The 144,179-nt window shown below is 45.8% G+C and overlaps 4 protein-coding genes across 10 annotated transcripts in view; 2 read left to right on the forward strand and 2 right to left on the reverse strand.

Annotated features, from left to right (window-relative positions):
• Positions 1–455: 455 nt before the first annotated feature.
• LOC119442895 (DNA polymerase IV-like) lies at positions 456–20,223 on the reverse strand. 2 transcript variants are annotated; one of them, XM_049662438.1, is made up of 13 exons: positions 20,147–20,165; positions 20,014–20,107; positions 19,450–19,661; positions 18,736–18,888; positions 17,557–17,688; positions 16,060–16,228; positions 15,852–15,976; positions 15,499–15,665; positions 14,941–15,070; positions 14,643–14,817; positions 8,735–8,951; positions 7,759–8,100; positions 456–2,957 (listed from the first exon to the last, which is right to left on the reverse strand). In XM_049662438.1, the coding sequence occupies exons 2-13, from the start codon at positions 20,024–20,026 to the stop codon at positions 2,846–2,848; spliced, it is 1,947 nt and encodes a 648-aa protein (XP_049518395.1). In that variant the 5' UTR covers positions 20,027–20,107; positions 20,147–20,165; the 3' UTR covers positions 456–2,845. The 2 variants fall into 2 exon arrangements, with proteins under 2 accessions (XP_049518395.1, XP_037563876.1); XM_037707948.2 differs by having other exon boundaries at positions 20,014–20,223.
• A 76-nt stretch (positions 20,224–20,299) lies between these two features.
• LOC119442896 (ankyrin repeat family A protein 2-like) lies at positions 20,300–37,989 on the forward strand. 5 transcript variants are annotated; one of them, XM_037707949.2, is made up of 7 exons: positions 20,300–20,499; positions 20,988–21,114; positions 26,264–26,330; positions 29,537–29,590; positions 33,822–34,048; positions 35,290–35,437; positions 37,356–37,989. In XM_037707949.2, exons 2-7 carry the CDS (start codon positions 21,013–21,015, stop codon positions 37,397–37,399), a joined length of 642 nt encoding a protein of 213 aa, XP_037563877.1. In that variant the 5' UTR covers positions 20,300–20,499; positions 20,988–21,012; the 3' UTR covers positions 37,400–37,989. The 5 variants fall into 5 exon arrangements, with proteins under 5 accessions (XP_037563877.1, XP_049518397.1, XP_049518396.1 ...); XM_049662440.1 differs by lacking the exon at positions 37,356–37,989 and adding an exon at positions 36,282–37,333 and having other exon boundaries at positions 20,300–20,451; XM_049662439.1 differs by lacking the exon at positions 37,356–37,989 and adding an exon at positions 36,282–37,332.
• LOC119442897 (U6 snRNA-associated Sm-like protein LSm6) lies at positions 37,984–41,291 on the reverse strand. 2 transcript variants are annotated; one of them, XM_037707951.2, is made up of 4 exons: positions 41,175–41,291; positions 40,923–41,032; positions 40,670–40,783; positions 37,984–38,473 (listed from the first exon to the last, which is right to left on the reverse strand). In XM_037707951.2, the coding sequence occupies exons 2-4, from the start codon at positions 41,011–41,013 to the stop codon at positions 38,439–38,441; spliced, it is 240 nt and encodes a 79-aa protein (XP_037563879.1). In that variant the 5' UTR covers positions 41,014–41,032; positions 41,175–41,291; the 3' UTR covers positions 37,984–38,438. The 2 variants fall into 2 exon arrangements, with proteins under 2 accessions (XP_037563879.1, XP_049518400.1); XM_049662443.1 differs by lacking the exon at positions 41,175–41,291 and adding an exon at positions 41,144–41,168.
• An 88,355-nt stretch (positions 41,292–129,646) lies between these two features.
• Positions 129,647–144,179, forward strand: part of LOC119440757 (homeobox protein orthopedia-like) — a 15,063-nt gene continuing 530 nt past the window's right edge. Inside the window, 5 exon segments of the mRNA XM_049663045.1 lie at positions 129,647–129,653; positions 131,873–132,075; positions 132,864–133,109; positions 143,554–143,614; positions 143,617–143,828. Coding sequence (XP_049519002.1) covers positions 129,647–129,653; positions 131,873–132,075; positions 132,864–133,109; positions 143,554–143,614; positions 143,617–143,828 — 729 coding nt within the window.

Raw genomic sequence — 144,179 nt, forward strand, 5'->3', positions numbered from 1 at the left:
ACCTTGTATGGTCTTGTGGCTTCCATTCGTCGAGCATCACTCTAGCTGCACAAATTAACCTGCCCTCAGTTCTTTGCATTTATTTTCTAAGGTTCCCCCAAAATTTCATCAAGCAGTGAATAGCAGCTCCTCGCGCAGGACTGTTCCCTTTGTGTATCTAAATAAATGGACTGCAACTGAATTGGTACTTCACTGAGACAACAAAAGCACTTGTATTAAAATTTGCCATCTGTCCTCACTAAGTCCAAGCCTAATTACAGGAACCAATCAAGGGCTCATCTTAAACTACACAAATGCATGTTGGCGAGCTAGTTGGTACATGACTTGGAAAACAAACAGCACTAAATACGGAACCAAACAAGAACAACTAAACTAGAGCACCATCTTGTGTCTTCTTGTTTATTCCAGTTTTTAGCACTGTTTGTTTTTGAAGTTAAACTGCACACTTTCAAAGCTGCAATGTGAATGAAAATTTTATTTCCCTGCCATATGCATATCCCAAACAGGACGTATATTTACATGCAAGAATGGATAGCATAGAAGTGAAGAAAAATACACTATAGTGGTGTAGTGGCTTTGGCATTGCTAAACATGAGGGCGCAGGATCAAGTCCCATCTGCGGTGGCCGTATTTTGATGGGGGTGAAATGCAACAACGTCCGTGTACCGTGCATTGGGTGTTCGTTAAAATACCCTGGTGGTCAAAATTAATCAGGAATCCCCCAATACGGCATGCCTCATTATCATATCATAGTTTTCGCACATAAAAGCCTAGAATTTAATTAATTAAGTGACGAAAACCAGATTTACCATATTGTGTAAAACATAAAGGCAGTTCACCAAAACAGCTCTACTGAATATCACAAAATATAATTTACAGTTTGACCACCAACATTACTTCTTGCAGGTATGAACGATCATCTAATAATGCTTTTAACACGGAATATAAAGCTGTTATGGAATACTACGACGTTACTGAATCTCAGACAACATTTCTTTGTCTTATAGATTAATACGGGCCAGCAGTCCCAAACTCGCATTACACCAAAAGGCTAAAAGAAACAATGAAGCTGGCAGAAATGACCGGTGTCACCGCGAATGCACATTGCTAAACATTAGGGATGAAGTTGATTACAAGCATATGGAAAACATTCCAGCTAAGTTGATCTCGCAACCTTCTCAACAGTGGTGCATTTCAAAAGAAATAGACAGACCACCGAGAACAGTACATTGTGTAAAAAAAAAAAAAAAAAGATGCAAATGGCGAGTCAGCTTGTGTTATGAGCTTTTGATCTGTCACGCACAATCACCTAAAATATTTGCAACTACCATGGTATAGTTAACAGTGTACAGTACTTTCGTTTTGTTTATATTCTGGCTGGCATACATTCAAGTACTTTTCATTTTTGGACTTTCTCATTTCTGGGTATTAGCTTATATTCGAGTAAATATGGTGCATCTCTGCAAAATGCAATGTGACATGATCAGCAGAGGGGGAGAGAGTATTCTCAGGTAAAGCTAGATTCATTGCGTGTTGGTGTCAGGTCAGTTGACACGACAGACACCAACAGTCAGGCTCTGGGTTTCCGCCTCCTGATATAGGCCCCAACATTTGACCATATAACAGCCAATAAAATGCCCCTCGGTCGGTGCCAGAAAAACTTACACATTGAGAAGAGCTTGTGCATAAGTATCTTTTAACCCAGTCAAAACTGAAATAAACTGAAACAACAAGATGAGAGGCAGTAAAAGAACATAATAATGATAGTATACCAGCTTATAAACTTTTCAGACCAATATAGTAATAAGACACCACATGGCAGTTCTTTTCACTACAGGAATATTAGATGAACTCTTTTAATCCAACAAAATGAAGGCATCACATTCAGAGGTGAAATGAGTGATAACTATAAGAAGTCATGTGACACAGCAAAGCAGGTTAATTTCCTGCAAGGGTTCTAAAACGTATTACAGCTTAAACTTTTCAGAGGAACTCTGAAATGTTGCCATGGTCATGCTCTTATATCAAATCTATGTGCTCAAGCAGGCAAATATGAGGCTGATTGCGCGCGCACGCAAACACACGCATGCACGCGTACACACACCTGTTACCAGGTGACTGATGTTCCTCAACAACAATGGCAAAGTACATAATGAATAAAATAATGAGTATAATAATGCATCATGATCACACTACAGGCTAGAATGTTGTCGGTATTTCATAATTCTAAGACATACTTTAGAGTTCCCCTAACACTAGAAAGTTGTCACTACTTTCTTGTAAAAGGCATGCGCACTAAGGGGGGAAAACAAGCTAAAATGTTATAGTTCGTAGCATATTTTTCATTGCATACACACATCAATTTAAAAAAACAAATGCACGATAATGGTCCACAGGTTCAACAATGAGTACAGAGCTCTGCATAGTGAGGTTGCTATTTTCTATCACGAAACTAGACTCATATTAGTTAAAATCTTCTTTACTATAGGAGCTACATAACGACACCTGCTCCTGAATGGTGCAGCTGTCACCAAAGTCTCAAAAGCAAGTGAGTAAATGAATAACTGAGTAAATCAATCAGTCAAGCTCTGGAGCATGTGAGGTTTTGCAAGGCACCAATGCACAGCCAACAGCAATGCCCGCATCAGCTTTAAAACTCTTGGCAACAGCGCTAACCTCCAGGTGGTCGAGCTGCACAATGCAATGTTGCACAATTTGTATACTATAATATACCTTTGTAACAAAGTATAAATTGGAAAGGTTCAAATATCACAGGCACCCTTCAGTTTTATGTGCACTTTACAGCCTATATATATTTACAAGAAATGAACAGTTGAAGTCAGGCTCAGGATTTTGAACAGGAAGGTGAGAGGTAGTTTGTAATAGGATTTCGCTGCTGTGGCTGGCTGCACTTTAGTCGCTTTTGTGACCGTTGACTTTTTGGCGTCTCAATTTTCCTGAAAGAAGAAAAAAAAAAAGAAAATAAATAATTTCCAACGCAAATGTGACCTACAAACATAGGCAGTGCTCTGCTGTTTCTGTCTGTTCAGCAAATTCAAGATGACATAGCAACATGAATGTTCATTTTGTTGTAAAGACAAACATTTATATTTAAATGAAAGGATAAATGGATCTTATGCACACTGGATGATTCGAAATATATTTACGTGGGGGTGTAAATTCACAACTTGTGTGAAAACACATATAACAAGAAGAAGGTTCCATCCATCTAACTTCGTCTACTGCTGTGCTGCATCAAAACTATCGTCGTAGTTGGCGACATCAGAGTCACTGGATGTGTCCATGGCACTGAAAACACTGCCATCACTTTCAATGCTTCCATACAGAAGCAAATAAATTTCGGAGCTTGACGACTCTATTAAATAAACGCTGGTCTTTCACGACGGGTGCAGCTACACGTGACTGGCAGCAACTATTTTTTAACCCTTTGCCTGACGAATGGAGTCTGTAGGCCCCGTAGCAGTCCAAAGAGGGAACCCGCCAAAATGGAAGAGCGCGGCCTGCTGCCGGCACTTAGAATGAGCAATCAAACATGTGAAGGGACAGACTCATCCTTGGCACTCTTCTCCCCCCAAAATTACAACTGCATAAGACTCATCCCCGGCACTTAAAGGGTTAAAAGATTACCAGCAGTAATTAAAAATTAGAATATTCTTATGGTGAAAGCTTTATACCTCTTAAACCCTTAAGTGTTTTGGACAAGTTCAGCTCGTTAATGTGATCCTGATTAATTTTGCTTTGAACGAGCTCAGCTCGTCAACAGCAATAATTTCGTTTTCAAAGTGATTGGGATGAACTCAGCTCGTCCACTTAGTTTTCTTCTACTACATACACAACTGCAGTGCCAGCGTTGGATATCTGTAGTTATTTCGCTCTTTTTTGTTTCACTGCATAGATGTCAACACTTTTTCAGCGCTTCGAAGACCGCATTAATTCAGTCTTCGCGTTCTAAACAAAGATGGCAGCCATTTCGCCAGCGCTGAAAGGGCACGTTTATTGCGGTCTTTGTTTTTACTAAATAGATGGCAGCACATTTTCAGCGCTCAAGGGCGACGTTTCTTTAACTGCGTGCATTTTGCATCTTTTGGAAGATTTGGAACAATGGCGTCTACCACCGACAGCTCGCACGTGAGTCGTGCATGCAAAAGAAAGCCACTGCTCGACCTTGACAGTGAAAGTGAGAGTGAAAGCGATGCATTAAAGTTTTGTTCTTCGAGTGAAGAGGATGATGATAGTCTTCTCATCGCTTCTTCTATCGAAAGTGATTATTCAAAAAGCTAAGACGACATTGACTTGGCCCAACAGTGGTGCAGCGTTTTTAAGCTTAAAATATGAGGCAAATTGGTTGAAAAAGTTTGAGGTGTTTTTGATGGAATGAAATTTGAAAATAAGCCGTTAAAAAAAAAGGGTCACTTTTGGTCAAAATAATAAAACACTTAAGGGGTTAATGTAGCTGATGATGATGATGAATATAGTGCTTTGTGGCGCAAGGACCAATGACCAGGTTAATGCAATTAAGGTGGTCATGTGATGCACATACGAGGGTGTATCCAAAACGTTTAATTATAGTAAAGAAGTCACAGAGATATTTACATGAAAATTATTGTGCATAATCAGTGTCATTGGCATGCATACTTGTGCAAATATCAAATCTTTGTGTAAAGTAGTTTCTCTTTTTTTTTTTTTTTTCACGGGCTGTAGAAGACATCAACCTGCATGACGAACAAAATTGAAGCCCGAAGTGTCATAAATTTCTTCCATTCCACGGGCAACAACGCATGCCAAATCCATGATGAAATGAAAGCTGTCTATGGGGATGAAAGCCCATCATATGACACGGTTGTGAGGTGGAAGAGGAACTTTCTAAGTGGTCACATGTCTTTGACAGACGAGCCACGAGCCGATAGACCCTCAATCAAGGATGATCTTGCCTTGGTGAAGAAAGTGGAAATTGTTATCCTCTACGACAGAAGATCGACCATGGAAAGAGTGATGGCGGAGACTGGACTAAGTTACGGAACTGCGTGGAGGATTATTCATGAGGAACTGCACATGAATAAGGTGTCTGCATGCTGGGTATCTCGCATGTTGACACCTCTTCAAAAGCAAACTCGTCACAACTTTTCCTAGAAGAATTTGACTCTGTTGGAGCGGAATGAATACAACCTTTTTGCTCGTCTCGTCCTTATGGATGAGTGCTGTGTATAGTGTATACCTCTACGATCCAGAGACCAAAAAAATGAGCAAGGATTGGAAACATTCATCCTCCCCCCCTCCCAAGAAGGCGAAGGTCTAGAAATCTGACGGGAAGGTGATGCTGTCCATTTTATGGGATAGCCGTGGGGTAATCTTAACCGACTACCTTCTCAAGGGCGAGACCCTCAACAGCGATTACTACTGCAACCTTCTGGAGAAACTGCGTGATGCATTGAGACAAAAACGTCGTGGCATGGTCAGCAAAGGCGTCCGTCTCCTGGCCGACAATGCACACGTCCATATGGCCCAAGCATCCGTTGTCGCCGCCCACCGGTTAGGCTATGAACTTTTGCAGCATCCACCTTATTTGCCTGATCTTGCACCAAGCGACTTCTTCCTCTTTCCCGAGATGAAGAAACCACTTCGTGGTCGGCGATTTGACGATAGAGAGGATGTCATTTTCGAAGTGGAACATTGGTTTTCGAGCAAAGCGGAGGACTTCTACAAAGAGGGCTTGAAACAGGTGAAGAAACGCTGGCAAAAATGTGTGACTCTGCAGGGAGGCTATGTGGAGAATATCTAACTTTGACCACTGTAAGTGAATATTGTATGTTTTTTAATTCATGGCGACAATTAAAACTTTTCAATACCCCCTCGTATACTCAAGCAACCACAGCAAAACACTTCTAGAACCACACAACTCTGTTACATCTTGTTCCACAGCTTACTGTGTAGGTCTTGTGGTTTGTTGGTGCATGTCAAAATAAAGGAAGATGCTCCTAACTTGCACGATAGTAGACAGATATCACCGCATTCAGAGTGCATGCACACCTGCCCTGCTGGTGTCTTGGTGCCAGTAGCCCTCAACACTTTTCATCAGTGCTCGGATACAAGGATACAAGGATACTGATGGTAATGCTTAGGAGAATGCTACTGCAAAATTTTCTAGCAAATTATAATATGGAGGCAAGGGGGGGGGCTTTTAGATCTTACTCCTACATTAAAAAAGAGGCACTTATTATACTAGTATAGTTTCCCTTCATCCCGCTAAAAGCTACGACTGCCAGCATCCTTTGCAGCAGCGGTGGTGTAGTCACTTCATCATGAGATCGGTATAATTGAGGACATATTCTGGCCAGGTGATACATGACACTGCTGCATGTGTGGCTGTATGCTGAGCAATATGATACCACAACAGACTACGAGCAATGGAAAGACATTAGGGACACGTGCAAAGCTTAAGCCTCAAAAAAAAAAAAAAAAAAAAGCAATAAGGATTGTGAATGTGTCATGCTGAGAGGCAGACATGCCCACAATTTCACTTCCAACATTCTTTCACTGCCTACCACATGTGATGCAGTTAATACATTATAGATGTGTATGAAGGAATGATTATAAGATCACTTATGCTGTCATGGCATTGTTTTGCATAGCCAGGGACAAAAAAAATTGAGAATAATTCACAAGCTTAAAGAATGCAGCATTCAAATTTACACACAGTAGACAATCTGTAATGTCACATTATACTTAATAAGCCAATAAATCACTGGCATAAGCTGACAAAAAAAATTATACATAGTAATTAAATTTTTACGAATGGCAACAAATTTACATGTGTACTTTTCTGTCAATATATTTACAAAACCTACCTAGCACAGTGGCTTAGTAGCTATATGGCATTGCGTTGCTGACTTGAAGGTCGCGGGTTCAATCTTGTACACAGTGGCCAAATTTTGATGGGGACGAAATGCAAAAACACTCGTGCACTTACATTTAGGTGCACGTTAAAGAACACCAGGTGGTCAAAATTAACCGGCGTCCCCGACTAAGGCGTGGCTAATAATCAGATCATGGTTTTGACACGTAAAACCCCACAATTTAATTAATTGTTACAAAGCCTCCATCACAACTCGGCACACCAACAGGCCCATTTAGGTGGGCCTGTTGTGGGCCCACCTAAATGGTGGGCCCACAACCTATTTAGGTGGACCCACAACCTCACTCCGCTCAGCAGCATGCATTGCTTTTGTCTCTGCTCAAACGCAATGCGAGTCTTACTGATACATGGCCAGTGTTAAACAAGAAAAAGCCAGCATAATGAACGGCTTGTTGCCATGTGCAATTTCAAACAGGGTGCCCCTAGTTCTCTACTGCTCCGACAGCCGGAGTAACTGTGCTCTGCCCACACTTCAGCAGCAAACACATAGTACAAACATGATTTGAAATCAAGGCAGTTGTCTAGAATTTGAAAGTTGGCATCCACCGAACGTAGCCCTGAAGCTACAAAGGAATCCCTTCGCAACTTCTTTTGATTCCTGAAGTTATCTCTGTAGCCTTGTGTAACCATTTGGACATATTCTAACTGTCCCATTTTGTGAATCTACTTCTGCTTTGAATGCTTACGCAAATCTCATTCACCTAAGCAGCTCTCTGCGATGTTTTCTGCTGAGGTCAAAAATGAAATCGCAATGCCTGCTGACAAGTGCAGTCACTGATTTGGGTGCTACCAAGAGCTATTCATGGCACGAGCAATCTACCTACCGCTTTTCAGGCACAGGGCTGCTGGTGAAATCCTGTGAGGAAAGCATTTCCCGAATCATAGGCTTATTGAGGCAGGTGTCAATGTGTTCATTCACTTTAAACCAGTCTGTCTCCCGAATGACGTGACCACACACTGGGCACTCCATTGATGCTGGCTCCTCCTCCGGCACACTAGCCTCTTCCTTGAATGACACAGACTTGGGGCTGTCGCTAGTCCTTATCATATTGCACTTTATATCTTCGTCCACAAGGTTAGCACAGGATGTTTCAGGGGTTGAGCCAAGTTGCAACTCGTCAGGCGTACCTGAGGTGTCCCGATTCTTATTGTAGTTTGGCTTACGACTGTTGAAGAAAGAGAGCAGGAAACATTTTAAGATTAGCTAACAACATTTCATACTAAACTTGCAAAAGGGCAATATGAACCGGACGCGAGCAAAGGAACAAGTACTACAACAAACACGGCAGTGTTTGTTGTAGTACTCGTTCCTCTGCTTGTGTTCTGTCCGCAGTGTGCTTTTGGAAATTCGATGTAAATTATCAACTCGCCCAAGCTCACACCCTGTTAACGACACTTCAATAAGCTTGTGAGCCGTATCCTTGCAAGTGAATGAAGTGCACCCATGCCAGCTTTAAGTTACTATAGATAATGTAAAGATAATTTAACACGGTACTTATTTTCCAACAACTAAGTATCACATAATTTCGCATTTATTGGCAATCTCACATAATTTAATCACACATTGTCTCTCACTTAACTTTAAATGTTCTATATTAGCTAGTCTTTCATAGAATCCTATTTCCATATGCAATGGTCATTAAAGGGCCATAGTCGGTCATTGAAGCAGTGAGGTTAAATAAGTACCTAATTAGTTAAGCTCTAACTTAACAAGTAGAGGGCAGTAGTCTTTGCTGTCAGAATGAGAGAAGATCCGCGGCAGCTAATAATCAAGAACAGAGAAAAGAAGAATTGTCTTACAGGTCAGCTCCATCTGAGGCACTCTGTTGCACTTCGTCTGCTTCTTGCTCACCAAGACATGTATCCACATGTGCATTGACAAATTCAGGGGAGCTGCTTTCCAGTGTCTTCTGGCATATGGGGCACTGGGCTGTTCTTCTGGCAGACAAGAATGCTGATAAAGTTGGCTGAGATGAGGATAAAGGCCCACCATCATCTAGGCCAGACAGCCGGACACCTGAAGAAAATAATACTAAGCCTGATCACAGCAAACCGACAAGGACAGCGCACAATGTATATTTTATCACTAACTTTACCATGGGGTAAAAAAATTAAGAAACTCAAAATAGTTTACCTTAGCTGCAATTATTATCAAAAACATCCATCTAAACTTGTGCAATAAAAAGCCAAGCTAAACAAAAAATTTGTTTAAGAAATCAGAAATAAAAAAGAAAGCTTGGTGTATAAAAAAGAGAAAGAAATGTAAAAGTACACCACACATTTAATTAAGAGCTACTGCCAAATAAGTTTGCAAATTACTTTACAAAATCTTTGTTCAGTAAAACCCTGCTACACATATGGAAGTTGAAGGAGGAGTGGCACTTCGTTACGAGGGTTGTTCGTAAATTAACGTTCCCAAGGCGCTGCAGTCGTGAGGAACGCTGTTACGCAGGATCTGGCGACACTGGCGTGTAGCTTGGTTCCTCCTCTCCCAGTCCCCGCCCCGGCGAGCTGTCTGCGATGCTCAGTCTTGGCTTGGCAGCCGTTAGAGATAGAGCTCCCACTTGCTTCTCCCGCCAGATACAAATCACGCTTTGTGATTCGTTTTTTGTGTGCAAAAAACACTGCGCCGGTGGACATTCATTCCGAACTGTGTGAAGTCTATGAAGAAAAGTGTATGAGCATACAACACGTGCGCAAATGGTGCAGAGAATTCAAAGACGGACGTACAGACGTCCATGACGAACAGTGTTCCTGATAGCCATCGGTTTCGGACGAAACAATTGCGAAAGTGGGAGAAACAATGCTGAAAGATCGAAGGGTGATGGATCGGGAGCTCTGCGAGATGATCTCCGATGACAGCAAGACCTGCATTGACGAAAGTTAAGCAGACCATTTAGGGTATGCCAAGGTTTGTGCAAGGTGGGTCCCAAAAATGCTTACGGAAAACCACAAACGGCAATGTGTTAAAGTGGCCCGCGAATTTCTTCAGGCCTACGAAACCGATGGTGAGGAATTCTTGGACTATAATGTCACTGGGGATGAGGCCTGGGTCCACTACACGATACCGGAAACAAAACAACAATCCTGTCAGTGGAAATATCCAGAGTCGCTGAAGCCGCGGAAGTTCAAACAATACCGGAAACAAAACAACAATCCCGTCAGTGGAAATATCCCAAGTCGCTGAAGCTGCGGAAGTTCAAACAAACACTGTCTGTCAGCAAAGTGATGGCGAGCGTCTTTTGGGACAGGAAGGGGTTATTGTTGTGCGAATTTATGCCCTGCTGGTACAACAAACAATGTGGACCGCTACTGTGAGACGTTGAAGAACCTTCGCCGCGAAATTCAAAACAAGAGAAGAGGCATGCTCACGAAGGGAGTGCGTTTCCATCAGGACAATGCTTGTCCACACATCGCCCAAGCAACAAACGATCTCATCAACAACTTTGGATGGGATACTGTCACACATCCGCCCTAAAGCCCAGACATAGCCCTAAGACTACCATCTCTTCCCTGAATTGAAGAAACACCTGGGTGGGATGCACTTCAGAACCAGAGAGGATCTGAAAGAAGAGGTTTTAAGCTACCTTCATGGCACAGCGGGAGAGTTCTATGATTCAGGCATAAAGAAGATGGCACACCGCATGCAAAAATGCATTGATCTCAACAGCGATTATGTCGAAAAAGAGGGGAAAGTCAAAGCTTTCTAAAAATGTATTATTCAACGCCAATAAACATGTTTTTCATTGTGAAAAATCATTGGGAACCTTATTTTATGGACAGCCCTCGTACAACGATTGTCTGTTACGTATATGTACTATTTGCTTTAACCCATTTCTTCATAATGAAGTTTGGCTGTATAGGTTTGTTGTATAAGCATGATGCTGTTAGTCACTGCCTGCAATCGCTGCTGCAGCGGTTCCAAAAAAAAGGTCTGCATAGGCCTCACAACGCTGTTGCTCATGAGTGAACACCCCTGCCCTCTTTCCACTTTATTTCCTTACTAACAGCCTTACACAATAAATTGAGTGCCTAAGGCAGGGCTGGCGGCACAACTCAAATCTAGCAAGGGCCATAACCAGCTTCTCTGGAAGCCACACGGGCCATAGTTTCGTGAGAAATGCTCCACTTCTTGCTTGCAGAAAAGTGTTTGATGTCAACTGGTTGCTGTCTTCAGCACTTCGTGTAATGTTGCAATAGTCAAGGGTGGTAGCTCCACGGAGAAAGAATAACAGGAGGCGAAACTCGGGGCCGGCGCCAGCGCGAGCACTGGTCGTGATAATGTCACGCTGGGAGAGGAGGAGACGCGCTGGCGGTGAACGTCGGCGCAGCGCCCCTTGCGGCGACGGAAGGAACTACTTCCCTCGCGGTCACAGCGGCGCGCGCGTGGCCGCGGTAGCCGCAGTCTCCGACGGCGCCCGGCGTCGTCTGCTACTGTCGGATACCGCCCAAAACGTTTTGCTCCAGCGCGGTTTGCAATCTGGGGATAGAAGACCTGTAGACCGTGTTAGTTGGATATTTTTTATAGATTATTATTTAGGATCACATGCTATTTATGTGGCAATAAGACCAAGAAACATGAAAGATCAGACGTTCTGCGATAGTAGCCAAGGCGGCGCACTGGCATCAAGCCGTCGCGTGCGAGCAGACGACAAGAGCCAACGGAGGCGTTGCAAGAGCGCGCTCGCCGCGCGACGGATCCGCTGCATCGCTTCAACAAACCATCACGTGACCATACGTTATGCGTCCGGCGTTCTGTAGGGGGCGCTGTCACGACGTCCGCCGCCGCATGGTATGTCCTGTGCTCCTGTGTGACATTAGATAGTTTTAGTTTAGCGTTAGCGTAATAGCGGGGTTACGGGAAATAGCGTTACCGTTCCGCAAACGAACTTAGCAGAAAGAGAGTTTTAGCATAGCGTGATAGCGTAGTTTACGTGCGGGACGCTAGTCCATTACGCTTTGAATTTCGCATACACAGGGCACCTAATTCTATTTGTGTGTGCGTCCGGAAAGTGCGATAGGCAGCGCAATGGCAGCCAGGAGCGCGTTGTATTTTTACTTCACATGTCCGTCGATCTGCAGCGAAACAGACAAGCCGTACAAGCTGTCTACCATAGCCTCCGAAATCCTCCCATCTCAAAGGCCATATGCCGCCGTCGCGCCTATCTCCCGACTCTAGCGACAGATGGCGCTCGCATCTCAGAAAAAATTTCTCTCGTTAGGCTTAGGCGCGTTCGAAACGAGAAGCGATCTCGAAAATTCCTCAAGATTAGCCATAACACTCTCTCGGCGAAGCGGCATGAGACTAAGCAAAAGCCGTTTACGCAGTCATTTGCTACGAACGAAATGAATTCTACAAAAACAACGCCAAATTCAGTTCGAAGCGGGCGACCGGGACCGCCGCCATGTTTTACGTACACTACGTACACCACGCTAACACGGTAACGTTAACTGTGAGAAATAGCGTGCGCACTGTAAACGGTATGGGTCGGTTAGCGTTCTGCGCATGCGCACTTCGATCCCGCTATTCCGGTACGCCCGCTATTCCGGTAACCACGCTAAACTAAAACTGTCTATTATGACGACGCGGGAAGGAGCCAAGTTGCGCCTCCTGTATTCTTTCTCCGTGGGTAGCTCTGCACCTTCAAATAACTAGAAACACCATTGCAACTTTATTATAAGGCATTTGACATGTTCTAAAGATTTGGTGTTTTGTCTTCTCCACATGAGTAATGTTCGTCTTCGAATGATAAAACATGAATTGATGCTATAAATTATTGAAAAACACAATGTTTCCTTTTCAGTTTTGTTTTTCGGTATGAAATGGAACGAAAAAGTTCCGACTTTAGCTATTAGATATGGTGAGAAGTTGATATGGTTGTAATCAAATACTACCAATATTGTAAGCTGGGCTAGCAGCATGTCAAGAAATTGACCCGCCAAGCCTTGGTCACTTTATTACAAGTTTCTAGAATTGTGCCTTTGAAATGCGGCATGCTTTTTGTATTTTACTATGTATAGTATACAAAACCTCAAATGAAGTTATGGGCTCCACTGTTACTAGATCTAAAAAACTATGATCGATGCTTGCTCACTATGCGTTGCCAAGTGAGCAAATATTTGTGAATGGTGATAAGTCAGGCGAGCATGCAAAAACATCAATTTGCAGGTGCTGCTACCTGTAGTCATTTAGTCAAAACATACTGAAAAAGTGCATGTTTCATTCCATTATGAAAGTTGTGCCAATAATTTTGTTTTGCTGTAGGTAACTTAAAGCACGTTCGGTGGTTATGTGCCACTTATCTACTCCTAACAAAAAATCCCACGCTCGCGCATCATTTTTGTTTTAATGTAGTCGACGCCACCTATGGTTAATGTAGTGTAGCGTGTTTGCTGGCAAAATCTGGCAATCTTTTGCAATGTTTTCTCAACAGATGGCAATGCACTGATTACAGCGTGAACTTGGCCTCGGGCTGCCAAAAATCTCCCCTCTTGGGCTGTATGTTGTGCAGCCCTAGTTTAAAGATTAGAAACCAAACAGTGTTCAAGCTTAGTGTCAAGGATAAAATACACTACAATCCCTAGGACAGATTAGGGGACAGCTGCGAGTGGGTCAAATCAAGCTTGGAGAGGAAACATGATTTTGATGAGGTGTGAAATGTACAAGAGTGAGAAAAGTATGACAAGCAGGAAAGAGGGAGAAAAGTGCATGTTAAGAATTAAGGAAACGGGGGATGTCTCCTTCCATAAATATACACTCAAACCTCGTTATAACAAAGTTGAAGGGGGAGCCGACATTATTTCGTTATATAACGAAGTTGAAGGGGGAGACGACATTATTTCGTTATATCCGTTATTGTTCCATTTTGATGTTCCATCCGCTTTCCACTTGGCTCGTCGCGGTCGAGCAGCACGTGGCACTCAACACAATGCTCTGCTGTGTGATCGAGGAGGCAAGCGAACTTCACCACGCCGGCTCGTGGCCTCCGAGATTGCACCTATGCCAATGTGATCTCGGAGACCATGCCCAGCTGGCTGCCAGGCCACACGGCGTGCCACAGGGAGAGGGAGAAGTGAATGCACGGCCTGGGTGTGACCCCCCGAGATTGCGCACAGGAGATCTCAGAGGCCAGGCCTAGTTGCAGCTGACTGTGCAGCGCGCCGCAGAGAAAGAGAGAAGTGACTGCACCGATCTTTTGCACCACCGTGTGTAGCTGCGTGGCGTGACGCGGCTCGTGCAGCCAGGCACGCGCAAGAGAGAGAGGTCAGTGGAGAAGTGCGATAGTGAGCTGCTGTTCGTGCACTGGCACACAGCTATGCACGGCGGTGATAAAGACCAGCATGTCTCGACGACGTAGAAAATGCTAGGATGCTTCTTTAACTCCCCTTTGCTGCGACAGGAGCAATGGCGCACTGAAAGCGCAACTTTTAAACATGATGTATAGCCCGAGGGTAAGATGTGTTCTCCACCCCTCTCTGGCTGCTGCAATCAGTGGTGCTCTAGCGCATAGGGGATCTGCAGCATAGCGACGACTGGGAAACACTGCTCCGATGCAAGAGCTCACAAATGTGGCCACCATAGGCCAACAGCAACTGTGCGAGGAGCAAGACTTTTTCTTGTCTTGGTGCATTCAAATGCATTTCTCATGGTTTCACATCTAAACTTCTATGAAGAACAATACAAGAAGATGATGATAATGCAACATACCCATTAGACGTAATCGAAGGGGCTGGCTGGACTTGGCAGCAGCAATTTCTTGTTGCAGAAGCCGCAAGGCTGCCTGTTTGATGGTCTCCAACTTGCAAGTTGCATTTTCCAAGCTAATGCTACGCGTCATCACATCAAACATGACAGTCTTCATCTTCACTGTCACCACTCTGCCCTGTTTTAAAGAGAGCAAAATGATGCAAGGAATGCCACTTGAGATATCAGTTGCAGACACTTCTAAAGTTACAGGTGCACAAGCAACCAAAAATGTCAATACAGATGTGCAGAGGATGCTCACAGATATTCCTTCTTCTTGGATCTGTTGGTGCAGCTCTTCACAAAGTTCCTCACACTTTGAAATGAGGTTTTGAGGATTGCTTATTTCCGCAAATGTTTCCTCCACACTTTTTGACTTCCGATTTGAGTCACTGCAAGGTAGTGTTTGCATCAGATACCTTTTATTGATTCATCATTCTTAATACATCTTTTAAAGAAAACCCTTTAACCACAATGCATTCAGTCAACTATGTACACACTTCAATGCCTTATGTTTATGTACTCTACTCTCTTATCTCTCTTTTCTTTTTCTGAATCCATGATTCATAAGCTGTCAGCATTTGCCAATGAAACATCATGGCCTCAAGTTACTTGCTTTGCTGCAACTGAGAAAAGGGACAAATGATAGAACATCACCAGGAGGCCCAAGAAACATGCTCATTTAACAAATGCATGAATACTGCTACTCAAGACAATTTCTTAATTACTGCTGCTATTTAAAACAGATGGTGCACCTAATTCATCAAGTAGTAAGCACTCATATCATGGAACACAATAAGGCGTAATGGCTGAGACATACCATTTGACTTCAGTGCAACCTAGGCCAAGTGCTGCACGAAGGTAAAATCGTGCGGTAACCTCCCCAAAGAGATGACCGATTTCAGCTCGCCTGATCCAGATATCATGACATGTGTGCACGCCAAGGGCCATCAACAGCTGTTCTTGCACACCACCTATACCTGGTACCTAATAAAAAAAGATCAATACTTCACGCTAACATGTAAACATTAAGGTGTTGCCATAAAAAAAAAAAATGGCCTTACTTTGTATTTACTGATATTGTTAGCCTTGTACATGGACACTTCAACACACTTGGCAAAGTTACATTCCCAATGAAGTCAAGCTTTGGAAAGAATGCAACCCTTTGCTTACTTTGCGGATTGGAAGAGAAGACACAAACTTGCGGATAGAATCAACATCATTAGGGAGCCTGAACTGGTTGTTTGGTTTACGTATGTCAGAACAGACCTTCGCCAAAAACATGTTGGCAGCAATGCCTGAAATGAGAAAACCACTGGCACTTGCAGAATCAGACATATACGCATGTGCGAACCAACATTTTACCAATGCCGCAACTTACCTGCACTTGCTGTCAATTGCGTTGCATCAAAGACCTTTTGCCTCATTTCTTGAACAACATCTTCGGCTTCAACATCATGCATGGCCATATATTCAGTGATGTCCAGGTACGCTTCGTCTAGACCAACTGGTGTGAAGTCTTCATCATATTGTACAAGCACTTGTCGAATCTATTAATGCAATCAGGCACAAAGGTAAACAGCTCTCAGAGCATTCAATTAATTTTTCCAATCAGTACGCAATAACAAAGTGAAATGACTGCATGCCTTCAACGGTACCCATGATGTAGTACGGCAAGGACCGAGTGTGCCCATCGGAAGGGGTATAAGCCAATAACATTAACCTGAACATTAAGAGATGACATGCATTAATGTAATTATCCTGCTGCAAAGAAGGCTTGAGCACACTAATTTTTAATTTCTTTAAGGTCATAAAGGGTTCCTTTTCAAGACCCCTCCAAGACAAGTTATGTATCAATGCTTGATGCATTAACAATGGCAAATTCAGAAATACACACACTAAAGAATGCTGCAGCAAGAAATGTTAACAATTTCTGTGGATTGCAGAAAGAAAATGCTCCTATTTTTTCAACGGAACAATGCCTACTGGTTTCATTTTCATTTTATCATATGCTAGCTGTGAAACACATTAATGCTTGTTTGTCCTCTATGGCTCTCGCTGTGGAGCTGTGTCTAATTTGCCTAATGAGCCTGCTTTTCTAGTGGGAAGGGTATTCAATGTTAGCAATTAATACATGTAGTTGACTTCCACTATCTTAATACAGTAACATTATATTCTTCTTTCATTTTTATGTACCTACACCCATATTTGCTGATGCTTATAAAACTCAAAACTGGCCCCAGTTTCCTAAAGCGTTCCTCACTGTCAATAACCTGTCTGTAAAGGCAATGGAACCATAGTGCACAAGAAAGGTCATCACGTGTAAAATGTGTTTCTATGGCGAAGTTGATCGTCTTATTGAAGTGAATCACAATTTCACAGCAACCTGAGCATGGCTGTCTCTTGAAGGTGCATCAGGTGAAATAGCAGGCTAAACTTGTTTAAATAATAACATTTTTATTAATTTACTCAATGTGCAACCACAGGTTTACGAAAGCTTTTCATGTGAAATGAACTAAAATGAAAATGAAATTCTGGGGTTAAAAGTGAAAAAACCAAGATCTAATAATGAGCCACGCCATAGTGCAAGACTCCGGAATAATTTTGACCACCTGAGGTCCTTTAATGTGCACCCAATGCATTGTGCACAGGTATTTTTGCATTTTGCCCCCACTGAAATGCGGTGAGTTGCCTCCTGTGGATAAAAACACTACTTGCTACTTGACACTGATTATTTTTCCAGAAAATATAAAAAAAGTGGCTTGAAGAGCCCAACAGCAGCTTGTTGTACCCCCGAACACTCTTTTGACATATCATGGCATTTGCCTCTAAAATACAACATCTGGTTCAAGATTGGTACAAAAAAGTGACGATATACCTTTCTGCTGAATGCAGTGTATTTGTCAAAATTTGGGCGTACAATTATCAATGATGGGCACAGCTTCTTGGCAATGAATCCAGGCATCGCTGCACGTACACCAAATTTCCTGGCCTCATAGTTTGATGTTGACTGCAAATGAACATACATATTACTTCGATGCATTGGATAGTGACGCTTCCCTCTCAAATTTTTACAAGGAGGATAAAGGAATTCCATACCATTGCTATTTTCAAAAATGAAAGCCAGGTATTAGTTAAAACTGCAAAACAATTTCACTGAAAAGTGTTGACAGGCGTACTTCAAGCAGAGCTCATGTTCTCAAAGGTGCTATTTCTTTGTGTCTAGAGACACTATTATCAGCTGCTGTTGAATACAATACTGCAGCAGTCAGAGCAATAAGGTGCCTGTAGTTACAAGGATATAGGAGTGGAAATTATGCCAGCACAGATGACTTTTAATACGCTGTAAAGTACTTTCAACGGTCAACCATATGTCTGTTACATAATTGATTTAAGTCATCCAAAGATGCTGCTAGACAAAAACAAATGGGGAAAGTATGCATCCAATATGACACTAAGTTTTAATATAATACCTCTAAATGGACGGCGACATGCAAATGGAATCAGAAGCCAAAACATTAGGCAATTAATCCTCTTAAATTTGCCCATGTGGCAACGGTAAAGCCACTCCATGCAACAGCTGTCCATTTTCATCTGCATGAAATAGGTCAGTACATACAACAGCAATAGCTTTCGTTGAGCACAGCAGAAATAAGTGCGACACCAGTATTTCCATTTTATGTTTAACATAAACATTACATGTGGAGAAAGATATTGACCACCACTGTTTACCCCCCTGCACTACTCTTTTGTATTATTTCTTACAGCAAGAAATTCATCTTGTAGTTTAATAGTACACCAATGAATAGTACTTTGAACACAAGGATATAGAGACAAACATGAGTCAGCACTTGTCTGTATGTCCTCTGTACAAGCTGCTACAAACTCGTTTACCATATGCAAAACCAACTCACCCAAAACAACACTTTTTTTAAATCTTGTATATCAAGTCTTAATTATTTCGCTATTATTTTTCTGAGAATTATTCGAGACCATCAGACTGCTTCACTATCCATGCACCCCTGAATTTGACAAACTGAACGATGGAAAACTTTACCAACATTCCCATAGAACCAACTGCCATTGGCTTGTCTCGCAAAGATGGGTTGTCAAGCATTTCTACTGCTGCATAAAAGGCATCCATGTCAACATGCACAATGACTCTGTTCAAGTCACGAGTGTACTCCATCTTCTCAGCAATGACATCCATCTGCAAAGATAAAGGAAGGCTTTGCACTATAATTATTTCACACTGGAATTATTTTTCATGACAGCTTGTACCTCGCACCAAAAGTGACCCACACGACAGATCATGTGCCTGAAACAAATGCAAGATTGCCAAAACATAGTGTGTGTGTGTGCTCGTGTGTCTGGCAGTTTACAAAAGGAAACCAAGGAACGAAACATTAGTGTAAGTTCGCCATGCTCGATGATTAGCCCATCTAAGATTAGTCAATTAGATAGGCTGCCCACAATTGAGATTGAGTGGCACAGTACTGTCAGGCGTCCTAACAGTCATAAAACCCTCTCCAAGCAAGACGTTGCAGAAATCAGGTGAACTGCAATTTTTGTGACCATCTCTCCATTCATTTTTGTTTTTTTAACTTTGCCTTCATGAGACAGAACAAACGTGCACAGAATGTGCACCTACGGAGTGACAACCACAAATATATGTTGTATTACCGACAAGCAAAATTTGAGCAATGCCTATAGTTTGAGGAATGCACTAAACTGTCATGCGTAATGCGAAATCGCGTGCTGCCATACAAACCTGGCACTGAGAGGCTTGCAATTGCGCGGGGTTCAGGGTCTTCAGTTCGGCAAGCATGGCCTCAATCTTCACATTTATCCGTCGCTGACGCTTCTGCTGGTGCTCATAATAAGGCGTTCCTTTCGACGCTTCTTGGATAATCTTGTTGACATGATCCTTGTCGACTCCTTGAAGACCCGCCTTGCTGGCGTTTAATTCCAATATTTTAACATCTGTTATAAAATATCAGACAATTACGAAGTTGAAAAAATCCTAGGTTGTGCGAAATTTAATAGAAGGGCAACAGTTTTTATTATGATCGAAACGTGGTTAACAATAGTGAGAAAAACGAAACACAGACTTGAATTACAGAGGACTTCACACTGTTTAAAAGAATCTCAAACAAGTGAAGACTGAGCACAGAGAATGATCCGAGACTCTACAAAGCAAACAGAATCATTGTGGACGATGTATTTTAACCTTTTCACGGTGTTAACGCGGTGATGAGCTTACTATACATCGTGATTCTGCCACGCAAGATCACCGCGGTGACCATGGCGTGACCACAATATGATGTGCACTCACCGCGCGCCTCCATATCGTTCACGGAGTGACGAGATTACTGAAGCAGCCGAAGACTGGCAACGAACACATTCATGTGCGTGTACGTTAGTTCCCACTGGAGGGTCATATAAACTGTCTACTAAAATCGGCAAACTTGTCGGTTTATTTCGCAGAAAACGCTAAGCGCGCCAAGATATGTCACGAAACCAAACAAACGCGCCATGCCGTGCATGCGGCAGTAGTAACCGGAAGTGCCGGAAATGTTCTCTCCGCGCCTCCTACCAACGCCTTCTCCTACCAATGCCCCTACATGAAAGGAGAAGAGCGAGAGAAGCACGGAAAGACTCTCCGACCGACCGTGAACAGCTGTAACTGTAGGAAGCGCTCACACATGGAGCAATCCAGCAATCTGTGATGCGAAGCTGAAGAATGTAAATAACAAGCACACCACTGCGCCAAGTACGGCGGCTAATTTTCTATTTAATGGTACACAGAAGGTGTGAGCAAGTAAGTAGTGAGATCGATTCCACAGCTAGTGCGTCAGACGCATCAAATTATCATATTAGCGTTGTAGCTGGCCTCAATATCAGCAGTCTTTTACATGATACGCTGCGATCCTACATACTGTGATTAATGGCAGGCTTTTGAGCATTTGCACTGCCCTTTCCATGTCACGCTGTTGGGCTCTTGCTAATTCACACACGACATTAGGCGTGTGACTCCTTGACATTTAAATGCGGCGGGTGAACACAGGAAGTCTTTATTTTCTCTGTATTCATTGTGGGTGTCGACTTTCGATGACGCGCGAAAGCAGCGAATCGTGTAAGTTATGCGAGTTGGTCTTTGGAAATTGTGTGGCAAACAAATCTGTTTTTGACAGCAAAATGGAGGTTCGAACTTTGGTTTCTTGCTTGGGCTAATTGCCGACCAGCGAATCTTGACTAGTTTGAATGTGCGGTTTTCACAGAAAATGACATTGTTTACATTGTTTGCAGCTGAAACAATTCTCCAAAGGGTGTCATGCCTCATGTATGTGCGGAGACCCTCATTGAGCAGTCAAGGCCTGAAGGCAGCTCTGCTCTTCAGGGAGACACTAACAGAAGTGCTTTCACACCGTACAAGGTGAGATAATGGTTGTCTAATCCTTTGACGGACCTCAGAAAATTGAAAACACGAGAGTTGCGGAGTGGCAACTTCAGAGTACGAATGATTCCGGAATCATTCCACATTTTTAGTCACCAGCTGGAAAGGAATGGGAATGGGATGATGGCACTTGTCTGGCCCATTGATGGAATGGGAATAGAATGAGAGCCCGAGATTCCGGAATGGAGTTGGAATGGAATGGGCGCATAGTCTTGAAGCACTAAAGCCAACTTATTACATTTCTCAATTTTTACTCAATATGGCTCTTTCTATATGTACTATCGCGATGGAAAGAAGTGCGAACAGCGGAGCGCGTGGCTGAAGCATAACTGAAGGTATAGTGCACGCCATCTAGTCATCACCATTGACAGGCGCTTTGTATTCTACCTTTTATTTGAAAACGAGAAAAGGTGTCGGCGCAGTAATGACAGTGTAAACTGTACTAACAGAAACAAAGATATCGCATTATAAGGGGTGCATCATCGCACATCGCAATCAAACCGGACATGCCTCGCCTGTCAATAGTGATGACTGGATGGCGCGCACTATACCTTCAGTTATGCTTCGGCCACACGCGCCGCTGTTCGCGTGTCTTTCCATTGCAATAGTACCTCTAGGTGACTGCCACTGCTGTGGTAATTATAAACAACATGGGATTCTACACATTCTACATTTCTGAAGACCTGGAAACCTTCGTTACAATGCTGAAGCGCAATTAAAAACAGCAAAGGTTGAAGACTGGGCGTTTTGGTATAGCATACTAGATGTTGAATTGCACAACATTTTGATGGGACACACAGAAGAGAAACACAACAAAGTGCTACTTGCAACTGTCGATTTATTCCCTTGTCAGCAGAATAAATACAAGAAGATACTCAAAGGGGAAGAACAACAAATACCCAACAAAAATTTACAAAAAGGATCATCCACCAATCCCAAGCCGGCTTTGTCACATGATCATTTGGCTGGGCTCTACATCACAAGAAAAAGGAACGAGGGTACAAAATTTCTTTTCCTTTCATATTACAGCGTGCGGAAACCAATTTCTTTTGTGCTAAGGGAAACAGACGGCATGTTTACCCACATACTTCCCATGCGAACAAACTCGGCAGCCTTGGTGATCTCCTCCATCATTTGGCTGCCATCTTTGCTCACAATCGTGCAGTTCTCAAAGATTGGCTGACATCCGCAACCTCTATAATAAATTCCAAGGTGTCTGGCGACTGCTCTTGGCACATTGTAGTCATGCTCCTTCAATTTTTTGTTCAGACAGTGCCCAGTTTGTCTGATATACTTTCTGCCGCATGAAAGTGCAACAGAATGTATCACTCCCTCAATGCACCCGACAAACTTATTTCTACGTTGTTTATCACAGCCTCGTTTCTGTGTGGCACCTGGATTTACTATTGCACACATGCTGAGCAATTTTTCCAGGGCTGAAATTACCACTTTTACATTGCACCTTTTACCAATTTTTAGGGGTGTGCGAATAGGGATACAGTATTTCAAACCAAATCAAATACAAAATGAATAGTGCCAGATGCAAATCGAGTCAAATCAAATACCGAATATTTTTGGAATAATGAACAGCCATTATCACAATTTGTATAAAACTATGTTCACATATCGGTATTCCTAAAGTTAGTAGGTTTCTGTCATTACATATTGCTTCTTGAAGCATTGTTAATAAAATGCACAAGGCTCTTCAGAGAGTGCAAATGATCATTGTACAGCCTAGAAAGTATGGCTACCTAAGTGACGTAGCCTGCTCCACTATGCAAGTTCTCATGTTTTATGTCTGTACTGTGCCCATGGGGGTGAAAATTTACAGTACTTTTGCTCCAATTTTATGTTTAGTTGGGTGCAGTTGACGTTCTGAAATATTTGAAAAATATTTGCATTTGCAAATAGTGACTATTCGATTCGTTATTCGAAAAGTATTCGAATATTCACACACCCCTACCAATTTTCTTTACACGGTGCACAATCGAATGAATGTACAGCATCACCACTATATTTTTATGTCTGCTTGGGACGCAGGGCTCCCGCCCAGATGATGGTTGGCTGGTTCTGATTTCCTTTAGCAATGATTGTGCCACAGATACAAATACATGAGTAGGATAGCCTTCTGCCATAAGGCTGCAAGTTGGCTCCCCGAAACTGTCAGCAGTGCTATTATGGCATGATTCTTTAATGCATTGTTGTAGCAAGACCTAACTATGGCTCGTTTTATGGCCTTAGAATGGGAGATTCAAATGGCAAAAGAGGCTTATTTGCGCGTGGTTCGTATTGCCAACAAACCCATTCTAAGGTCGTAAAACGAGCCATAGTCACGTGTTGCTACAACAATGCGTTAAAAAAATCATGCCATCATAGCATTGCTGACAGCTTCCTGGAGCAAACACCCAGGCTTATGGCAGCAGGCCACCCTTCCCATGTATTGGCATCTGTGGCACAATCATTGCTAAAGGAAATCGGAACCAGCCAACCATTATCTGAGAGGGAGCCCTGATGCCGCATATTCATTCAATCGCGCACCATGTAAAGAAAATTGGTAAACGGTGCAATGTAAAACATTTTTTTTTTTTCCGGTCCCGGAAAAATTACTGGACATGTGTGCCAAGGTAAATCCAGGTGCCACACAGAAACAAGGCTGTGAGAAACAACATAGAAATAAGTTTGTCGGATGTACTGAGGGAGTGGTATATTCTGTTCCACTCTTGTGCGGCAGAAAGTATATTGAACAGACTGGACACTGTCTGAACAAAAGATTTAAGAAGCATGAATATAATGTTTCGAGAACAGTTGCTGGACATCTTGGGATTCATTGTAGAGACTGCGGATGTCAGCCAACCTTTGTGAACTGCACGATTGTGAGCAAAGGTGGCAGGCAAATGACACGGAAGATTATTGAAGCTGCCAAGATTGTGCGCATGGGAAGTATGTGCATAAGCATGCCGTCTGTTTCCCTTAGTGCAAAAAAAAAAAGAACAATGATTTCCTCACACCCTAATATGAAAGGAAAATAAATTTTGTACCCGTGTCGTTCCTTTTTCTTGCGATGTAGAGCGCAGCCAAATGAGCATGTGACAAAGCTTTCTTGGAATTGGTAAATGATCCTTATCAGTAATTTCTTTTTCTTTTTGTATTTGTTGTTTTTCTCTTTTGAGTATCTATTTGTACTTATTCCGCTGACAAGGGAATAAATCGATAGTTGCAAGTAGTGCTCCATTGTGTGTGTTTCTCTTCTGTGTGTCCCGTTCAAATTTTGTGCAATTCAACACCTAAAAACAGCAACCTTTAGTTAGTTAATCCTTTACATTTAGTAAGGAGTTAAATTGGTCAACTCTTTAACATTTACGTAAGGAGTAAAATTGCAAAGAATTAGTTATTTACCAAGGGCATGGCCTGACCTACAACCAAGGGAGCAGGACAAAAACAGTGCCCTAGCAACTGGTTGTACCCTACCTGGAGCTAGAGTGATTCGGAAAGCGTGCCATGTTTTTTCATACAATGTCAAGTATCCATAAGGTGCAGTAACACACTGTCAGAGAGATGCGCTTGAATATGGTGTCCGTTAATATGCCAGTAAGTATGAAACAAACAAAAACGCTGTAGACAACGATTCCTTTGGCTCTGAACTCATTTACCGTGACAGCAGAATTCTTCTATAGTGAAGACGAGCATCTATGTTGCTTGCCATGTTTTTCCCTCAAACAATTGTGCTCAATCTCTATGGGGAACATGGTGTAAACTTATTTTGCACTTTGAATGACTCAAATTATATTAGATCACTGGCAGCAACATACTGAAGAGATAAGAGCCAAAACAAATAGTACATAACTTAACAGTAATAGTGAAAAGTGTGACATAATATTACTTGCTGCGTTGTCAAAACTTCAAAAATGCCTTTGTTGTCACTAGGCATGCAAGCGCAAGTAGTGAATAATTATGGAGGAAATGTTTAGTTTATTGGAATTGGAGGAATGGAATGGGCCAGTTTAGCCACTTCCAGGAGTGGGAATGGTCCAACGCTTACCATTCCAAGGAGTTAAAATAAGTGGAATTATGAGAAAACTTCATTCCACTCCCCAACTCGAAAGCACTTGCTGAAAGATGACCATACCAGTCTTTATATAGCATAATATAGCCATCACCAATAAAGCTTCGCTTTGTATAGATCCAACATGTGCATTAGGTCTGCATAATTACTTGCAAATTGTTGATAAACAGCATTCTTTGCAAACAAAAACACCAATTAAAGCTTTGCTTACACCGATTCCGACAGCACAAGGAATCTGTAATTTTTTTTCCTGTATAACCACCGCCATTGATCTAACCTGAGCTATTACACAACATTTGTGCTTGACAACTTTTAACGAAGCTTTGTGTGCTATGCAAACTCAGGCAATACTGTAGCAGGTATAGATTCTTAGACAGCAACGGGTTAGAAAAGCTCAGATGGGACCCATTGCGTAGCACCTACATATTCCAATGTCTTCTTTCTTTCTTTTCTTTTTTTTTTTGCCTACACTGGCTAGTCACATTTATTTTACTTCATCTTTTTCTACAGCAGGTGAAGAAAATGAGGTTTGCATCGCCAAGAAGTTGTTCTTGACAAAATGGTGGTGGCCATTGTGAGAACTTGCTGCTGTTGCCATTAACGAGTTTATAGCCATAGGAGCTGCTGAACTTTTTTTTTAGCTGTCCAATTCCGTAAGTGTCAGGTACAAAAACTAGTACGTATGGCCTTATTCCAAAGCTCTGTCACTTCTGTTTCGGGCCATTGGGGATCGGGCCCTCTATTCAAAAACTCGTTGTTACAGCAGGCAGTATGTGCTTCCTAATGGACAGCATGGCCCTATATTATTCTGAGCACAGAAATGAAGATGTCAAAATGTGTTATGTCTGGTGTAACTGATTTTCTCTGCTGAATGGAATGCTTAAAAATGGAAACATCGATGCAAGGCTTTCCTTGCTTGTTAATTTAGAACTAATTTCTTTTTTGCTATTGTGAGCTATCAACAATAGCACTTGCAAACTAATGTCTTGGTTGCTGTTTAAAATAGTAGAATGCTCAGCTTAATATTGTGAGCGTGCCTTCATTCACAATTTATGTTTTTTGCAGTCATCAACTGTCCTGACCAACCTTCAGCGTGGAAATGTGCCTACCCAGACACAAGCTGTTCCTCTCAGTGAGTGCCAGAGACTCATTTATATATTCATAAGGTGCTGATGTATAACAACACATTTGTGGTGTCAACGACACAGCCAAGAGGGGAGTCCCGAATGATACAACAAATAGCGCTGCCAGCCAGGCAATGCGGAAGCAAACAGATGCAGTTGGAGAGCATGGAAAGAACAGTTTGATCACATGTGATCATAGGTTACATATGATGACATGACGTAACAAGACATCACAGGATGCTACAGAAGGTGGCTGATAGCACTACGCAATTGAGATACTGAAGCAGCTGAAGAACTGCAACACAACGGTATCCATCTTTGGATATATTACACCCGTGAGAGCACATATAATGAAAATTGATAATCAAGTACGGGCATTTCTCCCATGCTAGATTCAAATTCAATAGAAGAAAAATGGACCCAAAAGACTATTCCTTTAACACAATGTATAATTTAGAAATTAAGGTAAATGAACTTCCCCGTTTTCACGCAGTTTTATCCACATCATTGACTTGAGCAACAAGTGAATGTCACTAAAAAATGTGTAACCATGACTTGCGCAATAATAGAACTAGAGAACTGGATATGGCGGTGTGCAAACTTTGCATGAAAAGGGCATTAAGTGCAACACAGCTGCTTTGCATGTGTGTGTTAGTGACGTAAATTTGGTGAGCTTCAGCAACGCTAAACTTTTATTAAAAGTGAGGCATTACATTCAGACCTCGATATAACAAATTATTGGATATAACAAAGTAAATCTAATAAAATGTTACTTGCCAATATCAGCATGCAATGAATACATGCTTATGACAAACGTTGCATATAACTAAGGTATTTTCGTGTCGGATGTGGCATTGTAATAACGAGGCTCGACTGTAGATTGAGGCAGCCAATAATCAAGAGGTCCTTTGTCACATGCCTGCATTATCCTAAAAATGAACTGCTTTCCATGTTCAATCATAACTGCTCCTGAGGTGCAAAAACATTGGCAGAGTATAAAATATTATTCCTGACTACTTGCAATAACAGCGATAGTCTAAAGAGGCTGTGCGTCTTCGGCCCATATACAGGTGCGTCCACTTTTAGAGGAAACATGCGAGCGCGTGGCTCATGCTCCGCACAGCATCATGTACTGGAAGTGGCAAGGACCAAGCGCATGCGGGAAACGGCGCATGGGCGACACATGCCGTGCGTCGTCTGTTGTCGAACCACCCCTATGCTTCTCCTGCGCATGGCGTGCAGCCGTTTGGCTGGGCGATCTCGCGTCTTCAACCGCAGTTGCGATGAATGCGATTTAATGGAGAAAAGTTGCACTTGACTAGCTAGCCATCTAAGAGCATGGAAATGATTGAGCTTTTAGAACATTCTTGGCGCAATTAAGCCCTGTTTCTCTGATGAAAATATTGCATTCCAATGTTATCGCACGACAGACCGAAACACTTTCGTTTCGTGTACCAAGCGTGGTGTATGACTCAACGAAATGAGCATAAGTGACACAACAGTTTCTTTTCAGCACTGATGTGTACGGCATGTTTCAATGATGTCATACGTCACGCTCATTCTGTCGAGTTGCTGGAAGATACGAAACGCCATATAAAGCTACTATTGGCGAATCACAAACGTAAACATATGTATGTATAACCTAAATCATTTGAAGGTATCGCTCTTCCAAAATTATGGCAGTGAGCAAGTGACACAATTAGAGACAGAACAATTTGTAGTTGCCGCTGGTGTTGTGGATCTGTTTCCGTCCGCGGAATGCTTGCACGAGACGCAGCATACTGACGTTATGTCGCGTGTCAAAAAATACTGTCTCCAAAACAAAATACTTCTGCTGCTGCTTATTCGCATTCTGCGCCACAGCAGTAGAAGCGAGTGTACTTATGTGCTTTCTACGTCTCACGAGTTGCAGTGTTTGAAATTAAATGTTTATCCTTTAAGCGGGAGGCTCTTGACGTGTGATTGCACGGCAGGGAAGCCGCCTGCGAGCAAAATGAAGGGGTCCTTTGGGTAGCAGATGATGCGCTGCGTGCACCACCCTGCGCCTTTTCGCGCATGCGCTAGGTTTTCGCCGCTTCTTGTACATGGCGCTGCACGGAGCATGAGCCACGCGCTCATGTGTTCCCTCTGACAGTGGATGCACCTGTATGTACAGGGACCTGCATATTTAGCTTAAAATGTTCGTAAAAAGATTTTGCACTTACCGCTCAAATTTCACAGAAAGATCACATTTTGTCGTCTGTATCTTTCAATGTAACACTTGGTACAGTTCACTGCCTGGTGTTTAAGATCAAAAGTTGCCTTCGTTTATGAGGATGAAAGTTGCTGCCGCGACAGCGCAAGCGTAAACATGTGCCGCCGCTTGCCGGCAGCTGCAGAAAGTAGCCGTTCAGGGAGGGTTGCCACGTGTTCCAGAGGAGTGGGCAGCACGCAGCAACCCTCCCTGAACTACTAGCTGCAGAAAAGCAGCTGCCGACAGGTGGCAACACAAGTTCATGCTTGCGCAGTCGCGGTAGCAACTTTCATCCTCATAAACGAAGGCAACTTTTTATCTTAAACACCAGGCAATGAACTGTGCCAAGTGTTACACTGAACTCTTATGGCTCGTTCACACTGGGACATTCGATGTTTGGAATGGCATGGACCTCCTGCTGCCAAAATGTAGCATCATTCACTTTCCTCATCCTTCACACTGCTGAAGCTGCTGTCAGCCTTCGAAATATTGTGAAAACAAAAATAGAGCACAATATTTTACTACTAGCACGATCTGCCGTGTATGCACTAACGCCCGCGCAAGGTTCGCCTTCCCCCCCCCCCCCATTCTCCTCTTTTGCATTTGAGGTTGGGCGCTTTTATTTTTAACGGAACTGATCAGCACGGAGAGGGACCTTTTCAGTGGTATTCGCTGTCGCCGAATTGGATTCCGTGCCACTCTGGATGTTGATTATCTGAGTGTAAACATGCCTTTATGGTTTTCAGAACTGTCTGTAAGTGCATGTGCTCTTCTAAGTATGTAGCTAGGCGGAGCACATTATGTTTTAAAGAACTTTTGAAGATGTTCAGTGATGGCCTTCTGAACAGTGTAGTCATGGATTTTTACTTGCCGCCTGTAGGCAGCTGTGCATGTAAAAAAAGCCACTTAATTGAGGCAGCGTATTCTTTGCCCCTGAGGATTTTGCATTTCATGTGAATATATTTGGTTGTATTTTTTCAGGACGTTGCATTCATCAACTGTCTGCACAGGGAGAGATCTCACCAGATCAGATAAGTATGTAACATGTTGAACTTGATCGTGTAAATTCACTATTTCAAAATAAACAAAACTTGTGCATTTATATTTCCATTTTTGCTGTGTTTATGGAACATCACATATCTTTAACATTTACTAGCTGCGAAAATGGTCATGTCACTCCTTACTGTAAAATATGAAGGTCCAGCCTACATATGAAAAAGCTGGCAAATTAGTTCTTCAGAAATCTGCAAGGAGGAGGAAGTTTCACAACAGAGAGAATTGTCGTCCACCTGAGAGTAACACGAAACTACAAAAGAAGCCCATGCAGGTTTCTCAGACAGGAAGCTTCCAGGTTGGAAAATTTCTCCTGGTCCGAAAATTGAACCCAAGACCAACGCTTTTCCGGGATAGTTGCTCTACCATCTGAACTAACCGGGAGGCTAGTAGATTGCAAAGTGATACCGAATGAATCAACAATTGGACAAGATTCAATTTCAACAATTCGATTTATTTATTTATTTATGGAAACCTGCAAAGTGGAGGAAGGTTCATGAAAGGAAAAGCCGTCAGTCACCCGATTATAGCATGAAGCCACAAAGGAAACCCATACAAGTTTTTCAGAAAGAAACCTGTTGTGGTGGTTCGTGGGCCCAGGGGCTCAGATACAAGACGCAAAGTCATAGACAGGACAAACATTTATCATTGACAGATGGCAACAATTACACTTACGAAGAGCTACAAGATACTGTACAATTTCTATACTGTCCTCGCAGTCCACAACTCACACGAGTTGTCACAGCGCGTGGCTCACTGACGATACGATGAGTCTGAGTATCTTCGTAAGGTCACTCACAGTACTTGATGCCGGAGGCGTTGGTGCTTGTAGACTTGAAGCGCCGTTTGTACGACGGAATCATACAGGCGGCCAGCAAACGTGCAGATGATGAACTACTCGCGCGACAGCACGGCAGGCCCACGCGGTCAGCAACGCGGTGGCCACGAACCCAGCAGGCAGTTGTGCCGGACCCTTTCACGTGGCTCGCCAGATCATCGCACTTGCGACCAAGGCCATCTGGAACCGCTGGGCTTGAACGCTCGTTCACCGCAGGAACAGCACCGACCCGTTCAGTCTGGTCTGCATCTCAGCTCTGGCCGCAACACAGGTTCACCGTAGGACACGCCAGTCTCGTCCCGGCTGGTCTGGTAGCACCGGCTCGGTCCGTGTTGGGCCTCCGGTCGAACCCGTACACGCCCTCGCTTGCCTAGCAGCGCTAGCTCGATAGCCGTTCGCGTTCCGAAGACCCCGAGCTCCCATGCACGTTTGTCACGAGCTCGCGCATTCACTTCTTCGTGGCTTCCGTTGGCTTCTTCCAGGTTGCCATATACTAGTTTCTTACTATACCTGTCCAAGAGAAAAAAATCCATGCGAGTTTCCTTTGTAGCTTCATGTTGCTCTCGCGTGAATAACAGTTTTCTCTTTCATAAAGCTTCCTCCACCTTGCAGATTTCTGCAAATTTGATTTGCCATATTGTGGGCGTTTATTATGCACGTCTACTTCATCTGAATATTATCATCATCCTACGTTGATCAATCCTCATCTTAAGTTCGGTGTGATCATCATCATCGGGTGTTTGCGTTTGCTGGTTAGTGTCCCTACACATCGAGTTGCCGATTACAGTGGAATCTCATTGATACAATCTTCACGGAAACTGGAAAATAAAATGTGTCATCTGAAAATCGCATTATCTGAAATACATTGCTCTTGTAAGACATGGGTGGGAAAAGAACAAGAAAATGTATTATGCAGAATCGTATCGAGATTCCACTGTAATTCACCTTTGCCGTGCAATCTGCTAGCATCCTGGTTAGCTCAGATGGTACAGCGAAAATTGTTGGTCCCAGTTTGAGTTTCAATCCCTGCACCAGAAGGAATTTTTCTTCAACTGCAAAGCTTTCTTTCAGAGAAATCCATATGGGTTTCCATTGTAGCTTCATGTTACTCTCAAGTTGATTAATTTTTGTTTTTTCTTACGTGAGAAAGATGCACAGTTTAAGTGATACAACACAGTGCAGTGGATATTTGTGTTTGATAATGTGCAGATAATTGTAAGAAAAATAAACTGCCGATCTCATAGTGATGTAGTGCCGGCAAGTGGAAACGTTTCATTTCCAACTCTCGTATATAGTGCCATGCTGTGCACAGGATGCTAAAGTTATGGTGAAGTGATGCAGTTCACCAAGGGCCATCGTCATGCAGCTCCTTAGCACTTCATAGACATTTTATTGCTAACATTCAGGCATTCATACTCCTTTTCCATACTCTTGTTTGTTGATGATAATGTGTACATGTAAAGTATGTTGAAGGCAGTGTGAGATGCACAGTGGCCTGCACATTTATTCCACCATCTATTCTACTGAGTTTACCACTGTCTTGTTAGCACTGGAGTCCTGCACGAGTATTGCTCATTGTGGTCCTATTCGTAAAGGTAAGTTTTGTCGTTTGTCTGGCAGGAATAAATAGAGAGAGACAAAGGAAAGAGAGAAGACAAGGATGTTAACCAGATAAGTGTCTGGGTGGCTATCCTATGCCTGAGGAAGGGAAAGAGAAATAAAGAGATGAGAGAGAGGAAGGTGGTGAGTGTGTGAATATTCATGGACAAGCACCACACAGTCAAAAATAATCACTGCTATCGCTTACAGCCCGGCACTCACCAAAGTGAGTTAATCGTGCAGAGTGAAACAATGTTGCTATGTGCATGAGGGGCCCATCTGCCACTAACCTTAGTGTTTCTTGTTTGCATTGAAAAGCAAGTTGCTCAGATGAGCGAGATGGGCTCCTCTTGTGTGCCCTTGTGCAAGGAAAGGGTGCACTTTCACCGACTGTTTGCCAAGCCTTTGCGGGTGCTATTGAAGATGAAAGAGTATACTGATCTGACATCATGACAGTGCTGTTCTCATTTTTGCTCTTGCTGTGAAGATGCTCTACACTACCAAACGCAACACTTCCATGACTGTCCTAATTCTTTGCTACCAATGGCAGAGTGCTTTCCACCAGACATGTCAGCTGCTACCACGTCAGATGATTTGGTACTACTCATCGAAAGGAGGCCACACATCGTATGACATGACAACTGAACTTTGACTATTCATCATATTTTACAATCTTTGACACATTGGGAAGTCTAGAAAAAATTAAACTTCGACACAAGGTATCGTCGAATGTAGCCTCCAGTGCTTCTAGCTTTTCCCCAATCAAACAATGCATTGCTACTTGCTCAGGAATGCGTGTTGTTTTGATGATTTTGTTTGACAAACATCAAGTGCAACATTATCTCTTCTGCCGTGAGTTGCTTTTATCCATCAGCATTTTGACAGCATATGTGCAACATATTATGAGCAATCTTTCTCGTCGTGTGGAGTTTTCTCTCGCAGAAGAGCACGCAGTCAATTTCAGACCAGCCTTCGTCAGAAGCTTGACTGGTAGTTAGATCTTTTGCTTTTTGAACGCCGTCTGTGCAGATACCCTTATTCATTACTGTACAATAACATGCAACACTGTATGTTACTCTACAACACTGTACAAATACTGCACAAAGCATGTGAAGGCTCCAGTGCCAGTTGAAGGTGTACAACTAGACCACATTTCTTGCACAGAAACGCTGATCGAACACAATAAATATGAGCAGGCTTGTGCATCCTGCTCAGCCTCACAACCAGGTGTTTGCTGCAATGAGTAAAAATAAATGCTCCCCGCAACCATTTTCACATTTTAAAAGCCACAGCTTTCCCTTATAGCATAGGCATAACTATTGCTAATATCTAAGCCAACAAATCTGCATATTTTTTTCCGTAGTCTAACTTGCAGAAGTATGGAAATAGAAGCAATGTGCATATTTTGTATATTGCACTTTTTTTTTTTACTCTCATAACTTACACTAAAAAAAATAGCAAATTACTATATTTTTCATTCATGCTTCTTGAGGTGCTTTTTTGAAGTTCCACGTAAAAATTATCACAATACCTCTGAGCAATTATTACTGATTTACTTCTATTTAAAACACCATGGATCAGAGTAGAATTTAATGTATCATGGTATATGTTGCGACTAATACGTCTTCAAATAAAGCGTAAAAAAAATAAAAGCACCAAAAATGAGTGCATTTCTAGCAGTAAGGAAATAGTTAAGGAAATAGTAAGGAAATAGCTCTGAGCTGGGGGTATGTTGCAACAATCAGTTCGAAGTGATTCACCATCCTATTTATACAGCGCCTGAGCGTCTGGACCTGCGTGACGAGGCGGGCCTGACGCCACTGCTGTGGGCCAGCTCACATGGGCAGCTGTCAACGGTGCGCCACCTGGTTGCCAAGGGGGCACAGGTTGACGCACAGGGCCTGAAGGGCGAGACTGCTCTGATGCTCGCTGCTGGTCGGGGGCACTCGCACATTGTGCGCCATCTGCTGCTGCACGGTGCCAGTCCGAACCAGGCAGACCGGGTGAGAAAAGTAACTACCCCAAGTCAGAGTAACGACTTCTTAAACTCATTTGGAACCAGACAGGAATACAAAAGGTTGTGCACATGTGTGCTACTTCCAACTGTGGAGGAGAACAGAAACAATAAATAATGTCTATGCGGGTTGTTATTCCCGACTCTCTGTTCCATTCTAAACTGCCCTAAACCTTTGGCTAAGCGCACAGTTTTGGAGGCACAGAAATGCTATACGTGTAGTTAAAACACCTGAAAAAAAAAAAAAAAAAAAGGTTTGTACATCTTGAATTAACTAGTGCTGCGTGTAATGCTCTCAGTCATGATCACATTGGCTGAACATGAATGCTTGCATTTTGGCAGTGCAAGCTGCTTCCACAGTCAGCGCTGCTGATGTCAGCGATGATTCTTTTACCTCAGGGTGCCAGCAGCTAATAATGGCACTGATGCAGTGTGCAAGCATCTTGAAGGGAAATGTGTGGTCTCATGTAGCAAAGACAATAAGGAATGCTGTCATTATGGAGGGCTCCGACACCAGTTCTCATTACTTTGTAGGCCTTCTGGGCCTGAGCATGAAGCAGTTCTGTTGCTTCAAAACAATCACTGTACCTTTTAAAAAAGCATTTGCATGATATTTCTTCCACAATATGTCGTAAATGAAAGTTAAAAAACGATATTCAGCCTAATGTAGACTATGGGTGTTTAACCCTTTAAGGCGCTGTGTACACGATTGTGTATGACAAGATTAGTGCATCAACAGCAAAAGTGTTTATGAAAGTAATGGTATTTAAAATGTGTCTCATACATATTGAAACACTTCTGAATAAAATTGTGCTGCCAGTTTGAATAACGTGTGCAAGATGTTTTGTAAAATGAGTGGGAAGGTCCTCCTTAGTGGTTACGAGCCATGAAAGAGGTTCATCATCATCGTCATCATAATTTTCAAGTGATAGGTGCGTTTCAAACCCGCTAGGCATGAAGAAGTTGATATTCTCGTATATGATGTTCCAGCAACAAATTTTTGCGTGGAGTCCACATTCTGTAAACTTGACAAAACTTGATAAAGAATTGAAAATTCTTAATGTATTCTGCAGCTGTATACTTTTTGATTCTGATGATGTGAGAAACGGGGTGAAAGTGAGATTTTAATCAACAGAAATGTTTGGCGCCTGAAAGGGTTAAAAAGAAACATAAAATCTGAAAACATAGCTATGCTGAGCCTCAATGCTTGCATTCTTATGTGTGTTCTAGGAAGGAAACACTGCCCTAATGTATGCTGCCGTTGGGAACTATGCTGCCGCAGCTCAAGAACTACTGTCAAGCGGAGCCGACATGTCTGCTCAGAACAGTGTCTGTGACACTGCTTACGACCTCTCAGTGTCAATGAGTGCACAACAAGGTAAGGCTGCTACTGCCTTGTGCACATCTGCGGATTGCATGGTGCCATAGTGTGATGTGAAAACCTCCACATTTTTGTTTTGGTTGGCCATTTATAGTGTGCAGCTATGTCAGCTAAAACCTGCAAAGCACAGTTGTTTCACGATAATTCATTCAAACTTGGATCTGAAATTCAGCATAATATGAAGAAATCTTCCAGTGTTGCTTGGTTTACAATAGAGTTTTAGATTAGGGAGACTCAAGCGTAGAGGCCCCCTAGCACTTGGGGCCACGGTGATGTGCATGCGCAGACCGGCCTGCACGTGCACAGTACTGTGGCCCCAAGCGCTAGGGGGGCCCCTATGCTTGCGTCCCCTTAATCTAAAGCTCTGTTTGAAGTGCACTCTAAAGAAACTTAAATCAAACAAGGCTCAGACACCTTTTCACATCTAGGAAAGTGAGGACTACTTTCACACATGTATTTTTGGCCATGGAAAGTACATTTGCACCACAATAAAGTGGTATTCGAGTTAAAGTATTTACTTTAGTAATGAATTAATTAGTACTTGCTGAGCTATCCACAACTGTAACTTTGCACCAGCACATCAAAAATGTTACTAGTATAAGGTTGCATTGTTTACTGTGCTTAAATCAAAATGTTGAGGTATCAAGCTAAGCAAATCAGATAATATATTGGATTTTCCGGATTACTTTGAACCAACAGCTTCTCATTACCCCAACAAATAAGCCTCTATGGCCAGAAATAGCCAATAGAAGACATCAGTCCTTTGCATGCTGTGGAAGAGTCTGTCACTCACCTTAATGTATTATGCTGGATTTCCGAGTGAAAAGTTTCACCTTTTCAGGAATTCTGCATCACCTCTTGGGAACCACACACGAGTGGCAGACATTTCCTATGTGCAGTTGCTAATAGTGTCACGAAGTTAACAAGCGAAGGCCTTGGCAAAACAGTGTTCTTTTAATAATGGATGACACTCTGGGAGTGCGCGTACCACCATGCACGTCGTTGTTCTCGTTCAAGTGGATGGCAGCCACAGGTGACAGCCTATCTTGCGTCAGTATTGTGCCATGAGATGGCACTAAGTGTCAGATACAGATAAATATAATGTTGGTGTCATCAGGTGAAAATGAAATGGTCTGGTATTCAAGGGTAAAAATTGTAGCAACCAGCTAAGCTTGTTGAGAGAACAATTTTCATGCTTCCATGGATGGCAACACGACTCTCTCAACCACTGATCATTTGATGAGGTATTGATAAAGCCATGTTTGAAGCCTTCCTATGAAAAAATACTATGGGAAAGCTTCAGTGAGTCATGTGAAGTGAAACCTAGTTCAGATGATAGCTCGAGAGATTGCAGTTGAAGTTTAGCGATTCTTTGCAATTGACACAGCTGGAAAGAACAGGTTATTAATTGCACCTTCATTTTCCACCTCCCACAGTGCTCAGAATGACCCAAGCAATAGAAGACAGTGAAAGCACGCTTAATTTTTTAAGCTATGTTTAACAGATGATGTTAATGCCTTGTAGTTACCAGAAATTTTGGTTGTGTAAAAAAAAAAAAAAATGCCACAGAAGCAGCTTAGCGCAGTAGATAATCAGAACATCGCCTGTATTGAAAGTGGCTTGTGAAAATCTTGTGTGGAAATGCACTTACCTGCTAAATGTTGAATGGTGCACTGTAATGTGTCAGATATTTCTGCCATTCTTATACATTTGGTCTAGAGGATGAATTGCAGTGCCGCGAAGCTGTCTGCGTTATCGAGCATGTCTGAATAAACAGTCAACAGCAGTAGTCTTTCATGGTAATCTGTAGAGCGATTTCTCCTTCTCTAATCATTGTTGCATTGATGAAAGTGTCACTGCCTCTTTGCCGGCGTAACATATTTATAATAATTGCATTTCTATATTTTTCTTCCAGTGCAGCAAGTCCTGGACAATTATATTCTGAAGCTGCTTCAGTGAGATTTAGCTCAGGATCACTATTGTGACAGAGGCCATTGATTGCTTTTGGGCTTGTGCAGTGAACATGTTTGTGCTTGCAACCAACTGGACACTTGCAAAATGACCTGCTTATTTTATCCGTGAAAGACTTTGACATACAGTGCTTTTGGACTGCACGAAGTGCGATGCAAAATTTTTGAGACGGGTGCTGCCTAATGAACAGAAGTTGTAGTAGTGCGATGCATCAGCAAATGGCACGATTAGCTTAGCTTGGGAGTAAATTTGGTAAAATCCTCAATGGTCATCATACAGGTTCAGTTCAGAAAATTTTGAATCCCACTTCGTATACTGTATGACTTATTCATCACATTAATGATGTATTATAGTAGCTAGTCAGTGTTGTGTGTTTTTCTCTCCCTGTAAATGCTGTGACAGTCAAACAAGATAACATAGTGCTTGCATGTGTATAGCTGTGCAACTTGAACGTCCGACACTGATGGTAGTGGCCAGGTCATAACATAGTGTACGTTCTGTATACAACAGTAAATTACCTCCTCTTGTACTGAAGTATTTCAGATACGGATACAAGGGAATAAAACAGAAAATGTGACAAACTGCTTTACTTGCATCTCAGAACATAGTGGTCATGCCAAATTTTAATTTGAGAGCTGTTCAACAGCAACGCCTTCATAACAACAAAAGGGCCAGCAATGGTCATGTTAAAACGGGGGCTGTTCTGCCAGAAATGTGAAGAATTAACTTGCAGTGGAAAAAAAAAAAAAAAAAGCATACTGGCAAACGGTCCTCATGAGATGGCAGGCTATGACTTTTAGCCGTATGAATTACTGCAGTTATAGCCTATGATAACAGCGCACTGCCAAGTTGCAGATGAAATTTTGCCTCCTTTCTGTATCGTCTTATCATAGGCTTTGTAAGCTCCAATAATCATGCATCGACCAGCTCAGAAAAAAAACCTTTTGTCATGTATGAATATTTGCACATCGTGCAGCAAATGGCATATATCAGAAAATGCAGTCTTCTTGAACCATGCTCGTCATCTTTATATCCTCCTTTTCTGTGTGCTGATGTACAGAACTGAAAAAAAAAAAAAAAAGGAAACAGTTCCGTGAATCTTCCTGAAGAGTATTCTGAAAAGCTAGTCAAACCATCTTAAAAGCTTATAAGTAAACACTGAGTGTTGTTTTTATTTAAAAACAAAGGCATGTTCATTATAGGCTTTATGTAAATGCAGGGTGTGGCAGGCATTTGAGAACAAACAGTCTTAAGTGAAGCAAAACATCTCTTCTTTCATAAGAGCCAACATACTTTAACCAGGAGTGGGATAATGTAACGATTCTATCAATTCTTTTCCATGCTTCATTTGTTATCTGAGCAGTACTACATTCTCATAACAATTGGCCGATCTTGAGTGGTGGCTGATAAAGGAAGCCATATAATCAAGTGGAGTGAAAGAAATGCTACATTATATCAGCTCTGATTTGATATAAAGATCACCAGCTCCTTTCTATTCGATTTCATTCAATGAATCTGCCATTAGCTTCAATTTGGCTCCAAGAGCATCTAATGGTCTTAATAGGAGCTCGATATGATGTCTACAATGACTGCCTTTAAGGAGTCTTCGATGTTGCTGGACTCCATTTCAATACCCCATACTATTTATTATTAAGGGTGTTTCATTTTAGCTGCACCAAATTTTAAAAATTTGCCAGTGGCAGATAGCACAATTATTATCTTTGATCTAGACTACTCAATGAGGCGGCCATTACTTTCACGAGAAATCAAAATGCCTAATTGAATAATTAACATAATTACACTAATTAACTTTTCAATTAATTATTTTACGGCACATCTTAGGCGTTTTGATTTCTCATGGAAGTAATGGCCGCCTCATTGAGTAGTCTAGATCAAGGATTATAATTGTGCTATCTGCCACCAGCAATTTTAAAAAATTTGGTGCAGCTAAAGTGAAACATCCTGTATAATAGTCTGGAGAGTTAAAGGGCCACATGTTAAGAGTGATGTGGTCATCAAAATCTCCAGACAGCCACTTTTGCATGATTGAAGCCATGTGTGCTGGCTCAGAGTTTTGTTGGAAGATGTCTGGTTGTTCCTGGGCAGCTTGCTCAGTCCAAGACCATTTCCAACACTTCAACATATGCAGCAACATTGACTCTGAGGCCTTGAAAGAAGAAATTGGTTGGCATGACACGACCCTTGCTGCTGCCAATCCCCAACACTGACAGATGGTGGAAACATCTGTAGGGCTACTATGATGCCCGATGTCATTTTTCACATTTAGGAATAATTGCAATTTTCAAATTGCTGCAGTTGGTGGCAGGAGCACAGCATTTTGTTTCATTTCAGGCATAAGGCTGGAGGCTGCCATTCTGACGCAAATTGTACATGGATAACACACAAGCACTCTTGAAGTGATCCCAGGAGTAATAGACAAATGCCTGCATTTCACAAGCAGCTATAGCATGATAAGTGCATATTCTTGGACATCTGCCACACCCTCTAGACAATGGCCCCCACTGGAGAAAGAAAAATGCCTTCATTCAAGCATCACTTCCGGTACTTGCACAGAGCTTGTTGAACTTCCAATAGATGTGCACTTATCTGTGCTTACATGACAATTTTACTAACACAGTGTTTACAACAGGCATGTCTGAATGGCATTCTTAATTTTGATGAAAGCACAAATGCACCTTGCAAATATTTGGGACCGAAATACTTATCTAAACTTACTTTACACCAATTGACGAGCTATTTCACTGTAGAAAGGAAATGCATACCGCTGGCGAACTACGTTTTCATCCAACTGTTTGATGTCCAAGGTCTGTGTGATCATTACACAAAGCCTGGTTGACTTCCAAGTGCGCAAAAGTTTACAAAGCACTTGACCTGCTCTACGATTTCTTTTTACACTGCACACAAATTAAAGTGTGAAATAAATTTCAATCAATAAATTAAAAAGCATGCTGCAGCGTCTGGATACCGAAATTAGTGTGACACATCCACAATGGCAGCACGCAAGGAATACTCGGTCATACAATCTACACACTAACCACATCAAAAAAAAAAAAAAAAAAAAAAAAAAAACATGGTTGCATGCTGGTTACTTTGGCTCGGCGACTAATTTCGCGCCAATCATGATGATGAATAAACTTAGTGGAGCGATAAGTGCCGGCAACTATCAAAGCTATCGGATTAAGTATGACATAAGTGTACAACTGTCAGGTAAAAAGCAAACAAGCGTCGCTAGCTTACCGTTATTTCCTCGAATGAAAGCGTCGCCGTACTTGTTTTTCAGCTGACCATTTACATACTCTTCGGTCTGCTCAAGAGCAATGTTCATGTAGCCGTCAAGACACGCGAGAACACCTAGGGGAAAGAAAGCCGAGGTGAGAAGTGACCACAATTTAATAAGCAGCGCTTATTAAATTTAACGCATGTAAATTAAGCGGAGCGGCCGCTAAAAAAAAACATGCTGTGTACAAACGCGCACACAAAAAAGCCTTACCTCGGTAGTCCAAACCTGAGTTTAACTTGACGACAACAGGACGTCCAATAATTTGCTTCAAAAATTCGCTGGGCGTTTGGCGTCGACTCATCGTTGAGCTCGGCAGTTACCTGCGTAAATGCATTCAACACTGAGCACCATGCCTGAACACTACGGAAAGCCGCGTCATGGTCACTAAGCAAGCGAAAACTCATAGTAACATATCTCCTAGTGTTATTTACAAGATGAGAACACCAACGGGAAAGTACTCGCCTACTACAAAGCGAGGAACGTCGTGGCAGCTAGTGGCAGCCCCGGCAAAAAAAGTTTGCGTTCAAGCGGCAAATGCAAACGCTTCGTTTGGATTGAGATTTGGATTGTAATGACTAATGTTGGCTTTTGGAGCTCATTGTTGCGTGCCCAAGTTCTAGGAACACATTTTGTGCGCCACCATGGTGCGCCACAGTAGCCACAGACTACGTACTACGACTATGTCCGCTGCGGCGCAGTTCAAAAGACAAACTTTATCCTTTGTAGTGTACATTTATAGCACATTGAATTCGGTTACCTTTAGAAAACAAGCGTGTATCGATGAAAGCGGCTTATAACATTGTGAATGAGAATTTCTCTAAGGTCATGCTTTTTCTGCCGCCAACGTTTCTAGATGGCTGCCGCGCGGGAAACAACTAGCGACATCATAACCGCTATTTTTAAATGAAGGATCACTTCGCATACTCCCACTTGTTTTCCTGAACCTGAATCTGGCCTTGATGCGATAGCGACGTAACCTTCGTAGTAGGGCCTTTGTTAATATAACTTATATTGCACCAAAAATATATTTAGTGATAGTTTTTTTTTTTTTTTTTTTTTTTTTTTTTTTTTTTTTGCTTACGCCCATCCACTTACCTGAATCTGGCAAGCTGTTTGACTTCGAAGCTGCGAAATAAGATATTCATTTAAAATTTCTAGTCATTAGTTGTGCTATAACCAAAAGCCCGAAGGCCGTTATACGGGCGCTCTACCACGTTGCATTACCTGCAAAAAATTATAGAGACTGGGAAAGGTAGTGCTGTAACCTTACTCTACTAGCTCACAGAATAAAATATGAAATTCCTTCTTTTGTTGTTTAAATTAAACCTCAGACTCAATACCGACAGCAAGGACAGGAGACGCACCTTTTTTTTTTTTTTTTTTTTTTTTTTTTTTTTTTTTTATTGCGCAAATACGTCCTGCGGAGTAATTCAAATGAAAATATAAAGGCCTGTTTCCTGCATAAAATCCAGGAGCGGCTGGTACAAAGGCCCGGTTGTTGGCCTAAGCTTCGTGTGTGGCGGAGACGGGCGGATATGTACTTGTTGACATACTGACAAGATATATACAAACTTTGAAACGGAGAGCATATCTTCAGGAGAGTTTGCTGTTGGGCTAGTTGGTGCATGATGCTTTAGAACAAAAACAGCGGCGAGAAAAAGAGACAAACATAAATACATGTCACTCGCACTTAGCATACAGCAACCTCTTCTCGCTGTCATATGGGCAGTGAATCATCTTCGGAGAACCAGAATCGCCCTGAACGTCATTATCTAGCCGCAGTAAACATAAATACAAACATGAATTGTCTCATAATGCACCATAACGAAAGGCTATTTCCATTTCGCGGATAATCATCACACATAACTTCTGCAACATTTTGGACACTATCTTCTAAGCTCAGGCTTGGCTGGTCGCTAGACATGTGTCTCGATAGAGGAATCGTTGCTGAGACTATTATGATGAGCAAATTTCGTATTCCGTGACTTTTCTATTAGTTTTAATAACATTACTATTCCTATTAAAATTAGCGGCATCCATCATATGGAGATGATTAGCGATGTCAATTCGATTATCAGTATTTCTCATGACGGGTGTGTAATTCGTGATATGTTTTCTATGATATATGATGATCATTATGATAATTATTGTAATGAAAGTGGCGAGACAGAGACAGAGTTGTGATATGTAGAAATGCAGAGTTAGTTATGTAAGGTTTTATGGCGGTAATGAAAACTAAGGCTATTAAGGCAGAGTGTTTATTAAAGAGCTTGACGAGGCACGTGGAGTGGCCGCGAGCTCCTCTCTCGCGCTTCGATGATAATGATGTTTATTGGCCTGCCTTTTGAAACGGGCCGGAGACAAAGAAGTCATCTAGTCTACTTGATTTATGCAGGTTTTACTACATATCGATCTGAATTTTCGTATCTAAAACTTCTATCACTATATTGCACCATTTCGGGCGCGTTGCGCTTGCAATGACTCCGGTTCTACCTCCTTCCTGCTTTTTTTTGTGTGCCAATACCAGCTAAACAGCACTAATTTCGATTTCTTCACGGGAAATTGTCAAAAAAAAATGCGCTTTTTGCGAGTGTGCAGACGATTGCGCATCTTACATCTTAGTTGCAATACTCAAATGCGTAAGGAAAGAAAAGGGGTTCAACAAAAGGGGGGGTCAAGTCGGCCTCAGGGGGGGTTACAACCCCCTAATCCCCCCCCCCCCCCCCCCCGTCGGTGCGCCACTGGGCCTATCCATCAAATAAAATCACCTTGCTGGGAGTGCCCTGCAAACTACATCATCAGAAAGACAATACTTTCTAAATTACCACACAACCAGCGTCCTGGCAGCTGGGAGGAGTGGACCACTCCCCCACAAAAGTTTGAAAAACTATGGTGGCCGCTTCTGGAGCAGCACGTCAAGAACATGCTGGACCAGGAGGCATGAACCTACCACGAGTCCCGGACTTGGGCTTTAGTTCCTTGGGACTAATAAACGTTTCTCTCTCTCTCCCGCTGCAGCTGCACGCGCGCACCCGAGGCGCTAAACGAGCGATGGTGGTTGGTTGGTTGGTATCAACTTCGTTGGTTGGCGTGTATACAGGGTGTTTCAGCGAACACTTTCAAAATTTATTTAAGGTTGCCTGTGGCAGATAGCCCAATTCTAGTTAATGAGCTAGTCTGCTCGAAGAGGCGGACATTACTTGCACATGAAATTGAAATGTATAATCAAATAATTAACCGAAATTCACTAATTAAGTTTCTAACTAATTACCTGATGGCCCACATTGCAATTTACAAATTGTAGCCGTGGAGTGCGCAAGGCGAACCCACTTGAAACGAATTCTCGGGATGACACCAGTTTCGAGATATTATTTAACTCCCGAACTTTGCGGAGAAATGCATTGGCGTTTGCAATTACTCGAGCGTTGCCAACCAGCTGCGCCACAGACGTAGCCGACTTCCTACTCTACGACGTCATCCTCCAACATGGTGCTCCACGTCACCTACTCACAGATAGCGGTCGCTGCTTCCTGTCTCGTGTGGTTGACGATCTACTCCGATCATGTGCTACTCATCACAACTTCACGACCTCATATCACCCGCAAACCAATGGACTCACCGAACGCTTAAACCGTACACTGACCGACATGCTTTCCATGTATACGTTTCCGATGACCACCACGATTGGGACGTTGCGCTCCCGTTCGTCACATTTGCATATAACTCATCGCGTCATGAAACTGCCGGCTACTCACCCTTCTATCTTCTCTTTGGACGCCATCCCTTACTACCCTTTGACACCTTGCTCCCTTCTGATCAGGCCTCCACGTCTACGACTTCCTATGCGCAAGATGCCATCACGCGTGCGCTCGTCGCGCGCACAGTAGCCCGCGCTCGGCTCTCGTCATCGCAGACCGCACAAAAGGCCATCTACGATCGTCGACACCGGGATACTGATTTTCCACCGGGCTCTCTCGTCCTTCTCTGGCTCCCATCTCGTCGTGTCGGCCTCTGTGAAAAGTTAATGTCGCGGTACGTCGGCCCTACCGCGTGCTGCGCCAGGTGAGTCCTGTCACCTATAAGATATCTCCCATGGCATCTACCTCATCGACTGCCGCACCACGAAGTGACGTCGTACATAGGTTTCCCGCCTCAAACTTTACAACTGTGATAATCCATTTTGACCACAACAAGCACGGGATGGTGCTTCATCGGCGGGGGTTATGTCACGAACAATGGGAAATACTCCCCGTAACAATATATAAATATATATATATATATATATATACCACAACAAGCACGGGATGGTGCTTCATCGGCGGGGATTATGTCACGAACAATGGGAAATACTCCCCGTAACAATATATAAATATATATATATATATATATATATATATATATATATATATATATATATATATATATATAACGCGGACGGCGTCGGCAGCAGCTCTACGCGTTGCCTCATTGGTGCTGCTACAATTTCTCTCTCTCGATTTCTCTTTCTCTCTCCCGAGCATAGCACGCGCATGCTCTCCTTCCCTCTCCTTAACGTCCCAAGTCAAGGCAACATGTGCACGGCACGGAGATGAGGCGAAGGACACGCCGCTCCGCGAGGTGGTTGCTAGGCAACGCGCGGTGACGTCATCGCCAGGCGCAGTTTTTTGTTCGCACTACGCGGCCTAACGAAGAGCTTAAACAGCTCCGCTGTTAAAATAACAACGAAAAAGAAAAATCTCGGAGGCGATGAGAGACGGCGTAGTGGAGGGCTCCAGATGAATTTTGACCCTCACCCTTTGGAACTATTTAGCGTGCATCAAAATGTCGACCCAACAACGTCAGTCCGCACTGGTCAACGAAGCACACACGCACACACGCGTGCAAACACATAAACCCACGTACACACAAGCACAGCCCCTTCATCCTCCCCCAATACAGCCGCTAGCACGCACTTCTGTCCTCTGCGCACACGTGTACACATACAAATAGGCGAAAACACTTCGAAATCTGCGAAATAAACCGGATCACACGGCGCCGCGGTTTGGAAAAAAAAAAAAACAGGATCTGCAGGAACCGTTAACCAGTACATATCTATAGCGATACCAGAGCCCTCTCCTGCAACCACCACAGCGGGAGAGGGCGGCGGGAAAAGAGGAGGGCAATCCTTCCTGAGCGCTCCACTACAGCATCTAAATCGGCAGACTCATCGCGTGACAGCATGCACGTGCAGGCAGGTCCGGCTATTCGCTTACATGCACAGCTCTAGATGATCACAAGAAAATTTACTCACCCGTAGACACGCGCACAACTGTGGTATGAATCAATACCTGTGCATTGTGTACAATGTAACGTATCGCACATGCAATACATCGTACTTGATGTAGACAAAACAAAGGAGCAAACTAGATGGTATTACAAGGGCATGTGTTCAACGTAGCCAAGGTCTACCTTCGCATTGTGGTTCCATTGCCTATCTTTACAGCCTCCTGAATAACTGTGGATGTTTAAAAAGGTTTCACGAAATAATTATTTTACCGTTGCAAATCAATCAAATTATGGGGTTTTACGTGCCAAAACCACCATCTGATTATGAGGCACGCCGTAGTGGGGCACTCCGGATTAATTTGGATCACCTGAGGCTCTTTAACGTGCACCTAAATCTAAGTACACGGATGCTTTTTTGCATTCAGCCCCCATCAAAATGTGGCCGCCGTGGCCGGGTTTTGATCCCGCGAACTCGGGCTTAGCAGCCCACCACCGTAGCCACTGAGCAACCACGACGGGGGACCGTTGCAAATGCCATATCTTTAACTCGTATATTTGTGCGAACTGCGTTCTCATCGAAGATTTTTTTAATCAGATATTTTTACTGTGGGCGTTCTGCGACGAACGCGCCTCGCAACTCTCTGGTAGCCCTTTGTACCGGCGGTAAAAGTCGGATTCCAATTAACCAACCACCGAAAGCCAATCCACCTACCACAGACCACGAAAACGGGCGAAAGAACCACAGAAAGCTATTCGCTTTATTCCTCATTGGGTCCATAAACATGCCTAGGTAATGGTACACAATTCAGTACTGGGTTATCTTTTCAATCATATTTTAGATTCATTAAACGAAGAAACAAGTTCATCAACGTAAGAAAGTCTGCCAATAGCGCTATATACAAGATCTCAAGCTGTTGATCTACTTAACAAGAACTTCCACTCACATCATAGGGCACGGCTCGAAATGGGCGGGGGTGGTGGTGTAGGTGAAACTTTATTTCCAAAAAGGGTCCTGAAGGACACCAGACTGTTCGTCGAGGTGTAGAGGGCAGATCCCACGTAATGGGCGGATATTAACGCAAAAGCTATGTAAATGTTTGTACAGATTTAAAGCAACGAAGTAAATATTTCGATCTTTGTGAGGCTTCAGTTTCAATGCGACACAAGATCACGTTAATTTTTTTTTTCTTTTTTAGATACCACGCACGTAGCTGTTGGTGTTTTTCACTGTGCACCACTACTACCGCTCACAAGACAGCTTCTTCACGTTACGCATCGTCAGGTATAGCGTTCGTAATAGTCGATGCGAGTTCAGCAATATCCCAATTTCACGCGCGGTTTACTAAAGTCCTGTCGCGACTGGAGGTGATGAACCGAACGAACTCGTGCTTCGCGTCTTCTCGAGTCTGTTCTTCTTGTTCTTAGCGGTTTTGTTAACTTGGGACAACGGTGAGAAGCCGCGCGTACGTTGAAAATTACGAGACATTACGAGGAACGCTCAACGTATACCAATCCCTTCGGTGAACACGTGTTTAGTCGTAACACCATCCTCGACGAGGGCAGTTATGACTGGCTAGTATTGTGATACGGTTAGAGAGTTCGTGGCTCGGACTCAGGCGTGACACAGATGGTTGCCTTCCTACGCCGCCGGAGCGCCTAGAACGGGGTAGTTGGCCTACTCTATACCGGGGCGTCGCACTAAGCTGACTAAGCGGACCGACGCCGTCGTCCGCCTCTATCGCCGAGAGCTGCTTGCTGATGAGGTGATGAGGTCGGGAAGTTTGAAGGAGACGAATTGGTTTATTTTGCATATTTACCACTCATAACGCTCTATAGATATGGGAGCACACTCTGTGTCGGAACTCTGTACATGTCTGAGCTCACTACCTGTCTGATCTGACTGCACCAAAGAGGACCGCTTTTAAAACAATCGTTTTTCCTAGGTAACTAGACGAGGGAATTCGATGAACGTGTCTCGGCCAATCATAATAGTCGAACTGTTCGCAAAACCGCACCCGATGGTGCGTTATCGCCCCCGCAGACGACGCAATCTCCCGGCAATTGGGAACCTCAAGTCGACGCTGTTCCCACGGAAGTCACCGACGTTGGCCCCTTGCATATCTCCGTGGCGGTCAACTTGTAGCGAGTTGAGAAGCTTGGCTTTGACGGTCGTCACCTTTTTCACAGAATGCGGCGGTCGCTGTCACCTCGAACGGAGCTTCTTTGTTGACGCCGAGCTCCGTCATCCTCTAGGCGGGCGCTGGTGAAGGGGTCGCTTCGTGGTAAGTGCCCAAAGAGTGCCCATTGCCGTCTTGAGACGTGACATAGGGTGACAGCTGACGAGACACACACCGAAGATGTCTTCCATGACAGTCGGTAACCACCGGTTTTCCGCTTTTTATAAGTCGACGTTAAAGTCTCCGGTGATGACCAACGGCGCTGCCTTGTCGAGACTGTTGTTGTAGACGTGAATCGCTGCCCCATGGTGCTTACCGAACTTTTCCGACGGACTGATGCAAAGGGCTCCCAACCCGACGTTCATGTCCTATTACATCGGTCGCGTAACGCAGGCGTCGATCTCACCGTCTGCGAGGATGCACTAGGCTTCTGTATCAAGTGGCAGCGATAACTTACTGCAAGATGCGTGGCAGTATCGTTCTCGTAAATTTTCGCATCTGCGCGCTCTTTCGCTTCCTGTGGCATATATACGCTGGAAGCCGACAATCGGCGGCGTATCCGCACTCCACGTCTCCGACAGTGCGAGAATGTCAGTTTTGGGAATCACGTGATCAGTTTCGATGTCGAGAGCGTGAGTGAGTAGACTCAGGACGTTGAATGACAGTATGGACGCGTCTCGGTTTCGAACGTTACAAATGTCCTCCAAACTTGACGGAAGCGGCTGCTTGCGATTGCTTCCTCGGCTGCCACCGTCACCGCCTCCGCCGTTGCTGCGGCTAATTAAATAGGACATGCACCTCGCTTCCTGTGGCATATACACGCTGGAAGCCGACAATCGGCGGCGTATCCGCACTCCACGTCTCCGACAGTGCGAGGATGTCAGTTTTGGGAATCACGTGATCAGTTTCGATGTCGAGAGCGTGAGTGAGTAGACTCAGGACGTTGAATGACAGTATGGACGCGTCCTCGGTTTCGAACGTTGCAAATGTTCTCCAAACTTGACGGAAGCGGCGGCTTGCTATTGCTTCCTCGGCTGCCACCGTCACCGTCACCGCCTCCGCCGTTGCTGCTGCTAATTAAATAGGACATGCACCCACAATGGGTATGAACCAAGAATAAGGTAGTTGCAGAAAACGCACAGGCGATAATTATGTTGCCAACTTCCTAACTGGCCTTTTATTGCATTGGACCACACAGGACACGGGTGCGGCCCGGTAGCCGTGCCTGTATGCGGCTTCCGCATTTTTTTTTTCCTCACTTAGAAGTCACGTACCTTTTGCCCGCGAACAAATTTAGAGGCTTTCGAAATACAAATGTACGATCTCGGCTGAACTAGTTCAGTGCGGCCGTAGCCTGAGCGGCGTTTAAATAAATAAATAAATAAATAAATAAATAAATAAATAAATAAATAAATAAATAAATAAATAAATAAATAAATAAATAAATAAATAATAAATAAATAAATAAATAAATAAATAAATAAATAAATAAATAAATAAATAAATAAATAAATAAATAAATAAATAAATAAATAAATAAATAAATAAATAAATAAATAAATAAATAAATACAACGGGGTATTCTTCATATAATTTGGTACGTAATCGGATGCTTTTGTATGGAAACAGAAGAGAGGAACACGCCGGCCCGTCGGGAATGCACACATCTTGTTTAGGGTGATCGGCTTAGACCTACGCACAACACACCGAAGCGATTATCTGTTCGGGCGCTACACCTGCTACTACAGACGTATGAGAACGGAAAGCTTGAAAACTGTCGAAGCCTACGTCGCGTTCTGCTGTTCCTGATGTACGGACCAGATCTTCGGACTATTAAGGAGCAGAAATGTCGGAATGTAGTGTATTGGGGATTTCTAACGCTAACATAAAAAAGAAAGAGAGATCATAAATTAAAAGAACCCCAAAAAATAAAAGAAAATAACAGAAAATAAATAGAGGGAAAAGACGTGGACGGGACAATGAACCGCACAAGCGCTGAGGTAAAACTGCACAGAGCGCATGTGCAGTTGTTTGTCGCGTCCATCTCGTTCTTTTTTTTCTCCTCCTCTCTACTTTAATTTATTCCGTACTTCCATGTTCACTGCTTCCTGCCTTTCACGCACCCCTACTTCTTCTGAGATGTTTCCCCGCATCAAATGTAGTGACGCAGTAAAGCGCCCTTTACAAAACAAGAAACGACTGACAAAAGCTTCCTTCTCAGGGCGCCACAAGGACGACCGAGAATGACCATGAAAATACCATCTGAAACTTGCTTTTGTTCGCTGATGTCTTATGCAGGCGCAAGTTGGAATGAGCTAGCGCAAGATGGGAGTAATTGGAGATCACAGGGAGAGGCCTTCGTCCTGCAGTGGGCATAAATATGGGCTGATGATGATCATCATCATCTTATGCCTTTACTCCAAGAATTACCCTGAAAATTACACGACGCACTTGTAATCTGACAGAATGGGGGAATCCGTGCAGGCTGTCTATGGAAAGAAATTTCGTTAATCCTTTGCTCGCCATGTTCTTATGTTTCACTTGTGCCTGTTGAATTTTGGGTCGATCTTCCAGTTTCATCTAACTTGATATTACACACAATAACGATGTATGTTACTTCTGCGCTCACGATATATGAAGTGGGCGTGTTTTTCAGTAAATTAACAATTTATTATAACAAATAAACAATTTTCAGTAAACTGAACAGAAGTGTCACACGGACACTTCTGATCGCGATCGAGCCCACTTGGTATCGAATAAACCTGATCGCGATTGGCTCCTTATCGCAAGCTGCGGAAGAGAGCCAATCGCGGTCTAGAATTTTGATTCCAATCGGACTCGATCAAAAGTGCCCGTGTGACAGCGGTATTCCTGTATTATAGCCCCGGACTTGCCCAGAACACTCCCCGGATCAGGATCCTTAACCCCGGCCCGTAACCTGCTTGTCATTTTCCCTAAACGAAACAGTCGTTGACGAAGTCCATAAAGCGGTGAAGTACGGAACAAGTTACTGCGCAGGAGAGCCGGCGCGTATACCGAGCGAAGAGCGGCCTCTGGTCGAAACCTCACTCCCTGCCTGCAATCTCTGGCTCCTCGCGCCCACCCAGCCACACGAGCACAGATTGAGGGGCAAGGAGAGAGGCAGGACGAAAGGGGGAGTCTCATCCACCGAGCCCCCCTAGCGGGAGTTTTATTAACTACCCCCCGCGGCGCGGAACAATAGGCTGGCGTCGAGCGTGTGTAACGCGGGACCGGCCCGCGTGTCGTTGCCAGACGAGACAAAAGGGCGCGCTGCCGGCCGAGTCGCTCCTCGATCCGCGATCGCCGCGCTGATGCACGCCCGCTTCCCTGCAGCGACGCCGGTTTTCCCGTTTCACTCATAGCTGTTCTGGCCTGCAGGTTCAACCTAGGGTTTATACTCGCCGTGTCGCGGCGCGTACCTTTCACTGTCAGATCCAGTCGGCTACGGCCACATCTCACCTGCCGCTTGAGCGACGCTTTTGTTTGTTACGAGTCACGTCGAGCATAACCGTTTAGTAACTCTTCAATTTTATTTAATTCAAGCCGTTTGTTACAATAAGAAAACGATAAAAGAAAAGAACAACAACAACACATTAGGCGGATTCCACGTCGTATGTGGGATCTGCGTTAAGTGAAGGTTTCTTTTATGTTTGCACGAATTTTATACGATACTAACGTAATGCTAATGACAGATATGTCTGTACGAAATGACGCAAATGGATTAGAATGGCGGAAACTAAGGGAAATTCACTTCTTGCCTCTTGTTTTGTTCTGCTTGTCTATTCGGACACATAACCAAATGGGACATGCCCTTTCTGGAACATTGGCCAAGAATGGGCCAATACCCAGTGTCACCTGCCCAGTTGCACAGATACCAAATGGCCCAAATTGTCTATTCGGTTTCATAACCGGCCGCACATATACAGTGGCAAAACTCGGCAGAACAGCACCTGCAAAGTTAGAGAAATAGTTATAATAAGCTTCGCTTTAAAAAGTGGGCGTACCGGGCCCGCTGCTTTGTCTTGTAAAAGTACCGATTTAGATTTTCAAGCAAGAAAGAGGTGCAAAGAAAGATGGATATTCGGAGTGATCGATATGCTGCAGTGCTCGAAAAGGGAATCACTCTGGAGCCGAAAAGAGAATGAAGAAAAGTTCCTTTGTCAAAATTTTGGCTCCAGAAGCACCCGTTGCTTGACCCCTGTTTATCACTATTTTTCTTTTGCTTGAAACGTGTAAGCACCTGTTTGGACACTCCGCGGCTTTGGTGAGTTCGTATGCAAGCACCTATGCTATTGCAAGAGCTTAGGATATGTGTTACACCGCTATAGTAAAACCGCTGAATATCATGCGGTAATATACGTCTGTGTGCTTTACAGGGGCCTAAGAGCCTACTACATATGCATAAATGTGTTGGGATTTGATTTATTGTTTTATTACGAAGAACAGATACCTTATGGCAATACCTTATGGGTCAAAATACCGCGATATATAATGCGGTTTGCTGGAGAGAGAGAGATACTTAACTTCACAACGACTCTTATTCCAACGACGAATCACAAGGACTCGGGTCTTGATGTTGAGTCCATTTGTTTGGATCTAATAATGTTTTTGATGTGGGAAATCAGTTGTGGCCGTAGCGTATAGGGCACAGATCTTGAGGTGGAGCGGTCCAGCTCCGCCACAAGAGCTGCTCTCCCATGTGTAGGGAAGGTAGGGAGAGACGTTCAAGCAAATGAAGTGTGGAGAATAGAGTCCTCTGGGGCATTCCCAGTAATTATGGAGCACGTTGGGGTATTTGCCGTATACCTGAAACGCTGGTGTGCCATGTCTGTTGACAATGTGGTGTTGAATAGCATCGTTGGATAGTGTAAATGTTGGTGCCTGGCGGATAAGCGAAGCGTCCCCTCTATATAGTGCGTGTTTCTGATGGAGATTGGTAAGAGGAGTCTTATCTTTGTATTCCTTGAGCCGATTACGGCGCTGTTTTAGATGTTCAGCAATGACACTTCTGGTGCAATAGGTCTCAGGCCACTTAATGAGGTTGCTCTGTGTTAGAGGATTGCCATCTAAGGCATGAGCTAGTTCACTGCTATATTTCCCCTGGTGACCTGGTATCCACTCCAAGAGAACCTGTAACGCAGGGTGTTATATCTAGTATTTGTTCAGTGTAGCACGGATATAATCCGGGAGTTCATTTTTTTTTTTTTTTTTTGTAAAGGCACGTAATGCTCACTGACTATCCGAACGGATCGGGATAATGTCCGTGTCATGTGTGTGTAGGCAAACGCTGTTGTAATGATTTGAATCTCTGAAGCTACCATTGCGTGCAGCGCAAGCGGTGTTTGGGGCGTGAATCTGTTGTACAATGTGTAAGTACTTCGTGGTTGCAACTTGCGAGCGCCCCTCGCGCGGGGCACGTGATGGCCTCACCTGAAGAATGAAGCAGTCGAAAAGTCTGCGCTGAAAGTGGTAAAAAACGGAGCGCACATGGTGTTGAATGGGAATCGCAGATTATCCAATTTTCACGCGAATCTTTCTTCACACACCACCCGGGGGCTTGGTGTGAACTGACGGCTTACATATGTAGCATATGCCACGCACTGGACGTTGGCAGACAAAGTGATGCCAGTAAGCGTCACCTCTGTTCTGCGTACCCAAATAAATCACGCCCTGAAACCTGTGCATATAATATCGGCTCACGGGGTATCTCCAAAGCACACAAAGCTCTTGAGTGAATAGCGCAAGCCAGTCAGTGGCTTAAGTAGTTAATTTTGCGATTGTCATTCTTTTAGATCTTCACGCACTTTCAAGACTTTCCCGCCAGCTTTGGTCACTGCAGTCCGTGATCTAATGGGCACAGCATCGAGCTGCTGTGCTGAGGGAACGAGGTGTGAAACTAACCGTCATACCAACTTGACTCACTGGATATCTGTCAGCGGGCTTGTGCCACCGCTCTTCAACGGACCTCTGTCACGCCAAATTAGGTCGTGGGTAACATATTAGCGCCAGCGGACAAGTACAGATGGGAGGCGTATATAGGGAGCACGATGCGCCAACTTCGACAGCTTATTTCCGGGAAAATCTATACTCCTACATACCGTACACAACAACACCGCTTCTGGTCAACACGCAAAATTGCTCTTTACAAAAAGACCGTCTCTTAACAAGAAAGTCGATCGACGCAGTGCTTACATAGATTTCACCACTCAGCCTAATATCTGTGCCTCTATAATTTCAGCGAACATCCTTATCTTTGTACCTGGAAAGAATCACACATTCATTAAACAAAGGGATGTATAGCCGCACTCCTGATAGTGAACAGATTACGCAATTACCGCCATGACAATTCTTTGCATTCAAACTTTGTTCTCTAAGGAAGTCATTAAGACAACGTCCCGTTTGTCCAATGTATTTCCTACCACAGGGCTATAGTAGTTCGTATACCTCGCAGTCACATTTAACAAAACGGTCTCGATGCCTCTTGGAACAACCAGTCACAGTTTTAAGGCATGGGTTTGTCAACCGACACACTTTGATAAGTTTATCTGGTGCAGAAAAAAAAAAAACTCTTGCGTTAGCCCGACTAGCGATCTTTTTAGGATTGTGTGTCCGTCTTACGAAGGTAGGGCACAACCGCAATCTTTCGTTTATTTGGCGTCTGTTTATTTACTGTATTTGGAATGTCACTTTCCGTACGATACCTTTTCAGCAAACCATATGCTACAGAAACCTGCAAGGTCTTCCAGAACCCTGCTGCAGACAAACGTTCATATTGATTGTTTAGGCTTGTGTAAATTTTATTACGTCAGGACTTTTTTTGTGGAATTGCATAGACACAAGTTGGAAATGCTCCTTTCAACCGGTTTTTATGGGCGTAATTATAAGGCAACATGGGCTTATTGGCTCTAGGCTTGTATGTCCGTGAGAGTGGCTTGTTTGTGCTAGTTGATACATTGTTATACTAGAAGAATGTCAACAAACTTGAAAAATGGGAAAATCGAGAGGCAGACATAGACACTACCAGCTACATTCCCATCGCTTTGTCTATGTCTGCCTCTCAATTTTCCCCCTTTTCAAGTTTGCTGGCATTCTCCTAGTATAACCTTGTATGTCCAATATTGTCACGAGTGGTGCTAGACAACGGTAACTACAGAAGGCAAGCGTGCGGCAAGACAAAGATTTATTGAGGCGAACTTGTGCCCCGCATAACCAAAAACAACTAGCCCCGTAACAACAACATGTGCGAGGCACGGACGGTGATCGGCAAAACAGAGACCATCACCTATGTGTGGGCAGTATTTAAGGGCTGCTAAGGAACACGCGTAGTACTATCGCAAGAGATAGCGCGAATTGCCCTGCCTCATACGATGGGCCCATCGTAGGTACGAAGCTTGTATCGTGGTAGGTTTGCGCAAGTGCTTAAAGGCGATAGCACTCGTCATTCGAAAGTCACCGGCACAGATGCCAAGCTCAAACGGCACGTGGCAATATGTGCGTTGGTCGTACAACTCAAGCTGGATGTCTAGAAACTGCAGTGCTCCTTCGGTGGGTGCTTCAACCATCAATGTTAGTGGAATAAGGGCTTCAATAAAGAAAAAAAAACTTCTATGACATTATTTACCATAGTGTGTGCATGCCCAACACGCCCAACAAACAGCAGTGCAATTTGGCTCAATAGGTATGTCCCTCTGGGTATGTGCTAGCTGCTCTTCAACAACAACAACAAAAGTTATGGTTGATCCCTCTTTCATAGGAATCGGTAGAACACGAAAGTGAAACGTGCCTTCACAGAAGCTTGCATGTTTGCTTCGCGAACTCACTGTCCGTTGTAGCGAAAGGCGCATGATTTGAGGGCCTGCGACCGTGTTGCAGGTTTGCTTGGCGCGCGGCATCCTAAATCTACGGCGTCCTATTGGCGAGCGCCGTCCTGCTGGCGAGTGGCTTCGGCGAAGGTGCGAACATTCTGGTCCGGCTCCGCAGTGGCTGATGCACTGCTGATGTACACGTTGAAGCCGCAATCCGTAGGCGACGAGGCGCCATAGGCTAACCCGACGCGAACGCCAGACCACAGAAAACCTATAGGCCAAACCATGCCCGGTAACTGCGTTGCAATCGTTCAGCCACCATGGGAATGATGGTAAGTACACGGATTTGTCTGATCTTCGTGCTTGTGGGTTTAGACGTTCTTGTGACTTTTGTTTATTGCGCTTCATATGCCTTCATTGTCGTAAATTTCCGAGCAATGTATACTTTTCGAAGTGCAGAAGACGCTGCGAACACGAACAATCGCTACTAATTACAACGGTTCAGCTTGGCGAGGTCTCCAAATCAAAACGCGCCAAGCGTCTCAGTGCACTGGCTTGCCCGTGATAAATTCATAAGCGGGTTTTATGTCACGTGTCGATCGGCGTTCGTCCGCTGGCGTAATGGTTTCAACACCGGGCTTCTCTTCCAGTGTTCCTATGTTCGAATCCGCATGCTTGTCGGACAATATTAATAATGTTGTATGAAACTATATGCACGAGGCTATACTTGGTTGTTTATTCTATGGCTACACCACGTTGGACCCTCCGCTGTGCTGTGACTACCGAAGCGCTCCCTGTCAGCGCTCGTTAGTGTCACAATCTGATGCAATGCTTCGCTTCACCGCTCCTAGATGGCGACTATCACATCCGTTACATCCGTTGCCGGAAATCAGTCGGGAAACCCGGGATAAAAAGGCGAAAGCTTGCACTAGGCCGCGCAAAGCTCAAGACACAGCGAAGCTGGCCAATTGATTGCGCCTCGATGGCTCACATTACATAGCATGTTGGCCCATGCGCAACACCACCGTCTCGAGATCAAACGACGTACAATTCGCAATGTAAATTCTGTCCCCAGGCGGCCACGTTATACCACATGGTCTGGGTGTACCAACAGAATCCGAAAATATCGGCCAAGCATAATCCGACGATAGTCGAGTGGGAGGCGACCCTGTCTAGCTCGGACCCAGAACAGCAACAACCCCTGGTCAACCGAGCCCGGACGGCGGCAAAAGCCAATGGTCTTCCGGACTAGGAGGTCCGACCACAAAACGACTATTAATTTTCACTAATAAATGTTTTATTCTCTCTCTTCACAGTCGTACTTCGTTAAGCTCTGCGCGTTGCATAGCGCAGTTTGCAACACCGACACCGCGTTCCACCACGTTTTAATGCCGACAACGTGTTCCAGCAGACCCGCTCCTTGAATGCGTCTCTCTCTCTCTCTCTCTCTCTCTCGCTGTCATTTTCTTTATCTCTCTCCCGAGCATAGCGCGCAAAACCTCTTCTTCACCTCGCAGACCATTGGCACGAGCGCGTGTGAACGCGCCAGCTGTGGACGAAGACAACCCTCAAACGCAATCATATGGTTCGCATAAATGCATGAGCTGCAGGTGTGGCTGTATAGCCGAGTGGCAAGTAACTTTGATCCTAAAAAGGTGGCAACGACAAGTAGTTTTGGTCGTGTAGGGTGTGCTTAACGAGATTTTAGGCCATTTCTAGGCCATGAATATAAGATGTGTTGGCTGGTGCTTGCACGTTTTCCGCAGATAGTATTTCTCTCGCATATACATGATGCAATAAATACCATGTAAGAAAAAAAAAAAAGTGGCTGTATAGCCGAGTGGTTACGACGCTCGCTTGACCGTGGGTACGCTGGTTCGAATCCCGCCCTGGTAAAAAAGTTTTATTTTCGTTTATTTATTTATCAGTTGCTGAGGATGATAGTTTCTTTATACGAACCACAAATTACGGCTGGCTTAAACAGCTTCGCTGTTAATGAAACACTTTCCTGTTAATAAAATTATTTAAACATTCTTCGGCGCTGGGTGAAGGATGTGAGATAATCTGTCCTGAATGTGCAGGTATAGGTAGGTATTCACACACGCACCACACGCGGACTTGGTGGCGGCATCGATAGATCGCGCAGCGTATATAGTCAGTGGGAACAGAGGAACCCGGCCTGCAAGCATGCCTCATACATCCCTGCAGTGGCAACATGGTGTGTCGCTAGATCAATTGCTTCTATGCTAATCACATTAACGTCGACATTCATCGTGCCGGAATTTCATTTCTTACATTATTTACATTTGACCTACCCCATGCGTGTGTTCATAAAACGCGCGCTACAAATGTATCTTGTTTTAAATTTGTGTTCGTGCATGCCTTCAGAAGCCATGCTGAGTCTGTAGCATCCATAAACAAAACTATACAAGTATGACACTCATATGAGACCGACGCTTACGTCTACTGAGTGCATTGACGTAGCACCATCGCTTGCAGCGAAGCCAGGCCGATTTCTTTTTTCCATGTTCATGTACGTATCTCTGTCGCTGCTTAGCGTCTGGCACCCTAAATCCCTCCTCTCCGTTTACTTTCGCAACTCCTCTTCTTAAACCTCTTGACAACATGACCATGCGAGGGAAAAACCTCGCATAGTCATGCCATTCGCGGCCATAGCGGCAGACGTATACACTGTACAGTGAGAAACATTAGTGACCTGCCATTTTGTCATATATCGCTTTGACCTAGTCGCGTTTACTAACGTTGTCAACGCGGATGAGTTAGGCTACTTGGTAACGACATAATACATTGCTGGTCGAGGACCGCGGAGAGAGGGGTTGCATAAGGGAAAGAGGGCTATTCCTGCTTTCCTGCGGGGAACCCGGCGCCGACGCGGCGGAGAGGAGTCCGCCGTTGTGGCACCCGCTGTGGTGGCTCAGTGGTTATGTCATATGGCTTAATATGCCATAGCCATCGAGCCTTGCAGCGCGCCTTGCAGGACCAACAGATTTTTTCAACCAACCGAGCCTTATTCCATAATCAACTATGGCTTATGCCATATTTCATTATGGCATTGCGTTGCTGGGCACAAGGCCGTGGGTTCAAAATCCCGACCGCTGCTGGCGCGCTTTCTCATAGGTGTGGAATGCAAAAAAAAAAAAAAAAATGTGAGCCCTTCCACTTACAACCAGCGAAGCTGACCAGCGAAGCTGAAACGTGTGGCCCCGGTGTTTATCACTTGGTTAATCCCGAGGGTTCATTAAAGTATTTCTCATTATGAGGTTACACACACGTTCGGCTGCGACGGAGAGAACGACGTCACTGACGGTATGCCCGCAGTACGCGTTGTCGCTTGCGTTCGATGTCTCGAGTTTGCTCGGCGGCGTGGTTAGCAGCATTCGCCCGCCATTGCCGCTTGCGATTTTTCGAAATTAAATTGCTTCAAAATTAAAATCTGTCCGTTACGTAAGACAATGAATGGCTCATACCCCCTAAAGCAATGGCTCACACACCCGTAAACGCGGCCTCCCAATTACGACGACAGAAGAGAAGTGAAATTCTACGCTGGAATGATTAGCGGCAACGCAGCTAGCTGTGGAATGCAGACGACGACGACGAACGCGGGAGCAGTGGCACGAGCGCGTGCCGAGCACGAACACAAACCGAGAGGCGCCAACGAGCCAGCTGCGGAAGAAGACGACGCTCGAGCCAATGCTGATGATGATAATTTTCTATGCACAGGCGATTTCGCCTAGCCATATACGATTTCGCCTAGACATATAAAACTTCGCTTTAAAAATTTGTGAGCTATTCCACTCTGTGCAGGTGGATGACCAGCGCAGCTGTTTAGCGCACGACACAGAGGTGACACAGAATTTTGAGCAAAGGTACGAACATATTTATTGGCCTTATTAGTAGTCATCGTGACGATAGGTACGCACACACATTCGCGTATAACCTCTGTTATTAAATCTATCCGTCACTTAAGACAATGAATGGCTTATACCCCCTTAAGCAATGACTCATACCCCCGTAAACACGGGCTTCCCATTACGACGACAGAAGAGAAGTGAAATTCTATACGCTTGAATGATGAGCGGCAATGGAGCCAATTGTGGAAGAAGACGACGACGAACGCGGGAGCAATGGCAGGAGCAGTGGCACGGACGGACGCTTCGCCTAGGCATATACAGCTTCGCTGGAAAAATGAAAGAAAGAAAAAGAAGGAAAAGGAAGAAAAATATAAAGAAAGAAGTAATAATCATAAAATTACGCTGCCGTGTCCCACCATTAAACCTATATTTACACAGGGCTGGTCTGGCGATATCGCCGCTGTGTCCATTCTGTCTAGAAATAGAAACCATAGAACACTACTTTTTAATATGTCGTCGGTATAAATAAAATAAAATACGGCTCTGACATCAGTTAGTTTCATTGCATAATTTCAACCCATCTGTTTAACCGCCGGCTTCTTGGCCAATCCCCGTGGTGGGTATGCGCCATGGCATAGGAAGAAAGCAAGCAAGCAAGCAAGTGGCACGGACGGACGCTTCGCCTAGGCATATACAGCTTCGCTGGAAAAATGAAAGATAGAAAAAGAAGGAAAAGGAAGAAAAGTATAAAGAAACCTTCCATGTAAAGAACCCCAGGAGGTCGAAATCCAGCACGCGCGAACGCAGCACGCAGCGATTTGACCACGTTGTCTTCTCCTCAGTATATGCTCTCGTGTTTCACAACAGGCGCTCTGCATGGGCCGGCTATACGAGACAGCGCACCATAAACTGGAGACATATGTTCAAATTTCGCGACGCGTCACGATAATATCTACGTGTGATAGCTGTTGTATCCTGTCCGTCATACCGCTTCTTCCTGGCCTGCGGAAGACATTGGCGCTGGAGGCTTCGGAAGACGTTGGCCCATACCATGAAATAAAACGACAGAAGGACAATCCGAACGCTAACGCAGAATAAGGGTGTTTTTGGTGACGGAAATAAAATACTACCCTTCTGTTTTTCCCTCACAAGAAGTGGCGCATCGCGACCCTCGAAGTTCGAATAAATCGTGTCATTGTTGCATCCCGGTGACAGTCATCTTCCTTTAAAAGTGGCACGTGTTTCTACTGTGCGCGGTAGCGCGTTCCGAACGGAAGGTGAAGAAGAGGGAACAGCGTCACAACAAAAATAACAGCAGAAGGAGTGGCCGCCTCATTCTGCGACCCGAGATGCGGCTCTGACTAAAGGACGCCAGTTCCGGCAGCGGAGTGGCGTCTCCGCCCTGCGGGCCTGGTTCGGGCAGATTGAAAGACAACTCGAAGGGTGAGCCTGCGTTTGCTTCGAAAGCCGACGGCGCCTTTTATATATGAGTCCAAGAAGTGGAAAGTCCGGCGCGCGGCGTGGTCCGTCCGGGGCCGCCTCGAAATCCTCGAGTCTTGCCAGCAAACAACCTGGAGTGCCGAGCGAAGCGAAAACGAAAGCGCCTCAGAGTCGGTCCACAGTGAGACCCAACACAGCGGGGACTACTTCCGACGAAGAGTCAGTTGAATCGGAATGCGAATCCTCCACCACTACAGACGATACCGGGTCGGGAGAAACAGTTGATCCGGCGCGAAAGGCCGCGAGAATGACGGGCAAAATGCACTCGGAGGGGAAGAACAAGGGCCGTTCTGTTCAGCGCGGTCAAGCGGCGCTGACTGCGTCGGGAAGTGTGGCGGCAGAGGAGCAGGCATCGAAGGGCTGGACAGGGCGGCAAACCCAGTCGATGTCACGAGTGGAGACGGTGGTCGTGAATCGTTCGCGCGCAATATCAGCAACACCGTCTCGACACAGAACGAAGAGTATGTCCTCGACTCGCAAAAAATATGAGAAGGTTGGAATCAGGTCCCAAAGTAGCTTTAGTACAGGTGGATCGTCAGAAAGCAGCGGAAGCGGTTGCAGCGTTGAAGAACAACCATGCTCATCAAACGCACCGCGGCGTAGTGGCGCAGCGCAACGGCGTTCAGCCAGCAGCAACAGCAGCGGCAGCAGCGCCTACTACAAAGCTAAGATGTTGCGCCTGTCGCTGAGCAGTTCGCCGATAAGCAGCGGTGGCAGCTATGCGAGCACTGGAAGTCAACATATGTCAATGGATGGGTGGACAAGCAGCACGAGAAGCAACGTACGTACCAGCCACGGCAGTGCCGAGACGTTGAACAGTGAGTCAACAAGCAACACCTTGAGCACCTGCAGCGAAGGAGACGGACGAAGCAGGTACCGATCGTCGATGGGCGTTTCGTCCAGCAGCAGCGAAAGCAGCAAGCTTAGTCCTAAGAGGAAACGAAGGTTCAGAAGTTTGTCAACGTCCAGCAGCGACGATTACAATCCCGCTGTGAAGACGCAACGCCGGTCAAGGCGCAGGTCACCGAGCAGTCGCGACACCAACAGACGCCGTGCGCTCCGTCGTCGCCGTTCGACGGTCAGTTCAACGAGCAGCAGCGGCAGTGACGAGCCGCGAGCCAAAAGACCGCGGCCGCCAAGGCGCAGGTCCTCGAGTTACGAAAAGGTTCTCGCCTGGTTAGCGGATGTGGAACCTGGTGTGTAAGGCACTACCTTCGCGTCGGTGCTGCATTTTACAGCGGCATTTCTTGGGTTTACTATTTTACTGAACATCACTACCGATAGGCAAAGAGACTATATAGCTGATTGGTCGATACGACCGTTAGATGCCACAGGAACAGCACTGAATATGAAAGCAAGGGACAACGCTGAACTCCTAAACAAGGCAAGTGGACGTTGGTTTGAGCCGTTGACCATAACTCGCATCCACTGAAGAACAATTTTCCCAGCGACTGGCGATGCCTCTGTGGCACACGAAAAGCCCGCAAAGGTGAAGACCCGACATTGAATGACTTCACGCCTGCCTTCTGAGGCCTGTAACTCTTGGTGATGCGTCTTTTCACGTCTCAGTGTAGCCCAACGTAGACAACAGTCGCGAACAGAATGGACAGTATGCGGCAAGTTATAAGCGTTGCTTTGACTTCACAGGCCTGAAAATTGTCTGGGAGAGAAAGAAAACTTGCTTATTCTTGTCATATACCTTACACCACCTTGAGTACTAAAGAAAAATTTTAAATTCAGTGGTCGTGCTGTCTTTCTTCTCTCGGTATTTTTTCCCTTTATTTCTTTTTCTTGCTTGCTTATTTCTTTCTTTCTTTTTCTATTTAGTTATCTGTTTATTTAGTTAGTTATTTAACTATTTACACATAATGGTATACTTGTACAACGAGAATGCTTCGAACCGTTGGCACTGACATTTTTCCTATCAATTTAGTTCTTTCACTTTGAATTTATGCCCAGCTGGTAGCTCTGATCATCGTTAAAGCGAAGATGAGTGAAGAATGCTTGACACGTGCGCCATCCAGTGCAGCCGAAAATCTAAATATCCAAGTTGGGGCCAGCTTCTTAGCCAAAACCCCATAGTGGGTATGAACCAGCGTTTGGACACAAGAACAAGAGCCTTGAGTGGCTGTCACGTCGACATCTTGCTCATCGGGAAGCGCACCATGTACCCGATTTATTGATTTAAAAGATTGATGGGCCACTGTTACGCTCGCAAGCCGACCTGCGGAAAAGCTGGAACTTCGCACTGCGTGATGATGCACTTGCACTGGGTTACGCCCTTTGTAGGAGTTGACAAGAGGCCACTTAATCCGAAGTATTCTTCGAGCTAGCTAGTTCACAAGTTCAGAGCAGAAAATAGAACGCACGGCTGACTAAACATACACATGACTGGCATCACATGGGTGACACCTTTTATTCAAAACAGGCGACATATGTACAGAAATTAACATGAAGCAAACAAATATAATTGCTAAAGCTTCGTATCTTCTTTGATGACCTTGGGTTCTCTGACATGCACCCGAACTTGCTGAGGCGATGTTGGTGTGCCATTTGGTTGGCCATTATTGTTGAAAAGGCATGCCCACTTGTGGACACATAGACAGAACACTTGTGCTTACCTGCTTTTGTGTTTGTCTACGTTTCCACAAGTGCGCCGTCTTTAGGCCAATAATGCATCCGAAGCACGGCACGCGAGCTTCTTTGCATTCCGCCCTCATCAGAAAGCGGCCACGGCGGCCGAGACTCGAGCCCGCGACCTCGCGCTCCGCAGCTAAACGCCGCAGACACTCAGCCACTTCGGCGCTTGAGTTATCTTTAAGCGTCATTCTCATTCGTCGAGCTTGTAAAGCACGGCCGTGGGAGCGATGGCTCTCTCATTGTTGTGTCGGGCGCTTGCACGTTCAGAATCCCCAATGTCGGACAAACCACAGACATACTTTTTTTTTTTTTAAACAGCACGTGCATGCTCGTCGGATGCCCGGTTTCTGGCCATACCTGCGGACAAAGAAACAGAGCCTGTCAACACAACAAATAACATCACGTTTCTCATGAAAAAAAAAACTAAAAAAGGAATATTGAGCAAATCCGAACGCACTGTCGCCTGTGCTGAAGTAATTTGTTACGCTTCACTGCCTATACACGGAGCTCTCGCACAAAACAACCCGGCGCCTGCGATATATGGACACTTCCTGGGCATACTCGCGTATTGTCGACACGCCGAGATTAACAAAATATATAAAAAGCGAAACACGTGCATGCGATTCGAAGAGGCGTCTGGTGGTGGTAATAAACCCTCGCCACAGGGCTCGCTGTCCTCTATTCGGACCCCGCGCCGTTCGGCTTCCCCACGATGTGGCGGGAGTCACAGCGATGCTGAAGCGCGGCCCCTTGGTTTCCTGATGGATGGACGCCGGGAACGGCGGCGGTCGATCGGAGCCGGCGCTTAATCCGGGATTAAGCCTTACTCCGGCTGCCTAATCGCCCGGGGATCAGCCGCGCCGACGCCGCACGGCCACGCGCCGCGTAGGAATGTTGCCGCCGGCGCCTACCGGGCGATGGGGTGCGCGATCTGGCAGAACCCTGCTGCCTCGCCACCTTATGACCTGTCCTACGACCTGCACGTACACACGCATACTACAGTACGACGTCCTGACTTCTCTTTGCAACTGTGAAGGTTGTATACGGCAGGCGCGCTATATCGCACGAGCCAAATGTCTTGTATGTATGTTTGAGATGTATCCGATGTTCTTTATCATATTTCTGACGGAGCAGAGTGTTTGCCGTTTGTTGTTACTGCTCCATCCTCTCTTCCGCTCTCTCTCTCGCTCTCTCTTGCGCGCGCGCGCGCGCGCGTGTGTGTGTGTGTGTGTGTGTGTGTGTGTGTGTGTGTGTGTGTGTGTGTGTGTGTGTGTGTGCGTGTGCGTGTGTGCGTGCGTGTGTCTGTGTGCGTGTGTGCTTGCGTGCGTGCGTGCGTGCGTGCGTGTGTGTGTGTGTGTGTGTGTGTGTGTGTGTGTGTGGTGTGTGTGTGTGTGTGTGTGTGTGTGTGTGTGCGTGTGCGTGTGTGCGTGCGTGTGTCTGTGTGCGTGTGTGCTTGCGTGCGTGCGTGCGTGCGTGCGTGTGTGTGTGTGTGTGTGTGTGTGTGTGTGTTGTTGTGTGTGTGTGTGTGTGTGTGTGTGTGTGTGTGTGTGTGTGTGGTGTGTGTGTGTGTGTGTGTGTGTGTGTGTGTGCGTGCGTGCGTGCGTGTGTGCGTGTGTGAGTGCGTGCGTGCGTGCGTGCGCGCGCGTGCGCACTCAACCCTTCATGCCCTCGCTTTCACTTGCAGCTTCAAATTTACCTTTCGAAAAAGCACTAGGTAAGACTGAGATTGGGGGGTTGCAGTACGCAATCAGGAACCATGCAATGGCGGAACAAAGCATCATTATTGCGCTTTGCGTGATCCTTAGAAGGAGGAGCTAGGCGGTAAGATGCCCCAGCTGGAGTGGTGACAGCGTTCCTGGAAAGCAAGGGGTCTTTCATCGTCGTCGTCATTCAGCGTAAAAACACCGCTAGGCACCTAAAAGTAGCGGCAGTACTCAAGCTGACTTTGTTTGTACATTTCTTTCATTTGTTACTCCTTTGTTTTCTTTCATTTCTTTTCTTTCGTCCTTCTCTGCGTTTACTGGAGCTTAACCACGCTTTTACCTTCTCCGCTTTTGGCATACACGCTTACATGCCGCGGCGAAACCGAAAGCTTTGCAAAATATCAGCTCCAAAGAAAGATAGATTTCGCGCGCGAGCACGTGGCCAAGAGTATTTTTCTAGTCTCCTGCCTGGATAGCTGATGCGCACGCAGGCACTGAGGCAAGTGTGCGTCGACTCAACACGGGGCACGAAAAAAGAAAACAAATAACAGTAAGAAGAAAGAACTGTACGGGTTGCAGCCACTCTGTGGCAGAGTCTGGTGTGGAAGGCACCTGTCAAAAGTTTGCGGAGTCGACGTCGAAACCCGGATTTATGAGAGGTGCAACGAGATAGATGGTCCCATCTTCCGAAGGGGAGCCTGCAGCTTTTTCGTCCCTGAAACCGTTTTCGATATACATTCCTTTTTTTTTTTTTTTTTTTTGCTATTATTCACTCCGGTGGACGCGGGGTGGCAGGGATAGACCGCGGGTGTAGTCCGCGCCTCACCCTCGCTCGCTGCTCGGGCTCTGAGATCGGCATACTCAAGAAGCCGAAGCATGAAATCACCCTTCCACGACGCTCCCAGGCTTGCCCACTTCTGAGCCCACGTTTCTACACTTCATGTAGGACGGGCGAAGAAAAAAAAAAGAAGAATTAGACGAAGAAAAGAAGAGTCGGCAGAAGTGGCTACATTAGACCAGCGCAGGTTCGAAACTGTACGCGCGTCATCTTTCTTGATCTCGCGCATTGCGTGATACGCGGCGGTAGGAGAAGGCTGTCGAAGAAAGCGGACAGGTAGGTGAGGCCAAGAGAAGCATGACTTCAGTCACTAAGCGAACGTAGAGCAGCTTCCTCGCGAAAAGAGCAGGGAGCTTATAAGTAAAAGAAAAAAGCAGGCATCTTATACCAAACGCATATCCGCGAGTGAACAACGTCCATGCTTTTAAACTGAACGTGAAGGTATACTCAAACTTGTTGTTGAGCAGCGATATTATGAGGCATGCGCATGTAAAAGACCTAAACGCTTACGGACATTTGATAAAGTTCTCCAAAAATCAAGTTGTTCGACACAACTGAGCTCTTTCAAGACCACTTTGTTCCCATATTTCAGGCACTTGGTGTTGTTGCCGCAAGACACGGTTTAGGCACTTGAACTCTCCCCACTTCCGATTCAGCTTGTTTTTCTTCTTCACTACTAGTCAGCCTGACTACATCTAGGCTCTACATCTACATGGAAATGCAAGTGTCCCTTCTCTGTGAAAACACGTGAGTTCGGTGCTTCAATACCCTAATTTCTGTTCCAAAGTTGGGAAGATTGACGTATAAATTCTCCCGTAGCGCCTTCCAACCCCTCAGTGTGCTTACATCATATGCGCTTTATATATGACCAGTCCTCCAAGAGGAATATGGTGAGTTTCGTGCTGGTAGCAGTTCGTGTTGTCCATAATAATGCGCTGTGGCAGAGGGCGTGTTTCAATGCCATGTAGCTGCACGAATAAACTTAGTGCCGAGGCGCTATTCTTGACCAAAGGACCAAGCAATACGTGACATGAGAGTTTTCATAACCACTTGCAAGGGCAGTGAGAAAGCGATATACGAGGGCGCAACACTCTTTTAAGTGATCGCTGATGCAATGGACCGCATGAATGCCCCGTCTCCTTTCACACCTACTTCACTCCAACGTTTATATCTCGGCCTAAACTCCACCTTTGCAAGATGGTGCGCAGAATGCAAATAACTCAGCGCAATTGACTGCAGTATTGCAACGGCGTCGAACGAAACCGAAAGTTTCAACAAAGGGGGGAAGGAAGCGGTCAAATTCTTACCATCAGAAGAATTCCAGAAGGCAGCGCACGCTGTGACGGTTTCATTCCTTGCGACCTGTGGGACACAGGCAAGATAGGAGAAGTGAGAGAAGGAACTAGGAGCACGAGAAACAGTGATTGAATTCGCAGCATTCCGCTAATGCTGTCAAGTCACCGAGTGTAGTGGGCTCTGGAAATAACAGCGAGCTCTTTTTGGGGGGCTCGAAGAGAAATGCGATTGCCTAAAAGGCGGACCTTCTTTCTGATTTGTTGTTGTTGTTGTTGTTGTAGTCGTTGTTGTTGTTGTTGCTTTCGTCTTCCTCGTCGTCGTCATCAGTACCTGTTAAAGTCCTCGATCTGTGTACATTTTTGTTTAGAACTGAACGCGTTTTTCTCCTCGTCAAAGGCCTGAGGGAGTGTTCGGAGCATTGGGAGCACGTTAAAGATCCCGTGGTGGTCAAAATTATAATGGAGTCCCGCACTACGGCGTGCCTCATAATCAAATTGTTGGTTTGACACGTAATTAAGACCCCAGAAAAAGTAATAATAATAATAATAATAATAATAATAATAATAATAATAATAATAATAATAATAATAATAATAATAATAATAATAATAATAATAATAATAATAATAATGAAACTGAGAGAGGGGCGTTTTGTGAATGTAAGAACTAGGTACTAGAAGAAAAAATAAATTTTGCTTGAATATTTGCCACGGTTTCATCACGTCTCTCTGTGTTCGACGGAGGACGAGCGATGTCGCTGAGAAAATATTGCACGTGTGCAACTGCCTGAACGCCACATTGCGAAAAATGGTACAACTCAGCACAAGGCAAGAAGAGATACGCCGTCCACCGGGATCTAAAAGCCCACCTCCCTATTTTAAAAACGCGGATCAGACGAGAGTTGTCGCATTCAAATATTTACCTCCACCATTCTCAGCAAAATGAGCGAAACAAGCCTTCTACAAAACGTGGCAGCTGGTAACACAGTGGGTGCTAAAATCGCAAGAATGAACAGTGCGTCAGTAAAGCTATACATTTAACTCGACGCTCAAGGGTGACTGGGCTTACCGTCAGGCTGATGTTGACAAAAGCGCGATCCTGAAGCGAGTAGGACTTGTAAAAATGAGCTCCCAGTTTCTCTTCATATTAAATAACACCAACACTCTGATTTATGAAGCTGCGCACGGCACGCGTCGGCATTATGAATGCATAGCGCAGACGACGAAGTAGGTTAATTTAGTTTCTCCTACGTTAATTCGGGCTACAACGAATTCTTGATGAGGCGACTGCCCTCAGCAACAGTCCTGTCAGGCATCACGCAAGCCGCTCTGTGGATGCGTGCTGCTTTTTTATTGCATGCAATATTTTTAGGCGGCTAGGTCGTCGCTTTCCGACATCGCTACGCCTGTGTCATATTGACATTGTGCCGATTTCAGTCGTACCGCGTCACCGCTGCGTTTGTGCGAACAGTGCTTTTATTGCGATAGCAATTATATGGACACTCCAAGCAGATGTCTGCCGTTGGCGTTGCCGTCGCCGTGAGGCTCCTTATAGAGTCTAACGGCGATGAAATCGTCGCCGCGCGCCGTATGCTGTATGTGCGAGTGAAAGCGCGCGAGGGACGCGCGCTTTCACGGGAAGCGAACGCACGGCGGAGAGCAAACACGACTTCTTCCGTCACGCGAAAGGCCGTGGGGGGACGGGAGAAAGGGCGGGGAGGCGACGTTTAGCTGCAGCACCAAATGCGTATTTATATAAAAACGTTGTGAGGCGAGAAGGTGGTAAAGACTTCCGACGCTGCTCGACGAGTGTCCCGTTCTGATCTCGTCGAAAACCTCCGAGCCGCCGCCAGAGGCACCGGCAACAGTCACCAACGCCGCGTGCGGGCGGTGTGAACGTGGGCAAAACACCGACGGTGTCGACAACAGTTCTGCGCGTTGCTGGTGCTGCTACATGTCCAAGTTTATACAGCTGATAAAACTACTATCCTTACTCCGTGTAGCTCTCTACTAATTTGCTATCGCAATTGATGTTTCGCCTTTCGGGTGATACGGAGAACACTGCCAGCTTTCCGAATACGCATATGCATCATAATTTCTTCGTTTGTGTTTCCACGAGCCAGCAGCATTTAAAGAAATTTCGTTGCTGTACAAGGCGGGCTTGAATTTCGTGGATCAAATACAGAAATCAGACCGATTAAGGATGTGCTAACTATGCAATTTCTTTTAGTCAATACGCCAAGATGCAACCTTAGAGGATTTCTTGTATAGAACTGATTTGGCTTCGTCTATCCTCGCACGTTATCGACTATACAGGGAGATATATTTCGATGTGTTGCAATTGCATGAACAAGAAATAAAAAAGGGTTTTTAAACTGTAACGGGACGAAAAATCTCGATCCTTGAAAAATGATTAACTCAGGAGGCATCTCTTATAAAAGTCTAATACATCTTTCCTAAAATCGCTAAATTTAAGTATTACAAGCGGAAGTTTCAATTCAAGCTAAAGTTATGTTGTTTCTTAATGTTACTATATTTAAAACGTATTCGACTATGTTGAAGAGCAGAAAGGATACAAACTGGACAGCTGATAGCCAGCGAAATTCGAGATTTTCTTTGTAATTGCGTTTAACGAGCTTTCGTTCTCTCCTTCTTTTTTTTCCAATGAGGATTCTCTAATAATAACCTATCTTTTCAAGTTACAATATCTCAAGCGAGGTTTCGTTTGAAAATGATTATTTTCTAACTTTTATTGCGTCCCCAGTATACGTGTCAAAGTTACGCTCTTGAACACTAAACAATCACGGCGCCTATCATCAGACTGGCATTCGGTGTTTGCATACATTATCTCGCTCACGGAAGTCGTTATTCGGCCTCCAAATATCTTTCGTTGAGCTCAGATTATGTCTTTTAATTAAACCTAAAAAAAGGAAGTATTGCAAGGTTATACGTGATAAATCTTGGTCGCGATTTTTTTCGTTCAGTTTAGTTTGCTAAAAAAGAGCGTTACGCAGATTGTGTCCACTGGAAATGGCGAGCAGGAATTATAGATATCGGCAGCGATTGGAAGCTGTCACCGAAATTTCGTCTTTGCTGTTTTTGAGCAGCAACCCGCCATTATGGCTTAGTGGCTACGGATTGGCGCCGCTAAGCACGAAGTCATGGCATCAAATCCCGGCGACGGCGACCGCATTTCGATGCAGGTGAGACGCAAAAAAACAAAAACAAAAAACAAAAAACCGCATATCCACGAAGTGAATGATGATGAGTGGGCGAAGCACCGGGGGATCATTCGGGCAAAACGCCGGAAGCAGAACCGGAAGTGGAAACGGAAGCGGAATCGGAAGCCGGCTTCCGGAAGCCGGAGCTTGGCATACATATACATACATACATACATACATACATACATACATACATACATACATACATACATACATACATACATACATACATACATACATACATACATACATACATACATACATACACACACACACACACACACACACACACACACACACACACACACACACATACATACATACATACATACATACATACATACATACATACATACATACATACATACATACATACATACATACATACATACATACATACATACATACATACATACATACATACATACATACATACATACATACATACATACATAGCGCTCTCCATGCCAACCAGAGCTACGGACTACGAGGGACAAGGCTCGGCCCTAAGGTGCTTCGCCCCTAAAACGCCCGTGTAACGACGTGCACTGGGTACACGTTAAGAGAACCCCAGATGCACGTTAAGATACAGACCCCGGAAAGTGCATGAAATACCCTCAAAATGCGCTGGAGGACTAGGAAACATATTGTTACGAAGAGTTGTGAAGAAATTGTTTTATTTCACAGGAGATGGGCGATGATCGGAGCGTGATCGTAGCGCAGTCCGGCCTCTCGAGCTCTTCGTTCTCTTCGTCTTCTCTTCTCTCTTTTTGTGCCTGCCTTTCGTATCCGTTACATTATAGAGGAAATTGGGAGAGACAAATAGAGAGCGGCAAGAGAGCGAAATAATCTGGTAAGGGCTTTCGCGCACAAGGAACCACACAGATGCATGTACAGTTAAAGACCCTCAGGTAAACCAGTATATCGCAGAAAGCAATGTAGTGTTTTCAATGCAGGACAGACCGCCTAGCTCGATCTCGCACCTGCAATTTAACAGCGGCTTTTACCACCAATAGTTCAGCTCATCGTCCGCCCGTCTTTCTCTCTGGTAAGGACGGCGAATAGGAACTACCCTCTGGCTAACCTCCCTGACTTCACGGGCATCCATTCTCTCTCAGTCATCGTCCACGCAGGTAAAGAAAGAGGGATCGACAACCACATCAAAGTGCGTGTGCCTGACGAGTCGCGCGAAAGTGACTACTCTTATCAGACGATCGCATCTTTTTTTTTTTTTTTTTTTTTTTTTTGTCTCGATTCGCTCTGCCATCCGCGAGAGCGCTTAGAACTATCAGTCGTATATATATGCTGTCTGCCGCGTAGCTATATATACAGCATGGTGAACTGGCCCGGCTCTCCAGTGCGGGGTCTGCATCGGCTCGCCCTCCTCCGCAGAGCCGGCGGCCCAGGGGGACTAGCCGGGGGTCCCCCGGGGATCCGACGTCGCCTACAGTAGCAGACCCCCACCCGCGACCAAAGCGGCCACCGCCACTATAGTGGGCTGCACCTCGGCGAAAGTGCGCCGCGCCCGCTCGCTTCACCTCGTGGATGCAGCACGGCAGAGCGCGCGTGCGCGGCGGCGAAGGAGTCCCTCCACCTCATCATTCATGATTCCCCCGTTTCGTGATTTGTCACCTTCGCTAGCCTGGCTCTGCTTTCCCGGAGTCCACACTCCCGGCGGACCTCGCCGCCGCCCCGCCGCTTGCTCGTGCCACCCGTCCGCACTCTTCATGTCCTGCTTCCCTTCTTTTTTATCTCAAGTTCCTTTTCTTTTATAGTTTCGCTGTTTTTCATTTCCCTTGATCTTATTACGTTTTCAGCTCGTCCGTTTAACGGTTTTAGAGACTCGCTGTAACGGGAGTGAGGCGAGGAGAAGGCGAAAGTGACCTCGCTTTCGAAAACGGCGGCTAGAATTCTCCCAGTGTCGACGTAGTCGTCCATTACGGTGGGCCGTTTTTTTTTCCCCTTTTCTTTCTTTTTGACTCCCTGACCGAGGTGAATTCGTTTGCTATATGCTGTGTCACTAGCTGGCATAGCTTTCATAAAATTTTGAGCAGTTTTACCTTCTTCATGTTGTGGCAATAAAGTTTGCTGTGCCCCTGAAAAAAAAAAATGCATGCCCAACACGGTCTGCAGCTCCGTACTGACAGGTATCAGACTAAACATGCTTGCTGTCTTCTCTGAACGACCTTTTTTTCGACCTGACTGACTTCTCTGTTTGATGTGGTGGGAGAACTGAAATAAAGAATGTCAGGAGACCGAAATATTTACGCATCACCCGAGAGGCACGGCATAGATTAGAACTTTCTCAAGGTGCCCAAACTGGAAGTTTTGAACCCTTTCTGGTCTAAATCCTTTTCTTTCTTTTTTATACGAAGACTACATTGACCGTAATTTGGTGTGACATGTGCTTCATTAGAATATACGTGGATTCTTCTTTCAGACCTGCAGTAAGACACGTCGCCCAAAATTTTGCGGCCGATCTTATAAAGTTCGGTTGTATACGTTGCACGCATATCTGTAACTACTTGATGTAAACCGGCAATTCAATTCATCGCTCGGGGCCGTGTACGTCTCAGACAGTGCCTGCACTAAGAGGACAGTTCACTGCACAAACGCACGCACGAAGCACAGGTGGTCGGTGCAACGTACGAGGTGTGCTGTCGACGATTACACGCACGCGCACTGCGTGTGTCGCGGCAGCGGGAGTGGCGCGAGCTCTAGAACTGGGTGTGCTGCACAAAACACAGGTAGTGCTCGTTCAGATTGTTCAGTGTCGCGCGGTGGCAGGCGCAGAGTTAGAGAGAGTAGTGCAGCGTCTCATGGTAACGCGCTGCACAATAAGCACATGCACACGAGGAAAGCGCGATGAGGCAAGTCATCTCACTAAACAAATTAAGTTCGATTTCTGAACGCTGAACCTCACTTTGTTGCCTGTAAAATAAATGTTCACCCGCTAACTTGTGTGCTTGCTATGAAGTCAGTCGAGTGAGTGAGTGAGTGAGTGAGTGAGTGAGTGAGTGAGTGAGTGAGTGAGTGAGTGAGTGAGTGAGTGAGTGAGTGAGTGAGTGAGTGAGTGAGTGAGTGAGTGAGTGAGTGAGTGAGTGAGTGAGTGAGTGAGTGAGTGAGTGAGTGAGTGAGTGAGTGAGTGAGTGAGTGAGTGAGTGAGTGAGTGAGTGAGTGAGTGAGTGAGTGAGTGAGTGAGTATTTTGTGTGTCGGCGGAAGATGGTGTGTAAACACAAGGTGGACGAGAAAGAACTGGCAATAAGAACTTAGAAAATGAAGCAAACGGGAATCGAAAAGAAATGCAAGAGCTAACACATAGCGTAAGGCGCGAGCCACTCTAAGTTCTAAACCAGACATTGAGCACATAAAAAAAAAAACATTTTGCTGTTGCATTTGTTCGTTGTGCACTGTCGTAACTAAGCATTACAAGCCTGCTATATGTAAAATATATATCGTATATATCGCGGAGAGCTTTAGGCATGCAAACGCAGAGAGAACATACTGTGGAGACCTGCCGTTGTTCGGAAAGCTCTTTTCGTTGTTCGAGTGCCAAAATGGGTTGAAAACAAGCACTTCATTGTTTTTCGTGCGAGCGCTAACAAGCAGAGAAAATAATTGTGAGTCGTTAATTAATTAATTATCTCTGCCTCCAGGCGGTTGTGCCAAAGATAAATGAAGGCAGTGAACACAACGGCAGCAGGTGATTAATTGCCCCCACCAGAGCTGATTGTTTACCTGCTTCTTCGACTCATTAGCGCGGTCCCCCCGGTTACCGGCAGCTATCCTGAGAAATGCACGCGCCGAAACGAGCAAGCTCCGGTTAAGACGAGGGGCATCACACGGTGCGCGGGACTTACCGTCCCGCAGTAGCAAGCCGTTAGCCTTGTGGATATTTTTGCTTTGACGACAATAAGCCTGATCACTTGCGGCTGTGATGGAGAAGCTAAGTTTGAAGTAAAAAAAAAAAAAAGATCGATGGATCCCACGCTTATGTGGAAATCGGTGTTAGGCGAAGCATTTTTTGTTGTTTGCGCAAACGCTATGCAAACGCGACGCCAATAACCGAAATGTTCGCACAAAATGACGCAAATGAAATGTTAACGATGCAAGTGGAACACCTGTGTTTAACCAAAGGTAACGACTTGTTCGTTTTTTGCCTCAGATAACGGGTACTCAGTGATGCCTTTTCGTTAACTCAGCAAGACGCCAGTAGCCGGAGCGTATACGGCCGAGTGGCAAATATGTTCACCTATGCTCACGGTATTCCAATGACAGTGTAAAAACGATAGCATGATGGCAATGAAATGGAAACGCTCTAATGACGACGGTGGAATGATGGAACCAGGGTGGCCTGACAAACGACAACGGAACGACGACAGCTGCACGGCGATGATGGCATGCCGACAGTTGCATATTACGAAGATGATGGTGATGACGACGACGGCATGTGTCGGAGGAATGACGACGAATAAGAGCACATTCACACTTGCGACTAGACGTCCCGCGACCGACTGCGACTGGCGACCAGAAAGCTACTCAAGACGAACGATGTTCACACCGACAAATGCGACCAAGGAGTCGCTAATCTGAAATGTTTCGCGATATATGCCGTTCACGTCTGCTTGCAATGTCATCGCCGCGTAAAATAAGCGTCAGCGTACACGGACGTCCTGTTCCTTCGCATCTGATTGGTTCAGCTGTTCTGCGACTGCGGTCTCGCGACTGAAAAATCGAGCAGCGAGCAACTGGCCTGAAACGGTCGCCTTTCGAGAAAAGCGACCTTTTGCGACTACTTGCGACTGATAAATTTGCGACTAACTTGTTCGCGCGACCTCGCCTAGTCACAACTGTGAATGGGCCCTAAGTTACAAAAATGAAATGACGACAACGTAGTGACGAAGGCTGTATGGTCCTCGGTGTGATGATGACGGAAGTGACGACAGCTGCATGAATATGACGACATGCCGATGACTGCATAATTACGATGGCGTGACGACTGCACAACGATGTGAAGACGACAAAGTGATGATGATGATGATGATGATGATGATGATGATGATGGCGTGACGAAGACAAAGAAATGACGGCGATATAATAACGATGATGGTATGGCGGCGACGGAGGGACGACGACCAAGTAGCGACGGCGGAACCATGACAGCGGCTTGGCAACGAAGGCATCACAACGACGAAAAGGGAATTATGGTGATAGTGGGAAGGAAGCCGACAGATTGACGACGAAGGAAGGAAGGCAACGATGTGACGACGAAAGCGTGTTTGTGTTGGTGCTCACGTCTGCGCTTGCGTAGATCGCTTGGCACACCGAGCCGCCTCGGTTTGCACTACGTATATCCGGTGCTGATCTGCACTGTACTCGAGACTGTAATCGTGCAAGACAGCAGCTAGCAGCCAGCTAGCAAGAGCCAGCACCCATCACATACCCAGTGGCAAATACACAATGGCCCAAGTTGTATAATCGGCAACGCAGCAGTAGCCAGACCCAAAAAGTGCGGAGAAGAGCCAGAAGAAAGCTTCGCTTTAAAATTCCGAGTTATCGAACAGCGAACAATATTCACATTCAACGGTGACTAACCTTGACGATTCTATGCATCCTATTCTCCTTATCGCCGTTGCACAGGGAGGGCAGCTTGAGCCGGATAGACAGCTTAGATAGAGCCGTTATGCAATGCTTTTGGTCCTGTCTAAGTGACGCAGGTCCCCGCTGTGGAGCCGGAGATTCTCTGTCCCTCTCGGGCAACGTCCAAAAGGTCGGCTACCGGACGCGTCAGTGCAGGGTGAAGCTGGGGACACGTCTTCTTGGCTCGAACGCCTAGCCTACTCGGTCCAAGGTGATAGTGCTCGCATTTTTTCAAGCGAAGCTTGTATACGCTAGCCTGCGCTGGCGATGTAACGCTAAAACTACTATGACTCATACCCGCATTGGATATGCGGGTATGAGCCAGGGACAAGAAATAAAGAAAGATAGAAGGAAGGAAAGAAAGAAGGAAAGAAAGACAGAAAAAAAGATTATGTGCGAGGAAAGCTGCGCCGGCGCTGGATCACGTGACGCGCGCGACCGATCAGGGTCGTTTGGTGTGTCGCGGGGAGGGAAAAGAAAGGGTGTTGGCGGGCGCTCCGCCGGACTTCCCTCGCCTCAGATTAGTTGCGGCGCCCGGATGGGAAGACCGCGCGTGGTGCGTTCTGTCGAGGAGCAGGTTGCGTTTGAGCAAGGGAGCCGCGAACTCGCTCGGGAAAGGGCTGGTCGTCGACCTGATGATTCTAGCGTGAGGGGTTCCGAAGCCCAGACGAAACACCGAGTTGCGCAAGGACGATGTTGAGGCCAAACGTCAGCGAAGAGCCACCTACCCTGAGTTTAGGGCAAACGAAGTGGAGCGCCTGCGACAGCATCGTCTTGCCACAAGCTTCGCTTACCCCCATTTCCTCGACAGGGGAAGGGCTCTGAGTGTTTATTAGAAAGCTTTTCTTTGAGCAGTACTCCACAATACTTTTATATTTTCGTTTCGTCAGCGAAGATGAAAGCGAGCAATAGGTGGTTCCATTGTAAGGAATAACAGATCATGTTCAAGAGCAGTGCATAAGGATTAATGTTGTCAATATTCCGGATTTCTTCAAGGGATCGCCTATAGTCCCATTACTTGGACAGTCACTGTTGACTATTGGGACGTAGTGAAATTCAGGAGATTAAAATTATTTCATGGCGCAAGATTACTGCATGCATATTTTGAACCAGTTGGAAAATTACTAGTTTCTTAAACACTTGCACCTCAATACTCGACGTGTTGTTTTTTTTCATATTTTTCTCCCCATTCCACTCTCTTTCACTTTGCATCCCTCTACTCCTTCTCCCCGTGCAGGGTAGCCAATCTGGAACTACCTCTGGTTAACCTCCCTGCATTTCTATGCATCCTTTCTCTCTCTTTAATATTTTATTTCAAGTCTAGAAAGCTTGCAGAGGAGCAACAGAATACCACGCATGTGGAGCTTGTTATTTCAGAGCACAAGGTCAAGTGGAACGCTTTATACCATGCAATATACAGTATAGCGTGGTCGTTTCCTGCAACGAGCAAGTATCCTAGGAAGCTGAGCCCACAGAAATATAGGAATGAAGAAACTGTAGATTTCACAGACTGACCATCAGTCTTTTCCTCCTCCTATCCCTGATTCCGATTTAATTCACAGATGAGTCGGAAAACCCTAATAAGAATGCGCGGCATTGTTACCTACAACGTACAACATTTTGGGCCCAGTACACGGTGCACACACCGCACTTTTCTGTCTAGAATTTCTGTCTTGAAAAAAGATTAGCTCAAGAGAGGTAAAGGTTACGAAATGACAATACTTCACCTGTTGCTTTGCGGTAACTTTGTCATTGACTGCAGGTGCAGCCTTTCATCATTAAATCTGACATTTATCGCAGGTCAGCGCAAACTCCAAGCGTGGCGGTGCAACATGGGACTAAGCCCATCAACGTCGTTAAAAAATTATGCAGTTTTACGTGCCATAACCACGATCTGATTATGAGACACGCCGTAGTGGGGGACTCCGGAAATTTGGACCACCTGGGGTTCTTTAACGTGCACCTAAATCTAAGTACACGGGTGTTTTCGCATTTCGCCCCCATCGAAATGCGGCCGCCGTGGCCGGGATTCGATCCCGCAACCTCGTGCTCAGCAGCCCAACACCATAGCCACTGAGCAAGCACGGCGGGTCCGAGGGACAATCATCGTCATGTGTGTTGCCAAGCTCTTGGTTACACTGGCCAGATTACTTACTACTGCGTCCTGAATTTGATGCAAAACGTAAGATACGTATTAATAGATGAATTGAAGTGCAAGATGGCCCCACGCTCAAGTGCAAGTGGCATTTAGTTCCCGCAAGGACACTGGATACAAAGGCGCTCCGACTCCTCCCAAAGTTCCTTCGTGATAAGGGGTTGCAGTGTCAATGGCGAGCCGTTTCGCTCAGCGGGGATCGATAACACACCACCTGTATCGCTCCATGTCAAGTTCGTTGTGTTACCGGGCACTGTTATATTATCAGATGTACTGTGACGGGCTTCAGACGGTACCGCGTTTGTTAAGTGGCGCTCGGGCGGAGCAGTTGCCGGCAACTATTGCAAGGCTATAGCTCCGCCTGCAGCCAGGAACGCACCTACACTTATTTCTCCTGCTCCTCCTCCTTCTTAAATCTGATAAAATGAACTTTCGTCGAAACCTGAACAATGTGAACTACCAAAATTCAGCCCGCTTGCGATGATACACGAAGTGAAAGGAAGCCCAAGAGACAAAGGAACTGCGGACTACAGAGGAAAGCTGTTTCGAAACACCGTTAATATTCCGCGTACGTTCTGTTCCAAACCGCATTTGCGGCACGCCGAACGAAAGTGCACACTGCGCATGCTTTCACGTCACGTATCTATAGTGTCAGCTTCACAGGCATCGAACAGGATCGAACAGGCGCTGCCGTTTTGCCCTGAGCCGCGTTCGCCCACCTCATTGTGAGCAGAGTGGACGTCCGCACCGGTGGAGCAGGGAACAAGCTGGACGCATTACGAGGCAGTTAGTTCCCTTAATAGCGGCCATAAAAGGGGGCTGCTGGAAGGGAGGAACCCACCGTACTGGCTTTGGCAACGAACAGCCGCGAAATACAAACTGCTCATGAAATGAATATTGCTCTCGCGCATTTTGTTCTCTTTGATTTTTTTGTACGCTGCCCAGGCGTTGCGGCCAGACGACGTCTGGCCATAAAACTGGCAGTGTGCAGGAAGTCTTGCACACGTTTTCGCTACAGGACCTAAAGGTGGAGAGCGAAGTCGGTGTCGGCGCGAGTTTGCGGTCAAACGCGATTGGTATATTGAAGCACAAGGAAGAATGTGTGTTTTCGAACGCGAATGAATCGATGACCAACGGACTTAAGTGAGTATTCGCCGATTACGCACGCCGGAAGGGAAGAAGTATTTCTCGTAAGAAACTCTGACATACGAAGACATGCGCCCATTGCACGCGGATAACTGCAACATCCCATAATGAACGGGGAAAGAGATATATTAAGACCACCGGAAAGATTTCTCCGGCCACCCGCTATATCATTCTGCTCTAAATTCAAAGGGTGACTCGTGAGATTACACATGCACAATAAGCGGGCGCCTAATAAAGTTAATATCACCCATCAGCAATGGAGACGAAAACACATTTAGCATTTGTAAACCTTCATAAAAAGCATTGTACCAGACATACAATGAATCCAAGATTACATTACAATCAAACACGCGTCTCTAAGGACATGTAGAAAGTAAAAATGAAATAGAAAGGCTAAGTACTCATACTATCAATACATAATACAATGGTTAGACATACAAAAAAAGATTTTTTAGTAATATTTTTATTGCGTGCATAAACTTCTTATGTACTTCATCGTTAACGTTGTGATGTCAATATTCAATGTGTCATAGTGATTTAATGTCGTTGGCAATGTATGCCGAATGCTCTGTCGGCCGTACTGTGTGCGCGAAAAACGAACGTGCCATGGTGGTTGATAGCGAAAAGGATACGTTGTGGGGGTGTGCTCAAGTTGTGCAATGTCGAGAAAAGCATCTAATCTCCCCTGAACAGCTTTCTTATATGAACACAGTAGAGTGTAAGTGTACAAATCTCCAACTTTAAGGATTTTGTGTGTTTCAAAAAGAGGCGCGGTGTGTTCTAAATTTGCTCGAGTAAAGAACCGTTTTCAACACGTTATAAGGCGAGAAATGAAAAAAAATCTTTGAAGACCAGAACATGCGAATACATGGCCGGAACTACATGCAGATTTTGTGTAGAAACTTTTCAGATCATTACGCTCATCCAGCTTTCCGCAAAAAAACAAAAAAACAAGAAAAAAAGAAGAATAAAAGAAAGAAAACAGTGTATCAAGATAGTATCCTACTCCAGTGCTTGCATTTATTGAATGTATATAGTCTGCAGCGAGCAAGAAATCCGGTGGTTCCGAAGCGTGATTGATTAACACTAGAAGTTCCGTGGATGTTCTTTCGCGCTAATACATGCAGTTGTGGTTTAAAATTCATGTTTCAGCGGTACTTATTTTTTATCCTTACTTAACGCGCCGCTGGATTTCCTAAATAAAATGACGTATGACAAGGCCAATTCTTGAAAAAGTTAATTCGCAGTCCTATGTTTTCTAAAGAGACTGAAGTCGCCGACGCGGGCAGTCATATTCGCGCAGAAAACATTGCCTCGCGCCAGTCCGCTCTTTCAGAGCCTGCGATCCCAGAAGCGAGAGAAAAGTGATCGCAGCGCAGAGGAGTCTATGCCCTCACCGCTTGCGTCTTTATGGGATGTGCGGAAGAGAGACCGCACGATAGCCCAGTGCATCAGTCCGAATAGAGTGTACGAGGCGGGGAAGGGGCCCCTTAGTACCCGTTTACGGTGGCATTTATTGCCCTCTATTGCGTTTACTGCCGCGGCTGCGGTGAAGGCGGCTTCTTTCTCCGGGCGACTTCGATCATCGCGTTCCTCGCAATCGGAGGAGAACGTCTCGGCGCGGTGCACTCGAAGCGAGAAAGAGAATAAGGGCGACGCGTTCAGGTGGTTCCATTGACGGTGGCAGGAACGTTGGACAGAGTGCCCACTATGTCGAAGATCGCGAGGTAGTCGGCTAAAAGAGGCAGATAGTCGGAAGCAACGAGGGAGAAAATGACCATCATACGACAAGTGCTCGAGAGCGCTGAGCAATCCGAGCTGGTATACGTGACGATGGAAGGCGAGTATATATAGAGAAGTGGCGGTGGAGTTGATTAACGGATTACTATATTTAGTGTACATATCGAAAAATTACTAGGGGTGTTCAAATAGTGAAATTTCCTAGTCGAATCGAAAGAAAGCACTTTGATTGGGCGCTGACAAATACGACCAGTTTTCCGTCGGTCTCATCTTCTGCGCCGTCGATGCACGACGCCGCCGGTTCTCATCGCGCCAGCGTTGTGAGAATCCCGGTGGCTACGGGCCGCCGTTTACGCAGTGTACAGTAGCTGTCTCATCGTGTGTTGCATAACGCCAACATGTCGCCCTTGCTTATCGTTAGAACACCGTCCGAGGAGCTCGAGTGCAACGCTAACCCTGGCTATCGCGGACAATTGCACCCAAAGAACACGGCGTCCGGTATAGGATCTTATTGCACTTGGACTTAATACGGAACATCACGGCGACGGCAACGGCGAAAATCGCCTGGAGTGTCCATATTTTTGCTATCGCAATAAAACGACAAAAGCGGGGAAATATTGATTAAGGAGGCTGATGGCTGGTGGCCTCAGCCAGGTGATTATGATGATACCATGCTTACATTTGCCGCCGCAACGCAACGTTTAAACCTTGGCGTCATAATAAATCCAGAAACCAACAAAGAACACAGTATTTGTAGCATGTTAAAAAAATCATGGTAACTCACTAATATTCAGCAGAAAAGCAAATAATAAAGCTGAAAAAAAAAACGGCATTAAAGGGGACGTATTCCACACACTTTCATGCGACATAAAACTGGGCATACAGCATAAATACACAGAAAACTGGGAAGCACTTTACTCACGTATGTCTCCACTCATTTACTAAAATAACTAATTTGTCTGAACAGTTAGTTATTTAAAAATGGGATGGTTGCAATATTTTCGCGCCTTTATTTCATGGGCAGAAATTAGTAATGACTCAGACTTGGGCTTGGTGGTGTGTATATACATTGCAGCCACACAGCTCTAAGTGAACAAAATCCAGCAAATAAAAAGAACACTGAATTCCAACATAGAGTTGATGAAATGGCATGAAACAGAGAACAAAGAAAATGTGGGGCGCTCTAATGTATAGGAGAGCAGCTATCTTTTTCTTTTTTTCCTTTCTGGGTTAACCATTTCGCTCACCTATATTGCGCATGAGTAAAATACTGCAGCTTTTTACTCTGATACCAAAAAAAACCAGGGTGTACGGCCTCTTTTTTAACAGTATTTTTCTTTTGCATCGCAGAACGTCGCCCTATTAACGCAATAATATTTCTATGTATGGAGGCAATTTATTTCTGAAGACACGTGGCAGCTGTAAAACTTTTCTAGTCTCAGCAGAAGAGCAGTTTCTTGTACATTATCCCTTCGTATCGGTCTGGGACATGTGATTCCCGTCGCAGGACCCGGGGGCGGGTACCTCTCAGCTCTCCAGCCTGCTTCGACACGCTTCGACGCTCCATACAGGCTCTTACCGTAGCAAGGTTGTCTTCGCTACATACATCCTCATTTTCTCTCTACCCTGGCTCACGATTTCTTTTTTAATGCGTACGCACACGGGTGCGGACTTTTCAACCTCTCATTAAAGTTTGCCTCCTCGACTTTATTTTCTCATTCCTTGTCAAGGACTTTTTGGAGGTGACTCAATATATGAGCTAGGCCTTTCCGTCTTTCTTTTCTACCCTTTGAACGTCAAAATTTTTTTGCCTGACTAATCAACGAGCGGTATCATATCTAATCTCCCCTATACGTCAGAGCCGATGGCCTCAGCGCAGCATTCCACGTGTAAAGGCATCAGAGACGCAGAAGTCCGATTTCTGAAACAGAAAAAAAGAAAGAGCATTTACAGTTCCAAGAAGGAATGCAATTTATCCCGAAGTTCTAGCTATTATTCGCTGACTGTGTCTTTTATGCTATGTCTAGCATAAAAAATTCAGGATGTAATTTATTTACTGAAGCAAAATGAATCCACGGAAACAAACACTAACTTAAGTTAGACTGTTTAAAGTTGGCTAAATATACTAGGAATAATGAGATCGGAGTTCTCGAACGCTTTTGTTGATTTACATAGTTTAAAATTGGGTCATTTATGAGCCTGTATATCATTCGACAACGAGCGGCGGCCTTTAAAATGTTACGAGAAAAATATATCCATAATCAAATTGTTTAAGCTAACCAGCTCAGTTGACGTGAGCGAACTGTTTAATCTCTGGGTAGGATAACATCGCGCTTGACTTTGTGCATATATATCGGTCACCTCCATGCAGAGAGAAAGTGCAAATGAAAACAAATAGGGCAGCGGTAGAAGTCGCAAAAGAGCATGCCATGTAATGACGGCGGCTACCGGTCGGATGCCATTAGTTCTCTTCGTGTAGGGCGAGTGAATGAGAGACCTAACATATGCTGTCAGCGCCCCCCAGTGGCTTCCGATTAAACGCGAGGCCCCGACAAATAACGCGATAGAGGGTGCTGTAGCTTTCGAACTGCGCCTGTGCAGTGGTTAGAAACTCCCGAACCAAACGCAGCCGCTGCCCCCATGCCACCGCCGCTTCCGCCCACTTCCGGTGTCGTCATCCACCCGTTTCCTGTCCTGACTTCCGACGGCGTTGCCCCCAATTTCCGCGCAGGATCCGCGCTTTGGCCTGATGCTCTGCGCTCCTCGTGGCGTACACTGCTCTCCGACCAATCGGCTATATACGATGTCGCCTACACATCGCTATGCAAACCCAGAGACGCCGATCGGCAGTGCGAACTCATGCGAGTTATTATTCATGGGCAAATCACTGCGAGAAGCTACCATACAAGGTAAACTTTAAGTTTCGTTACGTATAGCACTTGCCACCACTGTTATTCGAAATCTGAAGTGACAGTGTTGTTAAATCAGTCATTGCTCGCCAAGCCGAAGAAAGGCACCGCACCATCCCACCTCTCTGCCCATTGCGAACTTACTTCCTGTAAAGCGTGCTTTTTTACATAAATAATGTTGTTAAGGTGCAGCATCAAAGCAAGCTTTAGGTAGAGTTTAGGTGGGGCTACTCGAGAGAATGCTCTACAACGAAATGTTGAGAATTCTGCCGACGTCTGTATAGCCACCTACATGCTACTCTGCATAAGGAAGAGGATGAGCGATTAAAGGGTCGTAGAAGAGGAAGGGCAGTTAAAAAATGTGAACTTTATATTTACCCGTGATGCGATGTAAAAATTAAAGTTTGGTCATTGTAATGTGCATAACGTATCTCCCAGATCAAACAATTTCAACACCTGACGTTACCTAGAAGGACTAGACGTGTAACATAAACCTCTTCTCGGTGTTAGTGATGCCTGATAACTTTTGTCCATTTGGCGTTCATGAAATGTTCTTTCATCTCTAGAGGCTGGACACTCTAATGGGGTATGCTCAGCTGTTTTATGGCATCACAGTCGTCGCAATACGGATTGGTAGATTGTCGAAGGCGGCATAAATAATTATTTGTAAATGCAGCGTTCCATCGAATACAGTCATAAAGGGTTTGTAGCTGTCGTGCAAGTTGGTTCGGAAATTTCAATCTCAAACGCGGGTTCACCGAATGCAGGAAGGTCTGCTGGTGAATGGGGCTAACTCCAGATGTTTCATGATTCAGATGTTTCATGACAAGCTTAGCTTTTCACCATCGTTGGTGCATCCGTTTTCGTAAAGTAAAACTTCACACAATTCGTTTAGTGAAAAGCTTACAGGAAGTGTCATCTGCTGTCTCATTTTCGTGCAGGTCACAACCTCCTGGAATCCAGTGAAACGTAATAGAGCGGACAGCGCCGATGGCTAAGTGGCGAAGATAACCGACATCTCGAATTACGTCACGTTGGCTCAGAGTCTTGTTCGCGTTGCGAACGTGTTGCAGAGCTGTTGCTGAAACAGTATAAATATGGTTCAAATATATTTATAGAACAACCTGCTTGATTTCATAAAGCCCCGCTGTTGCGCTTGACGTCACCCACTCATGGGGATAGCAGAGTTGACCTGGACATGGAATGAAAATGACAAACGAAGAGCTCTGATGGGTTGAGTAGTAGTAGTAGAAAACTTTATTTGGTGTTTTGCAATGAAGTCCCAGAGGGTGGAGCTCTCAGTCCAGGGCCCCATTTGCTGCTGCTATCCGGCTGGCCCGGTCGATCAGGTATCGCTGGTCGTCGAAGGCTGTGCTCGAAAGAGCGGCTTCCCACTGGAATGGGGAGGCGTTGGGTATTCTAGGTAGGCCGGGGGGTTTGGAGCATTCCCACGTAGAATGGTAGCGGTTTGGGTGTTGAGGAACCACCATAAAAGTCGTGAATCACATCAGTGTAATGCTGGGTGGTAAAGCCCAGAGCAATGTGGAGGATACTGTCCTCCAGGCATGCCCTTTTTTGCAGTCATCCAAGGTATAGGTAATTCGAGAGCAAGAGGCGAGAGTGCCCAAGGTGGGGCATTCGACGATAGTGAGGTATGGAGACCGGCCAGGAAACAGAGGCGCATTTCCCAGGCACGGCGATCCTTTCGGAAGCCGGTATTACGTGCTACTTCAAGCTTTCTCTTGCTCGTGATGATACTTTTAAGCAGAATGAGGAGGTAGTAGCGCAACGTGCCGTAAACCTGTGCTTCATGAAGACATGAGCTTTGTGAAGGAGCCTCATTGACTATATTTGGTGCCCCATTGCGATCCAGCGAAGTATTTGAATATTTGAGATACTGCAAAGATCTTCCCGTACAGTTCCTTTACCTGTGGTGACCAAGATATGCTTCTGTTGACCACTACGCGCCGAAACCTTTAATTTTCACCTACGAAAGTACGCGCCCATCGAGTACCAGTAGGTATCGACTCATGTGCCTGTAGTTAATGAACTGTATTTGACAAGATGCCCTTAGTTCACAGCCTATCTGCAGCACCGCGTTTTACATCATCCTTGGCAACTTAACTTAGCAGATAATAGTCTTCTAGCTTCTGGAGCTAACATAAACTGTAGTTAGAGATAGGCTATGAACAAGGTCGTAGTAAATAAATATTTTTATGTTAGCATGTCTGGTAAATTAAAAAGTATCGAAGCACTCTTGTTGTTCTCGTTGATATTCGGGAGCTCGCGGTGATAAGCGTGACCATGCATTCATGTCTAGGCTCTCGCTGTTGACCTTACGCATCGCCTTTGGAGTTTCACACGAAGTATTTTGAGACAACTCTTGCAGGACCGGCATGACTCGCGCCAGAGGTCTCTGGTATTGCTCTTAAATTCGCTGAAGACCCGATCGCTTTCTCCGCTTGCCAAGCTGACGCTGCGGCCTTCTTGGGGGTGAAACTGTTCATGCTCATGTGTTGCAGTATTGTGATCTCATTTTATTATATTGGGACAATATTTAGAGTTTGCCTCATGGGCGCCATCCCGAATTGAGTATTTTGTTGCCTCGATTGTACATAAGTATTGGTCATGGCTGCTTGCACAGCGGAGGCATGTCGTCTGGCCAGTGCAGACAGCGCTAATATGGACTAACTGGAACAATATGGGACAAATAGAAATCGATGATATTGACTGTTGAACAGCATCTCTTGCAACTCTTTGTCACTGATAACAATGACGACATCAGTGATGAAGCCGGCCCTAGTCCGATTACCATGCGCAATAGACGAGCGGATTTTCACATGCCCGAGTATGCGCACTGCGTGTTCTTGAGTTTTTCTAGTGCGGCTTGCGTCGCAACGTCTAATGTTGCTATTTTCTTCCTGGTGTGAAACCGGACTTCATTTCTCTTCAGAGGGCACTTTTTCAAGCTAAGCATTAATTGAATATCTTCCCGCGTATGGAATTCAATTTCTTTCAGGTGTCAAAAAGCACGTTGGCAATCGTGTAAGTCGGAGGAAGCCATATGGCGGTGACTTGTTCACTCACGTCTTCAGTGGTCCTGCGGTGTTTTCTTCTCAATTCTTTGCCTTTCATGGTGGTGAAGTCGCTGTCCGAGCCCATGGTTTCACTGCTGGGGGAGCAAAATGTTCGAGACATGTCGAAGAAGACGTGCCAATCCTGACACTACAGTATAGGAGCCGTAGTGCGAAGAGACGGGCTCGGCGCCAGAGGTGACATGCCCTCTGTCATCACCACAGACGACTTCCTGTCCGAAAAACGTAATTAGGCCACCACTACGCCGAAATCTATCAGCGCAAGGCTAGAATCAACGTAGTTTTAGTCTTAGCGGTTACTCAAAGTGATTCTCAATTGACATTGCCGCCCGAATGACTTAATGATTGTGGCATTGTGGTGACGAGTACAAGGTGGAGAGTTCGACACTCAGCCATGGCGGCCATATTCCCGTAGAGGCAGAATGACAAAAACATTTGCCGACGATTACGAATCTCCCTAATGCAAAATTTGAGCGCCGCTCTATGCGTGTTTTCATTTCGCGATATATCCACTGGCGCGGACAATCTGTCTTGTGCGGCACGTTGCACACGGAACGAAATGAGATCGCGAGAGGCAGCGCGTGGGTGACGCGTGGGCACGATTCACAGCAGCCGCCGCAGACAGATTTCCGCTCATGCAGCACTTTGTTTCCATATATGGTATGGGTGGACGCGCTCGCCGTATGTCATCGGTGAACAGACGACGGCGTGCTACTCTGGTGCCGACTCGTAGCGGTCATCGCTGCAGAGCCCGTCTTGTGAGGCACTGCTCTTTCTCTCACGCTTTCGCCACACCCTCTTCCTCCGCTTTCCTCCTCGCGCTCTCCGCCGTCCTTCATTCCCCGCTGCGCTCCGTGTTAGTTCTTTCGTCCTTCGCTGGGCTCGTTCGCTCGGTTACGCCGACGGACGACGCCGAGGGACGCCGAAGCACAGCGACGTGTACTGGTTTTTATTTAGGTGCCACTTACAGAACAAAATTAACCCAGAACACTCCACGGTAGCGTCCCTCTTAGCCCAGGTGTAGATATTGGACATTATACCCGATCAGTCAACTTAATTATAGCACAATCACATGCTCGCTTCCAGTGACCACGTATCCGGGAATTGTGAACGTTGTCCCCTCGGCCATCTAAAGAACTTCACCGCAATGCATTAACGTAACCTCATGGGCAGCATAAAACGCATTATATTTTAAAATACCGGCCGAATTTCAACAACTTTCAGATAGCAACGTCGGGAGTGTGCTCCCTGTTGACGATGCACGTTGACGATAATTAGTCGTAGCTTCCCTGCTGCGTTATAGCAGTGTTTTGGTCCGGACGAAAATGGTGCTATAAAGCAACGGGGATGTTACGACTAAGTGTTGTAAATGCTTATATCATTAGAAGGAAGTACCGTTTCTGTCTTCAAGTTGTAGAAATTCGGTCGTTCTCTTGAAATACCTTTTTTTTTAGGAATGAGTGAACAGCAGTGTTTTAAGCCGCATCGATACGAATCGAATAATGCTAGAAGCGAATCGATTCGAATACCGAATATTTTTCGAATACCTCGTGAAACATGTACAGCCTTCTCACCATTATTATAAAAAGATTTTCATATCCTAGTACTCACAACATTAGAAAGTTTCGTTCATTATACACAGCCCTTTATAGGGCATGCTTTATTAAATGCACTAGGGGCGCATTAAGAACAATTAACTAAGGAGTTCGTTCGGAAATTCAGGATTTCTCGAGGATTCGTGGCCATGCATTATTATATAAAGTTTAGGATGGCAGCCTCATTGGTCAATAATAACTGTGTAATACATTCGCGACCAATTCACAAATACTTGCCGTCAGCTGAGATGACAGAGCGAAAAATCAAAAGCGCTCTTTTGCTGCAAATGGTTGGGTCAGACGGTGTCACTGTTGTACAAAATATTTGCGATGAAACGTTTTCATATTTAATCCGTAGAGAGGATACCGGTTCTGAATCTAAAAGTAGTACCAGACAATACCCTCTGACTAATTCGGGTCTAAACAACATTTTACTTCTGCTAGTGATCATGTTTCTGGCTATCTGAGAGACGTAGCTTGCGGTTTATTGTTCTGTACACTGTGAATGGGATGAAAGTTACCACATTTATGCTTAAATTTATTGTTAATCGTCTACAGTCGACGACGTAAACTTAAAATTATGGGGTTTTACGTGTCGAAACCACGATGCGATTTTGAGCCGACGTATTGTATTTGAAAAAATATTCGGATTTTATAATAATGACTATTCGATTCGAGGACAAAATCGAGTAGGACAATATTCAATTCGTTATTCCAAATTTTCGAATATTCGCGCGCCCCTATTTTTTTAATGTGCTGTCGATACAGTTACACTAGTGCATTGCGGTGAAGTTCAACAGATAGACGAAGGGGTAATGTCCAGTATTTCTTGGTATGTTGAAACGAAACGCCAGCAAAACAGGCGTGCCAAATTGGCCTTTTTTTATGCGAGCCCAAGGAAGGGAGCCAATGGGGCTTGCGGATTTAGACGTTCCTTAATATAAAATATTTCTTCAAATCAAGGACCTGAAGCTGCGGTATGAGCCAATAGCTATCTAGCTACCTTCAGTGCATCCATGTGTTGTGACCACTATGCTAAGATATTTTGTTACTAGAGCGGTGCACAGCACCTGCCTCTCCGAACTATCACGCGGCAAGATGCGTAGAAAATGTGCGATTGTTTCAACGCAACCGCAAATGTTACAGGCCAGAGTGGACACTGTCCTACATAAACTGCTATCGGTCTTGGTAACAAGTAACACCCTGGCCCCATGCATTGCGATCCATTTAGATTGTGGCAATATCGTGGCAGTCTAACTGTTAAAAGTGAGCCTACTCTAAGGTTGCCCACCTGACTACCATCTGTGAATCTATACTAACTACAGGGAAAGCGTTGTAACTCCTCGTCTTGCACTTGCTAAAAATAAAATCGACGCTGTAGCAGGACCGAGCTATATCCAGCTGATAGCATACGAACAATATTTGGCCTAGATGTTAAAAGGAGCAGTGTCAAGCGAGTTGGCAGATTTATAATATTGAGAATGTTCAAAATGTGTTGCAGGATTTTCCTAACACTTCCTTTACATTGCTGGGCTGTGCGCAAAGTTGTACCAGTGTGTAGTACTGGCTTGATTCTAGTTGATGACCATGTTCATGCAGCAAATAATTTGCTGTCCAGATAATATGGCGTGCTTCGGTGTTATTGGACATTAGGATCTGCCTTCTAATGTGATAACTTGAACTAAACAACATTTTATGAGCATTCAGATGGCCCAAGTCATATAAATGCTAATATCCAGACTCATAATTGTCCGGAATTCCGCAGTCCGGAATTGTCCGGAATTTGGACACACGCGCACAGAGGACCTATAGTGACGTAGCAGCCCGAGTTGCTCAATGACTATGATATTCTGGTGCTGAACAAAAGATTTCGACACTCAGCCGGGGCGGCCACATTCCGGTAGAAACGGAATACCAAAAAACAGTGCACTTATATTTAGGTGCCACTTAAAGAACCACAGGTAAACGAAATTAACTCAGAACACTCCACGGCAGCATCCCTCTTAGCCCAGGTGTAGATTTTGGACATCATGCCCGATCGGTCAACGGAATTACACTGCAGCCACATGCACAGAGGACCTATAGTGCGTAAGTGTGCATTGTGTCTCTCTCTCGCTTTTAATGTTTTAGCGTCATTCGTACCATCACGAGCAAGTCACTCCCCCACTTCTATAGAGAAATAGCTCTTGCTCACACGTAAGCCAATCCACCTGAAATCAAGATCTCCTATTTCGTGGTTTTGCGGCGATACTGCGGGCGGACTGGAGAGCGGCCGAAATATGATCGGCGTTAATCGGGGCAACAAAACCGCAGCTAATCGCGCGTGCTACGCTCACTAGATTACACGTCCGCGAACGTGGGGAACGGCTCGACTGATCGCGTGCACCGGCGTCAGTGTTGGACGGAATCACGTGACAGCGCCAAGCGGCGCCAAACACGCGCGCGGCACGTGCCGAGTTCCTGGACGGTGCAACCCCGGCGCTGTGTCAATAACGCCGCGGTTCGTGGGACACGCCACGCGTCGGCATTGCGCCCAGCCCCCGATTCGCGGGGGAGGCCGGTTGGCGTCTGGATAGGCTGCGTGACGATTCTTGTAGCGCATGTCTCTTATGAATCCGCGCGTTCCTATAGTTGTGATTTTTTATCGTCTATATATATATATATATATATATATATATATTATTTTCCCAACAGTTTCGGTCGGTGGACCGACCTTTTTCTATATATATATATATATTCATGTAACAGCGGCATTGTGTAGTCGGCAGTAGAGATGACCGCCTGAAGAGATTCGACTGCAGAAATGTGCGGAGCTAAAGGATTACGATTCGCGCGCGGTGCCAGCGGTGACGTTCACTCAAAACACAGTCATGACCAGCACACCAGGAAAAGAGTGTTAACGCGATCAGAAACTCCCCCCCATTCGAATATCCATTACTGAAACGTATTCATTAAGGCTACCCAGCTGGTTTATGGCATCGCTGGCTTGTTCCTAAGTACGAGTGCGCGTCCTTGAAAAGAAAAAAAAGTGGAACAATTGTATACATGTCGGTGGGCGGAATATATTAAGTGAGCGGAAACGAAGAGAAAATTATAAGCTAAACATTGTTACCCTAGAGAGGGGCAGTAAAATACAGAAAGGTAATGAGAGGGCGTAGATGGTAAGTAGAATTTGGACATTCGCATCAAACAAAACACGCTGCAATGTCAAAGCCGCCTGGACGACGGTCACTTGAATCTCAGCAGCGCCGTAGTCGCTTCCTCCGACGACTGGACGCGCGGCTTTCCGAGCGGCGTCCTCTCCGTGGCGGATTTCATCGACCTGCAGGCGCCGCTGCAGCTTATAGACCGCACGTGCGGGGCACCAACAGAGAGAAACCGTTTTGGGGGAACCGTAGTGTCCCGCGATGCGTACGCAATAGGTCACGTGTCGTGACACGCGACGCGACCTTTCCCGTGTGCTGCCGGCGTAAGCGTGGCGGGCGTGCGACGGGGTTCCCGTTTAATTGAGCCGCCAGCCGCTGCGGGGCGCCCCTGACGCAAGCGCGGCGCTTCCTTTCCGGCTGCTCATCCGTGCAGGGAAGCCAAGCCGGCGCTACGGGTAGTCTAATAAAGTCGTCTCCATTTGAGTGACTCAGCAATATCGGATGCAACCCGGATGTAACCCGGCCCACCCGCGAGCCGCCGTCTCCGCGAAAAGCACTGACCGAAAGGCCGAGGTCCCGTTTTGTTCCCTTTTTCTGGGTTATTTATTACCGCGAGTCGCTGTTGATGGATGCTTCCCGCGGTGCCCACGCCTATATAGCGCAGGTGGGGCTGCTGCGCGCGGGCGGTTGTGCTTCGCCCCGGCGATTCGCGACAAGCGGGGAGAGAAACGCGGCCTCTTGCGCGGCCTCGCATATATACCGTGTTCGCGAGCAGCGCTGCTTTCGTGCGACCGCTCGGCGTGCGTGACAGTCGGTGTCCCGTTCGCGCAGGTGGTATGTACGCGATTTAGGCAGCGGGGAAATTTCAGTTACGCGCGCTGTAATTAAAGTTTCCAAATTTCAAAAGAGCTGGTCGAACCTGTCGTAGTGTGCTACACTATAGAACATGGTCGGTGGTCGAGAAAATACCAGGCGATACTATAGAAACCGGAAGCACCAGACGATAGAGACGGTCGGACAAAATAAGAGCGGAGAGGACATTCACTGTCCTCTCTACTTCTGCACTTGGAGTAGCGCATGTCCTGATTGTTTCATTTTTGTTCGTCTGTGTGTTTCGCTCTTTCGTGTTCAAGTGTAATTGTCCGGTACCAAGCCTTGTATTGCGACGGCGATGGTGGTGGTAATGTACGCATTTGTGGCGTCAGTGCTTGCTTGCCTGGTGATGTCAAATACTAAATAACTGGGTAAGAGAATATATCTGTTTCTGAAGATGAGTCTCACCAATAGCCGTATACCAACGCAACAGCTGTGGCTGCACTTTGAGTGTTACTTTCTGTTATGATCACTATGCAGTTCTGAAACTGCAGGTTGCATTTCTGTCTTACCAGTGATAATTGTGTATGCCCACTCCTGCATTGTGAATGTTTAATGCCTGCTTAATGCATATGGTACTCATGCTAGTAGTGTGAAACAAAATAAACAGAACAACCAAGCAACGTAGAGACAGTATAGCTTAGCTGGAATACTTGTCGCATAGTGATCTGAACACGTAATATACTTAACGAGTTTCCCTACGCGGTGTGCAACTCGCAAAACTACTTATAGCACGCATACATATATTCCGTATGTCTGCAAATTACCGGACGCTACATAGAGCGGAAAAGAAAACAAAACTCAGATCAAGTGACGATAAAGGCTGCATAGAATTCATGCACTGTTGGCATTTTCTTTAGACTCAATAGGAAACTTCTCTTGCTCGAAAACTAACAATGTTCAGCAACGACGTCTTCATGTGGAGAAGCAATTTCTTTTGTTCAATTTCTGGAATTGCTGCTTGTAATTATGCTACAGTAGAGATGCATACGTAAAAGTTTCCATTGCAATCGGAAATGCACGTCAGTAAGCTTAGCCAGCACCTTATTTCGGACTGGGCGAGAAGAGGATTCGAGGGAATGTCTTCAGCCTTACCCTAATTTCGGGGGTACACATTTCCAGGGAGGTCATAACTTCGTTCACTTGGAAGAGCGTTGTTGAGAGTACTAAGTCTGGATTTGGGGTCTCACACCATGGTGAGTTGCTTGTGAACACATTACCTATATATACATTTTAGGAAGGCGTAAACGCCTTGGCACCCCACTTCAGGTGCCTTATGTATAACTATAGCTCTCTGTCACGTGGTTTTATAGTACTAAAGGAAGAGAATGCAAGCTGGCCACCCGCCTGTGTTGGAAGGGAACATAAATCAGATGAAGCGTAAAAAGTCCACGTGCGAGCTTTCGATTGAGTACTTCAAGTAAGGCACGTCTCGAAAAGCGTCTTTATCACGATAGGCTTATCTAAGTTGACTGCAGGACAAATGCATCTGGGAGAAATCGCGAATTACATCTTTGCGTCAGGCGAGCCCACCATATATATTATAGCCTTGAATTTTTTAATCAGATCAGCGCATTCACTTCTCTAACGATCCCCGACTACGCTTTCCTTCACCTGTATTTATTTAAATCAAACTAACCCAGCTACAATTATCCGATCTACGCATTACGTTGCCTATTCAGCGCTGTCCTATTCTTACTCTTTTATATAAGGTATAATTACTTGCGTTTGCAAACACTGAGCCGCACAGTCCTCATGTCTCTTAATGTAACGGCTATCGTTATGAGTTCCGTTTATTGTTACGCAATCATCAGCTCCTGCAAGTTTCAGCCCCACATGTGGGTGCTGGCATAGCCTACAGTAACGTTTTTCTGACACTTGGTATATCTTCCCATTTTATGATACGAATATGACGTTAGGAAGATTCATATCGTAATATCGTGAAAAAATATATTTAACGAGATTCTTACGAAACCATGCACTCACTGTCATCACAGCTGCATGTATTTCATGAGGAAGCCGGGGATGGGGGGTAGTTGGCATTCCACCACATTTGACGTGTACGATGCATTTCTGTTCCCGTCCTGTAGCATGAAGTTATGCGTGCGTTGTCATCGCGTTCCTTTTTCGACGTTTCTATTTCCAAACTGTGTCCGGCGCAAGGCATGCGACATCCCGGTCACGGTGAGCGTTTCACTGGGCGGTTTCTGTGAGCCGGATGTTTGGGACAATGACGCAAAGAATGCAAAAAAAAAGAAGAAATAACTCGTGCTCACGGAGGCGCAGGCAGGTGAGTGAACGTCATATGCGGCACTATGAGGCCGCAGAGGGGTATGCGGGAAATTCGATACGCTGCCCGCGTACGTTACGTATATGCGCTCCACAGAGAAAGAAGAGACACATGGCAATAAATTGCGAGCGTTGGTAGCTCTGTTGAGAGAGCCTCGAACGAACCACCGCGTTTGAGTCAATCTAGGAGCCGCGGGTATTAAGAGCTAAGTGCCGAGGACGTTTCAGTGGATAATGGTGGGCACGGTTAATAAACGCAAACGAAATTATATATAATGATGACACGGGCTTACTCTAACTCGTGTCTGCTTCCTTCAATCATTAAAGGATGCGTCTTTATGAGAAGGCCAGCCACGTTAACCTAAATCCAACCACGTTAACCTAAAACAAAGGCGCGAATGTCTCGACCAATATCACCGCTGACTTACCGCTAGTGTTTACGGCTCCTGGCGGGTGCACACACGTGCACGAACCCACTGGCGCAGTTGCCGTGACGTGATGGATAAAAAAGAGAAAAAGGGGAGGAGAATGGGGAGTGGAGATGCGCATTCAGTGTAGAAACGCCCAGGTCCGTTCCCTAAGAACTGTTCGACGTTTATCTCGTTATTTCTCTTCTCTCTGTTCTGAATTCGTCACACCTACAGATTTTGAAGTGAACTCTGTACAGAAATTTGTGATATATACAGAATGACGCCACACGGCTCAAGTATAAAGCGTTAGTGGAGGCGCTAAAAGTAACACAATTACTTTTATCGACATCTTTTTTTTTTCCCCTGCACCAACCACCACGATAGCATTGAAGCTATAAAGCTTCAGAGTGCAATATCGGGAATTTCACTTGCGCACAGCTCAATTCGCCCTTAATTCTTTCTCCTCAGGACCTAAACAAAGTTCGTACTCACTCACTCACTCTCGACGAAAGCTCTACAAACGTGCCGATATGCGTGGTCTGCCTTTCTTGTACCGGAATAAAATTAATGACAATTTAAATGTGACAACATATATGACGCACACTGCGCTTTAAATGTGCTGCTTTAGCGATATAAAAAAATGTGGCAGCGCGCCCTTACTGAAACGGACCACTTGCACATTACGAAACTCCCAATGCGTTAGAACCCCCCCCCCCCCCCCCGCTTAAATTTCCATTCCTAGTCACACCTCGCTTCCCACAGCGCGTACATTCTTTTTTTTTTTTTCAAGCAGCCACGTACTATGCTTAGAAACTGCTCCCCCCTCCCACACCCACACCCACCCACACACACACACCTTTGCCTTAAAAAATACATTTTTAACAACGAAATGTCAAAACGCATTTCTTACAACCTAATATCATATATATATATATATATATATATATATATATATATAGTGTTTTCAACAATGCTTGTATTTCTCTGTTGCGTAGCAGCGATAACAACAGTTCTTGTTTCTTCTTACTCTTCCTCTACCGCTACTTGGCGCAGCACTATTTCCTTTCGCTCTTTATTGAAGTTCCCGGTATTTTGTGTCCCCTTCTGAGCGCAAATGCGTTCTATCCCCAAGTGTCGTGCTAAATTTCTCGTCAAGCAGGTCCCTGTTATGGATCCCCGTCAAAGTCCAACAGCGCGAGGAGACGAGGTGCAACTTTCCCAAGAACGCGACAAACACGGACCCAGACTTTCGGGTTTGCTGTAAAGCCAGTCCCCACCTGTGTAGCCTTCTTGTCGGATTCCTCCTCCGTCTCCTCACCCCGTCAGACGATCACCGAAATTAAAAACCTACTAGGCCACCAACAAGCCATGAAGAAATTCATCTCTGTTATGCAACCTACTTTAACTGCATGCAATTGCACATTCGAATGGGCTTCGTCCTTTAACTTGTCACAGTAAAATTACTTGGAGACCTCTTATAAGTGTTTATTACGCACGTATCTTCTACGTTCAAATAACTTGATTGTGCGATGAATTAATCGTAAATTTTATTTCTTCCTCGAGAATGCAATCGCAATCTTCAAAAAATTGATCAACCCGCTAAGGTTCGCTGTACCTCGCAGAATTTCATACCGAATAATATTGCGCCTCTCGTTTCGTTTCGTATTATTTTAAAGCTCTCTCTCTCCTCTCTCTCATTTCCTTTTCTCCTTACGAGAACGAGCTGCCGTGCTTCGAATGGTTGTATAAAAAGAAAATAGATCAAAAGAACGAAGAGGAGGACGCAATAAACTAACGGCGAGGAGGTCACTCTTCCTATCTGCTTCTCTTTTTTCTCATCGCACCGCGCGTACACGTGTACAGACAGCCGCTGGATGCGCTAGAGTTTGTCGTGTCCAGCGCCGGCGGCACGCGGGCTCTTCTCTGCGAGGTGGAATGGAAAGTTGGACGTGATACGAGGGAGGCGAAGAAATTTCGGTACGGGGTTGCGTGGGGGGAGGGGGTAGGGGGAGGGGCAGCAACAGTATCGGCCCGGCTGCGGGCTCCGCTCTCTCATATAGAGAGAGCGAAGCGCAAGTGAACCGCGCGGCCGACAGAACAGTGTTCCCGCATCGGGACGCCTCGTCGAGCGAGCCCCTGTGAGCGAGGAGCGCCGCATGCCGAGCGTGCGCGGCGGCGAAGCGCATTCCAGGCTCGTAATAAACTCGGGACTAGCGCGCGCGCGCGCGCTCCCGCGCGCGGCTGGGAGGAGAGAGCCGGACAGGACGCCTCCCTTTTCCGCGGTCCTCCCGCGCACTCGAAACCTCGATCCGCGCTCCTCGCGACAGCTAGGTAACCTTTATTGAATAAATTCCGCGAGTTCGTGCCGCGCAGCCCCGGTGACGAGGGGCGGCGGCCGATGGGAGCAGAGAAAGACACGAACGTAACGTACAAATACTATGCAGTATACGCGCGAAGTGTTTGGCGGTGCGGGCCAACTTGCGCGCCGAGAACAACACGTGTCGTGGGGTAGAGACGGAGGGGTGAGGGGAGTCTATAGGAGCTACGGTAGCGTCGCCCGCGGATTCCGCGGGCAAGTTTTCCTTTCCTTCTTCGTTCCTTTTTTTCCGTGCACTTGCTTTTGTCATGGCGGCGCGTGCGCGTGTCGCGGCGGTTGCGGGTGCGATACGCGTAGCCGTCTGCTTCGAACCAAAGATTCGTGGTGGGAGGAACAATTGGAGTTTTGTGTGACACCTCATCGGAAACGGATTGACACGCGGGAATTTCTGATGGTTGGCTGATGATAGCTGGCCCCGCATTAGTCTCCCATTGGGAGCTAATGCCGCTGGTCAGGGTGGCTGGCTGAGTCGCTTTCTAGCTGCACGAGAAACTCTGCATTTGCGTTCGACCTACACAGCTTTGTAGCAACAGCACAGTGTATCCACGTAAGTTAGGTAGAGAAAGGAATAACTAAATTCGAGGGGGACTCCATGAAATCATCCTAAATTAGCCCACAATATGAGTTGAATACGAAACAAGGATAACAACTTCAGAAGATAGGGACTGCGCGACGAGCGACGGAATGAAAAGCTCGATACGCGTAACATAATTATACAGGAAGATGACAATATACATTAGAGATCAAACACTGATACATGCATTCCTTAGAAAAATGAAGTGGAGTTTGTTTTGGTCATGTAATGAGTAAAGGAAATAATTGGTGGTCTGTTATGGGTACAAGATTTGTACAAAATGGGTACAAGGCAAATGAAAACGCAATAATGGATGTCAACAAATTAAGTGACGTGACGAGATTGAGGAAAATGCAGGCACACAATGATGGAAGATCTCTGGGTAAGGCCTTCGTCCTACAGTGGACATAAATGAATTATTCGTGATGATGATGACCATAAGGTTGCGTGTTCGATTCACGTCATGCTCGCCCAACTGTGGCAGTGCCCCGAAGAGTGAGCCACCACGGCCACGCTTTATTAGGGCTGGCCAGCCACGATGGTGATAATCCCGGCAGCAGTATTGTTGGACGTGGCCTCTCGGACCGGGCGCGCTAGCGTGTTCTATATGTAAATGTAGAGCCTAGATATTAGTGGGGACACATACATATCAACAACAAATCTACACGCGACGTTGTTCGTCGTCGGCGGGGTTGTAGCCGATTGTAGCGCTGCCACATTGACAACGACGACGAGTGTAATAGCGTGATGGGCGTCTTTGGGGCGCGCATTTTGTTTGCAGAACGGAAAGTTGGAGAAATCTGATCTAAAAAAATAATTTAAAAAAGAAACTACGTGCTGCTTGGTTGCCCAGTTTGTTACTACACGTTAATTGGTAACTACTACACAGAGCCAGGATTTCTGTTCTCTGGAAACATGTGCAGGGAGCATCATAAAATTTTTTGCTATATAGAGACAGACCAAACGGTGGTTCGATTTTTTCTTCAGCGTTGTTACACGCTCCAATCGAATTGTCTGTCATATAGATTGGCAGGGCGCTGTTTGAGGGCGACAATGAATCTTTGAAGGTCGCCCTCTTTAATTTGGTCTCATTGAGCGATCCCCTTGCATGCTACCAATATTATTGCGATAGCAATTATATGGACAATCCAAGTGCATTTCTGCCATCGTCATGGTCGTGGAATGGGTCGTGTACGTCGCTGTAAGGTTCCGTAATAAAGTCCAAACAGGTAACATCGTCGCCGTGCGTCGTACGCTGTATGTGCGAGTGAAAGCTTTCGAGGGTCAGCCGACGATTGCGGCTCAATCTCGCGCGCGCGAGGGAGAAAGGCGGGGCGGAAGCACGCTTCTTCTGTCGCGCGCGAGGCACGGGTTCGGGGAAGGGGGTTATTCGGGCGGCGGCAACGCGGGCGCCGGCAACGCGGGCGCCGGCAACGCGGGCGCCGAAAAAGTGCGCGCCCGCGCGGGCCTCATCTTCAAAGCGATCTGCGATGTGGACAAAATGCAACCAGCGCCGGTAGCTTCGCATGCGCTGTGCTTTCCACGTTTAGTTCGCGTTGAAGCGAGAGACGGCACGATGGTCAATTCGCTCGCTGCTGCTGCTGCCGCGCCTCCTCACACCAGCTTATAGAAAGCGAGTTTTCGCGGTCATCGAGTTAGATGTGCTCATGTTGACCTGTGCACTCGTTACACCGTGCTCGTTAATTTAGTTGGTAAGCGAACGTTAACAAGTTCATACGGCCGATACAACAACTATACCATCCTTAGTTCGCATGGTTGTCTACTAATTTGCTATCGCAATCGATGTTTCGCCTTTCGGGTGAAACTGCGACATTTTTTGCTTCCTACCGAGTTGAAAACAACAAGCACAAGAAATTCTTCCAAGCCATTGTAGGGGGAAAAAAAAGAAGAAAGGTCGGGTTAGCAAAGCGCCGAACGTGTCACTTCGTCTCGCAAGTGTTTAAGGCGGTTGCGTTAATGCTATACACGGCTAACTTCCAGACACGCTGAAACGCTCGCGTCAATAATGCAGTGAAGTATAGAGTGTAGCGGCTACACACATCAAGCTGCAAAACTTCCTTCCACTATTACTTTTCTTGCGAGCAAAGGACACCAAGCGGGAGAGCGTACCGCAACGATCATCATCAAAATATATACACCGAGAGGAAATGTCTCGAGCTGTCGACTATACGACGCGAAATCGTTCCTGCCGTCGGAGCTTACAGGGCAGGCAGCTCGCGCCAAATCAAGTGGGACCCATTATTTCTCTAATGGCCGAAAAACTCGAACTGTGTGCGGACGGCAGCAAGCGCGGCGCGCCTTGGCAGAGGAAAGGAAATCGACGCCGTGAACGCTTCAATCGCCGCAAAAGGGAAAGAGAGCGCACGAGAGATCTACAGAACTGTCAGTGCGACGGCTCCATGACGCGCTGCAGCTCCGAAAAAACAGAGGCGACTCTTAACAAAAGCTTTCACCCACGAGGAAGCTGAGAAAGCGATTTGTCAGTATAGATGCTTCTTTTCTTGCTTACTCGTTGGTATCTTAGCGCGCGCGAAGCGCCCTCTATAGCTCTCGTGCGAATCAAACCAACAAAAGGAGGAGCCGGAGCCGCAGTGTGTAAGCGCTCGCGCGCGCGCGCCCGCTCACTCCGCAGAGTTGGCGGCCGTTTTTACAAACTTTGTGCAGTTTTAAGCCGCGTTTATCGAAATTAATCGTTCCGCAAAAGTAAAGCGAGCTGCCCGCGTGTAACGCAGCCGCCCCTCACTGGCTGTTGGTTTCTCTCGCCAGTGTTTTTTTTTTTTCTTTTTTTTTCGGTTGTGTTTGTCTTCGTGCCTTTTACGAGTCGCGTTTTGTGAGAAACGAGCGATACACCCGCGGAGAGACCAGCCCGACAGCGCGACCGTCCGGACGGGCATCGCCGCCTGCGCCACTGGCGACGCTCGCCCAAAGTGTCACTCCGTCTGGCAGCTATTATTTACCGCGCGAGCGCTCGTCGACGACTTTATCGAGTTGATTAGTGCACTTCTCGGGAGGATTTAGCCGTCTCTTGATACTTCAACCTTCCCCGGTCGTGTGTGAAGTCGGCCCGCGCGGCCCTATGTCTTTGTATTCTTTTATAGAAAGACTGCTTATGGAAAGACGGGTTGCTGTGACGCCTCTTTCCTGCGATTCAGAACTGTGTAGTTTCGAGTGGGCACCGAGCTGTGTGTGAGTATCCGACACTTTCCTGGCAGTCGCTTCCCTCGTGCTCGGTCGCTTTGCTCACGTGGTATATACGCCGCGTCTCACGTTTAAAGAAAGCGATTGAATCTCCGCATTGTGATTTTTTTTTTTCGTCTTCACTTCCACTTTCTTCTTTCTTTTCTATCTCTCTCTTGGTCTCGTTCCTTTTCAGACATTAGTTAATTTCAGTTATGGCACGCTTATCCAATTCGAAAACTGTATTAATATTCTATTCCATGTGAGTTGTTTTCAGCGAGTCACGCTTTCATCAATAATGATACATGTGTGGCGACAAAATGAGCACGAAGTACGCTGATGTTACAGCTAACGTCCTTGCGCGCTGCGGAAAGAAAGTGTTCACTGTTAATTGGAACAGCATTTCATTTCGCCGTACATTTTGAAGACGTGTGTTTTGGAACTGATACTATAACGGGATCTATAGCAAATGTGTGTGATTTGTATTCTGGCCGCCTTAGCTTTAGCACCTACAAAACACATCCTAAAGTTCTTACCTAAAACGTTAGTTATACTAAACTTTACTTCACTACATCGTGTGATGTGATTGTCATACCTATAGCTTGAAGACCATCTCCTCCTACAATGTTGACGAAAAAAATTCATGAGCCATTCCACTCTGCGGAGGTGGATGACTAGCAAAGCTGTTTAGCGCACGACACAGAAGTGACACAGAATTTTGAACAGTTAGGTATGAACATATTTATTGTCCCGATCGGTGATCATTGTGACGATAAGAACGCACATACATTCGCGTATCACCTCTCTTATTAAATCTGTCCGTCACGTAACACGGACATACCCCCTTAGGCAAAGGATCATACCCCTGCAAACGCGGCCTCCCCATTACGACGACAGAAGAGAAGTGAAATTCCACGCTGGAATGATGAGCGGCAACGGAGCCAGCTGTGTAGGAAGACGACGACAAACGCGTGAGCAGTGGCACGAGCGCGTTCGCGCGGTTGCGCTGAGGGGCGCCAACACTTTCCCCTTGGTCGCCTTACCAGACGCACACTACGTCACACACTACGTCACACATTCACTGAGACACGTCGTTTTAGACACAGGTGGCCGTTAAACCGAGCTCCGACGCGAGCGGCAATATGCGTTTTCTTTAGTTGTTGGCTCTTTCACTCTCCCTTGTTAGGGGAGAGGTTTTCCGTGTGGACGCCATAAAATTCCGGATCCTAGCAATAGACAGCTTCGCTGTAAAAATCAGGTGTTCATTTTTTCTGTGCTCTGTCTAATAATCACTTGTATGTGCCTGTGTATGTTATGCGGGTCCGGTCTCAAAATGTTACGAACCATAAAGGCCGCAAGAAGACCGAGTCGAAGAAAACGGCTGAATGCCCTTGGTGGTCCAGAAGCGCAGCCTGAATTTTCCGGATGAAGGCAATTATTTTTTAGTCCATTTTTAAATCGCGGGATGCTGGGGATGACGCGCGGCGTACCCTTTTTCCTACATAGAGGAGAGACGGTGATGGTGTTGATGAGGATGGTTATTACTACTATACGTCTGGGTGAACTGAATACAATCTCGTCTTCACGTCATGTTCTCCGTTCTCAGTTTCCTCTAAAGATGCCAATGAACCATACGTATTACAGCAATTTATTTATTATTTGTAGTGAAGCTGAAAACAAAACCCGCCGGGGTGCGCTCAGTCAGCGAAGGCGTTGCGCTGCTGAGCACGAAATCGCGGGATCGCATCCCGGCCGCGGCGGCCGCATATCTATGGAGGCGAAATGCAAAAACGCCCGTGTGCTTGCGTTGTAGTGCACGTTAAAGAACCCCAGGTGGTCAAAATTAATCCGAAGCCCTCCACTACGGCGTGCCTCCTAATCAGAACTGGTTTTGGCACGTAAAACCCCCAGAAAGAAAAGAAAAAAAGAAGCTGAAAACAAGGAAGTGCGGTGGCACCGAACGTGCTCGCGAGCAGCATAACAGAGGTTCAGTGAAATTCATTCAACGCCGATTTTCGGTTCGCGTCACTGCCTCGCCCCATCGTAAGCATCCTGGACGTAGCGGTGACCACCAGAAATTAATTTATTCATGTCGCATACCATTTCTTACCGACGGTGCCATGGAATGTGAAAAAAAGAAGAAAAAAGAAGAAAAAAAAAGAAATGGAAGAGGCAAAAGTACGTCGAAAGCAAGGAAATAGCCGAGATTGCTTCTTATACAATTCAAGGTCGCATTTGTGAATCAATGTTGTGTTTGCACAGACGTGTGCTGACATCCCTTCGCATTTTGAAGATCTTAAATGTGTGCATGCCCTGACTGAGAAGTGCCTGTGCCCTGTAGTGTTGTTCGACCTTATACGTTTCTCGCTGTGTCATTTACAATACACATTTACGAGCATGTTTTATGCCAGCGAGCACGCGTTTCAGAACTTCAGAGTATGTGGAGAACATACAAGATACCTCACGACACTCATTTCTTTCATTTCGGGCTGTTCTAAAGGCAAAATAAAATACTTTGCAGTGAGAGTGTATATGTTTGACGAAGAACATGGAGAGCTGGCGCCTGCAGAAACGATGGCTAGCAAGTCAGAGAAAAGGAGCATACAAGCGAGCAAGCAACTCCTGAAGTCGTGATCTCTCTCTCTCTCTCTCTCTCTCTCTCCAAAGTTCCAACGTTGCGCTTGTCCGACGCGCAAGCGCAACTTTTTTTAAAGGTACGTCGCGTTAGAAATGATGGTAAGAAAAATCCCGTATACAAAGAAAAAGAATCGCAACCGCCATTCAAATAAAAAAGAAAATAAAGAAATAAGAAAAGAACGGAAAAGGTACAGTTGCATCGTTTTAAAACAGCAGCAGAGGAATAAAAAGAAACACAATTAAACGTTGACACCTAAATCAAGAAGGCCAAACTTTTCAGGCCCATTTATCTTCGTTAAGGAATTATATCGTGTCAAGGTACCTCTCCATTTTTTTTCTCTCTCTCTCGCTCTTTCAACTTTCTTCTTCTGTGCTCTCCTGAAAAAAATAAATAAAGGGAATAGTGTGTAATGCGTTGAAGAAGATAACTTTTCACGCAAACCACCGCCGCCACCGTCGCTGCAGCTATACTGCGCAGCTTGACACTTTTCCAGTGCGTTTCGCTCCCGTTGGGTGTACGTTGGTGCCTCCTACTTTCTCGCGACAGGGTATTTTTGTACTCCTTTTTTTTTTTCAGCTCTGTCTCTTTCTGTGTTTGTGTGCGTCGCAGTTCACTCCTTATACATCCTTTCAATCTCACTTCGATCGGGCTCTAATCGTTTGCTTTTTAAGAAAAGCTCTTCGCGTCGGAGGAGTCGAGAGAAAATTTGGGGGCTGGGAGTAGGGGGGGGGGGGGGGGGGAAGGGCGGTTCAGTTAGAAGAGAGTGTCTTCTGAGTATCCGTGGAGCTGCTGCCATGTCACTTCTCTCCCCTGTTTCCTCTTAAACTCGGCACCGGCTATACCGCCCCCTTTCATTCATTCTTTCTTTCTTTCTCTATTTCTTTATTTGCGCGTGACGTGCGGGAGCATCCTCGCGCATGTGCGTTTTGCGTGTGTGGGATATTTTATGTTGTTTTGTGCGAGTTGCGATTGTTGGCCATTGTTTCGTAGGTGTTAAAAAATGTCGCAGTTTCGCCCGATAGGCGAAGCATCAATTGCGATAACAAATTACTAGAGAGCTATACGAAGTAGGGATAGTAGTTTTATCGGCTGCATAAACTTGGACACGTTCGCTTACTAATTGAATTAACAAGTGTGGTATCAGCGCTCACAAGCAAACATGAATAGATCACACTCGATGACCGCAGACAACCACTGTCAAAACGCTGGCGCGAGCAAGCGCGGCAGCCGCAGCGAGCGAACGTTCATGTGGTCTATCGCTTCAACGGTAACTGAGCGGCGAAAGCACAGCGCATACAAAGGTCAGAGCCGTGTGGAGATCGCTTTCAAGATAGGAGCGCGCGATAGCCCGCACCGGCGCAAAGTACAAGTATGCAGTTCTAGCCATCGTAGCAAAGTAGAAGCCGCCGCCCCCCCCCCTCCCTCCCACGCTGCGTTCCCGCTTTCCTCCTTTCGCGTGGGAGATTGAGTCGCCAGTTTTCCTTGCGCCCGGTTACAAGATACGCATTTGGTGCCGCAGCACAGCGTCGCCCCCCTCCCTCCCTACCATACCCCCACGGCCTTTCGCGCGCCGTGCGTTCGCTCTCCGTGAAAGCGCGCGTCCCCCGTGCGCTTTCACTCGCACATACGGCGCGCGGCGACGATTTTATCATTCTTGGACTTTATACGGAACATCACGGCGACGACGACGTCAGAAATCCGCTTGAAGTATCCATATAATTGCGTGCTATCGCAATAAAGAGCGCATCACCAAAATCCCGTACTCGAATATCCGTCCAGAATCATCGGGTGAAAGGATTTAACTTCATTTATTTTTGTCACATGTTCGCACGTTCATTCGCGTGCATGTAAATTATGGCATAAGTTGATGTTTTTGGAGAAATTTCCAATATCATTAGTCTTTTTCTGACAAATTTTTCATACATACATACATACATACATACACACATACATACATACATACATACATACATACATACATACATACATACATACATACATACATACATACATACATACATACATACATACATACATACATACATACATACATACATACATACATACATACATACATACATACATACATACATACATACATACATACATACATACATACATACATACATACATCTTGATATTGCAAGCTAATGTATACTTCAACGTATTCATCCCTGTACATGCACCGTTAGAAGCACCTCTTCTTTCGACACCCTTGTGTCGATTCTCTTAACGTGAGCATGCGTCTCTGTTAACGTGATTTTCTTAACGTGAACATCAGGGTTAATAATCCTCTGTGAAATTTCGATAAATATTTGCCTATTTGTCCGTAGAGACTGGACGTTATTCTCAACGTTCCTTGGCGCGCCAACGAAAGCTGCAGTAGGACAAGCAAACAAGCAATAACGGAAGAAAATATCGCGAAGGGCTTCACTCTGACAGCGTATACCTTGAAGTGAAAAGCCTTCATTAGGCGTTTAATTTACAAGCCAGGTCATGCCACCTGACGCAGGTATGAATACACCGAGTGAAGGAAGCTGCGTTTTTGCACCACAGCCACAGAGTCACGCGCCTAAGTGCTGTGCTAATAACTTACCAGCTAGTCAGCCGCTATTGCAAAACACAAAATGAAAGAAAGCCAACATTCGGGCAGGAATATGCAAGGAACCCCAACTCAATGCAAGCTTCAGAATGTTAAAAAAAGTGGTGCAGCAAAGCCAAATGTATTTTAAACAGACTTATACACTATAAAGCAACCAGAAGGGAACCGAATCTTCAGAATGCATGGAACAAAAACGCACAGGGATAAAATTATGGCTGCAAATTAAAATAAAAACGAAAATTTTGTCGAAGATTCACTCTTGCCGAGTCCCGACGACGAAAGCGGAACACGGCGCAGTGAGCAAGCATTGAAAAAAGCAAGAAAAAAATAAAGTCTAAAAAAAAGCACAAGGGCCGTTTAAAGAGAGACAGAGAGAGCACCAAGAAGAAGAAAGTGAAGGAAAAGTCGCGACGGCCGGCGTGCCGCGCTGAGATGCATTAAAACGTCAACCGACAGAATTGACATTCTGTCTGGAAGCGCCGAGTGGCTCCCGAACCTTTGCTACGCAACTTCCCACTTTGCCACAACTTCCCACTTTGCTATATACGCAGTTTCCCAGCGAGACTCAAATCGCCTCCTCTCTCGGGCACTTCTTTCTTTATTTTTTTTTAAATCCTCAAACACACCGTCTTTGCTTCTGCGCAACTGTTTTCTTCCCTTTCGGGAGGAAGATTTGGGTCTCTTTAAAGAAAGTAAATATGAGAAAGGGCCATCGTTTGGTGTGGCTTCATGCGTTCGTTCCTCTCCTTTTCGGTGCGTAACAATGCCGTGCAAACTGCAAGCTCAGCACGCTCGACTGCGCTCAAACGATTTTAATATCATGATACTCCATACACTTCCTTCCGTTTTTTTTTTTAATGCGAAAACATTATATGCACCCTTACACGAAAATTCATCGTAGTCGGCGTGGCCGAAATATGGTACCAAAACTGGCCGACAGTGCAGAGTAAAAACACGTCAGAAAATGCTCGGATTGATGTCAGGTTTCTCAGGGAGGTTCCTGTAAACAAAGTAACTTAATGGCTTTGATGAGAAAATTTAGTACATTTCGGTCAGGGTGGGAATCGAATCCGGGCCTCCAGGGTGTGAGACGAGCACGCTTCCGCCCCGCCACGGCGGCTACACGGTTCTGGCTGACTAAAGGTGGGCCTATTGCGTGCTTCATTGCACACGTCACGTCGAAGCTATCCGGCTAACTAAAGGGGATGAGGTGGCGCCACGTCATGAGTGTATAAAATGAGCGCGTTCATGACGTTCCGAGGTCTATCAAGCTGTATAATGCTTTCGCGTTCCCACACATAAGCAGTCTAAGTGTCTCTGCTGAATTGTTTTTTCTTTCTTTCGAGCTCTATAGTTGTCGTTCTGTGAGCTTCAGGCCATATAGAGTTTGACACTCTATACGTCAGGAAAACAACGACTCACCTTGCCATTATTTTAGTCACCACGGAACTGGCACATCGCATAACAAGTGAACGCACAGTTGGTCCAGTTTCACGAGCTATAACGAAGTCGGAAAAGGTACAGCTCGCTCCAAACTGTTTTTCCCACTTTACCGCGAAACTGCAATTGATACGCAAGTTTCACAAAAGCTGTGACTGACGGCCGCTATTTCGTCCGTGCAAGCATGAAAACGACAACCAGCGTCGTCGAAATTTCGCTCTCAGTCGCGCTTGCCAAGGAAACGGGTAATTCGGCGGGTTTGTTCAGGTTCTTCGTTATAAAAAAAACAGCGTGTCACTAGAATATGAACCCAAAAAATAAATTAAAAACATCAGCCATGACTGGCTTTTTAATTGTGCATCGCTAAGACAGAACTTTCTTTTCTTTTAAAGTTGGCGTCAGGGGAGACTCTGTTCTTTCCCTATTCGGTGTTGCGCTGTTTTGCCAGTAAGGAAGAAACTATCGTGCTGAATGCATCGCGCGCTGCTATACGAAAATGTGCAGGACGGAACCGGCGACCGAGAAAGCGGCCACACACTGTCCGAGGCCGCGCGATATCAACAACGCTTCTCTCGGCCGCGTCGGGCTGGAGAACCAGCGACAGCGGCGAGTACTGCACTCGACGCCATCTTGAACCGTTCTCCCTTCGGCGCCCGGGTGTCTCCCGCGCAGACGTCGCCCGTACTCGAACCCTCCTCGACGCCGGCGCCGAGAGAGAGCGCGAGGTTGCCGAGGAGAGAGAGAGAGAGAGAGAGCAACATAGCTGGCCAAGGAAATGAGCCACGTGGCAAGAGCGACGGTGGGCGGAGCGGAGCGGCGCGCTGTTCTCGATTGGTCCCGTCCGGGAGGACGAAGGAGGGAACGCGCCTCCTTTCCCACCCGTCCCTGATCAGCGCCAGCCATCGGTACCGGCGTGGAAGGAAGAGCCCGGCAGCCCGATCCCTAAAACGCTAACAGTTTCCCCTTTACGTGCAATCGCCCGGATAGCGAACCTGACCGATCGTTGGCGGCACCCGCATATCGGCCCGCCACCCCGACTCCGAGCGTGTGGAGTGGTGTTTGTTTTTGGACGCACGTCTCGACCCCCTGCAGCATCTTCCCGTCGGTCGTCGTCGTGCTCGGCTGCCGCCAGCTGGTCGAGAGAAGGGGGTTCTGCGTCCGTGGAATCGCCCGCCTAGCGTCGCGTGAAAAGAACCCCAACGCCTTCACGATGCGTCGCGGCGCAGGACGCCACCGCGGTCAGCAACGCCGGAAGTCAGGTGAGCGACGAAAATGACATTATTGTTCTTGCTCTCTCGAGTCGGCAAGAGAAGTGGGTTCGGTTGTGCCGCGCTGCCCTGCATCGGCGTGCACTCTTGCAACAGGGGGCGAACCCGGGGAAAGGGCATGGAGAGGGAGGAGAAGGCGGGCGGAGGCGTCTCGCTAATTGCTGATTAGGTTTGATAGCCGGAGGGGACGACCTGATTAAATTTGCTGGATTAACGCATTCGCGCGCCCGTAAATGCGCCCATTTGCTCCGCTTGCGTTGTTGCGTTTCCCCGCAGCCCTCGTTTTTCCTTTCTTTCGCAGTCTTCGCTGCTGGCGACGTTCTTCGCTCGAAAGGGTAGATTTTTCTCCACCCCTTAGCACCCTCATCTTCATTCCGATTTGCCTGATCGCTTTCCGAGCAAGTGGTATCTAAGGGTCAGTCGAACGTGAACTTAAAACGTCCGTCTGTTTATAGAGGGTACCGATGAGTAGAATCTGTACTCATTTTGAGTGCACTGTAACTATAGTCGCAAGTTCTGTGCAAGTAAACGGTTTCGATCAGCATTCACTGAGCGCCTACTTTACCACCACATTTCGCATGTGTTTCTTGCTCCTCAAGTAAAGCTTTCGGTGGTTGTTAAATAGCTGGAGAACTTCGCAATATATATATAAACTTTTACTACTCTAACTTCTTTTTCGGAAAGCAACCAATCATGTATAATATGCCTTTGGCTATAAACAGGAAACTCCGAACCTAATTCCCGCCCTTGCTTTTGTTTACTGCATGGTTAGCTGTTCTGACGTTGTCATGCAGTTTCGTGACAGAAGTACTCGGCATATCTATACTGTGTCTTCTATAAAATAGCAAATAAATAGGCCGATTGCAAGCGAATGGAGCACACAGCTATTGGCTATCTGCTTTGGCAAGAACGTCTTTATTTTCATGTCAAATATTCCCAGCCACATTTAGAGTAAATCAAATAACGTTCTGCCACTTTGTATAAAGTGAATATGTTATATAAATGGGCCGCAACGAAAGTGATATAAAGCCGTTGGCGTTTGCGTGCATAAATGGCTGTGAACGAAACATTGTTAAGCGAGAGAACAGCACCACACACTGTTAAGCGCTGACAGACGTTCTTGAATTGTGATGTCACGTGCATTTTTAATACTATAATGAATGACTGCTGCCTGGGCCAATTCTGTCTGGCACATGAACGTCACACATATTTGCATACACGACTGCATATATGTTATTCGCTCAAGCGAAAGGGGCAGCACATGTGATAAAGTTTAACAAATATGATGATGATGATGATGATGATGATGATGATGATGATGATGATGTTGACAAACGCTCGGCGAGCTATTAGAACGCGAAATTTTCCAGGTCACCTTTAAAGTTCATTTTCAGTTTCAATGAATGGCAGCCGTCATATTGGGAACACTTGAGCTGGCACTTTCCTTTTCTTTTCATTTCTCAACCCAAAATGCGCACACATGTCATGTAATTATGTCTGTCGCACTTCATCTCACAGGTACACGTATGCTTGAAAACAGGAAGAATGCTTCCCGCGGTTTCATATCACATTTTATTTATTTTATTTATCCCTAGTTTCGGCAGTGATGCTAAACGGTTATGCACTATATACAAGATATAATAAACATAACTCATGTACAAAATACAAAAAAATATCTTGTAGAAATATTATATTCAAGGCCAAACACTGCCAGTGTAAACAGGGCTAAAGGCGCCGACCACTTGCCGAGGACTCATTCTTCCTAACGCGAAAAATAGGAATATGCGCAAAAATGAGCAATGTGAACAAAAAGAACACGCGTTGGCACATGCAAAGAGTGACACAAGCAAAATAAAATAATAACACTAAACAAGTTATTAAAGGAGTGACTAAAAACAACAGTAGAAAACGTTATTAACAATGTACACATGCGCGTCGCTTGAACTTCGAACTCATATTTGCACTATAGAGAACAATCTGATTATCTGGCAACTATGACGTAACACCATGCGTTTGGTGGCTCCAAGATGTATAGGGAAACATTATACTCCATTGCTGCATAAGAATCGCAGCTCGGGCTGTGTGTGTGTGTGTGTGTGTGTGTGTGTGTGTGTGTGTGTGTGTGTGTGTGTGTGTGTGTGTGTGTGTGTGTGTGTGTGTGTGTGTGGTGTGTGTGTGTGTGTGTGTGTGTGTGTGGGTGTGGTGTGTGTGTGTGTGGTGTGTGTGGTGTGTGTGGTGTGTGCGTGTGTGTGAGTGGGTGTGTGTGTGTGCTGTGGTGTGTGTGTGTGTGGTGTGTGTGTGTGTGTGTGTGTGTGTGTGTGTGTGTGTGTGGTGTGTGTGTGTTGTTGTGTGTGTGTGTGTGTGTGTGGGTGTGTGTGTGTGGTGTGTGGGTGTGTGTGTCAGCTCTTTCCTTATGACGCTTCCGTAAGTTCATATGACAGTCAAGTGTAACGTACAGGCAGGCGACGATAGTTGTGAACATTACCAATATATTATCAAATAAATCATAAGAAAGGCAACTGCAGAATACGGGATGTGGAGGTGTTGTAACATGTCCTCCCGCACGTTATTCCTGTCACGTAACAAGAAATATAAGCACACGTCATTATAAACACCGGCGGCCCGCATTTCGATGGGGGCGAATGCGAAAACACCGTGTACTTAGATTTAGTGCTCGTTAAAGAACCCCAGGTGGTCCAAATTTCCGGAGACCCCACTACGGCGTGCCTCATAATCAGGTCGTGGTTTTGGCACGTAAAACCTCATAATTTAATTAATTAATTAAGCATTATAAACTCCCTCTACAACTATTAAAGAGCGGGGAGGGTCCAGATGCTTTCCTTTAATTATTCGCCTACTTGAGTGCGACAGTCGGCCACCATAGGTGCACTCGTTTTGGCGTCAGTCACCGAGTTATTGGCGGCAGTTCGGCATATCTAAGCTCAAGAGCCGCGTCTATTGTCCTCGCACACGAGTCCTGTGCAACCATGCAGTGGAGATGTCAGTATCAGCGACTCTTGGATTAAAAGCAAAGCTTCATTTTCGCAATGCTTTCCTTGTCCTTTGCATCCGGTGTCATCAAATGGCTGTCGCTTGGCTGAATGCATCCTTCTCAATTCATCCTATTCCTGTCACTTTGTGTCCAATGTTATGTAATGTTGGTGTTTCTTTTTAACTTCGCCGTATCCACAATACCATGCCACCCGCTTCTTCCTCGCTTTCGTAGTGTCAAGATCTTCCTCGAGAATTTGGCTTGCCAGCTCTTCTCACGTCGACATTGTTTCCTGTTCCCAATATGCACAGAAATTATCGTTTTGCCGATGTATCTCTGACCAAGCAATCGTGGTCTTCTCTTGAACCATGGCTCCGCTGTCCCCGACTATAGCACTGTTTCTCGAATGCATACTCGTTCGGAACACGTTACTCGATCGGCACAACCATTCATGCAGTGAAGCGGCCGCTAAAGGACGACTAAAATCTGCAATCAGCTTTCCATCTCACGAGGAGAGCAGTGCAAAACTTGTCAGCGCATGAAGAACAGCAAAACGTGTGCAGTCAGTCACAGATGACGGACATTATCTGCGGCATACACTCTTGTACAACGCTAATGCCGATATATTTCAAGTTGACCAACATCTTTCGTGGACATAATATCACGAATAAATACCTCGAGGTATACCTTTGCATGGTAACAGTTATTCGACAGAGCATTTGGCGCGACAGATTAAGCTTATCGCTAACCGAGGCGCAAAGTTTTGTTTTATTGACATGAGGGCGATGCTTTATCTTACTTTTATGCTGCATGGTAGACCATGCAGGCTGGTCATAACCTGTCATTTCTTCACCAAAGTTAAGAGTGAGATGATGCGATGAATCGGAGAGAAAGCGTGGACTTTCTGCGCGCGCATTGGAAATGTGAGAAATATACTTATTTCAATATGTATATAGATCTCCTGTCACTTGAAAGGTACCTGACGTTGTGTTACAGCTCAATGCAAGGTTCATTTGCATGCGTAATAAAGAAAGCAGTCTATAGCGGTAATTTCAGCATTCACATCTGTTATAGAAGCTTTCTCGAAACATATATTGGCAGAATGATTGCAATCGTACAATCTGGCATGTGCGATATTAGCGACTCCAAGCGATAACACCTCTCGGAGATGGCGGTTATCCTCCGAAGAACAACATTTGCATAGGGACCTTGTCTAGTTGAGACGAAACTCCGTAAGTAAAAACAGATGATGTCGAAGTATAGTGTTTCACTTAACAAAAAAGATGCAACTGGTAACTCCAAAGATTACTGTAATCTGTGATCATATACATTACTGGTAACGCCGTTCCTGGAACGCCGTTGTAGATTGTTCATTGTCATCACAATACCAATTCTAAACTGTATAGAGATCTGCGGAACCTCGTTAGGGTGGTAAGAATAGCATCGCGCCCGAAAGACGACCATATCAGACTTATTTTCTTTTATTTTTGTTTAGGATCGAGCGTTCCAATCTTGTGGCGTGGCTGCAGGGGAGAGAAAGAGACGCTACGTATTATGACAATGCGAGTTAATTGAATGCTCTTACGAAGAAATCATTCTTTCAATTACATGCATTACATTTGAAGTCTAGGTTTTGACGAAAACTCGTCTGGCGAGGAAAGAACATGGCTGAAGAAACGTACACTCGCGCATTGCGTCTTCCGCCGCATATATAATAAAGACCATCATGCATTCGTTCGTTGTGAACAAGGCACCCGTATTGGGCGCCGAAATGTCAATCTGGTCAAGTTGGTGAGTGGGTACGTTTCTTCAGCCATGCATTACATTTCAATTACAGGAATTACATGTTCCAACTCTCCGTATAGAAAATGTGGAAGGGCCGTGTGCTAAGGAAGACATTTACCCGCGACTAACATGGAAACACACATAAGTAGAACGATGGCATTTTAAGCATTGTTAGCAAGGTCGTATATTTCCTGGTATAAAGTAAACCATGTTTAAAAAAAATGTAAGTAAGGCACTACGAACGGCAAGTTTAGGCTTGCACCACTACTGCACGCGTCCGCGCGAATTGAAAAAAAAAATCGGGCATATTCAGGCTTCATCCCTATGATACGCCCGCAGGGTGCTGTGAGCGCTATGTCAAAAGTTCCTTGCCTATTGCGCGGTAAAAAGAGAAAGGACGTATATATAGAAAGGCATGGGAAGTTAAGCAAAGGTTAACTATATAGATAGATACTTCTTGGTAAAAGTGCTCTGGTAAAGAAGGGTTCTGTGGCACGCTAAATAAAATGACCTTTAGAATAGACCAGTGCGCGTCGGCGACCTTGAAGCGATGTCAAGGTCGCTCTTGCAGACAAGCGCGGCGCCATCTGTAACTAAAAGGCGGTAGCCAAGCGCTGTAAAAAGGCGCCCACCATCTCTGAGACGTGCGCCTCTGCCAGGAAAGAAAGTCCGTTTTTTTTTCCTTTCTTTTTTCGTCTTTTTTCGCTTTTGACGACACTTCTCCTGTAATCATCCGACGCCTGCAGTTTTCAGAAGGAGAGGAGCCGAACGAGACAGACTAATTTCTTGTCTGGAAGCTCAATGGCGACGACTTGCTCGTTTCCTGTTCAATGTGCCATCCTGCTTTCTCTGTCGCTCGCACCATTTCTTCTAGAAAACAGCACTCGACCTTGTTTTCGTTGGCGGGCTTTCGGAATCATTGATTCTGTATGGCTGCGATGTGTTTAGGGCGTGCGCATCGTTGTACTGCACAAGGTTTTGATCTGCATGCTCTATGAGAGCCACCGGGGGAAACATTGCTATGGATTTCACCGCATAACCTCTCTCTCGCTTAGTTAATTTAAATTAAGAAAGGGGCACGTTTTGGGCTGTCTTGTCTGTGCTAAAGGCTGGTATCTTGCTTAGCGGCACGTTAACATATGCTCGATGTGCTGAAACATTCAAGAGCTGCATGGATCACGCAACTTCCTGATGCTGCTATGGTTCATGTTATCCTGCGTATCTTGTACTCACTCCGCGTTAATCGTTATCGCTCTTAAACTCCAGACACGCGACACTCCCAGAAGGGCCCACGGGTTTAAATAGACTCGGTAACCTCACTTTTCCGTCCCTCACTATAGGCCACGTTCAGAGCACTTGCTTTCAAAGCAAAGTGTGGCATGAATGTTTTGTTCGTAACTATTGCGGAATAATCCGTCATTTATGAGATAAACGCGGACTTTGCGACGTGCTTTTTATCATATAACAATGCATTTTGCACACAGCGTTGATAAATTTACTGGTCCGGCACAGAAAAACACAAATCTTGTATATTTTGTAGATTCTTATTAAATTTTTCCATTCTTCGTTTTTTTTTTTTATAATGCGTCGCAGGGTGGCCAATCTCAGCGATAACGACAGCGCAGTGGCGTCCCAGTCAATGATGGAGGAACGAAAAACGAAAAAGATGGTTAGAAAATGTGACCTTTGCTCCCAATAAACGCCTGGATCGCGAAAGTAAAAAAAAAAAAAAGCGCTATGTGCGGTGACATCAGCCTTTCAAACAGCTCCGTCGCAAAAGAGCCTTGCGAACTTCAAAAAACGGCAGAGTGTTGCCGAAAAGTGCATTAGCTTTGAGACCATGGATGCAGTAAATAATTCGCTGGAGTGCACGCAGACCAGACGCCAGCGCCTGGAAATGCAGTGGACTTCGTCGATCCCACTTGCTTGACATTCCAGCGACGACTGGAAAGGGGACAGCCTACAACTCGGCATTGATTACATAAATAAAAAAATTAAGAAAAAGCGATCGTGCCCTCCAAAATATAATTGCATAATATGCAATGTATTCCCGTTTAATCCCTACCTCAAATTCGTGGTTATCTATTACGTTGAATACTTCCTGCAGGCATGCAGTGAATTTCAATGAACAGATTGTCTCCATGTCATGAAGACATCGTTCTTAACATTTATTTTTCTAGTTGCGAACAGTCATGCCAGCTCCTGAATCCATGAAACTATGAATTCTGAACTGGTTTTGTAAGTTAGCAGATACTAAAATGAAAATTCCACTCGCACAAATCGAATGGCTTCCCGAATACTACTTGTCACGCAAAGGATGGTCAACCGCTATACGACTTGAGCTTCGTACGATCAATAACACGGCTTGATGCGTGTATATGACCCGGGCCTGGAGTCACGCTAAAGACACTTCTAGAAGGAATTGCGGGAGATATTGGAAGTACACGATTATTTCTGGTGAATAAAAATGCCACGTTCCCTTTCAGCGCTGAGGTCTTCCTCGTCGGCTAGAGCACTATAGTTCTTTCCTTGGGAGGGTGTGGGGAGGGGGGTCGTTGCGAGGGGTTGCACGATTGAGAAGGAGGTCATCTCATGTTTTAATTTGTGCAGCACAAACTAGTAAAAGTCGATAAATCGCAGTCCAAATGTATACATATTGTCCACACTAAGCTCGCCACGAATCGTTTTCAAAGTGTCGCGCTATTTCTCAACTTGCAAGCGAGGAAGGAATTATTTGGTCAGTCTTGGCCTTGCGGACCTTTTTAAAAGCAAGAAACCGGATGCGGCACATTTCAAGCTTCCAGAGCTGTGCCAGCTAAAACAGATGCCTCCGCTTTAGGACGCGATTCCGAGAACCACGTCCGCGACTCCTTCGGGCGCGCCTTCGAGCGTGCGACCGCCGGGTCACCTTCGCGGTGACGAACACTTCCTTCTGTGTGGCCCCAAACCATACGACGCCAGCGCGTCCGGTCATTCCGAGGCTCGTCCGGCGTCTACTTGGTTGGCGTCGCCGCCAGCTGACCGTCTGGACCATTGTCCACTTCCCCTTCGTGTTGCCGACCCGCACCCCAGCGAAAGCGGCAGTCACACAGCAGTGGCGGCGAAGATGTCGACACATTCTCCTTTTTCACTTGGAAGTCGCAGCACCCGTCGGGGGAAAGTTACCGCGTCCTCGGCCACTGCACCGTGGAGTGACGGTGCTGCGACGTCAGGTCAGAGAAGGCGCGCGGTTCTTTCACCGGCGACGCTGGCGGTCGGGACGGTGTTCTGCGTCTGCAATAGGTCACTGTGCTTCAGAAGCGTGCCGCGTGGCCAAAGGGATTATTAGAAGAGTGGTTGAAGGCGGGGAGCGGCGGAGCGACGCCAATTAGGGCGCAATGGGCTCCGCGTGTGCTATTCGAAGGCGACGCGCCGACTCGTTTGCTCGGCTGGTCGGAAGAAAGGGAGAGAAAGGAAAACCAATCCGTCAGTGGCGGGACGCTCTGTCGCCGCGACTGCCGCATTCTGGAGCTAGCGCTTGAAATGGCCGATTTCAGTGTTTTGCAATAGTCGGAACTTTCTTCGCTTCATAAATATTAGCGTCATCCAATGTCCGGTCTAAGTGCCTGTAACTGCCGCTTCGCAGCTTTGTGAGTTTATTCTCGGTTCATACCTGCATATATGTATGAACCCCACATGGGCAGTATAGTGTGTCATGTTTTCCATTTCGTGAGCAAAATATTTCATTTTTTTTATATGTGTTGCAAAAGGTAGCTATTTCTAATAGATATCAGAAAGCCAAACAAAACATACGATAAGTTGTGGTCATTTTCCACTCAATATTGCAATCAACCTTCTGGGCGTTGTTCACTCGTGAAAGCTCTGCTCTGCACAGTGTAAGCTGCAACAGAGATTAAGCACGTTGCAGGTGCTAATATTGTTTCGTAAAAGCGAAAGAGAAATAAAAAGAAAGCTTCTTAATCGATGCTGTTCTATTCGATACTATACCTGGGTATCAGGTAGATGTTATGAAAACACCTGCTTCATTTTGCTCAATTTAATTCTTAAATGGTTTCCAAAATCGTTTTCTTTTTCTTTTGGCGCACCTTATTTGCGGCGTTTTAATACGACTGTTCTAAAATATTTGAAAACAATCTTTAGTGTAACGTGTTATAACTCAGACGCCAGAAGAACTAATTGAGAAAGTATATTAACTAGAAATGAGACAGAACTAACAAATGAATTTGACAAAATTCAAAAGTAAAGAATGAAACAGAATACGAATAAAGGAATATTTTATGAGATGCATCTAAATTCTTCTATTATCTTAATTTATTGCTTCATTTCTGAAGACATATTTGCCGTTTTCTCAAGACTCTTACTGTGACATAGAGACTCATTGAAAGTTATCGCTTTCACATCGTATTTAATTTTCGTGATAAGTGGAACAGACGTGAATTTTCCGTTGCGTCTGTGGTCATGCCCCGCTAAACAGAGATGAGCCCTACGGGATTTTCTTGTAGACAGTAATTAATTCATTTGATTTGTAGATTTTAATGAACTCTCTGCAAATTGAGTGTTCGATGTGAGGATTATGCTTGAAAAATGACATTTGTGTGTCAAGCGTATAATAGTATTTTATTGTACAGTGTACATGAGCTTTAGCTTTTCCTGGTTTGTCTTCGTATTTTTTTCTCTCTTGTTTATATTTCTTTTTCATAAACCAAGTGCGTTCGCTTGTTGCATTATGTGCGTACTAATGGGGAAATGGGCAGTTACAATTTCTCAAATGCGTATTGGGACAGTTGGTTGTAATGTTGCCTACAATCCCATCTGAGTTTATTATTATTATTATTATTATTATTATTATTATTATTATTATTATTATAGTAGTAGTAGTAGTAGTAGTAGTAGTAGTAGTAGTAGTAGTAGTAGTAGTAGTAGTAGTAGTAGTATTTCCTGGGCACGGTAAGTAATTGATTGATTGATTGATTGATTGATTGATTGTTAATGTTACCCTAAGACCAAGGCCATTACAGAGGGGAGTGGTGAAAGGGAAAGCATATAAATTAAATGCGACAACTAAAGCAACGTATTAATAATTCCAAATTATACTGCGCTAGCTGATAATTTGCGAAATAGTTTGCAAATACGACAACTAAAATAAACAATATAACATGTTAGTAATTCTCCATTATACAAAGTTGGCTAATGCCTCGTGGAAGATTTTCTTATCGACAATGTCGACAACTTCACCGGGAAGGTGGTTCCATTGTTGCGATGATCTATGAAAGAAGGACTCACTAAAATTGTTGGCTTTGCCTGTATGCATTCCGTCTTTATGGCGATGATTGTAAAATTAAGTAATTGTGGGCGGTAAAATGAAGCAACTGTAAAGGAAAGAATAGTGATAAAATTTGCGAGACAGGGTCGAACGTGCTGTTGTCCTACATGATGCAATTGAGGGAACAGCTAGGTTACACCTCAGTGAAGTTATGCACTAGCGATACGGTTATAATTTGAATATATGAATTGCACTGAACTATTCTGAACAAATTCGAGTAAAAAATAAGCTTATCATGGCATGGGTCCCAAGGCGGCTGCAGCGAATTCTAACTTAGGACCCCTTAATGACTTGTAGAGTGGTAATTTTGAAAATTATGGTTCTTTTAAAGATTACAATGCAAGTAACTAAGCATGCTGCTTGCTTTGTCGATTATATACCTACTGTACAAAATCAAAAGATTTGTACTTATAGTGGACATCTAAGTACTTGTATGAGTCAACAGGTTCCAGATGAACTTTATTCCGTTAGTGAGTACGAAGGGTATTGGTTTTTCTGTGCGCATGCATAATTTACATTGATTAATATTTAGTTATATTAGCCAAGTGTTACATCAGTCAACCATATAGTCCAATTAAGGTTGAAAATAATTAGTGTTGTCGTTAGTAATTATTTCACGCAATATCACGCAATTATTGGCAAACAAGTGAACGTGTGATGTCGACGGAAAAAGTAGGTCGGTAACATAAATCAGGAAAAGAAGGGACCCTAGTACTGATCCTTGAGGCACACCAGATCGAACCTCAGTCAATGATGAGTGATGGTTCTTAGCGGTAAGAAATTGACAGTATTAGTAAGAAAACGCTTAATCCATTTCAGCAGGTTACTGTCAAAGCTTAAAAGACTTAGCTAGAAAATAAGCAGTCTGTGGGAAACCGTCGTATTTCAACGACGGTCTCAGTTCCTTTCATGAAAGCACGGGCTGTCATTGACACGAGAATCCATATTTAATCAGCGCTTTATGAGGACAAGCCGCAAGTAAACAAAATATTCATGTTAGTGTAGTCTTCATTGTTGATGCATGAAAATATATAGATCAGATCATTTGTGGCTGAACGAGTCGAAAAGAGCAAATTCTGCGCTTTGAAGTGCGATATTTGAGCTGCGCCCTTTGTCGTGTACGTGTCTCAGCTATATGGTTCCTGTACATTTACTTAAGATGGCCCATCAAATCACATCTGAAGGAAGAACAAGGATGTTTCAGTGGCTATATATACCCTCACACATTGTTATCTCATCAGGAAACGAGGTCGCTGATGCTCTGGCGGCGTCAGCGCACAAGCTTGACCTCACAGATGATAATTTATGCTAATTCGACGATGCTAGACGGCGTATACGTAACCACCAACAGCGCTCACACCCACATAAATGTGTAGCCAAGGGATTGTACCTATACACCAATCTCTGGCCGTGCTTTCACTCGCCGCAGTAGGTCCCTCAAGTTACAAGTCGGGTGCGTTAATGTCACTCATCGCCTCAAGGACGTTCGCCGAGCTCTTTGTTTTTGACTTGAGGACCCTACAGCGAAACGCTTGAGCACTTGTTGTCAGAATGCACACATGTTCTAATGTTGTCGCCGTGTGCTTCTGACCTACTTGTAACTACTTAATTTTGCTAAAACAGGACTTAATGATTTCTTCTTCGTCTTCCTTTTCTTTTTTTTTTTTTTTTTTTGGAGGGGGGGGGGGGGGGGTGTCGTGCTGCAATTTGATATAGCATCGCAATGATCTATATGCTGGAATCTTGTCAACCATGGGACTATAGACTCTCTTCTGTAATGCTCATACTTGGCGAGTGACTGTGTGATGTGATGTTCCTTCCTCTCTCTCCCTCTCTTTTTTTTCTTCCTTGATATTCTTTTCTTTCTATTTTAATTTTTCTCTTCTCTGCAAGTAGGTGGCGATGGTGTCCCACAATTAATTGCTAGCCCACTTGTCTTTCTCTCTTTTTGTTAATTGTGTATGTTTACATTGATAATAATAAGAAGAAGGAGAAGTAAGCATAAGCTTTCATTCACTAAAATGGCATTTGTTAGCATAAGTATAGTCTTCTGTCCAACCTATAATTGCTGAGTCATCGGCATCTCAATGATGCCAGTGATGAATGAAAAACGAAGGAGATCATATGGTAACCAGGACTTTGCAGCCTCATTAGTGTTTTAATTTTATGTTTTCTTTGATTGAACATCACAGTAAAGTGATAGTAACGTTAGGAGAAAAAGCATGACAAGCTTCGCCTTATTTTTACCGAAGCGAAATAGGTAAACAACTCCTTACAACGAAAAAGAAGAGGATCACTTGCTCGCACCTTGTCTATTGCATTATTACTCGAGCGATTATAATGGCCCTATTTGACAGCTTGCTTCGTTTTACTAACGTCCCAATAGGTCCAATTAATTCAGCTCAATTCATTCAGAAACCAGTATCCGCTTAAAACTTTCTTTCTATTCTTCAGGCCTTATGTTTTCGGTGCTTGCTTTTACAGTGCACAGTAGTTACAGTGTACTTTAACCTCGTTTTGTGTGTGAATCAGTTAATCGTGTGTGTAAGTAGTTTGTACGTACATCGGTTACGTGAATACATCTGCCAGCTCTTCTAAAACTGCTATTTTTACTTCGACTTTATCGTGAATAAGAGATCTAGAGCAGAAACAGCGCAGAGATCGAGAGTGTCCGTATCTCTCTGTTTTTGTCCGGTTAGATTTCTACGCTGCCTCCGTTATAAGTACGGCGTACCGACTAGGCCAACAAAAAAAATTTAATACATATATAAGGTATCCGAGGAGATGCCTGACATTTAGTATGGAGGTGCGGGGTGGTCTTTCTTTTTAAACTCCCCTGTCTTACTCCTTTTCTTGAATGACTGTTTTCCGGTCAACGCACGCTCCTCGCCCAGAAGACACTCTGTTGAGCTCTACGCCAACAATAAACTTGCCTCCGTCGTATAGGACGCGAGTGGCATCGCTGCCCTGCCTCGCCGTGAGTAGCTCAGAGAAAGGGTGCTCTCTGTCGGGCTTCATTGTGACTGAGGCGAGGCTGAGTGAAAGAGCGGCGCTTTTGACGTCCGCACGGCCGACTGCGTGAGGGGGATTTTGGCGCGTCCCAGGAGGCAAAAGACAGCATTTACTCTTCGCCGGCGCCTCGAAACACGTTCGGCGCCGACTAGGTTCAGCCACCCACGCACAGTTGGAGCCACGTGCACGGCTACGGCCTGGCTTTTCTGTATTAGCAGACCGCACCGCCGCGAACGAAGTTTGTTGACACCAGCAGGGTGCGGTAGCAGCGGTGAGTCTCGCCGAGGGTTCTTAACGACCATGAATGATTCTGGCATTGCGGCTTTTAGAAACTGATATTGTATTGTAGAGAGAGAGAGAGAGCAACAGCACTTAGCATGGCATGCAGTGCGTGCGTGTGTGCGCGTGTGTTTACGTTGTAGCGTTCCATTGACTTGATTGATTGACTAGTGCTTAATTGCAGAAGCTGCAGAACGTGCAGTTTTGTTGCTGTCCTTAATTTATACTGTTACGTTTGCTAAATGTGCTTTATCGCCGGAACGTATTTCATATCACCTCGATGTTATCATCATCCGAGCGAGGAAATTAATTGTTCAAATTTCCTATTTCTCACTGAGTCTGAGGGGCTGAGTCTCTGGGGCTGAGTCACTGGGGCTGAGTCTTTCTTGCAAATAATCTGATGCCCTAAGAGGGCAGAGTGTTGACTGAAGTACGCTGAAACACTTGTGTAGTGCATATTTATGCGAACGCATCAACGCTTTGCTTCAGTTTTAATGCGAAAGCATTATATATGCCCCAGTACGCGAAAATACGTCGTGGTCGGCACGACCGATCGATGGTACCAAAAATGACCGACGGTGCGAAGAGTGAAAACACGTAATGCTCGGATTGGCTTCATACTTTTTAGGCAGGGTCCTGTCAACAAAGGAAATTAATGACCTTCAAAAAAATTCGGTACATTTCGGGTCTGTGAAGTGGGAAGAAATGCAGGCATCAGTGCTCTCATTGCAGCAACTGCTCCATGCAGGCGCGAGAAGGTACAAAGGTACAAATGAACTCCATCCAAGAAGTGTGATCGAAAATTGTGCATTACGATAGATCGAGTATACGCTATAAGCGCAAACTGGGAAGCGTCCGGTAGCCAACATATTCTTATTAGTCAATTGTTATACATATGGGACAGTGAGAATACTAAACGCTTTTTTTTTAATCTATACGTCTTCGACTTGCGAGCAACAATGTCCACTATAAACACCTTCGAAAGCGTTTGAAATCAACAGTGGCGCACGTGTACGGTTGACGCGTTTTAATTAGAAGCCACAGTGTAACAGAGCCAGCAGGCACTGAAGCCGATGAGAGCGTGCGGTGAACGACTTTTTTTTTTCATAGTATACTATCTTGTTATTATTAAGTGAGCTTTCAGTTTGCGTTTATCTTCACATTTGTAATTTTCTTTTTGCTGTTTGCTTTGATTGACGGTAATTATCAATGTTGTTGGCGGCGAATGTGTAATTTGTTCAGCGTTTAGCGCAATGCGAGAGTGGTGAGTTGATGTTAAACGTTACCTTGTGCGCACCACGGCTGTTTGTCCGCAGAGTCCACAGAACACACAGGGAGACGTATTTGGTTGAGGCGTTGTTGTGCGTCGTTGTTCCTAATCTCTGAGGGGGGTTGAGTATTATATTTGCCTCACATAGCACATCGCATCGTGGCAAAAGTGTACAAAAGAACATTCCCTCAACAACGGCAAGTTATCAAGGGGACTGGTCTTGCGCGTTCGGCTGCTGGAGCGGAGTGTTCGGACGTTTGACATACGGACGAGGCAGCGCAGCTTGCTTCACCCCCACGGCTGCCGGCAGAGACGCCAGCTCCAAGCGCTCTCTTCGGGCTTTGTACGATTGTAATGCTTACGCTATCGCAGCCCAGCGCGCGACCTCCACAGCCCAGTACCTGTATTTTTGTCGCATAGGAGTACACGCACAGCACGTGCCATACGCACAAACAGGGGAACGCCGCCGCAGCGGCAAGGTTAATGGCAGCAGCGTACAGCAGCGTTTCACTTAGCGCCATCTGGGGGTGTTGCAAGAAACCCAGCGGCCCGTGCGAGCAAGAACATAGCAGCGCCCGGAAAATCGGGAGAAAGGCAAGGGAAGCTTCGCTTTGAAAGAAAGGGGGGAGATTAAAGTTTATTAAGCAAATACGAGGTCTGTTAGAAAAGTATCCGTCCTTTGGCCGAAGAAAAGAAACTGGCATAACTGCAGCGTTGGAAACCTAATCACCCTCAAGGTAGTCTCCTTGGGACTCCACACACTTCTCCCAGTGGTGCTGCCATTGTTGGAAGCATTCCGAGAAGGCCTCTTTCGGAATGTAGTTTAGCTCAGCTGTCGTTGCAGCCATATTGCCCTCTCTTGTCTGAAAGCGCGCTCCTTTCAATAGCCTCTTGATTTATGGGAAAAGAGCTAGAAGTCGCAGGGGGCCATGCATATGAGGAGAGTAAGGAGCCTGTTGAACTACAGGAGTCTGGTGTTTCGCGAAAAAAGTCCGAATCAAGTGCGAGGAATGTGCAGGAGCATTGTCGTGATGGATGCGCCAATTTCCTGTTGACCTTAACTCCGGTCTCTTGCGCCGCACAGCATTACGTAGGCGACGGGGGAAATCCCTGTAGAACTCTTTGGTGATTGTTTGACCCTGTGGTGCGTACTCGTGGTGTACCACACCGCGGGAGTCAAATAAAGCAGTCAGAATCACTTTGACGTTGCTGCGCACTTGGCGGGCCTTCTTTGGTCTGGAATGCCTCCACTGTGACGTGGAATGCCTCCACTGTGACGACTGGGATTTGGTTTCCGGGTCGTACCCGTACACCCAAGACTCGTCACCAGTGATTATGGTGTTCATGAAGTCGGGGTCACTGTTTGTGGAATCCAGCATGTCCTGTGAGACTTCAACATGAAGTTGCTTTTGCTCCACCGTGAGCAGCTTCGGCACGAATTTCGCCGCAACTCCCATGGCCAAATCTTCGGTCATAATGGAACGTGCAGAAAAAGTGCTGATGTCCACCTCTTCCGCAATTTCTCGGATAGTCACACGACGGTCCCGCATCACCACAGCGTTCACTTCGGCAATGACCTGGTCATTTCGGCATGTTGATAGCCGACCGGAGCGTGGCTCGCTCTCCACCGATGTGCGGCCGTCTTTAAACCGGTTGTACCACTCCTTAATCTGTGCTGTTCATAGCATCGTCACCGAACGCCGTCTGAATCTTCCGAATAGGTTTCCACTTGGCTGTCGCCCAGTTTCTGGCAAAAATTGGTGCAGTAGCGCTGCTCCAGTCGCTCCGCCATTTTCCTTGCAATAATAATAATAAAAAAACCGACGAGAGCACTGCGCACTACCTCACTCAAACGCTGCGTCCCAGCGACTGACGCTATCGGCAGGCGGGAAAAAAATCGCGCATGCGCACGAAGGTTCAAGGTCGGCTGATGCAAGCGAGCTTGTTTCATATCCATCAGGTGTTTGCAAAAAAAAAATATTAAGGTTGGATACTTTTCTAACAGACCTCGGTACAATTTACGGCTGGTGGTAGCCGTATACACACGACCTCAACATGAGCCTTGTGGTATTCTACACCGTTAAAACAAACGGCGAGGCGACAGAACGGCATTGTTGAATGTTGTCCCTTCCTCTTCTTTCTTCCTCACCAGGCTACTTAACAAATTTTGGTTATACGCTGTAAGTTCTTACGTGCCATCCAAAGAGTGTTCTACCCAAGAATTTTTCAAATTAGTTCATTAACAGCAGAGATAGAAATATTTGAAGTGCCGCGAACCCGTGATTTCAGGAGGCGAGCGTCACCGCCAACATGCGAGCGTGTAGGCGCACTTGCGCGATAGACGTCGACTCTCCGGCTGGTAGCACGGCGCCCGTGAGGAGAGGGCCAAAGGGCGTTTGGTTTAAAATTTAAGCTCTTTCAGCGGCGCGTAGGCATGCATGTAATACTTAGCAGACACGATAATTCGCCGGCAATTTATGTACTGCGCTTGTCAGCTCAAAATTGCCAGACCTGGTGAGGGGCCCTTCAAAAGCGTTAGCAGTATTCGACAATGTCAATTTCGAACTATCCCTACTTCTTGAACTGACGGTGCCACAGCATATATTAAGGCGACTGACTAATGCGCTATAATATTTAGCATGTCAACCCTGAAGTAACCCAACACATTACACCAGTATTACTGGTAGGGGTGGGCTAATTGTTTACCCACGTCTTAGTTAAAGCAGTACACTTAAGGAAAAACGACCGGAGTAATTAACGACCAGAGCAGTTCCAGCTTGTCTCTGTCGGTATTTCTCGTGTTCCCGCGTTCTTCCAAGCTCACTGCTTCAGTTAATTATACGTGATTCGTCAATGCGCGCATTCTCGGTCGCGTCAAGCAGCGAGTGCCGGTCACTCTTGTACATCCTTGACCCTGAAGTATGTGTGTGCCCACTGTCGCAGCAGCTCCTCTCGTCCGATGGACGTGAGGCGAGCAGTCCATCAGCAGCAGCCGGCCGCAGCCCCCGTAGCAGCAGACCCTCTGCAGATGCGCAGCCCCATGGCCGACCTCCACGGGGGCCGGCAACGGGCCCTCGAGCTCAGCCTGCACCTGCTCAAGACTTACTCCTACAACGCCGGCCTGCAGCAGACGCACGAAGGTGTGCAATCTACATACGTAGTACATCTCTCGTGCACGTGGCTTTCGCACTAATCCACCCAATTTGCATGCAACTCAATGCACGTGTTGTACGTCTGCCAGTAGTATGTGTATGTGGCGGGTGGCAATCGCTTGGCGCTTTCTTCAAAGTTGTGGCGCAATCGATCTCGTTTGAAATGGCACAGGTTCTATTTCTGGGTTTTCAGTCGCCTCGTGTTTTCTTTTTATTTATAATTAAGTTCTTTACTTTTAATTTGCACTTGTTCTCAGTTAACGCCGCATAACTAATAAATGTTTAGCAGACGTTCCTGCTGCACAGTGCTATTTTCTTTTTCTTTCTGCAAAATCCATCTTCAAGGGGAAATTAACAATGCTTCTCATCTCCAGTTTTAAATCGTGTTTGTGCGGCAGTCGCGCCACGAGATAGCGCAGGAGTTGAGCCTCCATCTTTTCTATCGACTGCAATCACCGACCGTAGACTATCCAGCGGAGCGTAGGGATAGAAAGAAAGACATCGCCACGCCGAACCCGGCTGATTGCTTCAATATTAAAGTTACCCATGCACTTGCCAAACTTGCCTCGTTTCACCATTCCTGTTACTCCAGCCTTTTCAGCTACAAGAGAGCCTATGTTTGTTGAAGCTCAGTTTACTCGTTCCCGTATGACAGTAACGAATCCGCCCTTTCTTTTCGCGTCGCAATAAGCACTTCTGTCGTACTTTTATACGGGTTCACATGTGCAACTCAGTCCTGCATAGCTGCTTGCACGAGGCTCGGAGGCTCAGGCGCTTTTGGCTGGAGAGAAGCATTCAAAGCGACGCCGCTGCTCCCTGCAAGCTCCCGCCGCCACCGGGTCGCGGTTTTCGTGGGTGGAGTCCACGTCGGAGACGTCAGAGTGTTTCCTTCTCACCGTCTTCTCCCTCCCGCTGCTTGTTGCCGGGGCGACAGGGCCAACGTTGCCGTGGCAACGGTTCCCTCGCCGGGCATGATTGGTCACGGGAAGGCGCCTTCGCCTCTCTCGGCGCGCTTCCCTCCCGTCTGCGAAAAAAAAGTGACGCAGCAAGAAAAGAAGTGCCCGGCAAAGCTCATTATGTCTCGCCGTCGACAGGCGCCCTGCGTCGGCTGAAGCATAATACTGTTGCAGGGCCTATGAGAGTGGCAGAGGGGTTTTCGTTGAACGCCTCGGAATCTGAGACAGTTAGTGTCAATTGCTTGGAGCGAACGCTTCCAGCTGAACACGTGAGGAATCGCCACTGCCCTTGAAACCTCCCTCCCCCCTCCCCCTTTGGTCTACAACGTACAAGTGGGACCGTGTTTACAATATTTTCAACGTTAGTTTCATTTAATTTAAACGGTGTAAAGAGGTCAAAGCGAGAATGAAACGCATAACGTTTTGAGTGTGCAAAGGTTGCAGCTATTACAGAGAGCAATATGGTGCTCAATACTATCTCAGCACCAGAAAGCATACGAATAGCATATAGAGTCGAGCTTAGTTATACAGAACCCGCAGAACGTGGTAAAGCGACATTCCGATACATAAAAAAAGCAGTAACCTGAGGTCTCACTGAGCCCTACCTATGTTCGATTATAACTTCTTGCGACTGCAAGATCGGTAAACCGCGATGTTATGTGTGGAGGAAACCAGAGCACGGAGCGCTTGTCGCACTCACCAAAGGGTACCATAGTAATCTGTGTGTGAACGATGAAGTGTGAGCAACGGTCATTGTTGCCAGTCGTATTCTTAATTGCATGCATAAATGTAGAGTCTTTCTGTTTCTTTCTTTCTTCTGATTTGTCATTTTTATAGGTCGTTTAGGTCGAGGCAGCTGGTAATATTTTTGTTAACGCGTATGTTGTTGCTTATCATTCATAGCTTGATATGTATTTATTATTTGAGAGGATTGGCACTTCAAAATTCAACACAGTGAAGTGGTTTCAAGCTCTACCTTCTAGTTAACACAAGTATATCACAATAAAACATAAACAGCCGTTTTCCAGATACCACCTGCCTTTTTTCTACCTGCTTTCAACATTGTGACATACGAGTAGAGTTGTCGAGGCTTGACATTGGAATTATCTTAAATTGCACGTTTCGTCTCGGCTTCAGCCGAAAACTACAGGGAGCTAGCCCCACAATGAGTGCAAAGCTTATAGTCAGCCATCAAAATACAATATGCCCGAGAGGAAAGCAGCATCTACAGGGGTAGCAACATGAATCAGTATAACTTTTGCTTCTTGAAATGTTTCACCTATATATAGCAGAAAAGCCGGAGCTTCTTACTTGATGGGTCAGCGCCTGCGTAGTATCCACACATCGCGGAATAACAGGAATATTTCTGTCGCGATATTTTGTTATTAGCTAAAAAAAAAAGCCCGCAGTACCGTATGACAGGCGTACGAAAAAAATGAAACGCTGTTCTAATAGATCCGAGCGTCCTCGATGAAACAAGAAAGAGAGATATGTCGCGAAGCGAGCTTTTTCGAACTACGTCGTGAGAGAAGTCCACTGAAATAAGCTAATCGTGGGTGCCACAAGAATCTCACAAGGGAAATACACTAAACAAGCAGCATTGTAAGGAATTCTGCTGCTGTAAGCCGTATGTAAGAGAAAAAGTTGACACTGTTGAAATGTCTTGTGCACATAGCTGGGCACAAATGTAACAATTTTTTGAGGATATATTGTGGACTGCCACCAAGGCGAGGACAAAGTGGCGCGAATACCGGAAGAGAAAAAGAGAAGAACGAAAAACTTCAGTAAAATGGAGGAGCGGCTTTATCCGTCTCCGTTGAGTTCTTTACATCTATTATGATTGATTCATGGTTCAACATCCCAAAGTAACGCTATGGCTGTGAGAGACGCACTATATTATAGAACTTCGAATAAGTCTGGCTATTTTAGATTCTTGGACGTGTATATATATATATATATATATATATATATATATATATATATATATATAGTGAATTAAATAGTAGTTCAATATAACGTAGGACATACCCGTCATATATATCTAAGCTTGTTACGTTGTCAAGTAGGTATGTTGTATGTTATGTATATGTACGTAACTTTTGTGCACTCACGTGTGAAACTGTGTCTTCGTATGTATTCTCGGACAGTTCGAATATACTTGTGTTTACATACATGCATCTGTATATATGTTTATCATCTCTGTGTTTCTGGGTACTCCTGTACAGAACTTTGTGTTCATGCTGACTGACTGTATTTTGTGATATATATTTGGCACATTGTGTGACATATTTTGTGATAACTTTTTCCTTTGCCAAAAGCTGGGCATTTTTGCGTTCTGCCTCTATCGGAATGCGGTGATCTATCGTGGTGAACGAAGCAGAGCGCATTACTCGAAGCTAACCAACTTATACTATGGTCAGACAGGGAAAATTGAATAGACTGGAAAGCGAACACTTTCTCATTATTGACTCAACGAATACACGTTTGAAAGGGAGTGTGGAAGCCGGGCACGTCAAGATCCACCAAAACCATAAGCAAGAGCAACACATAAGTCGATTATACATTAGTATATAAACAAATGGTTGGGACCTTTTGAGCCTTCTCTCTTCGCTCGCAAAGTTACAGCAAGTTGAATTTCGCTCGAATTAAACGTCACATAATGACACGCAAGAACTCGTTTCTCTTTATATTATTTATAGAAGCGCATACTTACTATATAAGGGTTGATTGGTTGAGTGCACGCATACAAAATGTAATGCGATGCTGAAGAACGGAGTCTTGTGCATATGCATATTGTATGCTACTAAGCAGAGAGAACAGAAAACCTCAAGCAAAGCGCTTTTACTAGGTCGCTATAAAGCGCGCGTAAATCTGCGCATGACGTGGCATGCGCGCAAGTGTAAATCTGCCTTCGCGCAGTCTCAGTCCAAGCGTGCTTGTTTCGTCTGGCACATGTAGCCGTCAAGGCAGCCGACCTGGAGACCCTGAAGCCTGCGGTGGAGCCGCCCACGCAGGGTCACACCACGCTGCAGGTTCTGGAGGCCGCTACTCGACCCTTGGGATCGGCCGTGGCTCCGGTGCAGGCAAACCCGCACTCCATGGGTCTGCCGGGACACCTGCACCAGCAGCCGCAGCACCATCAACAACCGCAGCAGCACTCGGTGAGCGATTGTTTCGCGTTTGATTCCTTCATTAATTCTACACACACCTAGCTGCGCTTCTGCACTTCTTTTTCCGCGGTGTTTGGCGAGCAACGAGCTTTCTTATTTTAAATGCTTTGCACGGAGCCGACTACCGGATCTTTCTTTCTTATTATTTTTTATGTACTGTTCACACGATCGCCGCCTATAGAAAACATGCATCGCGTCTGATTAGGTACCGAATTGATTTAGGATATTGTGTTCGGTGGAATGCTTCTGTGATGCGCAACCGCGAGGTGCCAGCGTGTGCACACGGAGCAGGAACTGCGTCGCACGCTGCAGAAAAGGTTCGTGGTGGCAGGTAACGAATCAGCGGTGTATACGGTAACCGTTATTTGTATCGTTCTGTTGCTGCCTAGCACGGAACGTCCCGTATAACAACTCATAGGGATCAAGCGTTTTCTTCTTTGGGCAGCTCCGCTGCAGCTCAAGATACCGGATGCAAATAGCGGAGTTTCGGAACTCGAGATTGTAGAGATTTAATTCAAAACTTGTAAAGTTAATTCGAGAATGACACTCTATATAGCACTATGGCACGGCTCCTCCAGCTCGCCTGACGCTCCAAAGCACAGGAAATTTAGAAGCGTGCTGCTCCCCTGTCAATTCTCGGTCTATCGAAACAGGTGCACGGGTAACAGTGCAATAGCGTCGGTACTTTCGACAACTGATTCTGTACGTACTTGCATATGTGACGCGCTGAGCGAAACATAAGCGCCGGGTGACATGGTGAGGTATTGCGCGTTCGTCAGAGCTCATCGGGACCCCTGGCGGGCCAGCAGCCACCTCCGCAGCCGCAGCAGCAGCACCCGCCGCACGGTGGATCGCAGCATGGAGTCGGGAGCGACAAGCCTGCCAAGCAGAAGCGCCACCGGACCCGGTTCACACCGGCGCAACTGCAGGAACTGGAGCGCTCCTTCTCCAAGACGCATTACCCGGACATATTCATGCGCGAGGAACTCGCCATGAGGATCGGACTGACCGAGTCACGCGTTCAGGTGAGCCCGCAGTCTTGAGCAAAGTGGGCAGAGAGAGAGGGACAGAGCCTGTGCGCCCGCGTATATGGGTCTCATCGTCCCGCGAACAATCGACTCGTGGCGCTTAAGTTTTTGAAAGATTTACCTTGGATGTACAAGAAACGTCGTGATGGGGGACTCCTTAATAATCATGACCTTCCGGATTCGTTTAACACGCACTTAAAGGGACAACAAAAGCGAAACACTAAATCAGTTTACACTAAAAATTATGGGGTTTTACGAGCCAAAATCACGATCTGATTATGAGGCACGCCGTAGTGGGGGGACTCCGGAAAATTAGACCACCTGGGGTTCTTTAAAGTGCACCTAAATCTAAGTACACGGGTGTTTTCGCATTTCGCCCCCATCGAAATGCGGCCGCCGTGGCCGGGATTCGATCCCGCGACCTCGTGCTTAGCAGTCCAACACCATAACCACTAAGCAACCACGGGGGGTAAGAACGATCGTGCATTGCAGCGACCGGCGCGTATACCACACAAGAACGAGGAGGACGAAAAGGTACGCGACAAGCATAAAGGCAAGCACAAATGCTCAGCTTTCACCGGTGGCTTGATACGCATGTAGGCGCAGTTCTGCATGTCTAGAAAGCTTAATAATGTCTTCAATATAGGCCATTTAGGAATATATTGCTTAGCAAGAGCCTAAAATGCGTTACAGCAACCATTACCACAAATTCTGCTAAAGTCCACTATTTTATACATGTTTTATATATCTGTTGTTCCATGGCGGAGGTGAAGCTCAGTATAATAAAAACTAGCCCCGCAAGCACTGATACGAAAGCATGAATTCTATGGCCAATTCGAAATATAATAATAATAATAATAATAATAATAATAATAATAATAATAATAATAATAATAATAATAATAATAATAATAATAATAATAATACGCAACAAAGAAAGCAGAAGTAAAGATTGATGTGGAAAATATGACTATACTTATACAAAGCCCTACTTTAGATGGTCAGTGACTCTGCACACAGATAGTTCGCGCATGTCTGCGAATGTATAATGCAAACTCGGCTAGTATTACCGCGAGCAAGATTGCGCTACATTTGCACGTCACTGCTGTGAGAGAGAGATAAACTTTAATGAATAAAACAAAATTTGAGGTCCGTGTTTGGGGCCCCTAGTCCAGGGCTCCACTGGCGCGAGCGGCTCGCTGGGCTTGGTCCAGGAAAGAGCCAGTTGGCTGTCCTGATCCTCGTCCGCAAACCGCGCCTCCCACTGCCTGTTAAAATATTGTGTTTTTAATTGTGTGGAGTTCATATGTGTCGGTCTGTTTGGGCATATCCACGTGATGTGCCGTAACGTTGGCGTGTCCCCGCACAACGGGCATTCGTCAGTGTATCGTGTTTGGTGAATACGGCTAAGTGTATGTAGGTTCGGGTACGTGTGTACTTGAAGTCGGCGCCAATTCCTCGCCTGTTGACTGTTTAACTTTGGGTGAGGGCGTCCATATTGCCTCCGCTCCTGTCTTCGATGTTCGAGGATGTCGGCGTCACTGCTGTGAACATTGCAGAATATAGCGCTTCTTTTTTTCCAACGTCAGCGTGCATTAGTATTCCAAGATTTTCTTCTTGTTTTCGTTCCTTTCTTTTATTACTATACTTTTCTTAGGCTGCTTATACGCTCACATAACGGGCCTAAATATTTATTTATTTTATTTTATTTATTTATTATACCGCAAGGGTCCCGTGAGGGACATTCTTCATTTGCTAAATGGTGAGCAGCCTGTAAGTTTTTGTGCCTCAATTGCTCTCCTTGCTGCTTATGCCCAGTTTTATTTTGGTCCTTATTCGTCCCTGGTGTTTTAATCCTGCGGCCGAATATTGTAACACTATAATACTGCAGGGATAACGTCACCTGCGTTATTGGCAACTCGGCATGACGGTTGATAACTAAAGAACAACGTAAAACGAAATGAATTGTTACGAAGTACGGCTCCTGATTTTCATAACCAACTATATAAGCTGCTTGCCCCCCCAACAAACTTTTTTTTTTGTCTTTGTAAAGGCTGCTTCTCTGCACGGTGCGTTATATTGTGGTGAAGTACAATTAGGGACTTGTGCGATGAGAAGTATCGATGAAACATCATTTGCGCAGCTTTACGAGTGGGTGAGAAAAACTTTATTTCGAATCTGAAGGATTCGCGTCCGGCGAGTTAGTGGCCGTGTTGGGGCACCCGCCGAGGTTACGGCCAAGAGTTCTTGTCTCCCGGCGGCTTCCTTGGCCCGCTGGACTGCCCAGAGTTGGTCTTCCAGGTTCGAGCTCAGCAGCGCGGCCTGCCATCGCGCGCGGAGGCTGTCGGTGGAGGGCTCGCTCTTATTATCGTGTATTTTAAGTCCCTGTCATTTCCAAAGCATGTGTTCTAGCGTGGCTCTGGTGCCGCACACTTTGCACCTATTTGTTGTGTATATCTCTGGATAAATAGCGCGCATTAGTATCGGACTCTTGTATGATTTGGTTTGTAGTTGTCGCCACTGGACCGCTTGCGATCTATTGAGTAGTGGATGGGGTGGTGGATAAGTGCATCTTGCAATGGTTCGTGATGTCGTTGAACCTGGTCATTCTGTCTTCCCATTCCCATACCTCGGAGGGCCCTGTCGAGGGGTCTGCGTTAGTCGCAGCTTGGAAAGTGAGTCCTCGAGCTACGTTGTGTGCCGCCACGTTAGGGTTGTCCTCTAATGCATGCACGATTATGTTACGCATGTGTTTCTGCATATAGGAGCTTGAAATGCACGATGTCTCATCTGGCCATATGAAAAAGAAATCACGGAAACGCAGTTTTTCATCGCCGGCCTTTTACTTTCTACATACGCTGACGAGGCGTGCGTCATGACATATATTTTCACAATGATTATTATAGATTAGCAAGCAAGTATAGAAGTAATTTTATTTTTGTGTTTGAAGATGAAATTCATGGTTTGTTTATTCTGCTGCGCTACCACATTTCGTTTCCTTTGATCTTACGTTCTAACGAAAGTTCCTGTGTCATTCCTTGTATGATATCCATCAGGATAGTTATGTCAGGCAAGCGACCTAACCTTCTAGGAAATTGGTGATCTAAATTCTGCACTAAAGTCTTCTTCTTTTTTTTTTTCAACCTACGATATCGCTCATTTTTCGCACTCGCATTTATCCAGTTTGTTTATGTATTTAGGTATGTTCTCACGTTGTAATAATGGTTAAAAACCAAACATTGCCGAAAGTGTCAGCTATGAATCGGACTCCTTATTGTGCGAACTTGTGCCCAGAATGACAAACAACACTCGAATCACAACGACAGCTGCAAGCGCAGTCGTCGAATTAACCTCATGGGTCAATTGACGTACGTCCGTTATTCATACAGGTCTCATCATATACATGCCAGAGTAATCACTAGTGCTCACGTAAATTCCAGCATGTATAACGTATTCGCGATTCGCGGATAAACAGATCTGACATCAGACACGCCTCCGTCAAGAAATTTCTGATACTGTGTATAGGTGCGCGTAACCACGCCGAGCAACAACTTATAACAATGATAATCCGGTGAATACGGACACTGGCAAAAAGTAGAACAAAGAGGCTTGCCTACATATTTGTCCCTTTAATGTCACAAATTAGTACACTGTGCATAATGCTAATAGTTACAGGCTGGTTTAAATTCACACTTTCGGCAGCTGATGTTCGACGCTCTGTCGCGTCATAAAAAGCAAGGACCAAGCAGCTTAGTTTGCGCTCGTTATTATTGTAGAAAAAGGTGAAGAAAAAGAAAAAGAAAAGAAAACAGCTAGTGTGATACAAGCCGAGAATAACGCCAAAGCGTTTTGTTTGTCGGAAAACAGAAACAATCGAGACGCAAGACGTCATTCAGCGGGAAAGCGTCGCGCGCAAGAAATCGCAAAAGGACGCTGTATACGTGCACGTCAGGAACTGACCGAAACGGGAGAGCGCAGTTGCGTCCTCGTACATGCAACTACGCGCGAGCCAAAGCAGCCAGACGACGCTCGTTTATACGAGCGCACGCGAGAAAGCCGTGTTTCCAAATCAAGCGCAGAGGCAAGCGGCGTGTAATCGAGGCGCCGCGAGGGCAAATAAACGCTCGCGGGCGACGCAGCCAAGGCCTGAATCCTCGTCCTCGTCTTCGTTGGAGGAGCGCGAGAGGCGGCGTCATCGATCGGCCTCGGAGAGTTGGGGCGTGGCCTGCTCTTATCGACCACCGCGCTTGATTGACAGTCGTCGCCGAGCTGTCAGGCGTGTGCAGCCACGCGAGCGTCGCAACTCGTATCTATAGGTTACGCACTTCTCATTGCACTCCTTTTGACGCATGCAGTGCTTCGTTATACCTAGCATTCGTGAGCAGTGTCTTTGAGAAACATCCGAATCCCCCATCCGGAAGAAGGCTGGATGATAAGACACGGCTGCTGGTGACTCGTGCGAGCGTGTCGTCACGGACGTGAATGGGGCCGCGGCGCGCTTGTCAATTTCAGGCTGTACGCTTAAGCTATACAGGAATTCAGTATTTCACTTTGTTGACGGAGTTTAACGTTCCAAAATAACACTGGAGGCCGTGATAAATGCAGCATTGAAGAGCTCCGGATTTAATTTTGAATGTCGATCTATAACGGGGTCCTAGCTTAACGTGCGTGCACCCAAAGCTTGGAACAGAAGCGTTCTTTCATTCCACCCTCACCGAAATGTTACCGCTGCTCCCGGAGAACGAACACGCCACCTCGTGATCAGCAGCAGAAATTCATAAATATAGCGATAGCGTGTTGAGTATTTAGTTTTTTTTTTTTTCTTGCGATACCAACGGCCTGTATAACTTTGCTCTCTGACGTTCAACATGTGGAATATCCGAGCGATTCAGCGGCTAGCTATTAGGTATCATGTTACGTACCGTATTTTATCGGCTGATTTTGCGGCTTAGGGAGCCGAGCGACAGAATGAAATGAATAATAGGTAATATCTGCAGTGCCGCAGTGAAAACAGTGCGGTAATGTATTTTACATTAGCAGCGTGTGCTACACGAAACCGAAGCAAGTTATACGAGTCGCACGTCGGAAGACAACTTTCCGATGTAATAATATCTTCAACGACGTATATGCTCTCGGATCGTTACAGGCGTTGAAGATTGTTGGCATAATCAATTAATGAACAATTAAAAGCAGTCGCCGCATCCACTTTCGGCCATGCGCCATATCTACCTGGAAAAGAAAAAAAAATGAAGGCGCATGGCACTAAGTGAGATGTGCGAAACTAAACAGTGAGGTGTCCGGAAACAATCATGCCAGAAAGCGGCAATTTTGCAGTGAAATGTGGTGAAAATAACAATGCTATAAATCAACATTGCCGCAAAACGCGGGATCAATTATGCGTATACTTGTGCTTATGGCACGATGCTGCGTTTCTTTTATGACTAAAAATAAAAAGAAGTACCGGAAAAGACCTTTTCATCTTCTTTCTCAACAAACTATAGAAGATAACGCCGCAGGTCGAGAGCCACTCGGACCACTGGCCAAGCGTGAAAAGGAATGCCGTTAGAATAGAATCGTCACTTTATTCCGACGCAGAAGTTTCTGTAGGCCGCATGCAGGTTCACCGGGGCCACGGGCCGTGCGATACCGTCTACACATTCGACGGCGTATATTAATTACCACAATTACCATATAAGATGCACTGTTTAGGGCACGGAACGGACTCATTTTTGAAAAACGCCGCGACGTTGTCTTTCCTCGCTTAGCGTCCTCGATCGGGCGCTATTTGAAAATGGTTTCCGTTCGTAAGTGCTCGTTGCCATTGGCTGGCGACCTTCGTTTATAATACGTCAATCTTCAGGGATGGCTAGAGGTTGCCATTACGAACAGTTCCAACGCAAATTCCGACAACTCCAACGCGCGCGCGTGCGTGCGTGCGTGCGTGCGTGCGTGAATGCGTGCGTGCGTGCGTGAATGCGGCCTCCCCATTTTTTTAGCATTCTTTTTTTTTTTTTTTTGCAAAATGTACAAGATGCAGAGCGACCGCCTGACCTGCATGCGAGTCCGCGAGTAGCCGCATAACGCCGGCTGCGACCGAAGAGAAAGGGTTGCGAGAAGGAGAGAGGGAGGAAGAGACGAGATGTGGCGGGCAGAGTTGTTCCACGTCGAGAGCGCTAGAGGGGCGACGTGCTCCATTAAGCGCGCGCTGGAGCCTAACGAAAATGCGCGCGTGTGATATCATCCAGGAGGTGTGTTTTCAAGTGCAGCCCGTGAAGGGTGTTGAAATGAGCCGGAGAGAAGACGGCGCGGCGCTCCAGCCGCAGCTCGTAGCGCGCGCGCCAATGCACAAACTGCCTCGCGCCCGGAGCCACTTACGTTCTCGACTTCTCGCCTTCGGCGCCTGGCCACCCTTTTTTTTCTTTTTTTTTTTTTTCGTGCGCCGTTTCGTTTAGATGCGCTGAGAGAGCGAAAGCCCAGATGAAAAAACTGCGTTGGCGAAGATGTTCTGCGCTTTTCATTTCTTCGTGTTGTTTCTTCTTCTTCTTCTTATCCTTCAGCAAGAAAAATGTGGCCGGAGCTTGCGCCGAATGCATTTTTAAACGCTGAGGCATCCAATCTATGAGAACTTGGCTTCAGTTGACAAAATGCGCGGTTCTGGTGAGAACTCCGGAGCGTTACGTCTTTGGCGTCTTACTCGCTGCGTCTGTTATATGCGCGAGTATCCGTGCGGTCTGCAATGAAGTTTGTGGTGGTTTTGAGAAGTCCTTATTGGTTAATTCTTGTAAACGAGTGGACTGATGAGACATACGTAGTGTTTTTTATATTAATTTTATATGTAGAGATGGGCAAAGGGGTCAGTGTTAAAAAAATAATTGTAACGCGTTTCTTGAGTGGTATATTCGATCCGAAGCAATAAAACACAAAGCCTCACGTCAGATTTTCGCCTTAATATTCCATTCTTCTAGTATGCGCCTATATATAGCTTTCTCATTAATTTCAGACCGCGCGACCTTTTTTGATTGACCGCTCAAGTTAGGTTCCTCAAAGCTTTGCTTTACTTCTTGTAGGGAGGCGTTTGTTGTCAGACAGTAGGACAATGCCAAACCCTTTGTTAGTCATTTTTGCGTTGTAAGCCTTAAGCTATTATTTCCACATTTTAAATATTTCTCCCTCATCACGTAATTTAAGAAATGAAAAACACTGCGACTTGTTAGCAATGTAAAAAACATTCTGCTATGCCGCCATTCCCTGAGATTTGTAATTCCTTGATACAGCACGCACCTTTTCTTCTACAGCTTATTCGAGAACGGCGTCCCTTCAAATGCACTGTCTATTCGAATTAATAATGGCCACATAAGATCTTTTACCTGTACCAAAATCTAAGTGCGTGGGCGTTACAGCACTTCGCTTCATTCGGAATATGATGGCTGCTACGGCGCTATATAGTTGCGCCGCCACCACAGATATCCGTGAGCTCGTGCGCTCCACTTGTACCTGCAGATAGCTTCCTCGAAGGTGCGTATCGATCTCCCATCGTAACCAGGAGGCAGAAACAATAAGTGTGCAGAACACCGCTCATCAGGTGATGCCCTCAGCTTCTCGCACACACACGGACAGACACACGCATTGGAGACGAGCCAAGTGCTCGGAAGAGGAGCCGCGGCGTTGGTTGGCAGCAGGCCTCACCTCGCGCGCACTCATCGGCCGCCCGCCTTCAGCGGTGAAAGAAGAAAAAAAAAAGGGGGGGGGGGGGAGAGGCGGCGTAGCAGCAAGAGCGAGAGGAGCAGAGATTACTTTTTAATGGAACAGCAAAACCACATTAATATCAAATGCAGGTTCCCTGTCGCGGGCCCGACCCACGCTCCGGCGCCGCGTCCCCAGAGGACGCGGGCGGCTTCGGACTCGGGATTCGGGCTCGACTCGGCTTGGCCGGGAGAGAGACTTGGCCACGATGCGCCCCCTAACGGTTCTCCCGGGCATACTTGGAGGAGCGGGCAGGGGAAGCGGAGACAAGTCTGGGCGCGTAGGGAAAGAGGGAAGCTCGGGTGGCAGGCCAGGAACGCCACTTCCCCCAGCCGCCGTCTGCCTCCGCTTTCCCGCTGACGGTTGTCACCGTCATTCCGGCCTGCCCTTTTTGGTAATTTATACTAGGTGGCCGCCGCGGCTCTGGATACGACTTTGGCTTCTGCCCGGTCTGCTGCTTGCGGTCGCCGGGAGCTGGAGGCCGAACGCGGATAAAGAAAGAAAGGTGGCTAAGGTAGAAAAGGGAGGAGGTGCAAAAAGTAGAAAGGGAAAAAAAAGGAAAACAGTCGTATCTTCTTGCCGAGTGCCACCGTTGGTGGGAGTTGCGGTGGCCGAGAGAGCGGCCCGTGGTTTTTCTTGCGCCGTCAAGAACGCTAGCCTCGTTGCCGGTGTTCGTTTCGTCGCGTCTCTGGAGAACGCCGCTGCCACGTGGAGCGTTCTTCTCTTTCCTCCGGCGTGTTGGTCACTGTTGCTTCTTGCTCTCTTGCCCTTTTCCCGCTTACCTCGGTATTTCCCGCCGCGGTTATCGGTTCCTTTCGTTTTCTTCTTGTACTTTGGCTTCCGCACCGGCGCCACGCTCTGGTCGGGCGCCGGGCCCGTGCTCGATCGTATATATCCCGTGGCGCTCCAGTTTCGCCGTTCTTCCCCCTTCGTTCTCCCTCCAGCCTGCGTCGTCGCGTGTCCACTGTCTTTTCTCGCTGTCCTGCGGGGGGCTTGCCGAGGATTGCTTAGACTGTTTATTGGTCGGGCTCCCTTCGGCTATCGCGCCGGGGGTTTAGGCTGCCCGCGCAGGGAGAGAGAGAGGACGCGAGTGTCGCCGGCCCAAAGTCGTTCTCTTCCTGCGGCAACTTTTTTCTTCGCGCTCCCGGCCGAGCTGTCGCGGCAACCGACGCGTTCGCTCTTTGCGTGTCTTTGTTCGTGGCCGCAAAGTTTCATTTATTTCGGGTGCACGCCGCCGGCGCTAGCTGCCTTATAGACGAGCGCAAGCCACTGGCCTGTTTCCCGGAACGGAAGGAATTTGTAGGCGCCGGGCGGACAACAGCCTTCTCATTAAGTACGGCGACAGGGCACTGAACTTGCCGCAAAGAGTTCTCTCTTGATCTGTTCTGGCTCGAAGTTCTGTATCGTGTCGAGCGGAGGGCTTAAGCCGGCAGTTTTATCACGTTGGACGCAGCAGCGACCAGCGCATTCCTTTAGCCGATAACAGAGTTTTCTTGTTTAATTTATTCTGTTCAGAAGCCAGAAAAAGAAATAAGAAACAATAAGGAGGGGGGAGAATCCGAGACAAGTTCGCCTTACCTCGAGATGCTGCAATATACGAACGCCTGCACAACAATTTACTTTGTCGTATTGTGCTTGTATTTCTGTGTGTGCCAAGGAAACAGAGACTCATTGCTGCAACTAGTTTCGTTTAGTTAACCCCTTTTGGGTGCACATACACACTCATATACACACGACTGCCGAAATATGCGTGTCCTGCATTACTCTGGAGAAAGATAGCTCCTTATTGAAAGCGGTGTATTTTGCCGGCATATGCTCGGTCGGCACGCTACTCTGCAGGAACAGACAAATGTGTGGAGAAAGGCCCGGGCACAGTATTCGCGCGCCAACATTTTCACCTTACAATGTATACGAATAAAAGTAGGTTTTGAAGAAAGTCACGAAAATAACAAATTTACATCAGTTGTCAGCTCAATTTCACTCCATATTTTTACCATTATGAATGGCTATGTTACTTCGGAAGCGTGCGAAAAATCCGCGATTCGTAAACTAGAGAGGCTCTGCATAGCGCTTTGTTGTGGTTGTATTTGATGTTTCTTTATTATTTTTTATTGTATTTACCTCTACAGGCAGATTATTTTTTCAAATCTCCGCGCAGCAAGGCGCTCCTTCTAGAGAAGGCAGCCCTTTGTCCCAGTTTAACGTTCTCTGCACCAAAACACAATCGCTTTTTTTTTTTTGTGATATATCCCAGCTTCCTTGTTTCACTCGCACTGTGCCCTGTAAACTTTACAGTCATGCCCAGTCGTCTCATCTTCGGAACCTAATTTCATTAATGGCCACGGTTCTATATTATTGTAAAGATGGCACAAGTTCCATTGTCCTCTTTCGTTCGTCCTTCGTCTATTTTCCGGGAGGCTATTTGGAGAGAGAGAGAGAGAGAGATAAGATGTCAAAGGTAGCAAGGATAACCAGAAGACGAGCAGCCCATTTGCTACACCGGATGGGTAAGGGGAAACATAAATATGAAAAGAGCGTTTTTAGAGCTGCGCGTGTGACACAGATGTCACCCTCCTCATTTCTGCGAAAAAGAACGCTGAAACGCGCAATACAGCGACGCACAAATGCAGGTGCTTCGCGTATCAATGCTGCGTGCTTTCCTCGGACCAACTGTGCATCTAATCTTGCCCCTTTGCAGGTGTGGTTTCAGAACCGTCGCGCCAAGTGGAAGAAGCGCAAGAAGACGAGCAACGTGTTCCGCAGCCCGGGGCGTTGCTCCCTTCGCACAGCCTGCCGCCCTTCGGTTCGGTGGGCGATGCCGCCGCGGGGCTCACCTTCGGCTCGGCCTCGGACCCCGGCGGACCGCCGCGCTGGGCGCCGCACGCCAGCATGTCCCAGATGGGACACCTGGGGCCCGCGCTGGCCAGGCAGCCGCCCCTTGGTCCGCCCACGTCCGTGCCAACCATCGGGCAGGTAGGCGCGGGTCGAAAAGCTCGCGTGGGATGGCAATTCGTGGCACCGAAGCTAAAGATGGGGCACGAAAAGAAAGAAATCAAGGAGCACCGTGCGTGCTTAGTTTTGACACCATATAGGAATGCGGAACTGTAGCCGTACTGCAGCCACATTTTTTTTTCGGGCATTGCTGTACTATTGGATTTTACTGGAAATGATGTCGTAGTCGGCGTTCGGCGCAGTTTATCATCATTACATCATCATGGTATAGACGTCTGCACAGGGTAATGCGAACGGGCCCATAATGTTCTAAAGAACATTAAACGACAACTGAAACCAGTCGCCCAAATTGGAGCTCAGAAACTGTGGCGT

The sequence above is a fragment of the Dermacentor silvarum genome, chromosome 2 (assembly GCF_013339745.2).
Source record: "Dermacentor silvarum isolate Dsil-2018 chromosome 2, BIME_Dsil_1.4, whole genome shotgun sequence".
Classification (NCBI taxonomy): domain Eukaryota; kingdom Metazoa; phylum Arthropoda; class Arachnida; order Ixodida; family Ixodidae; genus Dermacentor; species Dermacentor silvarum.

Coding starts and splice junctions, on each gene's coding strand:
- LOC119442895 (XM_037707948.2), bottom strand. Junction 16,229..17,556: donor ACACTGCATTCAGCAGAAAG/GTATATCGTCAC, acceptor TTGCATTAATAG/ATTCGACAAGTGCTTGTACA. Junction 14,818..14,940: donor TCCAAGAAGAAGGAATATCT/GTGAGCATCCTC, acceptor TCTTTAAAACAG/GGCAGAGTGGTGACAGTGAA.
- LOC119442896 (XM_049662440.1), top strand. CDS start 21,013: ATGCCTCATGTATGTGCGGAGACCCTCATTGAGCAGTCAAGGCCTGAA. Junction 21,115..26,263: donor GTGCTTTCACACCGTACAAG/GTGAGATAATGG, acceptor TGTTTTTTGCAG/TCATCAACTGTCCTGACCAA. Junction 29,591..33,821: donor GATCTCACCAGATCAGATAA/GTATGTAACATG, acceptor CTATTTATACAG/CGCCTGAGCGTCTGGACCTG.
- LOC119442897 (XM_037707951.2), bottom strand. CDS start 41,013: ATGAGTCGACGCCAAACGCCCAGCGAATTTTTGAAGCAAATTATTGGA. Junction 40,784..40,922: donor CTCAGGTTTGGACTACCGAG/GTAAGGCTTTTT, acceptor TCTTTCCCCTAG/GTGTTCTCGCGTGTCTTGAC. Junction 38,474..40,669: donor TTTCATTCGAGGAAATAACG/GTAAGCTAGCGA, acceptor TTTTTTTTTCAG/TTCTGTACATCAGCACACAG.